Source organism: Papaver somniferum, chromosome 5 (assembly GCF_003573695.1).
Source record: "Papaver somniferum cultivar HN1 chromosome 5, ASM357369v1, whole genome shotgun sequence".
Lineage (NCBI taxonomy): Eukaryota > Viridiplantae > Streptophyta > Magnoliopsida > Ranunculales > Papaveraceae > Papaver > Papaver somniferum.
In genome coordinates, this window is record NC_039362.1 from 193,171,183 (window position 1) to 193,292,619 (window position 121,437).

The 121,437-nt window shown below is 36.6% G+C and overlaps 10 protein-coding genes and 2 long non-coding RNA genes across 12 annotated transcripts; 7 read left to right on the forward strand and 5 right to left on the reverse strand.

Annotated features, from left to right (window-relative positions):
• Nucleotides 1–18,187: 18,187 nt before the first annotated feature.
• On the forward strand, nucleotides 18,188–19,354 carry LOC113280441 (F-box/LRR-repeat protein 12-like). The gene has a single exon (XM_026529061.1). The coding sequence runs from the start codon at nucleotides 18,188–18,190 to the stop codon at nucleotides 19,352–19,354; it is 1,167 nt and encodes a 388-aa protein (XP_026384846.1).
• A 416-nt stretch (nucleotides 19,355–19,770) lies between these two features.
• LOC113278399 (UDP-glycosyltransferase 92A1-like) lies at nucleotides 19,771–21,489 on the forward strand. Its single transcript, XM_026527250.1, has one exon. The coding sequence runs from the start codon at nucleotides 19,884–19,886 to the stop codon at nucleotides 21,375–21,377; it is 1,494 nt and encodes a 497-aa protein (XP_026383035.1). The 5' UTR covers nucleotides 19,771–19,883; the 3' UTR covers nucleotides 21,378–21,489.
• Nucleotides 21,490–21,954: 465 nt separating this feature from the next.
• On the reverse strand, nucleotides 21,955–22,851 carry LOC113280442 (F-box/LRR-repeat protein 12-like). The gene has a single exon (XM_026529062.1). It carries the CDS (start codon nucleotides 22,849–22,851, stop codon nucleotides 21,955–21,957), a length of 897 nt encoding a protein of 298 aa, XP_026384847.1.
• Nucleotides 22,852–48,983: 26,132 nt separating this feature from the next.
• On the forward strand, nucleotides 48,984–50,147 carry LOC113280444 (uncharacterized mitochondrial protein AtMg00810-like). The gene has a single exon (XM_026529065.1). The coding sequence runs from the start codon at nucleotides 48,984–48,986 to the stop codon at nucleotides 50,145–50,147; it is 1,164 nt and encodes a 387-aa protein (XP_026384850.1).
• Nucleotides 50,148–61,054: 10,907 nt separating this feature from the next.
• LOC113284143 (F-box/LRR-repeat protein At3g58900-like) lies at nucleotides 61,055–63,498 on the reverse strand. Its single transcript, XM_026533560.1, has 3 exons — nucleotides 63,364–63,498; nucleotides 62,414–62,698; nucleotides 61,055–61,971 (listed from the first exon to the last, which is right to left on the reverse strand). Exons 1-3 carry the CDS (start codon nucleotides 63,381–63,383, stop codon nucleotides 61,857–61,859), a joined length of 420 nt encoding a protein of 139 aa, XP_026389345.1. The 5' UTR covers nucleotides 63,384–63,498; the 3' UTR covers nucleotides 61,055–61,856.
• A 4,312-nt stretch (nucleotides 63,499–67,810) lies between these two features.
• LOC113280445 lies at nucleotides 67,811–68,422 on the forward strand. The gene has a single exon (XM_026529066.1). The coding sequence runs from the start codon at nucleotides 67,811–67,813 to the stop codon at nucleotides 68,420–68,422; it is 612 nt and encodes a 203-aa protein (XP_026384851.1).
• Nucleotides 68,423–77,651: 9,229 nt separating this feature from the next.
• Nucleotides 77,652–78,830, forward strand: LOC113284149. Its single transcript, XR_003327946.1, has 3 exons — nucleotides 77,652–77,707; nucleotides 77,837–77,871; nucleotides 78,304–78,830. It is a non-coding gene; the product is annotated as an uncharacterized LOC113284149 (long non-coding RNA).
• Nucleotides 78,831–78,883: 53 nt separating this feature from the next.
• LOC113284148 lies at nucleotides 78,884–80,959 on the forward strand. The gene is made up of 4 exons (XR_003327945.1): nucleotides 78,884–78,926; nucleotides 79,022–79,191; nucleotides 80,021–80,110; nucleotides 80,844–80,959. It is a non-coding gene; the product is annotated as an uncharacterized LOC113284148 (long non-coding RNA).
• A 7,411-nt stretch (nucleotides 80,960–88,370) lies between these two features.
• LOC113280446 (F-box/LRR-repeat protein At3g58900-like) lies at nucleotides 88,371–89,944 on the reverse strand. Its single transcript, XM_026529067.1, has 4 exons — nucleotides 89,845–89,944; nucleotides 88,824–89,740; nucleotides 88,569–88,718; nucleotides 88,371–88,448 (listed from the first exon to the last, which is right to left on the reverse strand). The coding sequence occupies exons 1-4, from the start codon at nucleotides 89,942–89,944 to the stop codon at nucleotides 88,371–88,373; spliced, it is 1,245 nt and encodes a 414-aa protein (XP_026384852.1).
• A 133-nt stretch (nucleotides 89,945–90,077) lies between these two features.
• Nucleotides 90,078–93,455, reverse strand: LOC113284141 (F-box/LRR-repeat protein At4g14096-like). Its single transcript, XM_026533558.1, has 5 exons — nucleotides 93,238–93,455; nucleotides 91,951–92,867; nucleotides 91,702–91,842; nucleotides 91,200–91,580; nucleotides 90,078–90,450 (listed from the first exon to the last, which is right to left on the reverse strand). Exons 2-4 carry the CDS (start codon nucleotides 92,650–92,652, stop codon nucleotides 91,203–91,205), a joined length of 1,221 nt encoding a protein of 406 aa, XP_026389343.1. The 5' UTR covers nucleotides 92,653–92,867; nucleotides 93,238–93,455; the 3' UTR covers nucleotides 90,078–90,450; nucleotides 91,200–91,202.
• Nucleotides 93,456–100,441: 6,986 nt separating this feature from the next.
• Nucleotides 100,442–103,393, forward strand: LOC113284139 (polyubiquitin-like). Its single transcript, XM_026533555.1, has 2 exons — nucleotides 100,442–100,645; nucleotides 101,328–103,393. Exon 2 carries the CDS (start codon nucleotides 101,328–101,330, stop codon nucleotides 102,945–102,947), a length of 1,620 nt encoding a protein of 539 aa, XP_026389340.1. The 5' UTR covers nucleotides 100,442–100,645; the 3' UTR covers nucleotides 102,948–103,393.
• A 99-nt stretch (nucleotides 103,394–103,492) lies between these two features.
• Nucleotides 103,493–104,824, reverse strand: LOC113284145 (heavy metal-associated isoprenylated plant protein 4-like). Its single transcript, XM_026533561.1, has 3 exons — nucleotides 104,651–104,824; nucleotides 104,441–104,519; nucleotides 103,493–103,957 (listed from the first exon to the last, which is right to left on the reverse strand). The coding sequence occupies exons 1-3, from the start codon at nucleotides 104,654–104,656 to the stop codon at nucleotides 103,659–103,661; spliced, it is 384 nt and encodes a 127-aa protein (XP_026389346.1). The 5' UTR covers nucleotides 104,657–104,824; the 3' UTR covers nucleotides 103,493–103,658.
• Between the last annotated feature and the right edge of the window lie 16,613 nt (nucleotides 104,825–121,437).

The window sequence follows — 121,437 nt, forward strand, 5'->3', positions numbered from 1 at the left end:
GATATTTTATTTTATTCATTGATGACTTTACTCGTATGACTTGGGTGTAGAGTTGGCAATCCGAGCCAAAACCCGCGGGTTGGCCCGTCCCGTCCCGTGAAAACCCGCACCCGTCCCGGATCGTAACTAAACAAGACGAGCGCGGGTTGTATAATTAGTGGCTTGTGAAGAAACGGGTTGGCCCGTCCCGTCCCGTGAAACCCGCGGGTAACCCGTCTCAGTTCACTAAGCCGCGTGTCACACAAACACAATGACACAACACACAATTAGCTGTTACGTGTCACAATATCCAGTTCCCTCAACCCTCATATAAAATCGAAAAAATCCTAGGACTTCATCTTCTTCTTCCTCTTTTTTTCTTCTTCCTTGCTGAGTCTCCTGACGGACAGAACTTTGTAACATAGTTTCCTGCAACTACCTAAATCTTCACAAAAATACAAAACTAGGCCTTCACAAACTTTGTAAAAAATCTAACCTCCTGACGGACAGAACTTCACAGAACAACAAATTGAAAAATCTGATTACTGAACAATTACCGGAAAAAGTCGTCGTCCATCAAAGGCAGGTAGTACTTTTGATCTAAAGATTAAAGGCTAGCAGGTAATCAGATTTTCCTATTTGTTTTCTTCTTTATTTTCTTCTTCTAGGAATCTAGGGATTTACATAGGAATCCCAAGAAATCTTTAATATTCTTAGTACTGTTGTGATTGTGAAGAACTGAAGATCGGTAAACACTTCTTGAGTAGATATTTTCTTAGTTTCATGATCGGTAAAAAAAAGGGTATTTTTGCTTGGATTTTTTATGTTGTTTTATATAAAATTAAAATTAAAATTTTAGCACAATTTTAGTACAGTTTTTGATTCATTTAGTACAATTAAAATTCAGTTGATCTTTTTCGAAGTATCATTCATATTACCAGCATTTTTCTACATTTAAACCAGTGTTGTACTTTTATCCTTTTTGTATTGTAGATTGGAGTTCTAGTGAAATCTTTAAATTTTGCTTTAAGCAGTTTGGATAAGTGGATGTCCCCTAAGTCTGTAAGTACATTTTGTAAATTTAAATCAAATAAAATTTGACTTCTTTATCTTTTATGATAATTTTCATTCTTTTTGTAGTCTGTACACAATCATCATCTGATCGTGTGTTTGGGTTGCAGGGAAGAATACCATTGCTCTTTTTTCCAGCCCCGTGAGAAGTAGTACCTGAACCCCTTGGCCTTGTTCTCATTTTCTCCTCGTGGAACTTCCCGTTAAGTAAGTGAAACTGCATATGTTTTTTATGTATTTTCTTCCCTCTCGGTCCAAAATTAATGAACTACCAATAGCCGTCTGCATTATAATCACTTTGGCACATTTTATCATGTTTGGATGTTCATGGTAAAGCTCATAGCTGCAGCACATTGAGTCACACAATGAAAAGAGATTGGAGATGTTTTTTTGGACAGTTAACACTTTTTTTGATCAACCACACAATATATATTTTGTGCAGGAAGTGGTTATTAATATCTTTATTGTCGCACTTGGTGATACAAACTACAAACAATGGTATTGCTACAGTCTCGGAGGATTTTTTTCTTTGTTGAAAATATCATCATGAACTGATGAAGTACTGTAACTAAAGTATTAAACTACTAATGACTAGTATTTGTGTTCCTTTAATCCTTTAAATGCAAAAGTAGTTTAGTTTTGCAATTTTGAGTTTTTGAATCGAAATACCAAATGAATTAGATGAAATGATGAATGTTAAATTAAGTACTTAGGTTGGGAAGGAGCTTTAGATGGCCTGAATGTGGCCGGAAATAGCCCAGAAATCGATTTCTGGCGAGTTGACTCAACAAAAACCAGCTAACCCGTGAGCTCCCGTGAACCCGCAAGCTTTACCCGGTACGGGCGCGGGTTGGAGAAATGACCACCCGTGAAGAATTTCAACCCGCAAGCTTAGGCTTGTATTAACCCGTAACCCGCGGGTTGGTCACAAGCTAGCCCCGGCCCGCCCGTTTGCCATCTCTACTTGGGTGTACTTCATGAGCCAAAAGTCCGAAGTCTTTAGCGTCTTCAAGAAGTTCAAGAGCCTTGTTGAAAAGCAAAGTGGTCACCATATCAAAGTTTTGAGAAGTGATAGAGGCAAAGAATATAACAACAAAGAGTTTGATAAATTTTGTGAAGATGAAGGATTGGAAAGGAAACTAACCGTGGGTTATACTCCTCAACAAAATGGTGTTTCCGAGAGAAAGAACCAAACCGTGATGGAGATGGCGAAGTCCATGCTTCATGAGAAGGGTATGCCTAGAGAGTTTTGGGCCGAAGCCGTTAACACCTCCGTCTACTTGATGAATAGGTGTCCAACAAAAGCCGTATTGAACCAAACTCCGTTTGAAGCATGGAATGGGAGAAAGTCATCGGTAAGACATCTCAAAGTTTTTGGTAGTGTGTGTTATTCTCAAATTCCAATGGTGAAGAGAACAAATCTTGATGAATCAAGTGAGAAGTGTATATTTATTGGCTATAGCCTCCCATCAAAAGGTTATAGGTTGTTTAGCTTGAAAAACAACACAATGATCACAAGTCGTGATGTCTTGTTTGATGAAGGAGCTTCATGGAATTGGGAAGAAGGTAAAATTGAGAAGAGAACCGCTATTGTTGACGAAGAGAAAGAAAATTCAGCAAGAAGTGAAGTTGGAGAAGGTGAAAAACTACCTCAAACACCCCCAAATGCAAGGTTTAGAGCATCTCCAAGTATGTCTCCAAGTACTAGTGCATAAACATCACCACCATCGACACCAAAGAAGATGCATTGGTTGAGTGAAGTGTATGAAAGATGTAACTATTGTACGGTTGAACTGGAAAAATTTGAAGAAGCATCAAAAGAACCGATTTGGATAAAAGCTATGGAAGAAGAAGTTGTTTTCATTAATGAGAATGACACATGGGAGAAAGTAGCAAGACCAAGTGACAAAGAAGTTATTGGTGTGAAGTGGATCTACAAGGTGAAGTACAATGTGGATGGGTCACTTCAAAGGCGCAAAGCAAGGTTTGTGGCAAAGGGATACTCTCAACAACCCCGCATCGACTACAATGAGACTTTTGCAACGGTTGCTCGTCTTGACACCATTAAAGCCGTGATTGCTATGGCATCTCAAAAAGGTTGGTTACTTTATCAACTTACTGTCAAATCGGAATTTTTGAATGGAGAACTCCATGAAAAGGTCTATGTAGAACAACCACAAGGTTTTGTGGTGGAAGGAGAAGAAGATAAGGTGTACAAGTTGAAGAAAGCTTTGTATGGCCTAAAGCAAGCACCAAGAGCTTGGTATAGTGAGATAGATGGATACTTCAAAATGCAAAACTTCAACAAAAGCAAGAGTGAGCCTACACTATATGTGAAGACAAAAGGTACGCCTGTTCTCATCGTTGCCTTGTATGTTGATGATCTTATCTTTACGGGTAATGATGTTCATATGATTGAACAATTCAAAAGAGAAATGATGATGAAATATGAAATGAGTAACATGGGTCTACTCATGTACTTCTTTGGTATTGAAGTTCATCAAAGTGAAGATGGAGTGTTCATTTCTCAAAGCAAGTATGCCGAAAAGGTGTTGAAGAAATTTGGTATGCTTGGTTGTAACCCCACATCTACACCACTTGTAGTGAATGAGAAACTCAAGAAAGATGATGGAGGAAGAAAAGTTGATGAGACTTACTATAGAGGTCTTATTGGAAACTTGTTGTACCTTACACATACAAGACCCGACATCATGTTTGCTTCAAGTATGCTTTCTAGGTTCATGAGTTCACCTACTCATCTACATCTTGGCGCGGTAAAGAGGTTGTTAAGGTATATTCAAGGTACAATGAATTATGGAATCATGTATTCAAGAAATTTGGATGTCAAATTAGTTGGCTATTGTGATAGCGACTTGGGAGGGTGTATTGATGATATGAAGAGTACATCGGGGTTTACTTTTTCTTTTGATTCATGCATATTTACTTGGGCATCGAAGAAGAAAGAAAATGTAGCTCTATCCACGGCGGAAGCGGAGTACATTTCGGCATCAATAGCTACATCTCATGTTGTATGGCTAAGAAGAATCATGGAAGACATTCAAGAGAAACAAGAAGGGTGCACCGAAATTTTTTGTGACAACAAATCCGCAATTGCTATGTCCAAAAATTCGGTTGAGCATTGTAGAGCAAGGCACATCAAACTCAAGTATCACTTCATTAGAGAAGCCGCTGAAGATGGTGAGATAGAACTCAAGTGTTACAAGACGGAAGACCAATTGGTGGACATATTCACCAAGGCACTTCCCAAAGGCAAGTTTCAAAATTTTAGAGAATTAATTGGAATTGTAAAACATCACATTAAGGAGGAGATTGTTGAGTGTTAATGTAATGTTCAAATGTAATAGGAGTGTAAGAATATAAGTAGTAGAAGAATTGTATGGACAATAGATGTCCACATGTCATCTTATCTCTATGGTTTTATATTGACCATGTGTAGAGAGAGAAAGTATTATGAAGAAAGAAATCAAAAAAAAAAAAAAGTGACTAGAAACTATTAGCTTTCCACTCCTTCATGATCAAAATCCTTCTTAATCATCATCGTAAATTCAATCAAATATCTAAAAGATTCTTTCCATTTCTTTTCATTCAAGTGCAATTTCTAGATCAATTCCACTAGGTCTCTTATTTAGCACGTCCATTAATCGTTTTCTAAGGAAACAGAAAGTGATTGAAGTATAGTATTTGTATAGAAATGACTTGAGAGTGGGTCTTAATTATAGAAGCATTAGGGTTAGGATTAGGTTTGAATAGTGAGAGTAATTTAGTAGTTTCATCGTTTTTAGACACTTCGTATCCCTTCTTTTATGTGGAATAAACTTGGCAAACCTTAATTATTTTTTGTAGACCTCAGTCTAACCAGTATAAATTAATTAGTGCAGAAGCATAACTGGATTAAGTTGGGGATAATTTTTATATTTTTTGATCTTATTTGCTTGTCCATTAAACATCACTTATTCCCATTATCAAACAAATCTCCTTCATAATGATATATTCTAGATGTTAGACTAGTCCATATTTTTCTTTTAGTGGTAAATTATGAATAAACACGCGGAAGCATCTGAGGGTCTGAGCTACTGAGATACTACTGAGATAATAGGAGCAAAGCACCGACTCATGTCTGTACGTCCAACACAACGATCAAGATATCTACCACATCCACCCAGAAATATGGCACGTGGAAAGTAAATAAGGAGATTCAAGACCGATATACCAAGCATTTAATGTCACCGTCAAAGCACGTGTGAGATGATCAGAAGACTGGAGTAAGGTGGGCCCTGACAAAGGGAAATCTTGCAAAGACAATCCTTACTAGGGATGCACAGGTACCGTCCCGTCTCATGAAACCGTCCCGGAACCGCAAGAACTGTACCGTTACCTTCCCGGAACCGCGATCAGATGGGACAGGTACAAGTACTAAAATTGGTACCGTGCTTAGAGTAGGTACGAGTAACGGTTCTATGTTATTCCCGTCCCGTCCCGTATCGTAGTATCGAGGATCTATAGCCGTTGAAATTAGGGTTAAATCCTAGCCGTTGATAGCAGAAGTTATACCCCTTCTCCATTGTATTCCCCTCATATCTTGTTTCCTTTCTCAGGTTTTCATTTTCCTCTCAGAGAAGAGGCGAGAAGACGCCATCGACGCACCACCATATTCTAAGTTCTAATCATCATCACCAGTTCTAAGTTCTTATCATCATTACCAGTTCTAAGTTCTAACACCATCTTCTGAGCCATCGCACCACCATCTTCGTTTTTTATTTACTGCAAGATTAACCCTAGAAATGAAATCACCTCCTTCTCATTATCTTGGATCAAAATCATTTTCATTAAAGACAAAATATCATCCTGGTACATTTTCTTCAGGTATAATTAACAAACCTTAACATTTTCCATAATTTCATTTTTTTTTATTCATGTATCCTGGTTTACTTATCTATGATTTAATTGAAAGGGTTCAAATCGTATAATTTGAGGTATATATTTATGAAATTGAAAATGAGATATAGATAAATAGGGAATATCATGGTGTATTTTTCTACTTTGGGTTTGTAATTTTTAAGTTAATCTTGTCAACTGTGGTAAAAAAGTGTTGATCTGTGAGATTTTTTTCCTTTTGTTGAAATGGGGGTTTGTTGTTTGGCTATGTGTAGTATCTGAGTGTTGGTTATTTTAATGTTCTAAATCTGGTGTTTTTTAACTTGTTTTTTTCATTTCAGATGGATGCAAATGCAAATCAAAGTCAAGCTGCAACTGAAGTTGGTTCCTCTATTCACCCAACATCTGTAATTGTACCTTCTGCTGATGCTCAGCAAGCTGCTAAAGAGATCCCAATGAAGCTACATCTCCTGCTGTTGATGTAGCCAAGAAGCCGAAATCCAGTTCAAAAGCTTGGAAGGATTTTATAAAATTAGACGAGGAATGGGCAAAGTGTAAGCATTATCACAAGAAATTGAAATCCGGTAGTCAAAAGAATGGTATGTCTTGGTTATGGAAACACTTGAGGCATTGCACCCAGAATCCTAATAAGAAGAAGGTGGAAGGACAACAGTTATTGATGTTTGAACCTCAAAAGCCAGGTGAGGATAGTAAATTGATTGCATCTAATTTCAGTCAACAAGCGTGCAAAACGGCTCTTGTTGTGTTTATCATTATTGATGAGAAGCCATTCAGAATTGTTGAAGGTGAAGGGTTTAGAGCCTTTTGTCAAATGTTGGAGCCTAGATTAAAAATGCTGAGTCGTATGACCATTTATAGGGATTTGTTACAACTCTATCTCGATGAGAAAGTTATTCTGAAACGTTACTTTGCATCTACCAAAATGAGGGTGCCCTTGACAACTGACACATGGACTTCACCTAACAATTATAAGTACATCTGCGTAACTGTTCATTTTATTGATCAAAATTGGAAGTTACAAAAGAGGATCATCTTGTTTTGTCAAATTGAAGGTCACACAGGCAGTGATATTGGTCAAATGTTAGAAAGATGTTTATTGGATTGGGGTCTTGAGGATGTGTTTGGGGTTACTCTAGACAACGCTAGTGCTAATACGATGGCAATTGAATATTTGAAGCAAAGTGTGATTGGTTGGACTTCATATCCAGTTAGAGCCGAATATTTGCACGTAAGTTAGTTTTTCTGATTTGTTCATTTCTAAATTCTAATGTTTGCATGTAACTCTGTAACTTTTCAATGCATGTGTTTAATTCAATGTATGTGTATATTTCATTTCTGATTTGTTCACTTCACTCTTACCAGGTCAGATGTGCAGCTCATGTTCTTGCCATTGTGACAAGAGATGCAGTCATACTCTACAATAAGTCGATATGTAGGATCAGGTCAATTATCAAATATTTAACTAGATCTCCTGCTAGGTTGAATAGGTTTAAAACTTGTTGTGAATTAGAAAATATTGAATATAAGCAAGGTTTGATCTTGGATGTGAAAAGTAGATGGAATAGTACTTATTTAATGTTAGAAGCTGCTGAAAAGTATGAAAAGGTTTTCAAAAGGTTAGAAAAGAATGATAGGGACTTTAGACAGAAGTACATGTTTGAAGAATCAAGGAAAGATGTTTTACCTGATACTGATAATTATGACATGGATATTGATAATACTTTTGAGGATTACTCTAGTTCTGAATCTGAGGGGTAAGTTGAGGATGATTGTAATAAAAAGGGGAAGAAAAAGACTAACAACAACAACAAAAAGCCTCGTCAACATGCTCCATATGAAGAGGATTGGAAATATGCTAGAGGTCTTCTAAAGTGCTTAAAGATATTTTTTGATGCTACTGTTAGATTTTATGCCTCCACAACTGTTACAACTCCTGGTTTGTTTTGGGAAGTAGTACTCATCCATGAACAGTTAGTTGAGTTTAGAGATAATGCAACTAATGATCCATTTATTGCTCGTATGGCTGATACTATGTTTAGAAAGTACAATTTTTATTGGGGTGCTTATGAAAAGATGAATTTTGTCTTGTTTTTCGCTCAACTGTTGGACCCAAGAGAGAAGGAGAAGGGTTTAAAATTTTCTCTTCAGTGTTTATATGAGCAAGACCTTGTTAGGTTAATACAGTTATGAGACAGGTCAAGAAGGACTTTAAGATACTCTTTGAAGAATACAAGTCTTTTCATTCAATTAATGAGGTGGTGGAAAGTTCATCTAGTAGTGTTGTAGTTGAGAACTCAGTTATTGCTCCAAATGGTGGTCGACTTGCTACTCTTCAGTCAAGGAAGAAAAGGCACAAGAAGAACCAACCAGCTGCTGAGGAAACAATAACAGAGTTGGATATGTACTTAATGGAAGTGTTTGATGAGTCTGAATCGGATGGGAACAATACAGGCAAGTCTAGTTTTGACATTATGGCTTGGTGGCAGGCTAATAGTAGCAGGTATAAGATACTTTCATGTGTTGCAAAGGATATATTATCCATGCCAGTGTCTTCAGTTGCCTCTGAATCAGCTTTTAGCACTGGAAAGCGTGTGCTTAGTCCATGGAGAAGTTCTTTATCTCCAAGAACAGTTGAGACTTTGCTCTGTTTTCAAAGTTGGTTAAGCAAACCCATTGATCTTGATCATTTAGCTGATTATGTACCAGATGATAACTCCAAGGATGAGGAAGGTAATATAAACTTTTCTTTGTTTGATTACTATTTCGGTATTCATGTGTTTGTTCGATAATACCTTGCTGATAACTCTCCATGCCTTATGTTATTTGCTGACAATCAAAGACCCACATTCACACCTGATAAAGCTTAGAATGTCAATGCATTTTTTTTATTATTGTCCTTTAACAGAGATTGCTGGTTATCTGTGCATGTTGTTATATTTCAACTCATGCCTTTTATGCATAAACTGAAATATAAATTGTTGTTGCAGACATCTTGGGTGTGGTTCAATTGTCAGAGGTCTTGGGTGCTTGATGCTTGGAGATAGAGTTCGTTTTTTGTCGCACCAAACTTATGAAAGTGGTCAATTGCCAAAGCCGAACTGCCGAAATGCTGTTTTTTTGCTTTGCTTTCTGTTTTTTCTACTTGAACTCTTAAACATTTGATATTGTTGAATTTAGAAGTTTAAAGATTTTTCTTAAAGTATGTATGAATTCAGGTCTTAAGACGCTTAAGTCTTAACAGTTAAAGTTTTTAAACTTAGAACTTTCAAGATTTTTTGCTTTGCTTTGCTTTGCTTTCTTATTTTTTTTTTACATATGCAGTAATCAGAATGCAGATATGCTACAAGTAAAGAACCGGTCCCGACCCGTACCGAGTTAAACAGGTACAGGTCCCGTACCGTACTGTACATGTACAAGGTACAGGTACCGGCCATAGGGAGGTACAGATACTGAGCTAGGCAAAAACCCGTACCGTCCCGTCCCATGCGCAGCCCTAATCCTTACTTCAGTTCGGGACAAGAGAGAGATCGCACTTTTTCTATAAATATTGGGTTAAGCTATGAAAAAGGGTACGTTGTTGAAGTAAGAAAGAGTGTGAGAGAAAAAACTAGACTAGGAAGTGTTCCTGAGAGCCATAGCTTAGCCTTGGTTACTTTGTGATCATCACACACTCAATAACAACGAGTACTTTAGCCTCGCTGGAATAAGTAATCATACCGAACCACGAATATCTTTGTGTGTTATAACTTTATTTATTATTTGTTTGCTTTGGTTTGTTGTTTTATATCATTGAATTGTTAGGAAGATCACATTAAGGTGTTATTAGGTTGCAGGAACTTCCTCCCTAAAATGAACAATTTTTAAATCTACGAGAGTACAGGTGCGACCTTGGCCATGATACACGCCAACTATTGGAAGCAAAAAAAGATGATGAACAATCTTGAACAGAAAAATCCCACTCTCCAACAGGAGAATAACCATCTTAAGCAAAGAAACACCTAAAGAACGAGAGGACGGAGAGAAGACCCAAGCAGCAATGAATTTGGTTATAACACCTGACCCAAAGCCAACAATGTATCCCGAGCAACTCTTAGTCGGGAAAACACCCCTGAAAAGTTTCTCCTCGTAGGCCTGACTCCCGAACCGGATCGCCAACTAAGAGGACGGTATGAGTGAATGGATAGTTCCACTTCCGATGAGGAACATGTGCAAGAAGGCATATATCAGGACCAAAGTTTGAAAGGATGAAACATCTGGAGACCTTAGTAAAAAAAATGGCTAAAAAGGAAATGGACAACAAGCTATTTGAAGTGATTACAGAGGCTTAAAGTACCCTCTTCACCCAAGATCTAGTGAGCACGGTTTCCACCAAAGTGTACTCTCCCGTCTTTCACATCGTGATTGGACGGTACATGCGACCCTATAGAACACATAAAGATGTATGAAATGACACTACTGCAATGTAAGTGAGCGAGGTCGTGGTGTGCAAATCCTTCCCAACCATTCTCCACGGGTAAGCATGAACTGAGTTTTAATCACTCTCAAATATATCCAATAGAGCTTTTGTATTTCCTGGCTTTCAAGTACTACATGACATTTGTTGGAAATGAAGTCTAACCAAGACTATGATTAGAAGTTGTACACTATTACTTGGCAGACAAGTTTTTGAGTTTCTAGAAGTTGTTTTGTTTAGGAATGACTTGAGACTGAAGTTAAGAGTTTTTCTAGAAGTTGTCTTTGTTTTAGATGTTTGAGTTTGTTTAGGTATATGTTTTAGTTTCTTCATGTTTTAGAACTCTCGGTGTAAGTGGAGCCTTGCATTTTGTCATGAGATCTCAATTACTGGATGGGTTGCTATAGGTTGGAATTGCAACAATTTAGAGGTACTTCATGTGAACCGATGCCGTAATTTTTGTGACCGTGGGTTACAATCTTTGCGTGATGGGTGCAAAGGTCTTTCAAGATTACACATGAATCATTGTGCTCGGGTTACGAAGTTGGCAATTGAGTCGTTCAAGTGCAGGCGTCGTAATGTGGACATAAGTAGAGAGGAAGTCTGTATTTTCCCCAGATTTATCTTCTCCGAAGGAGATGGATGACTCTGTATATTTTGCTTCAGTTTGTCAGGCGTGAATCGATCGGAGACATGTATGGTCTGAATCAGGTACTTATCGAACTTTATTTAGTATTCATTTAGAGGTTTGAGTAAAAAATTAAATAAAGATAAATCAAAGCTGAGATAGAAATAGTTATGAGGCATGAAGCATTTTTGCTTGAGATTTAGTTGGAAAATATGCTTAAGCAGAAGTTCCATCATAGATTTTTATGTGAACTATATACAGATGTAATTTCATGGACTTTAAAACCCAACCTAGAAAGTTTGCTCTTGTATTTTTGTTGGTGAAGTTAGTCTTTACGGCTTCATGAACATATTAAGTTCTAACGCTTGGCTAACAAAACATTAGGCTGTTGTTGTAGATCAGCTTTTAATTAGGTGAACCAATTTCTGGTGTTTGATAACCACGGGCCTAAGTTCAGAACCCCTGCAATTTGCGTCAAAACTATTCACTCTGACACCATTACTGTTATTGCTTGGAGTAAATAATTACTGTAGGTGATAAGTCCGTAAGTTAAAAGAAAGCAGAAACGAAGCCAGCTAATAGCATGACAGTCCAGGAGATAAGAAACCTGTAATCTAGGCAACCCCCTAACTAATAAGTGTCATCAATATATAAGAAGATGCCTACTTTTCCTTTTCAGGAATCGCTTGAATTTTTCTCTGCAATAATTCCTCTTACTTGAGCGGTTGAGGTAGTGTGCCTTAAACCTAAATCTTTATTAGTTCTCTACTGCTTGTTATTCTTCACAATTACATTCTTTTTTATATTGATGATCAATTTGAGTTAGTGAAATTTGGGGTTTTACCTGTGTGGATTGCTTCCTTCTGCTAATCATTTTCCTTCTTTTCTGTTAATGATCTTGCTATGTTTCTTTGAGTTTTCAATCAAACTAGGGTTTTACTTATTCTACAGAATGAACAGTACTATAACAGTGAAGGTTTTAGTTGTACACGGACATATAGCTTTGTAGCAAAGGGTTGGTGTAGGACTTTTTCGAAACATCAACAGTTTTGAACTGCTAAACAAAGGGGCACTAAAGTTAGGGTTAGGTTAATGATTTTTTTTTTTTTGTTGAAAAGGGGGTTTAAAGATAACAAGGCCGAGGAGGCACGTGAGGTACAAGAAAGGAACTTTGCTAGGTTAGGTTAATGTTAAGGGCATACTTCTTTCACGGACATCCAGGCTTTTATTGAACTAAAAGGCAGCCATGTTACTTCTTCTCTTTTCGGCTTTCTCTTATATTTTCCTGTTTGGTTTAAAAAGCTGCAAGGTGTCAATGTAAAAGCTAACAGAGCTGTTGCCATGTTTGCTCGCGGAATGTCCACCATAAGCACCTTTGTCGATATGGAGAACCTATAAATGACAGTACTATTTGGTACAATTTATGTTGGGATTTGTGAGCATCCGTCGGTTTTAATAGGTCTATAATTGTGTATCTGGAACTCAGGTAGAGATGATCAACGGACTTACTATGTTTGTGACGATGAACTCTCACTGCCTAACATATCAAACTCCCCCTGTTTTGAGCATCTTAAATTCTCATGTTTTTTTCATTGAAGCAATGAACGCTGTTATTTTTCTTCTAGAACACTACAGAAAGAGGGTAGACGGCTGTTTGACCAGTTTGATGTTCTGATCACTACAAAATAGCTAGAACACTACAGAAAGAGGGTGTTGACGCAATGCGGAAATGTGATGGGTTTATGGAAATGAATTTAGGAAGAGAGGTTGGTTAATTGAAAGGTGAGGCTTGTATTAATATGAAAATGAAAATATTACAAGAGGCTTGTGTAGCAACTTTGGCATACACTAGTTGTTTACAAAGAGGCACTTTGGCTCTTACTCTAAACTCTAGCTCTCACTCTTACTACTTACTCACTCACTTGAGTTGTGGATGACCACAAAGGCCAACATTTGTTTCTATTTATACTACTTCATGACCAACTACTAAGAATACTCTAGACTTGGAAATCTCTAGAGCTAATTGACCTAGATCATTCTAGAGAAAGAATTCTCTAGATACACATGATGGAAAATGTCTTAGAAGACTCTAGAATGGGCTTGCACTCTTTTTATCTTAGAAGAGTCTAGATATCTCTAGACTGGCCTGTGCATTGAGATAAGCCCATGGGAGTTTATAGTTAGCTATCTAGATAATTCTAGATTTACCCATCACAATTATCAAATGTTTTTAACACCCCCTCTTAATTGTGATGTTGAGCTTATCTCTAAAATGATTGAATTTATCCACCGTGACTGCTTTTGTGAAAATGTCCGCATTTTGTTCTTGCGTCGGACAGAATTGGAGCTCGATTTCCTTGTTCTCTACTAACTCTCTGATGAAGTGATGTCGTAGCTCTATATGCTTCGTCCGTCCGTGGAACACTGGATTTTTTGTCATTGCAATTGTAGACATATTGTCACAGTAGATAGTTGTTGGTTCTTTTTGCTTTTGTTGTAGGTCGGTCATTATTCTTCTTAACCATACTGCTTCACATGCTGCACTTGTTGATGCTATGTACTCTGCTTCGGCTGACGATAGTGCCACCGTACTTTGCTTTTTAGAACTCCAAGAGATAACTTTTGTTCCCATACAGAAAACATAGCCTGATGTGCTCTTTCGGTCTTCAATAGAACCTGCCCAATCGCTATCTGTGAAGCCAATTAAATCATTATCTTTTTCTCTTGTATACTTGATGCCAAAATCCTTGTTCCCTTGATATCGAAGAATTCTCTTGCGGCATAGTGTAACTTGCTTGGCTCGCTCATAAACCGAGAAACAATACTGGTTGCATTGACGATGTCTGGCCTTGTATTTGTTAAGTAGATCAGTGAGCCGACTAGACTTCTGAATAAGGTTGGATCAACTTTTGTCGCTCCATCATTTTTTACCAATTTCTCATTGGTACCCATTGGAGTTGCAATTGGTTTGCAATCCATCATGTTGAACCTTTTCAGTAAGTCTTCGCATATTTTTCTTGGAAATGAATATTTCTTCTGGAGATTGTTTTACTTGAATCCCAAGAAAATATCGCATAAGTCCTAAGTCTGTCATCTCATATTCTTTCATCATCTCCTTCTTAAATTTTTCTGCCATGTCTTGTTTTGTGCTGGCGTAAATTAAATCATCAACATAGAGACAGACGATTAGGAAATCCGTACCTTTTTTCTGTAGAGGATGGCTCACTTGGACTTTTCTCAAATCCATTATCTCGGAAATACTTGTCGATTTTGCTGTTCCATGCACGCGGTGCTTGCTTAAGACCGTATAGTGCTTTGCGGAGACGATATACCATTTTTTCTTTTCCTTTTCGGATATATCCTTGAGGTTGTTCAACGTACACCTCTTCTTCAAGTTCTCCGTTTAGGAACGCCGACTTTACGTCTAATTGGTAGACTTTCATTTTGAGTTGAGCTGCCAAAGCTAACACCATCCGGATTGTTTCCATGCGAGCGACTGGGGCGAATGTCTCGTTGTAGTCAATTCCTGGTTGCTGGGAATATCCTTTTGCAACTAGCCTTGCTTTGTGCTTTTGAATTGACCCATCTTCATTATATTTTGTCTTGTAGACCCATTTCAGACCAATTATTTCTTTGTCAATTGGCTGATTAACGAGCTCCCATGTCTTATTTTTCTCGATTACTCGCATTTCTTCGTCCATGGCGTTTCTCCATTTTTCTTCTTTTGCCGCTTCCTCATATTTTTGAGGTTCTAGTGCTATAAAAGCACAATTAGATACATTATAAATATCTCTTAGGGAACGCACCTTTCTAGGTGGGGCACTTGATTCAGATGAACTTGGACTTTGTTGTGTTGGACTAGGAGATCTCGGGCTTGCTGGTGGAGTGTTTTCTTCTTGGTGTGACAGATCTGGCTCTTCTTCGATGAGTAGTGGAGACTCGTGGTTGTCTGGTTCATCATTCCAATCCCAAGCTTTGAATTCATCAAAGATAACATCTCTTGATATTACCAGTTCCTTTGTATCTGGCTTTAGAAGTATATATGCTTTAGACTCTTCGTCGTATCCGATGAATATTAGATTTTCTCCCTTTTCATCGATCTTTTCTCTGTGTTGAGATGGAATATGTGAATATGCAACGCAACCAAAAATTCTGAAAGAAGTTACCTCGGGATTTTTCTTATGCCACGCTTCATATGGAGTTTTGTTGAACGCTTTTGTTGGCGAACGATTAAGGATGTAGACCGCTGTGTTGACTGCTTCGCCCAGTATGTTGGGTAGCTTCCTTGCTTTAGCATACTGCGAGCCATTTCCACGATCGTACGATTTTTCCTTTCCGCGACGCCGTTTTGTTGTGGAGTGTATCGGACGGTGAGCTCCTTTTAATTCCATTTTCTTTGCAGTAGTTGATAAACTCTTTGAAGTAAATTCTCCACCACGGTCTGTACGGAAAACTTTATTGATGGCCACTTTGCTTCTCTGCCACGCCTTGAATTCTAGGAATTTAGTGAATGCCTCGGACTTTTGCTCGAGAATATACACCCACATCATCCTGGTATAATCATCCACGAATAGAGAAAATATCTTCTGTTGTTGAGTGAAGTTGTTCTTGTCGGACCGCAGATATCAGCGTGCACCAATTCGAGGGGCCTTCTTGCTCTCCACGATGTTTGTAAATGGAAGTCTATGGAAACTTCCCAAGAATACAACCTTCACATATTTATCTCCACCGTCGATATTGGGAAGACCAATTACCATGTTCTTTGATTTTAGAACCTTAAGGATCTGTAGTTGAGATGCCCGTATCTCATGCCATCTTGCTTCGTCTATATGGTTGGTACTCATTGCACAATTTTCAATTGATGGCATAGATAAGGAAAGACAAAATTTCCTGACATTTTTACTTTTGCCACCAATTGTTTATTAATTTTATCATAAATTGTGCATTCTCCGTCTTCGAAATGTAGTGAGTACCCTTTTCTTATAAGTTGTCCAACACTTAATAAATTTTGAGCTAGGCCAGGAACATAAAGAACATCAGATATGTATCGAGTTTTACCTGACCTTGTACGTACGGATATGACTCCTCTTCCTTCAACATTCTGGAACTTTCCATCTCCGAGCTTGACCTGGTGGAATCTCTTGCTCCTCCAATTTTACGAAATATTCTTTGTTTCCTGTCATATGGCTGCTGCATCCGCTGTCGACATACCATATACCTTGCGCTTCTTGTTGCGAGGTGAGGCAGGAATAAATACTTGATTTGAGAATCATTTTTCTCGGAATATTGGCTTCATTATTTTAAGCCAACAATCTTTTTCCATGTGATTTAATTATCACATTTGGTGCACTTGTACTTGCAATTTTCAGTTGCATGGCCAAACTTTTTGCAAACACTGCATCGGAGATTTGAGGAGTAATTTTTTCCGTACCTTTGTTGTTGTTTCTATAACCTCCTTTTCCTCTTCCACGTCCGGGTAGAAATTTTGGGTCCTTGATTTGACGTCGACCCTTTCTCGTGAGGTGATGTTGATGACGATCCCCCTCTGGAGCTTTCTTTTCTGGCTTCCGTATTTTTCTTTTCACTGAAATTTATTTTTGATTGAAACGCCTGCTCCAACGGTTGCTCCGCGAACCTATTTATCCTTTTCTCGTGCGCCTCGAGTGAACCCATTAATTCGTGTACCGAGAGAGTCAATAAATTTTTGGACTCTTCAATGGCAGCGACGATGTGATCGAATTTGAACGGTAAGCTCCTTAAAATCTTTTCTACAACTCTTTTATTTTCAATGGTATCTCCATAACTACTGATTTGATTTACTATGCCAGTAACTCTTGAGAAGAAGTTCTGGATAGTTTCATTTTCTTTCATAAGTAAATTATCAAAATCTCGCCATAAATTTTGTAGTTTAATGGAGATTACCTTTTCTGATCCTTGGAATGCTACTTTGAGAATATTCCAGGCCTCCTTTGAAGTTTTCGCCACCGAAATTCGAGGAAAAATAGCTTTGCTTACGCCCTGTTGTAGAAACAGTAGTGCTTTAGCATCTTTCTTCTTATTTTCTTTATACTCCTTTTTTTCTGCGTCCGTCCATGATGACAGAGTTTCTGCTGACTCTGGTACTTTATATAACCTTCTTCTACAAAATCCCATAGGTCTTGTGAAATGAATAATGTCTTCATTTGTAGACTCCAATAATCGTAACTCTCACCATCAAAAATTGGAATTAGACTTTGGGCATAATTGAAACCTTGAATACTTTGGTTAATTGCCATGGATCGATTTTTAGGATTACTGGGTTAGGTTTGCTCTGATACCAAATTTGTTGGCGCAATGCGGAAATGTGATGGGTTTATGGAAATGAATTTAGGAAGAGAGGTTGGTTAATTGAAAGGTGAGGCTTGTATTAATATGAAAATGAAAATATTACAAGAGGCTTGTGTAGCAACTTTGGCTTACACTAGTTGTTTACAAAGAGGAACTTTGGCTCTTACTCTAAACTCTAGCTCTCACTCTTACTACTTACTCACTCACTTGAGTTGTGGATGACCACAAAGGCCAACATTTGCTTCTATTTATACTACTTCATGACCAACTACTAAGAATATTCTAGACTTGGAAATCTCTAGAGATAATTGACCTAGATCATTCTAGAGAAAGAATTCTCTAGATACACATGATGGAAAATGTCTTAGAAGACTCTTGAATGGGCTTGCACTCTTTTTATCTTAGAAGAGTCTAGATATCTCTAGACTGGGCCTATGCATTGAGATAAGCCCATGGGAGTTTATAGTTAGCTATCTAGATAATTCTAGATTTACCCATCACAATTATCAAATGTTTTTAACAGAGGGTAGATTGCTCTTTCTGTGTTTCTTTCTTTTATTCCGTTTTTTATTTTTACTATGACAAGGTTTTTTATTCATTCTCCCTCCCACCCTTCCACCCTCCCTCATTTGTGTGTTTCTATGTTTTGGGATTCTGTTGGTCTGATTCCACCCGTCCTTTAACTTATTGAACTCTGGCTTTTCTTTGCAGTAAACGTTGGAACTTTGGTTACTCTTTGGTGTATCAACAATATTTTGATGATGGGATTATCTTCCGAAGATCATTACAAGCAAGGGCCGGTACAGATCGCAATGTCAGAAATAGTAGAAGAAGAAAGAAAAAGGTGTGCTCGCCATCCTTGTAAAACTCTTACAACCTCCTTAATTACAAACTTGCCAGATGATTGTCTGAATCTTATATTCCTGGGCCTAAAAACTAGCATTGATCGTAGTTCCTTTGGTTTAACATGTCGCCAATGGCTTCGAATTCAAAACTACAATCATGAATCATTATGGTTTCATTCTCCTTTGAGTTCAGATACACTATTAGAAATTGGCCCAGAAAACTTCTCTATAATTCTCTGTAAGTTATTGGCACGATTCCAATACCTCAAATTTCTTTCTCTATCAGGTTGCCCTGAGCTAACAGATGTTGTTACATCACAGTCACAGTATTTTGGATCACACATTCAGGTCCTATACCTAGACAGCTGCTCTAAGCTTTCAGATATAAAACTCTGTTTAATGTTATCTTGGTTCCCTCGTTTGACCACAATAAGTCTTAAAAATTCTCGAATTACTGATAAAGGATTAGAAATCCTGGCACAATCTTGTTCATCCTTGCAGAATGTTAACCTGTCTAAATGCCAATTGATTTCTGACTCGGGAGTCAAATTTGTCTCACAAAACTGTCGCCAACTCTGTTCACTGTGTATTTCAGACTGTAGAAATATAAAGGGTATTGGTTTGCATGGGTGTTCACAAACATTAAGTTATCTTGAAGCAGAAGGTTGTAATCTTGAATCAGAGGGAATCAAAGCAATTGTTAGTGGAGGTGGGATTGAACATATGAATCTGGCTGGAGTCCGGGAGCCTTTTTGTTATAAAGGAGAAGGATATGAACTGAGCAAGATTGGAGAAGGATTCGCCATTAATCTTCGAGTTCTTAATCTTCAAAATTGCGGTTCAGTGGTAAATAACAGGACAGTTACAGTGATTTCCAAAGGATGCCCTTCGTTACAGGTATGCAACCTAGGATTCTGTTATATGGTAGATCTTGAAGGATGGCAAGCTATTGGGTTGAATTGCCATAACCTAGAGGAACTTGATGTGACTGGGTTCTTGGGATTGAAAGACCTAGGGTTGCAAGCTCTGTGTGATGGGTGTAGCAAGCTTACGAAATTACATATTTGGGACCTGAACAACATCAGCTTTCCTGCTGAAAAGATGTTCGATTCCAAAAGACCCAATGTGATCTGAACCTGAGATTGGAATTTGAACTTACAAGAAAATGTAACCTCTTCTACTGCGAAAAATCTGTTTCCCATTTTTTTGTTTTACAATCTCAGTTCTCCATTTTAATACCCTCTGCTGCAATGTTGAGAGTCGAGACCTTGTGTAACTATTATTAACTTGCCTTGAGTTTGAGCATCTTTTCTTATTTGCACAGACAAGCTTTTTATCCTATGGTCGTTTCAGGAAAAGTGATATTTTTACCTTTTGCTATTTTTAACTCAAGGCAAAAATGAAAGTATCAATTTTCCAACTCTGTCTAATTTCTCTTAGGACATCCACTTGAATGGACAGACGATTGGGAAATTCACTTAGGACATCCACTTGAATGCTACCTAATTTCTCTTCACATTTATGTGGTTTGGTGCGGCAAGTAGAAGCAAGCAAATGAAACACGCAAAATGAGTTGAAAAAAGAGCCCAAAACTCCCTTATCTCTTTTCAACTCTGTCTCCTTCTCTTCTCCTCCTCCTCTTTAGCACAGATTTGCTACCACCATGTCCACTAGCAGCAACAAGCAAAATGTGATCTTATTTCCATTCATGGCACAAGGTCATCTGATCCCTTACTTAGCTTTAGCTCTAAAAATCCAATCAAAGTTTGGATACACTGTTACCATAATCAACACTCCTCTCAACATCAAAAAACTCCAAAAATCACTTCCCCCCAACACTTCAAATATCAACTTAGTTTCATTACCTTACTGTAGCTCTGATCATAATCTCCCACCAAACTCTGAAAACACTGATGTTCTTCCTTACACAATCATGGTCAATCTTCTTGATTCATTGCCTTCTCTGAGACCCCATTTCCACAAGTACATCTCAGATCTAGTGAAACTGAACACTCCTCCTCTCTGTATCATTGCAGATTGGTTCTTTGGATGGACAGTTGAAGTTGCTAAAGAATTTGAGATTTTTCATTCAGTTTTCAATACTGGTGGTGCTTATGGTATGGCTATCTACTACTCTATCTGGTTGAATCAACCTCAGCTTCAAAATGAGTCGGAAGAAGAATTCTTACTTCCTGATTTCCCACAAGATTTGAGAATCCACAGATCTCAATTAGCTAATAATGTTTTACAAGCAACTGGTACTGATTCTTGGTCTTTGTTCTACAAAAGAGAGCTTTCTCAGACATTGAGTTCTGATGGGTTCTTGTTCAATACAGTTGAAGAGTTTGATCAAGTTGGGTTGACTTATTTCAGGTCAAAGTTGGGTCAAGATTCAGTTTGGACAGTTGGTCCTGTTAGTGATTATTCAATGTCTCTCAAATCAAGAGCTAGTAATGGCACTAGTTCTGATTTGAGCATTCAGTGGCTTGATAATCAAGAAGAGAATTCAGTTTTGTATATTTCATTTGGGTCACAGAACACAATCTCTGGCACACAAATGATGGAATTAGCAATTGGATTAGAAAAGAGTGAGAAGAATTTCATTTGGGTTGTCAGGCCACCACTGGGGAATGATATAAATGGAGAGTTCCGGTCCGGATGGTTACCGGAGGGTTTCGAGGAACGGATGAAAGCTAAGAACAGAGGACTGATAATGAGGAAATGGGCACCTCAGTTGGAGATTTTATCACATAAAGCTACATCAGTGTTCTTAAGTCATTGTGGATGGAATTCAATTCTGGAAAGCATTAGTTTTGGTGTGCCAATTATTGGATGGCCGATTTCAGCTGATCAGTATAACAATTCAATGTTGTTGGAGGAAGAGATTGGTGTTTGTGTTGAATTGGCTAGAGGGAATAGAAATGAGATCAGACATGAAGATGTAGTGAGAGTAATTGATTTGGTTATGAGCAATGAAAGTAAGAAAGGGGCTGAAATGAGAAGTAAAGCTTGTGAAGTTAAGGAGATGATTGAAAGTGCAATTAGAGAAGAAGAAGGGTTTAAGGGTTCTTCTGTGAATGGCTTGGAGGAGATTTTTGCAATTGCATTGTTAAGGAAGAAGAAGATGAAGATGGATCAGACAATGGTACGTAACTGAGAATTAATTTGTGTAAATCATTCTGTTACAACTATGTGTCATGGTTATTAATGAATGCTGCAAACTGAATATATTTGAAGAGAATAAATGCAATGAACTTGGTTCAAGATAAGCACAGTGAAAAGCTAACAAAATTTATCTCTAAAAATATACTATTCAAGAAACTGAAACTTAAACGGGACTATGGGCATATGCTGCTCGAACAGGTGAGCTTAGATCCATAAAACACATATGGAACATGGTTTGGCTAACAACATGCAACTCTGTTAATTTTAAAATCCTCAACATTCCTAATAATTCAATGAAACTAAGAGAATTTTAAGAAGAATACCGAGATTCACATGCCTGCAGATGAAATTTAGTGCAAAATTGGACGAATTGGATTTAGGTAAGAATTTGATTTAGATATTACAAATTTAGAATAGGGAAGTCAAAAAAAAAAATTGTGCACACAAACACAAGAACCTACCGAGTGAATTTAACATATCATTGTAATTCAAAGCCAACCAGGAATCGATATTACATTGAAGTTTTTCGCGCCTGAAAAGATCAAGAGCATCGCTGCTAAAGGACAACCTTATGAAATCGTCATAACTGCTTCAGTATCAATACATCCTCCTCCAGCCATGCCGAACCCAGCTGATAGAATTAGATGATTCATCCCACCTCCATTTACAATTGCTTTTTTCCCCTCTGGTTTAAATTTGCACCCGATTGCTTCAAGTTTTGTTAAGGTTTTTGGACACCCAAGAAAGCCAATGCCAGTTATTTTGCTGCAGAAGCTAATACAAAGTGAAGCCAGTTCTCCACAGTTTTGTAAGAGAAAACTTATTCCTGAATCAGTAATCGAGTCACACCATGGGAGTTCAACCTTCTTTAACGATGAACAACATTCTGCTAGTGCCTCTAAACACTTATCAGTTATACAAGAACGTGATAAACTTATATATGTCAAACGAGGCAACCAAGAAAACAAAATAGACAACTCGATATCTGAATACTCGTAGCAGTAATCCAAGCAAAGATATTGAACTTTGGATCCAGAGAACGGTGGCTTTGACGTAACAAAGTCGGTTATCTTAGGACGACCGCTCAGACCCAGATTTTTGATGTTTTGGAAACGAGTCAGCAATTCACAAAGAACCATGGGAAAGATTTCGTGACTAATTCTTGGATATTCCACACAACTCCACAAATACCACAAGGATTCCTGATTGTTGTTTTGGATATGAAGCCATTGGCGACAAGTTAATCCGAAGGAATTTCGATCGTCTCTAGTTTTTGTCCGATCGCCTCTAGTTTCTAAGAACTTAAATATGAGATTTAGACAGTCATTGGGGAGGTTTGTGATACTGCATGAGGTTCTACGGATTTTGCGCGGTCGACGATAGCCATCATCACCATCTTGTACTGCTTTTGAAGTAGGGATCTTACCCGACCCTTGGTTATACTTTCCATTCGATAACAAACTCATTATTGCATGGTGTATTCAATTTGAAATACAACCAAAGGATGCCCAAACAAATGTAGACAGTTAATGAAATACGAAAGTATAAAAGCGTAATGAATACCTTTGGCTTCTTCTTCTCCCGCAATAGTACAAATTAACATTTAATCCCAAAGTTGTTGGGCTTCGGACACTCTAGTTCTTTCCCCTCAAGCCTAGTACTAGGAGATCCAAATTTGTAAAATCTGGTACGGGTTAGTCCTTTTAAGAACGATTCAGTCCAAAATGGTTTTTTCTGATGACAAAAATACCCATATCAGTAGGTACGAGAGTGGGAGTTCAGTTTTTCTTCATTTCCATTTTCGAAACATCTCCCAAAAGAAGAAAAATTCCTGAAACCTAATCTTCTCCGCTCGATAACGTCCGAATGAAATTTCAGTCTTCAAACAAAATTCTGAGAATCAAACAAGCACATTCGTAATTCGATTCTACTTAAAAACCTAAATCATCATCATCAGTGTATTTCTTTGAAGTTTAAATTGAGGGGAAAGGTTTATGAGATGAAAATTATTTCGAAGAGTTTATCAAACAAAGCGACATAACAGATAAGTTCAGTCTGTTCTTATTATTTAATTTGATGAAAATGTTAATTTATCGAATTCGAAATTGATTTCGGAAAAAAAATGCGTTTTCAGAAACCTAATTACTTTGATTTCAGTTTGAATTTCGTATCGGGTTTATCATTAGAGTTTAGATCTATAATCATCTCATTTTAATAGCTGTATTGGGATAAAAAGTTTGACAAATTTTGACAACAATTTCACGGGAAATGTTTATTTTCCACTTTTTCTGCTTTTAGATTTCATTAATCTTATTTTTTTTATTTCTTTAGGATTTTCATGTGCTTATATGATCATTTCATTAATTGTTGCTTGTCGGATTAGCATTTGTTGTGAAAACTTCAGTTCACTTGTTGTCGTAGGAATTGAGTTGTTTGAGAAGGAAACTATAGGAATCAAACAAAACAATAGATGACATAAGATGTATCTACGATGAGTCTTTACACTTGATTGTTCATTTTCTGTTTTTTCAACAATTAAACACTTAATATTAGGTTCGTAATGCGTTCATATATGTTTATAGTTTCTTATAATCGGATTCATTTCTGTGTATATATATCTCAAAGTTTTGACCTCCACTGTAAATTAAATTTAATCATAATTCGGATGGACTGAAGCAACAAACATAGTTTGCAATGATTTTCTTTACCAGAATAGAAGCGAAAGGGATAACCAAATCAAACAAAGAGAGTAAAAAGGCCTTCTAGTCATCCATTCAAAAGGGTATGCCTCATAAGTTCTATCATGGATGTGTTGGTATTTTATGAAACTTTACCCGACGTACTACTCTTAAATGAAATAAATGGACCCTTTGATCCGTTGAGTGCTTTAGAAGAGGCAAATGGAGTTGGGATAATAGGATAGAATACACAAGTTTCATCATCTCCTTGGTGGGACTTGCAAAAGAGCTGGGTGATTGTATCGTTTTGTTTTATGGCGTTTCTTCTCTGCAACACACACATGGTAAGTTATTTTTTATTTCCTCTCTTGTATATGGTTTTATTTGTTAACATTCTTTAAACCTCTATAAACATATTTTCCAAAATAGTGGTGCTTATCTCCACTGGAAGGTGAATATGAGCGTTTCCGCACTTCTATTGACCGCAGATTTCAAGCGGAATCTTGGTACTGTTGGTCTCATTTAGTCATCTCTTTTATGTGGATATTTACTCACTGAGATATTACTTGGATATTTAAATTGGTACTTGGACTGACAATATAAATAAAATTTAGTCTCAATTGCTTAGCTCGTATGAAATTCGTAACTTCCACTTCATGTTTTTTTCACATGGGAATGATATATATCCAATTGTGCATGGGAGTAATTTTTTTATGCAAGTATATGACCCCCAATATGCCTTTTTAATTTTTTATGTTGACGTATATGAACCCCATGTTCTGCATTTCTGTGTATATTTTTATGGAATGGATTTCATTAATTTATTAGCCAGAAAGCATGTGCGAGTTGCTGTTGCAAGATTTGGGTAATCTTAAAGCTATTGTAGTGTGGTTACCGGTTTTGATTTTTAAGAATCTGGTTAGGACAATAGAATGACTGGATATAGTGTGACAATTATGAGTGTCTATTTGCTATATATAGATTTAGAACTGATCAGTGAAATGGAATACTTGTCTATTTGTTAACCTTTTTTTTTTAAAGACTATAGGTGAAAGTTTTGAGTGGAAATTTTAGTATAGTCATAATAAGCCACCAACTTGAATGTACCATTTGTACACTCCATAGTCTTTAGTCTTTACCGGTTTGTGTACACACTACTACAGTGACCACATGATATGTGCCTGTACAAACTAGTACAGTTGTGAAAATAAAGACTCCATAAGCTTATGCTCCCATAAATAGGGTGATCATTAAACACTCTATATATTCATTATCTCTATAAGGTTGCAAGATCTGTAAAGCATCTACGATTCCACTACTCTGATGACCCCTGCACTATCAGGAATTCTTTCTCGAGACACAAAACGAAACATTCAAAAGGTATTGGTTAAGGTTCTTCATTTTTCCGCTTGTTTCTTTTATTCTGCATTTTTGATTTTTTGGTTTGTTTGTTGATAAACGGTACATAATTATATAAAAACAAGCCAGATTTCAACATCATTAGCATTATCACATTCCAATTTACCCAAATTAGAAGTCGTTGATGTGTGTCGTGTATGTGTATATAGTTGTACACATGATGAATATTAATGTGTATATAATTATACACATGTTTATTATCACTGTGTACATAGTTGTACACCTGTTTATTGTTAACATGTACATAGTTGTTATAATGTCATCGTCAGTACTCATTATTAACAACAAATGATGGTTACCATTACCAAGAGTTGTCATGCTAAAAAACTTATAGTCATAATTATACTGATTACTTTCAGGTGAATGGGAAAATTGGATCATGACTATTGATCATTATTGCTTCTTACAGTTTGCCTCTCATCATTACTGCTCATCGTGTCCAGATAGGGTTCATTGAAAGAAGGCTATACATCGATAATCTTGATCAAAGAATAACCGAGTATGTGCCACTCCCTCCCTCCCTCTCTTCCATTATACTAGTACTAATAGTCGCTGAATTTGTATTCATAACTATAGTTCGGTCTTGATCAAGATGTTTTCTCCATCAAAGGATCGAGTCGGAAGATTTTTTGTGGCACACTCGTGGTCCAAAGTGAGGAGAGCCATGAGGTTTCTCTTTCATTTAGTTCAGTATCAAAGAGGTATATCATCCATTGCTTTCAACTACTATGGATCATTATAGTGTGTGCATTCTTTCAAGGATGATTGGAATGCTTGAATATCAATGTAGCATAGAGCGAAATGGTTCTAAACAATCACTAAGTAATTATTGCAAAACTATAACCAGGGTGTACAATCTGGTGCACATGTGAAAAAATAACTCCATAAGTTTATTCTTGCATAAGTAATTTGGAAGTACAAATTGGTGCACACAGGGAAAAGATTGATTTCATAAGCTTATGTTGCATAGATATTTACTGGTGCACGTATTGAAAAAACGACTTTGTAAGGTTATGGTTTTGTTTCCATTTAGTGCACATCTTGTTTTTGAATTGTGATTGTAGACATAGTTGTACATATATGTTGATTCTTAATGCGTACATAATTATACACATGTTGGTTGTTAATACCCATGAATGTTGAACACATGTTAATTTTTAATGTGCACATAGTTGTACACCTGTATTGGTCCATAATAGGTATCAATCTGATTTGCAACATGTGACAGATTTGTTAGGAAGGGAAACTATGATTCTTATTTCTGGTATGAATTTTTTTTAGATAATTATCTCACAATTTTGCTTGTTTATCCTAGTAGTTTTCAGTGCTATGCATGTAGTTGTTTTATGTTGTTATTATGAGATATTTGTTCACCCGTGAATATTAGAGCCTTGTTTTTATGTTTATCTTTTACTTATCTCATATGTTAAAACCTTTTGATGTGGATGGGATCAAATGATTGTGTAGGCAATAGATCATTAGGAAATATATATGTCTCAAATTCTCAACATTTTTCTTTCTTCCAATTGCAGGGGGAATGAAGGTTAAAGATGATAAAGATGGGTCCTCGCTTCATGCTGTTATGCTTTCAACCCAAGATGTTGCAATACTATGAAAGGTATTTGGTCTAATTGTATACTTGTTCCTTTTTTGATGCCCACCTTAATATTGGTCTTAGATGATAATAGGATTTTGTGCATTAGGATATCTTAACTGAAAAATTAGGTTTTATACATGTTTTGCATGGGTGTACATATTGGTGCACCCTTGGAATTGCCAAGTAAAAGTATGTTTGTGTGTGGTTATGAATGATCATTTTTATGCATGTTTTGTAGTGGTGTACATATTGGTGGACATGTGTATTTTCCATGACAAAGTAGGTTTGTGGATGGTTACGAGTGATTATTTTGTGCATGTTTAGCAGGGATGTACATATTGGTGCATCTGTTGCATGAAAAAGTAGGTTTCCCATGGTGTACATATTGGTGCACCTGTGTCATTCCTGTGAAAAATAGGTTTGTGTTTGGTTGTGAATGATTGGCTTTATGCATGTTTTCAAAGTTATGGTTCCTTTTTTCCGTTGATATTATATTACTTGTGTTATGGAAGTTTTATTGAACCCTAGAATGTCTCACTTTGGTTTGCAGCATGTCACTGATTTGTCAGGGAAACTTTGGGGCTATAAGCATGTGGTAGTGTTTATGTTGCTATTATTGGTGCTTAAGGTACAAGATTCTAGTTGTGTATACAAATTGGTGCATCTTGTCTAGTCTCATGAATTCTAATGATTCATTAACATTAGTGATGGATACGTTAAATTGGAATCTAGTTCATTTAATAATCTCTTTTTCGGTAAAGTGCCATAAATCACTGTAGTGGGATCGTATGAGGCCTTATTAATTTTGTGCAGTTAGGTCCAAATGGATTGTGTCTATTTAAGTTAATAATCGCCCAAATTTTTATTTTGATCGTTTTCTTTCCTTTGTTTCTTATGTGGTTGTTGGTGGTTTCTTCAAGTTGTGGTTTCTTATGTTTTAATGTTTTTTCCTGGATGCAGGTTAACTATTAAATCATCCAATGCAAATCCGTCCATTATACAATAAGAACTTGGCGTGGTTGATATTTTTGTCTATATGTGCATATTGGAGTGGCAGTCTAGATATCATGAATGTTGAATTTTTTGTATTGTTATCCATGTGTACATAATTATACACTAGTGTGAATTAAAAAAATTAAAAAGTGAAAATTATTTTGTCATATGGGTACTCTTTTCGTAGATCTCGAAAAGAGATTTCCGAATATATAAAGTTTGTGAATTTTGGACGAGCGGTTTGAAAAGATAAATTGTTTTTTAATCATTTATATATTATTTAAAAATGCTGACATCATCATGAGTCATTTTGGACTAAGATGCAAATATTTGGACTAAATTGTAAATGAGGGTTATTATTGTACTTTCCATATATTTGGACTAATTTGTACCTAGTCGACTCTGACTAGACTAAACCGTTCATTTGGACTGATTTTTGGACTAAACTGTATTTTCCCCCTCGCAATAGGGTTGTGGATATAGATTGCAACCGAGGTAAGAGGAGTCCAAGGGGTTCAATTATATAGGGAAACGGTTTGCATTTTAGGGTTATTATATAATTAAATGTTATTTCATGGCCCAGTTTAGTTAAGGGTCTGTCTAACATGGAATGATTTGAGCCAATGAGAGAAGGCTCAACTCATACCATGGCATGTCCTTCGGCAATTCCAACAAATATACAAATTTTAGGAAAATCAATTTGTTTTTGAAGTAATAAGAGTATTATCATGCTTGAAAAAATAAATAAAATAAATAAATAAGAATATTAGGAAAATCGATTTGTTTTTGAAGTAATATATAAGAGTATCCATGCCGATTCCGAACTTTGACGATGTTCAATACATTACTGGTAGAACGTACACTGGGGGTTTGTTTCAAATCGTCTTAGTTGAGGAGAGAGACTGTGTAAGGATCAGTCCAAAACTTAGTTCAAAAAATTCTCAAAATTCTCAAAAAAAAAAAGATCTTCGTACTCATTGCTTTTATTGGAATATAGGTCGTGTATCCTACCCACCGAGGAGATCGAGGTGGTTTTGAATCAAGAGAAGATATAAGAGACCAGGTCGTTATAGCATTCATGTAATCTAGCTAGGAAATCCTCTATTCTAGATAGATAAGTTTTACCTAGTCAAGTTTGTTATCTGGGTTTAGGATTTACAGTTTTCATATCCTATTATCATATAAATAGGAATATTCATGTAATCATAAAACCATCTCTCTGAGTATTGAGATCATATAATATAATTCACCCCTACGGGGTTTCATAATGAACGTAGGTCAACTGACCGAATCACTTTAATTTTTGTGTTAACTTTCCCTCTGATCATACCATTCATACTTTACGAGCTTTTTCTTCAATTTCAGTGCAATGTTAAATGAAGAATAAAGGAATGTGTGGAAATGTGGGACTTAAGCTTGATATATCTCAGGATTATGATTATGTAAGTTAGAATTTCTTATTTCAGGTTCTAAAAAAATTTGGTTTCTCAGATAATTGGTGTGAGTGGTTACATATTTTATTTTAATTCAAAATATTAGTTATTGTGAATGAAGGTCCTTGTGGTTTTTTTTCTGTTGGGAGAGGTTTAAGGCAGGGTGATCCCTTATATCCACTTTTATTTGTGTTAATGGAAGAAGCTATAAGCAGAAGGCTCACTCAGTCAATTAATGAAGGCCAAATCAAAGCAATGGTAGTAAGTAAACGTATAACCCTATACACTAATTTTTTGCAGATGATGTATTCATTTTTTGTAATGGAGAAAAATAGAATCTTATGATTCTTTTCAGGTTATCAAAGAAGATTATCAAAGAAGCTCAGGTCAGATTATTAACAGAAATAAAAGCAAATTATTCATAAATGGTACTTCCGATTAGAGAAAAATTTTAATTAAAAATATTATGCAAATGAAGATAAGTGATTTCCTTGATAAATACCTTGAAGTGATTCTTACATCTGGTAAAGTGAAGGTTACTATTGTATGTCCAATGGTGGAAATGATGCAGAAAAAGTTAGCTACATGGAAAGGAAAACTTTTTTCCTTTCAAGAAAGACTAGTTTTGTTTAAATCTATGTGTTGCAGTATTCCAATGCATAACATGGCAGTATATAAATGTCCAGCTTCAATAATCAAAATCTGTGAAAGGATTATAAGAAATTTTATTTGGTCAGGAGACAGTAAAACAAGGAAGTACACTACATTTTCCTGGAAAAGTTTGTACCCCTTACAGTGAAGGGGGTTTGGGAATTCAAAGATTAGAGATTATAAACAAAGCCTTTCTCATGAAGATGATGAGGAAAATACATAACTCGGAAGATGACTTGGAAAAATTCTCCAATGCTAAATATCAGAACAAAAATGGGCAATGGAGTACAAATTGGCAGCTATCTTCTATATGGCCAGGCTTAAAATAGGCTTCGGTATCACTTAAAAAATATATAAGGTGGAATATAGGTGATGGACAATGTATTTCTGTGTGGTTTGACACTTGGGTTGGAGATGGACCTTTGATTGAAAAAATTGGATTTACACCGTATGTAAACAAGAATTTTCTGTTAAAAGTTTCAGATATTTTGGTTGATGGTATGTGGTCCTTACCTGCAGAAATTCAACAAATACTTCAATCTACCATCATGCGAACAGTTGTAGAAGGTAAAGATGAATTATATGGATTGGAGATTTACAAGGTTCATTCTCAGTTCCTGCAACTATTAATAGACTCAGATCAGGGAGAATAATCTGCATTGGCCCATGTATATCTAGATTTCTATTATTCACCCCCAGAGTGTCTAGTAATGTCTAGAAACTTATTCAGGGTGTCTATCTAGATGATTCAATAGTGGTAAGTAAGAGATATGAAATTGTCTCTAGATGCTGCATTTATGAGGAAGCACAGGATAGTATGAATCATCTGTTGTGGGAATGCAGTTTTAGTATAGTTATTTGGAGATGGATTTGCTCATTATTTCAATTTACTCTACCTAATATTTTTGAAGATGTATTGAAGTGTGCTAAAAATAAGATCTCTTTAGTTAAGAAAGTTTTGCTTACTACATCCTGTATTATCCTAAAGGAATTGTGGTTCCATAAAAATAAGAAGTTTTTTTTGAAGAAATCAAACCTAACTTACAATGTTTTAAGAGAAGAGTTATGAAATTAATACATGAAGTGGGTTTTGAGGATTACAGGAAATAAATGGAATCCAAATTATGATCTTGAGATCATTGCAGTCTTTAACTTGGGTCTCAGGACTTCCAGATTTCAAAAAATCAAAAACTGTTAATGGTTTCCTTCGGATCTTGGTTTTACAATGTTCTACTGTGATGGCTCTTTCTTATGAAATCTTGGAGCTGCAGGATTTGGAGTTGTGGTCAGAGATTATTATTTTCAGGTACTTGGTACTCTTGCTGGAGGTATAGGTATTATTTCAAATTATATGGATGAGATATATGCAGCTGTGTGTGTTATGGAGCTGGCAATAATGTGGGGAAAACTGAATATTACAATTGTCTCTGAATCAAAAATAATAGTCAATGAATTTGCTCAGGGATAAGTACCATGGTTCATAGAAGAAGGTGGAGAAATGCAATGTGTAAACTACCACAAATCAGATACTATCATTGTTACAGGGAATTAAATCTTTCAGCTGATAGTGTGGTAAAGAGAAGAGCATCTGTAACACCAGGTGAAAGGAAAATTTACACAGGAAGACCTCCATCTCTAATCAGAATTGAAATGCCCAATGTGGACTATTATAGGTTTTGTTAAAATTGTAGTAGCGGGCTTCAATTTGTGGGCTTAAGTTTAGATGATGTATTTTTGTTTTTAAAGTTTCCCGTTCCTAACTTTGATGTAATTTTGATATTGATTTCAATAAAAATTCATGTGATTTAGCGCAAAAAAAAAAATTACTGGTAAATTTTACGAATGCTTTCGTTCCACATATAGGTCTACTGAGGTCATGTGATATACTGCTGCATATACCTTACACAAAATCAAACGGCTCCAAATTGGCTTAGTGAGATTAATTTAGCTAGAGCAAAGGGATTGTCACAGTGGAAAGCTAACAAAATATTTCTCCAGAAATGATTTCACTGCCATCAGTATGGACAATTGGCATATGCTGCTCCAATAGGTGAGCTTAGATCCGTCAAACACATATGGAACATGGCTTGGCTAACAACTGTTAAATTTGGAACATAAAATCTTCAATGTATCTAACAATGCAATGAAATTAAGCAGATTTTAGGAAAAATACCGAGATTTACCTGCAGATCAAATTTAGCCCAAAATTTTTAGAATCGGGTTTAGGTATGTTTGGGAAGGCTGGTTTTCGCATTGAAACCAGTTAATTGTTTAAGTCACATGGTATTTTGAGAGGATTTGGCTAAGCAATGAGTTGTAGTTCATCAGGTATCCACTTGTTTTGGTGCTTGCGCGCGTATATGGAACTGTAAGAACAAATAGCATTACTGAAAAAAAAGTTTGCACCGTATTGATGACACAATAACAGGAATTGTAAAAAACTATTCTTCAGTTTTATCTTTCTCCGTACCAGACATAATAACATATCATTAAGATGACACATCACATCTGGTTATCAAATTTCCAACGCTAAAGAAGAAAGAACTTGACATCGAGGTTTTTGGCGCCTGAAAAGATCAAGAGCTGAGCTGCTACAACTAGTCTCAGTGTCTATCGATAATTTGGAGAGCTTGTTACACCTGTTACACAAAGCCTGCAACCCTAGATCACATAACTTTCTGCACCCCGCACGCTAAGGATTTCCAAATTCTTGCAGTTCCGACCGATTGCTTCCCATCCTTCCAGCCCTATGTTGTCGCACCTTGTTAGGATGAGTTTCTTTAATAAAGGACAACCTTTTGAAATATTCACAACTTCCTCAGTATCAATCCATCCTTCTCCAGCCTTGCCAAAACTATCTGCGAGAATTCGATCGTCAAGCCCACCTCCACTAGCTTTAAATTTTTTGCACCCGATTGCTTTAAGTTTGATTAAGAAACCTATTTTGAGGCATACTCAAAATGATTTGAGGCATATTCGGCTGATAACTTTGTATGCCTCAAAACAGGTTTCTTGATTAAGGTCTTTGGACACTCAAGAAAGCCAATACTAGTTATTTTGCTGCAGAAACTAATAGAAAGTGAACTCAGTTCACGACTTTTCTGTAAGAGAGAACTTAATCCTGAATCAGTAATTATGTCACAACCCCGGAGTTTAACTTTTTTCAAGGATGAACAACATTCTGCCAATGCCAGGGTCTCTAAACCCTTATCAGTAATATAGCAAGATCTGAATATTATACACGTCAGACAAGGGAACCAAGAAAATATTGAAGACAATTCGATATCTGAATACCCACAGTATTCTAAGCGAAGATATTGAACTTTGGATCCAAAGAATTGCGACATTGATGTAACAAAATCGGTAATCTTAAGACGACCACTGAGACCAAGATATTTAATGTTTTGGAATCGAGTCAGCGACTTACAAATAACAATGGTTTCATGACCAATGCTAACTCCTCAAATACCACAAGGATTCATGATTGTTGTTTTGTATATGAAGCCATTGGCGACAAGTTAATCCGAAGGAATTACGATCGCCTCCAGTCTTTTTACGATTCGCCTCTAGTTTCTAAGCACTTAAAATATATGATTTAGACAGTTATTGGGGAGGTTTGTGATACTGCACGAGGTTCTACGGATTTTGCGCAGTCGACCATAATCATCACCATCTTGTACTGCTTTTGAAGTAGGGATCTTACCCGACACTTGGTTATACTTGCCATTCGATAACAAACTCATTATTTATTTTTTTGATTGTACAAATAGAAACTTCATTGAAAAAAGGCAATTAAGAAGGGTGCCTTAACCCAATGATTACAACCAAACAAAAAGGGAAACCGAAAGGGGATTCGGCTACTCAAATAAAAAACACAAATTACGGAGGCCGGTATAATGAACCCCATAGAGAAATCACAATATTTGTCGTAAGCCCTTACATTCTTGTATTTGATTCGGCCCAAAAAAATGCTCGTAATTTGATATCTCTAATGAGACTTGAGAAAGTTTTCTTTTTGTTATCAAAGGTTCTTGCATTTCGTTCTTTCCATATACACCACCAAATTGCAACCGGGATGTTATTCCATATGCGGCTAAGTCTTTCGTCTCCCCAATTAAACTTCCAAGTCTTGATAGATACAATAATATTAGGGTCGTATGACCATCCAAAGTGGCACCCTTCAACGAAGTAATCCCATATTCTCCGGGTTCTCCAACAACCATAGAACAAATGCGAACTCGATTCGTCGTCTTCCTCACAAAAACGACAAACACTAGAGACATCCATACCTCTTCTTAAAAGTTTATCCGCCGTCATTACCCGATCATGAGAGAGAAACCAAAGAAAAGAATTGATCTTGTGACGGTACTCATTACTCCATATAACATTGATTGGATAATCCGCTCACCTTGATCGTCGTTGTCTTTAATTCCATCCTTAACCGTATATTGACCATGTTCACTACCAACCCAAATTCGGGTATCCGTAACCCCTTCTTGAATAGAGATGAAAGAGAGAAGATTTGATATAGATAACACTTCACTTGCAATGGTTTGAGAGTATCTTTGCCTAGACATAAAAGCCCACCTTACACCATATTCCCTAACTTCATACATACTAGCCACCACAAACTCCTTGGTCCTTGAAGCTTCATAAGCCAAATGAAACATATAGCACAATCTTCCTTCACAAAGCCAAGAATCTTCCCAAAATTTAGTTTCCTTACCCGCTCCAATCTTGAATCTAATGTTTTTATTGAAATCTTCAAGCTCTTTGTATATATTAAACCACAAGCTACCGCCTTTCGATCCTTTGGGTTGGAGAGTTTCCCAACCGGTAAATGTTTCACCAAATTTTTCAACTATGATCTTCCTCCAAAACGCTTCTTTCTCTATGCCAAAGCGCCACCACAATTTTTTTAGCAAAGCCGAGTTCACTTGCTTAGGTCTTCTTATACCAAGGACCACCTTTTTCTTTTGGTTTTGAAGACAATTTCCAATCAATAGTGTGAATTATTTTACTATTTTCATCATCCCATAAGAAATTTTTCACAATTCTATCAATTTTCTCAGTTATGGAGCAAGGCGCAAGAAAAATAAAGAGATAATAAATGGGTAGGCTAGCTAAAACGCTTTTGATAAGAGTTAACTTACCTCCTCTTTCTATTGTTTTTCCATTCCAAGAAATAACTCCTTTTCCAAAAATTTCAAGTGTTTTTTCCCATTTTTGAGTGCCTCCTACCTTATCTCCCAAAGGGAGGCCAAGATATATGCTAGGAAAACTCGCAAACTTGCATCCTAGCATGTTAGCATAATTTTCAACTTCCTCATCGACCACGACTCAAAATAAGCTACTTTTGGAGAAATTTATCTTCAAACCCTAAGTTAACTCAAACAAAGAAGAAGGTAACGAAGGGCATCAACTTGTTCTCTCTTAGCATCAAGAAAAATGATTGTATCATAGGCAAATTGTAAGTGATTTATTTTTGTTCACCCCTCCATGACGAAAAAACCCGAGATTTGATCTTGTTCTTGTGCTTTGTTCAATATACAACTGAAAACTTCACCAACAATAATAAAGAGAAAAGGAGAAGGGGGTCTCCTTGACGAAGTCCCTTTTCACTACCGAAGTAATCGAAAGACGATCCATTGACAAGAACCGAGAACTTTGAGAATGTTAAACAATTTCTAATCCAATCCCTTCAAACACCACCAAACCCCATTTTGAACAAAACATCATTTAAAAAATTCCAATTCACATTATTAAACGCCTTTTCGAAATCAAGCTTACAACCAACCCTGGTAATTTTTGACAAAGTCTAGAATCCACACATTCGTTTGCTATCAATACTCCATCAAGAATTTGTCTTCCTTTAATGAAACTAGATTGAGTTGTTGAGATTAGAGTAGGAAGGTATACCTTTAAACGCTCCGCCAAAACTTTTGAAATGATTTTGTACACACTCCCAATAAGACTAATAGGCCGAAAGTCTTTTACTTCTTCTGCACCCGCCTTCTTAGGGATGAGCGCAATGAAATTATTTTTCAAAGACGAGAGAATAATATTATGGTCATGAAATTCTTCAAAAACTTTCATGAAATCTTCCTTTAGAAAATCCCAAGAAACAAGAAAGAACTTCATAGGAAATCCATCCGGACCCGGGGATCGATCAATTCCCAAATCTTTAATTGCATTCTTAACTTCTTCTTCATTAAACGATCTCTCCAACCATATACTTGCATTCTCATCAATACGCTTTAAACACATATTTTTGATTCTTGGACGATTGTTTGAATTTTCTTTAAACTCCAACTCAAAATGATTTGCAATACCCAACTTGATTTCTTCTTTATTTCCGGTCCATCGACCATTGATACGAAGGTTATTGATGTTGTTTAAAGCTCTATGAACCCTCACTACTCTATGAAAATGTTTGGTGTTTCTATCTCCATCTCGAAAGTATCTAACTCTTGACTTTTGCCTCAACATTATGCTTTGACGACAATGAGCCACATCAAACTCCAGTTTAGCCGTCACAAGCATGTCTTCTTCACCTTCGGTGAGACCCCTTTCATCATCTAGTTCATCTAACTCCTTCATCTTGGTAAGTGCCAAGTCAATTGCCCTATCAATGTTCCCAAAGACGGCTCGATTCCACACCTTCAATTTCTCCTTCAAAGCATGTAACTTCTTTGAAAAACATTCACCCGCCATTCCTACAAAAGAAAACGATTTCCACCATTCTTTCATTAAAGAAATTAAGTTAGTTCCTTCAAGCCAAGCTAATTGAAATCAAAAAGGGCAAGCCCCCCAATCCGAGTCCTTTGAGCATAATTCAATAGGAAAATGATCCGAAAAAGGTCTTGCAAGTCGCTTGAAGTTGATATTTGGAAAATGATCTTCCCATTTCGACGAGAAAACAAAACGGTCAATTTTGCTCTTCTTGTTAGGTGGTCTACTTCAAGTATACTTCGCACCGGAAAGAGGCAATTCAATAACGCCCAATTCATTACATATGTCATTGAAGAATTTCATTGAATTCCAAGCTCTACGACAACCCCTTCTCTCCATCATGTATCTTATTTCATTGAAGTCTCCACCGAAACACAAAGGCATTCCATTCCATTCCAATAACCGTGCAAGGTGGCTAACTCCATACGAAATCTTCTTTTTTTCGTTCACAAAGCAAGGACCATAAACACCAATCAAGACCCAACGGAAGTTATCCTCCAAATTACGACAAGAAATGCTTATAGTAATAATACCTTCAAGAAAATCATCAACTTCAATCATATCCGAATTCCAAATCAACAAAATTCCTCCAGATCTTCCATAAGAATTTAATGCAATGCACATACACGGAGTAGCACCCCAACATTAACGCACAATCTTGTTATTACAAGCACTAAACTTATTCTTTTGAATCATAAAAATAGTAGTCTTCCACCATTTCACAAGGTTTTTTAACTTCAATCGTTTTTCCGGATCACCGAGACCATTAACATTCCAAGATACTAACTTAAACATTATTAATAAACAACAACCCAACACAAGCACACCAAATAACCAAGCGCAATCAATTTTCTTCATGTTCTCCCCTCCCAAACTCATCTTTAAAAGCCGGTGCATGAGCCATAATTGAACTCGTAATAAATAATATTTCTCTTTTCGTGAAAACTATTCTGGAGGGGTTTCCGGAGTCTTTGAGTTTGTTGATAAGAAACTCCACATTCGGACTATCAGCGGGTGCATTATCATTGCTCCTTGCACCACCACTAGTATGAGATGCAGCATCATCATTGTCTTCAGCTGACCTTGGTGAATTCATTTTATTGCTAGTCTCTCCTGATGGCAAGAATTGAGCCTCCTTGTTAACCTCATCCTCACCAACATTTCCACCATTATGGTCAGAACCATGGATGGAACTAGACTTTGGAACTTCTTAAGACATTTTTGATTTCAATTGTTTTCTTAAACTTCTCAAGGAAGAGGAATCCATTCCCACTGAGCTAGATAAATGAGCACCGGAGCCAGGGACAGGAGGAATAATACTAGAGTTAATTGGCTTACCTCCTGATTTTGAGATTGGCAGTGCTTGACAACACACAGAAGGCCCAATATCTTCTAATATTTGCTTCGAGTTAGACCCATTCGTACCGCGACAAACAGTATCCGTCTTCTGTCCATCAAAATTCAAATGGGAACCTTAGGCGCATGCGCCCAAAAAATAATATTCTCATTTTCAGGCCCATAATTAATTTTAGGTACCATGACACCCATAATTATTTCGGTGACACCCATAATTATATGAAATTATTAAAAATGTCTGCGTGACGGATTATGCATCTACATGACGGGTTATGCATCAGGGGTATAATTGACAACGCAACTTGGATATAACATATCTAAAAATCCGCGCCTTGGAATTTACAAATTCTATATCGTTGGAAATATTTTTAAGAGAGCTACGCAAAGAGTACAAACAAGAATATCAAATTTTTGTTTTTCACGAAAAAATCGGAGGTGATCATCATTTTAGGCAAAATTTTCGAAAACTTGATACATAACTATTATGCAGCCACCAAAAAAGATGTATAACACATTCTGCAGACGCATAACGAATTATGCAACCATTTTCTTCAGTGCATAACTAATTATGCATTTGGATAACAAAGTTATGCATCTATAACAAGTTATGTAACCATTGTTTTGGTTCATTTTAGTGCGTCCATAAAAAAAATGATGCATAATGCAATATGCATCCCATATTTACGGATGCATATCAGGTTATGCATCTATTTTCTCAATGCATAAAATATTGTGCAACAATTTTTTCTATGCATAATGTATTATGCCGTCATATTTTCGGATGCATAACAGGTTATGCATCCATTTTCACGACTGCATAACATGTTATGTAGATATTATTGTAGGTGCATGAGAAGTTATGCAACCTTATTTTTTGTTGGTTTTAATACTAAGAAAAAAGTAACTGCATAACGCGTTATGCAACCATTCTCTGGACTGCATAACTTGAAGGTTGCTTAAATTGTCATGCACCTACACTAATAGTTGCGTAACGTGTTATGCAATCTTTTTCGTGACTGCATGACAAGTTATGCAACAAATTTTGTAGATACATAACAAGTTATGCATCCATATTCGTAGCTGCATAAACCAACACCATCTTTACAACCTTGAGTTATCTATGGAAACATTAAAGTTGAGAACAAGTATAATATACCTTACACAAATATAAATCACATGCTGTTTCATAATCATACAATACAAAATTGTCACCATTAGTTCGGTAATTTGGTATCAAATAGTTAATATAGCTTACATTCAAAAGTAAAAAACAAAGCATCAGGGTCATTCACATAGAAATGAGATAAAGAAAAATATCCCTGATATACTCATGTAAACATGAAAATCAAATGAGTATGCAGTGTAACCATGGCCATCAAACTTATCCCGAGATACAACTTGAATAATTTGTGATCAGGAGCATCAAGTTATGCAAATAATTTTTTTTTTCCTTCTTTTCTATTCATTTCCTTTGAACGAACGCGAAGATGTTAAAAAAAAACGAAAAAGAGTTAACTCCAAATGCTTGATGTACATAGCACATAACTAGTTCATTTAGCACTTTATCAACATGGATAAACTACAACGATAACAAAGTTTTTTCTTTTCTTAAGATGACCTGTCTTTTAGCACCACAGATGAGATATATAGCATCAGCTTGAAACTGAAATCTAGTGGGTGAGTAATCACCGTTTCTTATCCATTCAAAATTGTCAATACATAATTGTCGCCTGATTAATTAACCACACGAAGAAAAAATCAAATCAAAACCTAATTTGTAAAAATAACACGCAGAAGTATGAAAATCTAATCGAAATTCATGAGTAAAGAGTGGGTAAGATTAATACTGACCTCGAGAACCATTGTTAAGTGTGACTGAAGCAATCGAATATCCCAGAATTGATGAAGAACTTTTGGTGGTGCAATTTCAGAAGAGAAACTAGGGAAAAGAATTACCAAAACAGAAGTATATTTCGGTTTCTTATTATCAATTTCAACAAAACGATAACTTAAAAGAGAAACAGATCAACGGTATGTTATTAGATTTATAAACCTAAAACCAACAACGATGAATTCGAAGGTTTCTTCTTCGGAAAATCACCAGTTTTCTCTTCTCGCCTCTCTTGGCTCATGAAATCTTACAATTTTTAAATTTTCGGTTGTGGAATAAGAATTTCACAAAATATGTGTGCGCGTATGAAATTTTCTCCTGTTTCATCTCGTTTCCCTGCGTCCAATAGACCACAACCTCAGCGTAGTGTTGGTCGTCCAGAACTCCTGTGTCAACTATGTATACGTAAGAACCATGAAGCCCCAGACTGTTGGAATCATTTTGATAGAAGTTTTCGTCCACCTCGGAGTCAACCACCGTCGTCTGCACCTCGCGCGTATGCTTCCCAAACTAGTTTTCTACCATGCCCTCGATGGACTCCTGATAGTGGTGCAACAGATCACATAACCAATGATCTCTATCATCTTCAATTTTCGACTGAGTACACTGGTCCTGATCAAATTCATATGGGTAATGGTTCTTCTATTCCAATTTCTAATGTTGGATCACTCCCAACCGTAATGCAGCTTCGTAATGTTCTTTTTGCACCGCAAATATCTCACAATCTCTTATATGTTTCCCGTCTCACCACTGATAATAATGTTTTATTTGAATTTCATCCAAATTTTTGTCTTGTGAAGGATCGATGTACCAGGAAGGTTCTTCTTCACGGCAGTAGGAAGGGTGGTCTCTATCAACTTGATGATTCGTCTAAATATCCTAAAGTTTTCATAGTAGAACGTGCTAGTTTACAAGACTGGCACTCTAGATTGGGACATCCAATGATGCGTACAGTTCGTAAAGTCGTCTCTCAGTTTTCTCTTCCGGTTTCAAGTCAGACTATTAGGTTTTGGTCATCTTGTCATGAACATAGGAGTCATAAGTTACCTTTCAATTCTAGTAAAACTACTTATTCCAACCCATTAGATTTAATTGTCTCAGATGTATGGGGACCTTCTCATATTTTATCTAATGAAGGATACAGATATATATCAATTTTATTGATGCGTTTAGTCGTTTTACTTGGATGTTTCCTATGTCTCAGAAATATGATGTATTTTCTATATTCTTTTTGTTTCAAAAGCATGTTGAAAATCTTTTTAATCGAAAGATCAAAAATTTTCAATCTGATACTGCTGCTGAGTATCGCAAACTTACTCTGCATCTTCAAAAACTTGGGAACAAAATGGTTTAGTAGAACGTCGTCATCGTCATATTCGTGAAACTGGTCTTACGATTCTTAATATGGCTTCTGTACCGTCCTCATATTGGTATGATTCTTTTTACACTGCTTGTTATTTAATGAATCGTGTTCCTTCGACTTCTATTAATAATTCCTCTCTATATGAAGTGCTTTTTGGTCTTCCACCAGACTACACCTCTCTTCGTGTATTTGGTTGTCTGTATTATCCTCACCTACGTCCGTATAGATCTCACACAATGGAGCCTCTTTCTTTTCCTTGTGTTTTTATTGGCTATAGTCCATATCACAAAGGTTACAAATGCCTTCATATTCCTACGGGTTGTATATACGTAAGTCGTCATGTTGTTTTTGATGAGACTACCTTTCCCCTTGCATACGTATTATCACCTTCACCGGCATCGACTACTTATCAGGTAACTCCTACTCCACCATTATCTGTTTCATTACCACCAGCCTTGTCTACCCGTTCTACTATTGCTCCATTGCTGCCAGTTTGTGCAGTTCCAGTTGGTTCAAATGATACTACACAGTCCGCACATGTCCATCCAATACCATCAGCATTGAATCCATTAATTCCTGGCTCTACACTTCCATCTTCATCTGCGAATAACCAGGCTCCACCTGTCCAGCAACTGCCGTCCCCTTTGGCAGTCTCCACTGGTCGTGCTACAGCTACCGCCGTTGATGTCCTGTCCGTACCTGCTCCAGCATCGAGTACCACTTCCCCACCTGACGCGTTAGGCTCCACAAAACAGACGTACTCAACTCCAGCATCAAGTATCACTCCTCCACCTGACGTGTTAGGCTCCACAGAACAGACGCCCTCAGCTCCAGCATCAAGTATCACTCCTCCACTTACCGTGTTAGGCTCCAGTGGAGATCATATTTCAACTGTGGCTCCCGCTCTTGGAACACATCCAATGGTGACTAGGGCGAAAGACGGAATTTTTAAACCCAAAGTTCTTGGTGCCTCCAAATATGCACTCGTATGTGATTCAGTTTGTGAACCAATTTGTATTTCACAGGCTCATAAAGATCCAAAATGGCGTCAATCATCAGATGACGAGATCAATGCATTAATTTTAAATGGTATCTGGTCACTAGTACCATATGATCCTTCTATTAACGTGATTGGATGAAAATGGGTATTTCGTATCAAACGAAAGGCTGATGTACGATTGAACGCTATAAAGCTCGCTTGGTTGCTAAAGGCTACAATCAACAAGAGGGAATAGATTATTTCGAAACGTTTAGTCCAGTTGTTAAACCATGCACTATCCGTATTATTCTTACATTAGCTTTATCTTCCAATTGGCCTATTCATCAACTTAATGTGCAGAATGCTTTTTTACACGGAAAACTTCAAGAAGAGGTGTACATGAAACAGCCTCCAGGTTATGTGGACTCTCGATTTCCTACACATGTTTGCAAATTACACCGTTCTCTCTACGGGCATAAACAGGCTCCTCGTGCGTGGTACCACAGACTTAGTACTTTCTTGCTGCAGATCGGGTTTATTACTTCAAAGTGTGACTCGTCTCTGTTTATATACAATGGTACTTATGGTACTATTTATTTGTTGGTCTACATGGATGAAATCATAGTTACTGGATCCAGCACCACAGGTATCACTTCCATTCTCACTTGTTTACAACAGGAATTTTCGATTAAAGATCTTGGTTCCTTGTCCTATTTTCTTGGCATTAAGGCGACTCATACTTCTTCGGGTTTATTTCTTTCTCAACAACGTTATGCTCATGATCTTCTTATTCGATCAAAAATGGATGGAGTCACACATATTCAAACTCCACTTAGTACTTATGGTGATATTTCTTCTGATCGTAGCACTTTATTATCTGATTCTACTGAATAACGTAGTATTGTTGGAGCTTTGCAATATTTAACATTCACTCGTCCGGATCTTGCATATGCAGTCAATAAAGTATGTCAGTCCATGCATGCTCCTACCGAGTTTCACTGGAGTTTAGTTAAGAGAATACTTCGTCATATCAAGCATACAACTATCTTTGGTATACTTCTTCGGCCATCGCCTTCTCTACAATTATCCTTCAGTGCATATACCGATTTTGATTGGGCTGGTTCTCTCGATGATCGTCGTTCTACTAGTGGCTATTGTGTTTATTTTGGTGGAAATATTATCTCTTGGAGTGCTCGTAAACAGAAAACAGTATCTCGTTCTAGTACTGAAGCTGAATATCGGGGACTTGCCATTGCAACTGCCGAGATTATGTGGATTCAGTCACTTATTTCGGAGCTTCGTATCTACTTGTTCTCCTCCTATTTTATGGTGTGACAATCTTGGTGCAACTTATCTCACTGTTAATCCTATATTTCATGCACGGACAAAGCATATTGAAATTGACTATCATTTTGTTTGTGATCAAGTTGCTTCCAAACTTCTTGATGTTCGTTTTATATCATCTAAAGATCAAATTGCGGATATATTCACAAAACCACTTCCTAAAGATCGGTTTTCTCTTTTAAGGTTCAAGCTCACGGTTCAGGATAATCCGTTACGCTTTCGGGAGGGTGTTAACACATCATCAAGTACGTGTACATTGTGATCCAACATTGTACACGGTAGTCCCTTGGCTACCAAGTTTGTTCTCCTGCACATTTAGAAATCAAAACCAATTAGGAAACACTTTACCTTGAAGTTCAAGGAACTCTTGTATATATATTAAATCTCTGTACAACTGAATTCGTGTGATTAAAATCAATAAGAAAGTCCTCTGTTAAACCTATTCTCTCGTGTCTTCTGTTAAAACCATTCTCTCTTTTCTTCTCTATTAACCTAATCCTAAACCTACAGCAAACTTGTTTTACATCTATAACATATCCGTGAGGTGACACATGATATCTGGTAATCAAATTTAATCTTCCTCATAAACTAATTTAATCACACCGGGTTTTTTGCGGATGAAAAGATCCAGAGCAGACCTGCTACACCTATTGTTGTCAGCGTCAAGAACAAATCTGGAAAGCTTGCTGCACCCGTTACACAAAGCTTGCAACCCTAGATCACATAACTTTTCGCACTCGTACACGGACAAGACTCCAAATTTTTACAATTCCAACTAATAGCTTCCCATCCTTCCAGCTCTACCTCTTCACAATCGTCTAGCACCAAACTCTTTAAAGAAGAACAACTTTTTGAAATCGTCACAACTGTATCAGTACTATTAATGGGACCGAGTGCTGAGAGACTCAAATATTCAAGCCGACCACCACCACTAATGATTGCTTTAATCCCCTCCGGTTTAAGTTTGCACCCGCCTGCTTCAAGATGGGTTAAGGTCTTTGGACACTCAGAAAAGCCAATACCCGTTATTTTGCTGCAGGAGTAAATACAAAGTGAAACCAGTTCCCGACAGTTTTGTAAGAGAAAATTTAATCCTGAATCAGTAATCGAGCGACAACCAAAGAGTGTAACATGTTTTAAGGATGAACAACTTTTTGCCAGGGATTCTAAACCTTTATCACTAATTGAGTGGCAATTAGTGAGGTCAACCGTCTCTAAGGATGAACAATATTTTGCCAGGGAGTCTAAGCCATTATCAGTAATTTGAGTATTTTTCAAACTTATATTTGTCAAACGAGGGAACCAAGAAAACACAATAGACAGCTCGATATTTGAATACTGAGGCCAATAATCTAAATCCAGATGTTGAACTGTGGAGCCGAAGTATTGTGACTTCGATTTAACAGAATCTGTTATCCCAGGGCAACCTCTTAAAGACAATTTATTTAGGTTTTGGAATCGAACCAGCAACTTTATTAACACATGCAAATATATAAGAAGATCAACACATATTAAGTACATGCAATGAAGTATATGGAAACAATATTATTACATGCAAAGAATAATATGTGATTGAATACATGCAATGTAGAATATGGAAACAAAGATTAGTACATGCAAAGAATAATATTGATGTAATTAGTTTTAATTTCTTTGATTTATCTATAGGAATAAATTTAATTCTCTTGATGTAATTATAGTATTAGGATCTTCACTCATTCAATGTATTTGTACAAGTATATATACAAAATAATGAAATTAATCTCAACACAGTTGTGTGAGATAGAAATCCCAAAACCCAATATTGCAACATGGTACTCTAGAGCTAGGTTAGTTTTTTTTTTACCTGCAACTGTATCATCATGACTGTTGAAGATGACATCCAAATACCTCAATCTTCCAGTAATCCTCCACCTAATAAATATTCAGGTCTTCCTCAATCAAGTCCCTATTATGTGCATCCGGCTGACAACCCTACCACTGTCATATTTACTCCTCTCCTCACAGATGATAACTATTGCATCTGGGAAAGAGGAATCCGAAAAGCCCTAAGTGCCAAAGCCAAGCTAGGTTACATTGATGGAACCATCATCAAACCCACGGATCCAAATGATCTCCTCCATTGGACTCGTGTAGATGATTTGGTTGGTAGCTGGGTTGAAAACTCAGTCGATCCAATTATCAAATCCAGTGGCATGTCTTTCCGATCTGCACGGGAACAATTATTAGAGATTAAGATCAGGTTCTCTCATAAGAATGCACCGAAACTGTTTTCCCTGAAACAATCGATTTCATCTCTAAAACAAGAAAACCAAAACGTTGCGATGTACTTTACTCAACTCAAGACGTTGTGGGATCAACTCGATACATTCAGACCTCTTCAACCTTGCATCTGTGGTGCAGGAAAAGATTTTGTAGATCATCATTCCCAAGATAGAGCCATGGAGTTCTTACAGGGGCTGCATGACCGTTTTTCTGCACTGCGCAGTCAGTGTTTGTTGATGGAACCATTGCCATCAGCATCCAAACTCTATAATCTCGTGAGGAAGGATGAGGAGCAGCAAGGTATAAACTCTTACTCAGGTTGAATCTGTTACACTTAATGTTTTTCGTAGTGCTCCCAACTCAGAAAGACCAAATCGGAGGTCTTTCTTTAATCCCGGCACTACATCCAACGCTGGCAATGGTACCAACAAGAGACTCAGACCTTTTTAAGACCACTGCAACAAACATGGTCATACTCGGATTACCTGTTGGAAGCTCAATGGCTACCCAAAAGATCCGCCGAGATCCAGAGATATTCGAACTCCGGTATATGGTGTTGCTGCTATTGTTCCCAATACACAGGCTGCTCCTGGTATAACTGCAGCTCAATATTCCAGACTTATGTCTTTACTTGAACCAAACAATGGAGAAACTGTTGTCACTCCATTTGCCAATTTTGCAGGTATTACTATGACTTGTTCTTCTAATGTTTGGATTATAGACAGTGGTGCAAGTCATCACATTTGCTCCTATCTCTCTTTTTTTCTTCTTCTTACACATTGGTTATGAACCCAATCACGGTTCAATTACCAGATGGTTCGAATATATCTGTCACTCATATTGGGACTGTGAATTTATCCCCTAATATTCAGCTACTCAATGTTTTTCACATTCCAAGTTTTAAATTTAACTTGATCTCTATAAGTCAGCTTACAAGCACAGCAAACTGCTGTATCAATTTCTCACACGAGTCTTGCATCTTTCAGGACCGTCTCACGAACAAGGAGATTAGATGGAGTAGGCGTATCGCTGGCCTCTACCATTTCAGTTTCCAACCATCAGTTGCATCTTTAGCTTCTAATAAACTAGTGGATATATGGCATTGTCGTCTCGGTCATTCACATATGGATTGTTTTAATTTTTTAGCTCGTAATTTTGCTTATGTTCGTTCTTCATTTAAACACTTATGTGATGTATTCCCACGGGCAAAACATTCTCGTCTAATAACAGTATTTATTTATCAAAGAATCAATTTCAATTGAGTCATGCTGACATATGGGGTCCTTTTTCTACTGCTTCTTTAACTGGTGCAAAATATTTTCTTACAATAGTAGATGATTACTCTAGGTGTACATGGGTATTTTTGATAAAAGTAAAGTCTGAAACCTTGAAGTTTCTCAAATATTTCTTTGCCTTCGTTATAAAACAATTTGGGCATCACATTACCAGCATCTCCTCTAGTATCAATTCATTAGTTATTCCTCAATTACAGACTTTCAGGTCTGATAATGGGTCTGAGTTTAAATAAAATGAACTTCAATCTTGGTTTCATCAAAATGGAATTCTCCATCAAACCAGTTGTATATATACGCCACAACAAAATGGTATTGTTGAACGCAAGCATCGCCACTTGCTCAATGTTGCAAGGTCTTTACGCTTTCAAGCTAATTTACCCATCCAATTTTGGGGAGACTGTATTTTAGCCGCAACATATTTGATTAACAAATTGCCAACACCGGTATTATCTCATAAATCTCCACATGAGTTACTTCTCAATTCGCCACCAGATTATTCACATCTTCGAGTGTTTGGTTGCCTTTGTTTTGGCAGAAATATACGTATTTGTAACAAATTCGATGAACGTGCTAAGCCTGGCATTTTCATCGGATATCCGCATGGACAGAAGGGTTACAAATTTTTTGATCTATCATCAAAATCTGTGTATGTATCACGCGATGTAGTGTTTCATGAACATACATTTTCTTTTAAAGATATGTCTTCATCAGCATCAGTTCCTGTTGAGCCTTCACAGCCTGATTATTCTTATTACGACTCCATATTTCAGTCCCAATCATCTGGTGATATTCCGAATCCTGAGCATTATATCCCATGCTCTCAGTCTCAGTCGCATTCTGAGCATTCAGATCCCGTCGTACCTTCTCATGATTCCGCTGCACAACCAACTATTGCTACATGTAATTCCATGAGTGGCTCGTCTTCTTTCCGTTCCGCAGAACCAATTTATATCGATACTACTATTGTTCCAGCAGTTCAGTCACCTGCCGTATTGCCAGGCCAATCAGCCACATCTCCACCTATTCAGGTGCCTATCTATCCAACGATTCCATCATCAGAAATACATTCACATCCATCTCGTTCTCGTAATCCACCATCCTATTTAAAGGATTACTGTTGTTTTTCTGCTAAGGATGCGTCTTCATCACTGTATCCAATGACAAATTATTTGTCCTTCGACAAATTCACTGCTTCACACAAAGATTTTTTAGCTTCAGTTATTCTCACTGATGAACCAAGATTCTCTCAGGAAATAAATGTCCCAAATGGCGCGCAGCCATGGCCAAAAAAATCATTGCTTTGGAAGCCAACGATGCTTGGATATTAGTAGATTTACCACCTGGTAAAACAGCCATTGGCTGCAAATGGGTTTTAAAATCAAGTTCAATGCTGATGGTACCGTTGAACGTTACAAGGCTCGACTGGTATCCAAAGGCTACACACAACAAGAGGGTATATACTACTATGATACCTTTGCACCAGCAGCTAAGTTGGTTACTGTTCGTGTCTTATTATCTATTGCAGCTATTAAGGGATGGTATTTTCATCAACTTGATGTCAACAACGCGTTTCTTCAAGGTGATTTGGATGAATAAATTTACATGAAGCTTCTACCAGGTATGGCACGTCCAGGTGAGTCCAAAGTTTTCAAACTCAAAAAGTCTCTCTATGGTTTAAAGCAAGCCTCTCGACAATGGTTTGCGAAGCTTTCTTCAGTTTTGTTATCTGAAGGATTTGCTAAATCCTTATGTGATAATTCTCTTTTCACATATCATCGTGGTACAACCCCTATATTTGTTCTTGTCTATGTTGATGATATTATCATCACTGGTACAGATAATAACTTCCTTAATTCTCTCAAATTGCGCCTCGCTTCTCATTTTTCAATCAAGGATCTTGGTAGTTTGAAGTATTTTTTGGGAATTGAAGTTTCTCGCTCATCCAATGGTATATTTCTATGTCAAAGAAAATATATTCTTGGTATCCTTAAGGATTCCGGCCTCACAGGGGCTCGTACATCAGCGTATCCAATGGATACAAAACTCAAGTTGCTTCCTACAGATGGTAAGGAATTGATTGATCCAAGATGCTTTCGTCGTTTAATAGGTCGTTTTTTATATCTTACGGTAACACGACCAAATATCACATACTCAGTTAATTATTTGAGTCAATTTTTGCAACATCACAGATCAGCTCATATGGATGTTGCTCATCGTATTCTAAGATATCTCAAGGGAACCATTGGACATGGCATATTCTTGTCCTCATCCAGTTCTCCCTCTATTCATGGTTACACTGACTCTGATTGGGCAGGCTGCCCAATTACTCGTCGTTCCACCATTGGATATTTTGTTACCTTAGGTAATAGTCCAATTTCTTGGAAATCAAAGAAACAGCCTACGGTGGCTCGTTCATCAGCTGAAGCTAAATATCGTGCTTTGGAAAATCTAACTGCTGAGCTTCAATGGTTAGTTTATCTCTTCAAATACATGCACATTTCTTGTCCTCTTCCTATCACTGTTTCTTGTGATAGTCAAGCAGCAATTCATATTGCTCAAAATCCGGTATTTCACGAACGTACTAAACACATCGAGATTGATTGCTATTTTGTTCGTGAAAAGTTGATAAGTGGATTGATTCTACCAAAACATCTTTCCTCGTCTGATCAACTGGCTGATTTTTTCACTAAGCCTCTGGGAGCTCCGCAATTTGGTCGTCTAGTTGGCAAGTCGGGCGTTCGTTCAGGCTCTACCGCTCCAACTTGAGGGGAGGTATTAACACATGCAAATATATAATATGGAAACAAAGATTAGTACATGCAAAGAATAATATTGATGTAATTAGTTTTAATTTCTTTGGTTTATCTATAGGAATAAATTTAATTCTCTTGATGTAATTATAGTATTAGGATCTTCACTCATTCAATGTATTTGTACAAGTATATATACAAAATAATGAAATTAATCTCAACACAGTTGTGGGAGATAGAAATCCCAAAACCCAATATTGCAACAAGCTTGCAAGTTGCAAAGAACTTCGGTAAAGCGTTCAGGACTAATTTTTGGATATCTACCTGGCTTAAAATTATTATCATACCATAAGGATTCATGATTGTTGTTTTGAATATGAAGCCATTGACGACAAGTTAATCCGAAGGAATTATGATCGTCTCTAGTTTTTGTATGACCGCCTCTAGTTTCTAAACACTTGAATATAAGATTTAGACAGACACCAGGGAGATTTGTGATATTGAATGAGGTTCTACCAATTTTGCACGGACGGTGATTGTCCACCCTATCCTTTATTTCTCTGGCAGTAGGGATCTTACCTGACCCTTGGTTGTACTTGCCACTGGATAACAAACTCATCTTTGAGCAACGCCAAAATACTTCTTGAAACCACCGAAGCCAAACAAAATCCTGATTATTACTAATGGTTCTTTCCTGTACGTATATATTCAAGTCAAAATACAACCTAAAGATGCCCAAAAACTGAGTTTAGTAAATAAATTTCATGTATTAAAGAATAAATAATACCTTTGGCTTCTTCTTCTGCCGCAATAGGGTTTGGGATACAGATTGCAAACGGAGGTAAGAGAATCCAGGGATTCCTATATATGGAAACGGTTGTCTGTTTTAGGGTTGTCTGCTCTTGTTAAGACTGCCGAATGTTATTTCATGACCCAGTTTAGTTAAGGGATCGTCTAACGTGGAATGACGTGAACCTATAGGCTCTTCGGATTTATGTGGTTCTAAACAGACAATATGGTAAACCACCCAAAAACGGAATTCCTAAAAACTTTTACAGTTTTTTTTGTGGGTCCCTTCGGGTATGTGTGAGAGCTTTGAAGAATTTTATAAGCTCTCACAGATATAGTCTGTGAAGAATTTTTATGAAATTTTATATGAATGAGTCAAGCAATCATGTAATGCTTTTCTTTTACGGAATCTATGTCCTTTTGGCAGTTGCTTGGACAGTATTTGTGCCAAAAGAAGTATAAGCATAGAGCCTCCCGCTCTACATTTACTACATTTATACAATAACTTATCCAATTTCTCCTTGAGCAGCTTACCGTAAAGGTGGATTTAAATAATATTATGTATGCGCCGACTAGGCAATAGGGTTTTCATAAGCGGTGAGGTTTAGAATGATATTCCAATGAAAGATTTTACAATCCTGTACTCAGATAACTTAGATAAACCCCTCATAGTTGGAAAACCATATACGTTCGACGTGAGACTTTAAGTGTTTTAGTTTGGTCATCAAGGGTGGTCAGCACGGAAGAAATTTTGATCATAAACTTCCATATGATTGAGTGTGCTGTGTGCAGTGTTTGTGGCTCATTAATCGTCTTTGAGAGTGGTGATGGAGGTTCAAATGTGCACTACTACAAAAACATGCATGGATCATTCTTAAAGAGTGTGATCTAAGTACTGGCTGTCTGTGATCTTTGCCAATATAATCTAAAGGGTGACCTATGGATAACAACTCTGCTGTAATGAAAAGGGTGATCCTATCCTATGCAAAGAACATAAAGTTTTGAAAAGTTGAGATCTAAAGACAGGGTTTTTAAAAGACAAGGTTTTAAAAGTTGTGATCTTTCCTGTAATTTTCCAACCCAAATTACCCTACAAACAGTAATCCAAAGTGTGATTCCATACCATTTCTGCACCTGTAACTCAAATTCAAAAACTGATATAAAAAGGAAACAATGTCTGAAATCAAATTCATTCCATGTCTGAATCAAATTCATTCAATGTCTGAATCCTTTCTAGACCACAAACCAACAGAAAAATTACACATTTCTGCATAGTCGTACTACATAACAATCTGTACTGAGTCTGCTGAGTCTATCAATTTAACAACCAACCATACTGATTTACAGCTCACTACATGAATAATAGTTCAGCTATAATGTACCTTTCGCCCTTTATCAATTTTTGGCCTTTCTTCCTTTTAGCACAATCTTTTTAGGCCACGCAACTTGAACTCCAGCTACATCAACAACTAGACCATAGTTTTGGTTCAGTGATGTCTTCGAAGGAGAGAAATCTACAGCAGTTGAAGTCGAGTAAGCTGCTGCACTTGATCCACACCAGACAGGAGTTCATGAGCTTGAATGTTGCAATTTTGAGGTCCCTGAAAGCATAAACAAGTCATAAATTCCAGATTTTGACTACTACCGACAGATAATAACTACTTTGTAATACTAACACTAAAACAAACTTTGCGCGCAAGCTTATCCATCTCTTTTTATTAGATCATTCAACTTTCGAAATTATAAAAGGCGTATTGCTACATGGAAAAGTTATCTATAAAACAAAAGCATAATTGCCAGGTGCCAACGTACACTGTCATAATTCAAGCACGAATGACTGTTGAAATATGACGTATATCACTGCCCATAAGATGATGTGATCCAAAAACATGAAACACAAAAAGTTTTAATCATGATTATGTTAAATTTACAATTTTTCTTTTCGTTAAAAAATAACCTTTGAAGAGTAAGAGAACAATGCAATGGAATTTCACATCGAGGATACATAATTGAGACTTTAGAGAAATATAGTACCTGCTACTTCTCATCAAATTTATCATGTCAGCAAAGATTATACCACTCAAATTCCTTTGTAATTTTTCAGTTTCCCAAACCTTTCATCGACCAAAGAAATTTGAAAGCTACCAGGACCCAGACAATCTGCAAGTAATTAGGGAAAATAATAAATTTACATTATAAAACAGAAGTTCAGTAACTTAAGCAAATTATGGTATTGAGGTTCTTAAATGATGAAATTAAAAGAACTGTGTACGCCTTGCAAAAGTGCAAACTGTCAGAGTACCACCATGAAAGGATAGAATCTCTCCGGATTCTAACCCCTGGAGAACTTTTTAAGAGTCCGAAAGTATAAAGACAGATGGACAGAAATAAAGTGGAGAGAGACTGACATTATCACTTGTGTTCAGATTTATCAGATTCATCTGGATTTGCTTCCATCTTATGACAAGTTGATGGGGTAACCGTATAGGGACTCCCAATACCACACCTACATATGTTCACCGTAAGGAAATAAGAACAAGTATATGTGAAAGAAAATTTGGTTAAACAGTTTACCAATTTGACTTGGCTTAATCCAGATACTTTTCTAACCCGAAGGGGAAAAGTTACAGTATATTCAAAAGAGATAGGATACAAGTCTTCACTTAGAGAGCATAGTTTGGTCCGCTTTAATTATACGGTAAATCTAATGCGCCAAGAAATCATCAAACTTATTGATCGACATTTGAGACAAGCTTAAGTTAAACAGAGTACATAACAAATGTACACCCGAATGAGGTATATCCCCATATAAGGTAATGCTTTATAAAAAGGGGAAGTTAAGAAAATGCCCATGAGGGAAAATGTAAATAAGAAAGTACCCACGTTTTTTTGAATATTAAGAAATTCCCCATAAGTTGACCTTTTTCGTCTCGTTTTTTCAAAAAAACGACTTGATTTTTGAAAAAACGACTAACAGACGTTATTGTATATGGGTCAATAATTCAAGATTACATGGCAATAATTCATGCTTGGGAAAAGACATTGAAGCTCTTTGTCAGTGACGAAACTCTTTGTCAGTGACTGTTGTATTGGCAGCGGCAAGACTATCGACTAAATCCCGAGCACGATCTGTATATATTGTCGCATAGTTCAAGATTAAAAACGGCTAATTGTCGTTTTTAATCAAGATTACGTGGCAATAATTCAAGATTACGTGGTAATAATTCATGCTTGGGAAAAAACATTGAAACCCTTCATGTGACTAGGATTTGGTTAAACCGTGTCAAATGCCCAATACACTACCTAGTTGAATCATAGGGTTCTAAACCCGTTCATGTAATGAATGGTTAATATCGCCCACCCTTTGGTGGGTGTCCAAGATTGCACACCTGCTCTATCTCTTCTCCGACGCCGGTATCTTCTCCGATCTAGAAGTAACCGGTGGGAATCCAATTAGGATTTGCATCTATTTAAAACCGTAAATCATTAATTCATACAAAATTACAACTACCCAATTTTAATGAATTAACAAAAGAAATTGAAAGCGCAGTTCTTCAATTAAATAAAAATGGAATTAATTAAGAAAAATGATTAAAAGTACAGTTCTTCAATTAAACTAAATGGAATCACAAGGTAAAATTATCAATACATGCAATATCTCTTGCTGCATATCCAACTGATTCCAATAACTAAATCATCAACCTCACTAGTTGTTCCTTCTACTGATATCTCCAGAAAACTTGTTCACCAGCACTTACACCACTATTTCATTATCACAGTAGGCCACCATTCAAAATCAAACTCCTCTTAATTCGAAAACAGATTGAAACAAACAATTGTTAAACTACCACGCAATCAATTGAACCACAAATGAAAAAGCAAAATTTCAGTACTCTCAATCAACTTAATTACAATTGAAAATTTCAGAAAAATTTCTACCCTAGCATCAAAATCATCACGACTATCCAAAATTTCTACCGATTAACCACGTTAATTGTATCAAGAAGAACCCCATTTAACACTGTTACCCGTTCCCCCATATTCATATCAACACCACCAGAAAACCTCATTCAAACCCTAACCAATTCAAATCCTAATTGCAAACCCAACACAAACCTCATCGATTCCCAATTGAAAAGACATTTCTATCTATCTACCTAATCGAATTAACCAATACAAATCCCTTGGTAATGGCGGTGATGTTGCTTTTAATGAGCTTAGAAGAGTACTACTCCATGAATCCAAGTGCCCAAGTCCAAGAGAAGTGGAACAAGTGCAACGAAACGGAGCAAAACACTCAAAAACAAGAGACAAGACAAATACCAATCTTAACTCATCCAAATTCAATAATTATCACCTTCATTTTTAAGAGAATTCAAAGAGGAAGAGAATGCAAAAATAACGAGGTCATTCCGAATTCGGACGAAGAAGATACAGCCAAAACAAGTTTACCGAATATCGACGTCAAGTATGCATACGGGTTTGCAAATGAATTTTCGTATCCTGGAGCGGTATGCAGACGAGGTTTGCGAACTTAAACCCCTGGATTTTGGTTTTAAATGATGTTATGCATACTTGGTAAGTGTACCATGAATTCCAAACATCCCGACTAATGTTTTCAAACCTAAACATTTAAGAACCTTAAACACAGATCAAGTTAGGTAGAAATGAACGATAATCAAGGTACATGGATCATTATAAGTACTCAAACAAGTAATAAAAACATAAAACTTGCTCAATTTTATAGACATACCTTTTTAGAAGAGTCCAATTGAATTCTACAGCCTTACCGAATATAATATGTGCGCCCCAGTTGTTGTGCTTCCCTCACCATATACATAGCAGGGCATTTTTAGTGAGGATGCACTTTCAACACAAACAAGTTGTGTTGAGGTGAACAATGTCTTGCTCACCATGGCACCAAGAAAGAGTTTCTTTCCAACAACTCTTAAATCTTGTAGTGTTGGGAAACACCCAAGTAACTGTTTTTATAAGTCTATCAAAGAACTTCAAAAGAACCCAAAAAGATTTGTGTTTTTGATTTCTTAGTTTCCAATTTATAAAAAACAGTTTCTGCAGATAGTTTTTAGTACTGCGAAGGGAAACTCTTTTGATAAAAAGAGACTTCCAAGATTCTTCATAAAAGAAGACAATACCACTATCTTGATAGGAAGTATCAGGAACTGACAACGAGTTAATTCATGCTTTGAGGTGATACACTCAGATGACTGAGATTTAAACTCCTCTTGTAATTCGTTTAGTTTATCACAACTAATTGGATTAGCAAAGGAGGAGCATTTCTCTCACTGATTAGTAAATTAATATCAACCTCAACATGAATATTATTCATCATAACTTGATTTAGCCTGTCAAGAGATTCTTGCTCTTTCTGGAGGTATAACTCAACATCAAGAGATAAGCTCTCAAGCTTCTTTTCAAGCCCTGAAAACACTTTAAGGGATTTTAAACCTAGTGGAGGTTTAAATAGAATTTCTTCTACATATTTTATTAAATCATTCATGGAAGAGAATTCTGAAATCCCTGGATCTGGTGGTGCATTTATTAAGATAGTTCTACTGTCCATAGATTCAGATCGCTACAAACACAGACTTGTAAGGTCTTAAATGTGTTTGCCTGCTGTATGGACTAACTCCGAAATTATTTCTAGAGAATCTGTATGGACTAACTCCGAAAAAGCGGGGGTCTAACAACACCATCCAATATTTCGCTTAGCAATCTGTATGGACTAACTCTGAAATTATTTCTAGAGAATCAACTAGACAGTCAGACTCAATCTAGGTCTAAGTATCTCAAGGAGTTAATATCTCTCTCTTGTTTTGATTTACTCGAGCTAATAGAAATCAACGAGTCTTTCATCAAACACAAGGAATAACTTGGACGGTACCAAAGACCAATATCCAAGGATCAATCAATTTAATCAACAACCAAAGGTCGGATATACAAATTGATGATCTAAACGCACAGCCTGTATTTTTTCAATTATAAAGATAAAACAATATAATGCGGAAATAGAAATAACACAGACACCAGAATTTTGTTAACGAGGAAACCGCAAATGCATGAAAACGCCGGGACCTAGTACAGACACTAGCCTACTCCAAGCTAACTTCGGACTGGACTGTAGTTGAACCCCAATCAGTCTCCCACCAATCCAAGGTATAGTTGTACTCCCTACGCTTCTGATACCAACAGGATACTGCGCACTTGATTCCCTTAGTTGATCTTACCCACAACTAAGAGTTGCTACGACCCAAAATTGCAGGCTTTGACAATAAACAAATATGTCTCACACAGACAAGTCTATCAAAGGATCAATCTGTCTCCCACAGATAAACCCTAAAGGTTTTGTTCCGTCTTTTGATAATAATCAAGATGAACAGGAACCAATTGATAATCCGGTCTTATATTCCCGAAGAACAGCCTAGAGTTATCAATCTTCTCACAAGAATCTTAATCGTATGGTAGCGAAACAAGATGTTGCGGAATCACAAACAATGAGACGAAGATGTTTGTGATTACTTTTTATATCTTGCCTATCGGAGATATCAATCTCAAGCCAATCAATCTGATTGTACTCGTACGATAGAAGATGCACGATCAAATCACACAACTAAGATAAAAGTAGTACCGGTCTGGCTTCACAATCCCAATGAAGTCTTTAAGTCGTTAACTTGGTTTTAGAAGAAGAAACCCAAAGGTTAAAGGAGAAACGACTCTAGCACCCAAACTAGTATCACACGTAAGGTGTGGGGATTAGTTTTGCACAATACTAGATGTCTCCTTTATATAGTCTTTCAAATCAAGGTTTGCAATTAAGTTACCTTGATAACAAAGCAATCAATATCCACCGTTAGATGAAAACCTGATTTACCATGTGACGACAGTCAATATCCACCGTTTGCCAACCAATTAGGTTTGTGACGACAGTTTAGATAAAAGTAGTATCGGTCTGGCTTCCCTCTAATTGTTATATTGCAATTTCCAAAACGGAAATTGTATTTTATCTTTTTTCAAATCTAAAATTGGTTGGCAAACGGCAAACTAGTACAGAAATAGGAAAGTACTGCCAGAAAAAAGAGATGAAAAAGATTTCATGGTGAATCTGGTGATTCCCTTGTTCCCTTAAATTTCAGTTTGGTGCCCCAGCTTACTTCAGTTTTTCCTATCTTAATAATGAAGCTTGACAGCCAAAACAGAATATAGGCTAGTGTCTTCACAAAGACAAAATATAACTGACAACATGTGTAGATACATTTAAAAGACTGAAAATGATATACAGATGGTTAAATACATTCTATCACCATTTTCACGTTTTATTCTGCACCGGTGAATTGTTTGTTTACTAGACCTTGTAAGCTTTCCGTACACCACAAAATTCTGCTTGGAAGTCCTCGAGACAGACTGATCAAACGTCTTGCACCCTTGTCAAAACACAAACAGCATAGAAGCCACCTCCCAATATTTGAAACTTTTCACAATTTTATCTCGCCAGATTTGGAAACGCAAAATACCATTGGCGACCTCTGCTGTCATAACCTGCCGCCCTAAGAATGGAAAAGAAACCTGATGCAGAATGAACAAATTGGTAGTGATGGGCCCTTCAGTAGCAGCACCTGTGCTAAACCTACAATACATTCCCACCTTGAGTTGTCGCCTAGAGAAAGTAGAAAGAAGGCTAGTACTCATAAGGCATGAAGAAGTATAAGGCATGAAGAAGTATAAATACATTAATCGTAGCTAAAAAGGTATTGTTGTGAACAGAGAATATCTAAATAACTCATACGTGTTATAACATGATAAAGACTTGAAATCCATCACAAACAAATGAAGAAACAATTTGGAGTTACGATACTAAGGATTCATATATCAAATCAGGCTAATCAGAAGTTTCACTTGAGGTGTATCCGTTATAGTTGTCTTTTGGCCAGTGAATTTCTTGTTTTAGTGGCATTTTAACGACAAAACCTACCTTGCTAAACTATACTCTTCGTACTTTGGTGTCTACTACAAGTCTGAAGTTTTAAAATATTATGTAATGTAAGAGGATGGAAATAACGTCTTCTTTTTCCTAAATGTCTAGGATGAAAGTGAAGGAGCTTCAAAGATATTGTTCCAGTTTGTATGTTTGACCCTAAGGCAAGATATTTTAAACAAAACTAAGCTGGGGTAACAGTTATGCGTCATATGACTGAAACACGCAGGTATCAGAAGAACTTTGGCAATTTCCACCAGTTTGCCAGATATATTTGATCACAAATATACGAGATCAAGAAAGAATTTCGAATTCCTACAACTGTAAAGAAGATAACTATAAAAAGCATGCACGAGCACGAACATGGATATATATATCTAGAACACAAACCATTCTAATCGATAATTAGCATTAGTGTAGGCCCAGGCCCGGAAACTTTCCGTGCATTACGATACGTGGTGTGTGGTACCCTAGCACGTTTACGATACCAGGACTTTTCATCGTCTCTATCGGTGAGCGTGAATCAATATGGAAGATCTCCCTTTTGATGTTCAATCAGAAATTCTATCACATATTCCTCGCAATCACGTGTTAAGCTGCAAACTTGTGTCGAAAACTTGGAGAACTCTCCTTTCCCATAGAAAACTTGCAGGTGGTCTCCGACTCCTAGTTTATATTGGGAAACGGTCCAAACGGATCAGGGGTAGTGATGTTGAATTTAGGTTTGGATACTATGATGACATTCTAATGGGTGATAAAGATCATGATCAGAAACGTTCAAAAGAAACACTTACAGAGGTTAAACTTGTTCGCGAGTGTATAGAATTTACATCAAACTTGATTTGTTCTTGCAATGGCTTGGTTTGTTTATCCGTACTTGATGATGATAGGAAAGCATCCAGTGATTACGTATTTAAGCCGGTAACCGGAGAATGCTTTAACCTGCCACCAATAGACAACAAAGAAGGTTACATAGACATAATCACAGCAAGTGGATTTGGTTACGATCATTATGGTAGGAATTACAAGGTCGTGAGAATTCAGTACCCTTTATTAAACCCCAAAGAACGTTACTCTAGAAGGAAAATAGGATGGGTATATATATATACTCTCGGTGGAGGTGACAACAGTGGATGGAGAAACCTCGGAAAAATTAATTACTTATTCTATTCTGAAGGTATTCTATGGAATGGATCCCCCTTCATTGGTTGGCGTTGGACAACAACCAACGGAAGATCGTCGCTTTTGATTTGGCAGATGAAACTTTCCGATATCTCCCTACAACACCGTGTAATGCCGAGCATACTAGGTTTACTCACCTCAAGCTGTTGGGAGGGTATTTAAGCATTGTTACTGATCATGATCTAAGCAGTATGGATCGAGGTGGTATTAAGCGCACAAACATATGGTTGTTTAAAAATACGCAGAAGGATAATATCGTCGTGGATAAGGGATATGAATCTTGGACTTGGAGTTGGAGTTCAGTATACAACCTGTTCCTTATTATCACTTGAGCCCATTGCCATTACAAAGAACAATCAGGTGTTCATTCTTATGGTACAGGATGTGGGGTGGGTGTAATAGGCCTCCAGTACTTTGTCGCTATGACCCCGAAACTGACACACTAAACGCATTAAACAAGATTTTGGATTGGGACGCTTATAAATTTATGGGTCTTTGTTATACTAGTGAATTCCAGGGAATTCCGCACGTTAACAGCCTTGTTTCGTTAAGTGCTCTTGGAGTCAAGTCAGAGACTACTGCTGAATTTGCAGCAGAAAGGATGTGAAGCAGTTGTAATTCCATACAAGTGGAGGGTGGAGGATCCGTACGTACAAGCTAGATTGATTAGAATGGCTGGAATTCTGTTCCTTTCTTGCAACTTTCTATTATTTTGGTTTATGTTTATTTGATTTGCTTTTGTAGTTCTACTTGGTTTCAGAGTTTTTAAATGATTTCTTTTTTCATGGTCCTATAAAAAGGTCTAGTATCGTAGAGAAAGACGTCTTTCTGATAATTTTTCATTAATATGGAAGATCTTCCTGAGGAATATTCAATCAGAAATTCTGTCATATACATGTTCCTCGCGAGTCTGTTCTAAACTGCGAACTTGTATCAAATTGCAACTAATGGTGAAATACTGCCAGAAAAAAGAGATGCCAAAGATGCCATGGTAAAGCACATGAATACAAAATTGCTCACTTCAAAAGATGGAAGCACATGTTGCATCACTTATGAAGTTTTTGATCAATGACTCAATCATCGACATTATAAAATGTAATACAGACTTTCTTCACTGAATCATTATAAAATTTATACAAAATATCTTGTTTTAAAGTTTGGTAGTCGAGAAATCAGTAGAGCCGAGAATTCAAGCAATCAAGTAATTGTGAAGAAAACTATGATTTCAACACCTGACCACGTAGATGCCTCCGATTTCTGCTAATGCACGAATGTAAGCCATTCAAATTGAAAATCAATGTTAGCCTAGGTCCAGTGAAATTGCTCTACAAACTAGTTTCTTTTGATGTAGATCAATTCAGTCTAACTCCAGCTAAACATGCAAACCGACCTATTATATGGCCTTTCGGATAAGACCCGACTTTCAGGTTTACATATATCAAAATAAAGCTGATTCTGATTTTTTAAATATTTCAGCTTATCAACAGTGAGAACAACTGAGTGAACTGACCTTCTTCACCTTCTAACCCTGCTCGGAGGAGAATTTGAACACACAACTGGCTGAAGCTCTAGGAAGACTCGAAATATCTGCCATGAGATTTTCGCTTTTCATGTTCGAGATGCGCTCACAAGAAATAGTCAAGGTTTCTAATTCTGTTGCATTATTCAAAATTAGTTTCAACCACTGCATCTCCCTTGCATCTCCAGTAAATTTGTTGAAGCTAACTAACTTGAGATGTAGGAAAGAACATCTAGCAGCCACTATATCAAGTGCCCAACCATCGTCTTCATTGTCATTGTTATCTTCATCCTCAGCAGCGTCATTGTAGTAGTTGTCTTCACTCCCATTATCACTTGCATCGTCATCGTCTTCAGACTAAATTTGAAATTAAAAAAGATACACCATAAGAATAACAAGTTAACAAATATAATCGAACACTTGTTCTGTAATTTATATATAATAAGGACAAAAACTCTTCATAATCAAGATTTATAATAATCAAGTCTTTCAGTGCAGGATTTGAAATACAAAAATTCTTCATACCAGACCAGGTGCAACATCCCATACACAAAAACTCTAGTACCGGGCAATTGGAAAAGAGTTGCTCGTTCCAACACTCATCTCTAAATTCCACTTCAAGAAGCATAAGTCTTTTTAATCTTGGAAAAGATATATATTTAGGAAAACAGATTTTAAGGCTTGAAAATAGCGTCAAATCAATTAATGACTCGCAATTATAAAGAGATGACTTATTAAAATGGAGATCCATTTTTTAATCTTAGATTTATTCAAGTGGAGTTCAGAGTGAAGATGGAACCTCTGTATGTTTGAACTATCATGAAGCTCCAAAGTTGTATCGACAAAACGCATGAATTTTTGGACCCGCGAGGACTTATGGCACCGAAATTGAAGGCTAGGGATAGACCTCCAAATATATTTCCATCGTTTAGATAATACACTAGTCCGAGCAGCAACGCGAGTATGAACAAAAGAGAGGATATGATGAAGAATTGAGGCTGGCAAGTTGCTAATCCTGTCCTCTAACTCACTCATATTGTTTTTTTTGTCCCACCAGTAGCTTTTGAGTTGCAAATAATCGATCCTGTACAAAAAGGAATCACCCAAAATTTAAATTAAAGGCTGAAGAGATGGTGGCATCAAAACAGTGTCTCTTTGGAACAATTGGAGACTGAGTTCTTCAACATTTTGACTTATTACAATGGAGAACCCATTTTTTAATCTGAGATTTATTCAAGTGGAGTTCAGAGTAAAGATGGAATTTCTGTATGTTTAAACTATCGTGAAGCTCCAACGTTTTATCGACAAAACGCATGAATTTTTGGACCCGCGAGGACCTCTGGCAGGCAAATTGAAGGATAAGGATAGATCTCCAAACGTATTTCCATCATTTCTATGCATTTGAAACGATGGGAAGGAGTAACCCAAAATGAAATTAAGGGATGAACATGATGAAAGTAGGGGGTTTCTATGCTTTTGAGTTAGTTATGAAGATACCCTCTATTCTATAATATAATCAAAAGATCTCCCAATTGAACTATTGCTCCTCTTCTAAACCCTAAACCCGAAAATCAGTAAAACATTTGGGAGTTAATCAGCAGACTCAAAAACTCAATTAGGGATGTTATTGGTTACCCTTATTATCAAGAATCATTTCTTCAAACCCTAGATTTTACTTGGAAAATTTATAGCTAGCAGGGTAATTAAAAGATAGAAATAAAGATTGAAGAAGGGTGCAGTAGAAATTACCTTGAATCAGCGAGATCCATACAATATCAGCTTGTGTTATAAGATGATCAATGGAGTCAAAATCTAACAGCCAACTCAGTAATAGAGAGAGGGGAGACGGAGAAGAAAATGAAAAGGAAGAAAGCAGGAGGAGTCTGAATTTTGAAGAGGGAGAACACGGGTTTTAGGCCGGTTCTTATGGGGTTGGCTAAACCACCATTTGCCATGCCAGCAGCTAGCCACGCCACTATGATAAAAAAAGTTAACCGATTGAGTCTTTACTGAAAGGTAGAGATTGTACCAACCGGTTTTATTAGCGGTCTCTATAAGACCGGTTGGTCTTTTAATTGTCGCTTATTAGATAATTTGTAACGGCTATTCCCCCCATTTCTCTCTATAAATTCAACCCATTTAATTCAATTTAATCATACCTCGTTTTCTCGTTAACTCTATCATCTTACTTTTTTGTACCTTTAATCCTGTGTTTAATTTTTAGTTCCAACTCAATGGATTCTTCTGATGAAGAAGTGCGTATTCATATGGATCGATTTGAAGAACAACAACGAATATTCGTTGAGGCGTTGAAACAAATTGATGACGAGTCAGATGAAGATAAAGAACTAACCAACAATTTGTTGCAGCTATATTCATCGAGTAAAATACCTAGAGATCCAAAGCCAAGAGAAGTGTTCACAAGAAGATATATGTGTCGGGGTAGGGATTGATAGGATCCGGAGATACCTATATGTAATAACCGCAATCGCACGGTGTCTAACTAGTAGACAAAGGCAAGTATGGGTCGAACCCACAGGGAGCGGTGGAAATACTGATAATCAATATATCTAATCAGGAGCAGAAAGAATATTTTTGGATTTTTATAATTGAAATGAAATAACAAAATTAAGTAAACTAATAAAATGAATCCAAAGGAAAAGTCGGTAACCATGGTTTCATGATATCCACTACTATTTTTGTTTAATTACTGAAATGAAACATAAATATGAATATGTGTCTATCTTTCGTTCTATTGACATCACCTATTATAAGGATAGTATCGCAAATGTCACTAGTATAATAAAAGCACAGCACATCAAAAGATTAAACCCAAGCATGCACTATCAAATTGTATTAGCGAGAAAATCATACGAAACTAACATATTGATTCACAAACTGTATCTGGCTCTTCTAAGTATAACCCATCAAAGGATTCAACCCAAGCATGGGCTATCAAATAACGAGACCAAAACTATTTGTAAAACTATCGAATTACACACAAAGGTTTATAAAACCAGTAACCCAACAACTCATACTTCAAAGTCGATAAACAATAATCAAAAATTAATCAATTCAAATCATATTGGTCTATTGTTTCAAAATTCGATTCAATCAAAAATGGCCTAATATCCATGTAGTTTCAACCATAAAAACCCTAGTTACAAAGAGTCTAGCAAGACATAGCTTTATTAAAAGCCATAAACATATTCAAGAGAAATTGATTCCTCAAATCAAAATGGAACTAGGAAAATATACTGCAAACCCTATTCCTCTCCTCGTCTCTGTCCGCGGCTCTCACAGCAAAGAAAACGCAGCCACAGCCGCCTCCAAAGAATCCCAGTCCCGCCTCCCCTTTCTTTTCTTCTCTGTTCGTTTATATCCTCTGCGGCGAAGAGTGTAAACTCTAAAATACGACCTAGCCCATTGCAAGGCCCAGTCTATCCAGTTCATCTTTAGCTCCATCTTGCAAATCCAGTCTATTACCCAAAAATGACCACAACACCACATTTCCTAAGAACCATAATATTGGGCATACCAAAATCTTCCAAGGCATACTGAATGAAGACAAAAAAGGTTGTGAAATAGCAAAATCAGATAACCCGTTAACCCAAAATTTTTTAATGGCAAATCTGCCCTTTACGTATTAGTGTTACTAATCTTGATTAGTGATTAAATATTTTGTTTAGTGATTAAAATAATTTTCAGAATTATAAGAGTTGTTTAGATGAAAAATTTGGGGAAAAAAATCAAAGTTTTGGTTTGGTTAAGAAGGAGAGAAAGAGAAGGAGAAAGTGAGAAAATTCTAATTCTTGATTCAATGGAGGATGAGGAATGTCATATATCATCTAAAAAACCTAGGAAAAAATACACATCAACTACAACAATGATTCCCAAATGGTTGATTTCCTAGATTACGAGAATGATTCAATGGAGGATGAAAAGGTTCGACTTACATTTATGAGCCGAACCGATCCCTTTATGAACAGTTCGGCTAGCTGAAACTGTTTAGGTATGCGCCGAACATTTGCTAGACACTAGTTCGGCTTGTATAAAATTTTCCTAGAAAGACGAACCTATTCCTGAGAGTTCTGGAATAAAAAATGTTAATGGTTCGGCTTATATAATGAAAATCGTATCAGCCGAACTGTTCATATACACTTTCAGGCTGAAAATTTGAAGAACCGTTCGGCTTAAAAAACAACAACATTATGCGCCGAACCTAGGTTCGGCTCCCAACACAACTAAATTATGCGCCGAACCTTGATCTGAAACCTGGATATTGACCACTAATGAACAGTTCGGCAAGATGAAAGTATTATTGTTATGAGCCGAACCAACTAGTTCGGCTTGTTTAAAAATATCATAATGAGCCGAACCTAGTCCTGTGTGATCTGGAAGAAAAATTATGTGAGGTTCGGCTCATAGATGTAAGCCGAACTGTTCATCAATGGGTTGGTTCGGCTCATAGATGTAAGCCGAACCTATTCCTGAGAGTTCAGGAATAAAAAATGTTAATGGTTCAGCTTATATAATGGAAATCGTAGATTTTATCTTCATCTTCAAGAGAATGAAAATACGAAGATAACGCAAAAAGAATGAGGTCATTCCGACATTGGACGAAGAAGTTATGATCAAAACAAGATCGAAAGAATTCGGTCTACAGCGGGAAGTTCGGCTGATAACTCATCAACACGAGTCAGCCGAACCTAAAGCCTATAAATCAATATTTTCGAAGTGTTTAAGGGTATATAGGTCATTCATACCCATTAGACACCCCTTATCAATACACCCTGATTAGGAAAATGACTTTGTATGCCTATAAAGTTTTTGGTATGCCCAATATTATGGTTTTTTCCTAACCATCTCAGTATCGGTACCAGTTCAGACCCCCCAAAACCATTTTCTGTCTGGCTAAGCTTCAGATCCTTCCCGGACTCCTTAAACTCGAGCATAGCACCAAGCTACCCACCGTCTAAAGCACTGATCCCAAATAAAATCTAAGTCAACATTTCTCCATCTCACAATTGCGGCTCAACCAAGTACCTGCATATTCACCACTGCCAGCGAACACACATCTGCACTTCAACTCCTTATCTGCCGATATTACTTCTTATTACAACCAAAACACGCATGCCATCTTCTTCTTCTCCTTCGCAGAACTTCAAATCAGGCCACAGCTAGCCTATCGCATGCAATTAAACTTCTAGTGGCAGCAGCAAACATTTCCGATGAATTCCCAGCTGATTAAACTTCACCACATCAATTCATAAGAGCCACCACCATCGAATGCACAGCTCACCAATGCAAATATCAGCAGCACCATCTCAATCTCGTCTGCTAATGCCTCTTTCATTACCGAGAATCAAAACAGCATCTCCAAGCATTTCCTCGCTGCCAAGAATCCCACAAACAACAACGGACACAACCCTTTTATCTAGTCCGGCCAAGCACCTTCCTTCAGACTCGATCGGCAGACATACAAACAAGAAACGACATCCATGAGCATTATCCGTCTTCCCTTATGCACAGCTAAAAATCATGGCAGCAACACATGCAGTCTCAAGTCATCCGTCTTCCCTTGGGCCAGTCACGTGCTTGGCAATCAAAGAAATTCCTTTCTTGAACGAATGAGTGATGCAACTAGGTGAAGTAGTCGACTTGGAAGCCCGCATTCTAAGCTGTCTCATTTTGGTGCTGATATATAAAATACCAGGCCACCCATTGGTGAATTTTTCCGCAAACTCCATTTAGTTGTCATTTAAGTGCTTATTCTTTCGGAAATCGGATTTGCGCGCACATTCTACAAAAGCACTAAAATAATGTTACTAGCCAAATATCGAGTCCTAAATATGGGTATAAAATGTAGCACCTACGTGCTTATCAGGGATGAATGGCACGAGAAGCTGATGAACGATTATTTCTTCCCGACTGTGTGTTCTCTGATGAAAATTTTCAAGGACGATTCCGCATGCCCCGACATTTGGTGCTAAAGATTATTGGTGAGATTTGTCAGGTAGAACCTCAATTTAATTATTAGTATGATGCACTCAATATTAGAGGTCATTGCCCTGAACAAAAGGTTCCTTCGGCCTTAAGGATTCCAGGATATGGCGGACCTCCAGATCCTAATGATGAGTACCTTCTCATTGGCAAAACAACAACATACAAGTATCTTTTGTTGTTTTACGTAACAATGATTAATCATTTTGGTCCAACCTATTTTAGAAAACCAACTGACGCGGATGTTAAAGAAATATTAAAGCAAAATCAGGAAAGGGAATTTCCCAGAATGCTGGATAGTCTTGACTGCATGCATTGGGTATGGACCGGATGTCCTACCTATTGGGTCGGCCAGTATAAGGGTCACTACGCAAAACCAACGGTTATCCTTGAGGCTGCTGCTTCTTATGATTGTTGGATATGGAACGCTTTTTTTGGTCTCCCGGGATCTCAGAACAATATAAATGTTTTACATAAATCGCCTTTGTTTGAAGATCTAAAGTATGGAATTTCACCTCGGGTAAATTTTACTATCAACGGGAATCACTACACTCATGGTTATTATCTTGCAGATGGAATTTATCCAAAATGGTCAACTTTAGTTCAATGTTACTGTCATCCACCTTCCGGTGAAATGGGTCCTTCATATTCATATTTCAATAGTATACAAATGGATTTGAGAAAGGATATGGAACGGGATTTTGTAATTCTGAAGCGGAAGTTCGCCATCGTTTGTGGGCCTTATCGTGGTTTAAGTGCTCGTGAAATGCATAATACTATGCTGACTTGCATATATGCATACTGAAAACTAAAGTAAGACCCATTTTCCCATATTTTTCCACTAAAAAAACCACAGACAGAAAACTTCAGGCGCGTCCCCATTTTTGGGGAAAAAATTACTCCCAAACCCATATTTTCTAAAAATTCTGCTTTTTAATTTTCCCTGTATCCCCTAAGTGTAAATCTTGTTTCTCTCTTTTAATCAATGAATAAATTATAATCTTTCTGGTTCATGGAGTTTATTTATCAGGTAAAATTATATTTTTATGTCAAACCATGAGTACAAGGGTTGGAGGATAGATCTCATAAGGTCTGGACAAGGTGTAATTTGAATCAATATGGGTTGTAATTGATGAAATCAAATAATGGTTTGAGCTCGTGGTTAAGAAATCAAAGAAGAAATTGAAGATGGGGATAGTTTATACTACTGCTGATATTCGAGATTGAAGACAGTGATAAACCTACTGTTGTTGAATCGAAGATGAGGTTGTAGCCATGAAGATGAATCAGAAAGGGCATCTGCTGCTGTGATGGGATGAAGAAGAAAATTGAGTTAGGGTTTCGTCAGAATAGAGAAATGGGTTTTTGTTGGTGGTGGGCTTTAGATGAAGATAGATGTGATGCTTCAGAGATTGAGCTTATGCAGATTGAGAGATTGTTAAAAATGGGTTTGATGGTGCTGTTGGTTGAAACTATGAATAAGATAAGAGAGAAGAGAAGCAACAATCGTTTCTTTGGTCGAAGTTCTGAGATTCAGGTGGAAAGTGAGAACGGAGTTGAATGGATGAAACTGCAGTTGCGGGTGTTGGTGGTTTAGTGAACCAGGGCTGGTCTTGTTGCAGTGTAGGAATAAAATAGAAATTGAGCTCATTATTGAGCTGATATAGGTTACATTGGTGGAGTTTGTGCTGCAGTGAATCAAGAGCATCCAATTAGAAGATGAGATGTTGTTAGTGTTGCGGAATGAAGCTTCTGATGCTTGTAATGCTCGAGTTACAAGGGATCCCGGTGGTTGCTGTCAAATTTGTTAGAGTGAATTCAAGAAGTACAAGAAGGATAGGTATTTTCCGGACATGGAATTGAAGACGGGCGAGAATCAGAAATTGGGTATCAATCCAATTTGGATTTGGTTGAGAACTGATGTGTTGCCATTGATATGATGATGAAAGATAACAATGGTTAAATAACTTGTTATAGATGCATAACTTTGTTATCCAAATGCATAATTTGTTATCTTTCATTGATGGTGATGCAGTGTGGAACTGGTGTTGGTTGGATGTATTGTGTGCAGTATTACGAAAATAGAGGTGTGAATAGTGATACATAAAAGGTTATGCATCTACAAAATTTGTTGCATAACTTGTTATGCATTCTCGAAATTGGTTGCATAACACGTTCTGTAGCTTTTTTTTTTTTGCATAACTTGTTATGCAGTCCAGAAAACGGTTGCATAACACGTTATGCAGCTGCTTTTTTCTTAATATTGAAACCAACAAAAAATAAGGCTGCATAACTTCTCATGCACCTACAATAATATCTACATAACATGTTATGCAGTCGTGAAAATGGATGCATAACCTGTTATGCATCCGAAAATATGACTGCATAATGCATTATGCATCACGAAAATTGTTGCAAAATCTTTTATGCATCGAGAAAATAGATGCATAACTTGATATGCATCCGTAAATGTGGGACGCATACTGCATTATGCATCAATTTTTTTTATGGACGCACTAAAATCAACCAAAACAATGGTTACATAACTTGTTATAGATGCATAACTTTGTTATCCAAATGCATAATTTGTTATGCGGTGGAGAAAATGGTTGCATAATTCTCTATGCGTCTGCAGAATGTGTTATGCATCTTTTTTGGTGGCTGCATAATAGTTATGTATCAAGTTTTCGAAATTTTTGCCTAAAATGATGATCACCTCCGATTTTTTCGTGAAAAACAAAAATTTGATATTCTTGTTTGTACTCGTTGCGTAGCTCTCTGAAAAAGATTTCCAATGCTATAAAATTTGTAAAATTCCAAGGCGCGGATTTTTAGATATGTTATATCCAAGTTGTGTTGCCAATTATACCCCTGATGCATAATCCGTCGTGTAGATGTTTTTTTAATAATTTCATATAATTATGGGTGTGACGAGAATAATTATCGGTATCACGGTACCTAAAATTAATTGTAGGCCCGACAATGAGAATATTATTTTTTTTGGGCCTGCGCCTAATTTTCCCCATATGCATAACATGGTAATCCAGGAAACTTGTCGTAATAAGAATTGGACTAACCATCAAGATGAAGAATTAAGGCCTGAGATTATACCAGCAAGAATATTACCTGCAAGGAACTATGCGCAAATGACTAGTCATATTGAGAACAAAACTTTGTATAACAAGTTAAGGTAAGATCTCAGAGCGAATATGTGGGTTGAGTTTGGAAGACTCAATCGTTAATTGAGTAGTGTTGTTTCATTTGTTATTTCATAGTTCTGTTTTGAAGTTGTTTAATTGTTTAAGTTTCATTTGTTGTTCCATAGTTTTTTTTTGAAGCTGTTTAAGTTTAATTTTTTTAACGGTCATTAAAAGTAGCGGTCTAGACTCAATCGCTAGCGGTCTAATCTCAATCGCCAACATTCCTTATAAATATACCTTCATTTCATTCATTTCAAAATCACACCTTCATTTAAAATCTTCCACTTAATCGACTTCAAAATCACTTCTCTACAAAAACTTCTCTACTTTCTGGGTAATTTATGGATCACCCTAGATTCACTGAAGATGAAGATTTATCTCTTTGTTGAAACTATGTAATATACTACCCGAAGAGAGGTGAAGAACGTCAGATGAAAGGTGTACCTAGTATGAGTTATTTGGGTAAAATTCATGATGCCTTCTACACAGAAATAGGTGATCCTCATAACCGGGATGGTGCTGCTTTGTTTTGCCGATTCATGACTATCAAAAAAATATCTTGTGAATTTTATAACTATGAAAAGTATTATCACTCTATATAGTCTTAGAGGTGACACCAATGCTGAATTGGGAATACGAACTCGAGACAAGTGGCGAAGATGGAAAGGAAAGAATTTTGAATATGAAGCGATTACCAAGTTTTTAAAGAGTTTCTAATAACTCGTATGGGATGTTAGGCTTAAGCGGAAGTTACAGTCATAAGTTTAGTTTTCATGGATGTTGTCAAGTTTAAGTTTTAATGTAATGAAAAAGAATAATTTGTAATGAAAAAACTAGAACAATTTCATTCACCATAACCAAACTACTAAATCTTCATTACAATTAAAGTTGACACATTAATTAATTAAGTGTCACTACTTCATCGTGGTCTTCATCATCCTCATCTTTCGCTTGAACTCCAAATTGTTTTTCCATGTTTCTCTTGTTTCTTTTTTCTTCCAACTCATCTGCTTACCTGTCCATCTCCATCTCCCATACCATATATTGCATGTGATTCATTGTTGTGGCATTTGCATTTAGAATCTTATTCTTGTCATAGTCTGAAACAAATTTCTCTTGAGTTAGTCGATGTTTTTTCAGGAACTGTCGGTTTACAGCTCTTTGTTTTTCTACGGTCTTTTGATGCTCTATTAAAGTATCCATAGCACTTCCTTCACTTGCTTCTCCTTCTTGGGCAGCTTTTCTAGATGCTCTTGCAGCGTTTCTTCCTAATAATTTTCTCTTGATTGCAGCATTGATATTCAAGTTGGAATTGTTGTTTGTTGTGGTTTCTGGTGAAAAAATGGATTATCTGAAGGGGGATGAGATGATTCAGATGGTTGTCAAGCTAGCGTTCAAGAATTGTACGGTGAACTTGCAGGTATATTCTGCATGTTTGCTAAAACTTCTAGATTATATTTAGGCAACACTTTCAAATTATGATAACAACTTTCATAAGAAAAACTTTCCCATGTTTATGGTGCTAATCATTTCGACACTTTCGTTCGATATCAACATCGACAAGACCACTCGCTCGAGCACGGGCAGCTTGCATTAGAGCAGCGACATACAAGGCAACTTGGGCGTTGATTATAAAGAAGCGACCGGAAAATCCATTTGCATAACGATCGTTGATGTTCATAGTTTCTTCACGAAACTTAGGAAATATGTTATCCCACAACTTGGAAGATTGTTGTTGGGAACCATCGACACTATCTTGTGTAAATAATACATAGTTTCTGCGAATGCTTTCATTTTCGGCTACGGTAAATTTTGCATCTCTAATCTTCTTATTTTTATTAGATTGAGTATTAGATTGAGACATATTAAAGAAATTATACAATACGAGTGAATGATAGAGTTGGATGATGAATTTTTTTTTAGATTAACAAATGTAAAGAGTAGCGAAGAGAAGGTGTGAGTTAAAATGGTAGAGGAATGTGGTATTTAGAAGGGGAAGATTTATGGTCGTTGGATCAGATTCTAGGTAGCGGTGTAGTCTAGACCGGCCGGTCTAACAAGAGCCGCTAGCGGTGTACAGAACATCGTACGGTGTAGGCTTGACCAAGCGGTCGAGACTCGACCGCTCGGTGGAAACTTGACCTGGCCTGGCTAAGTGGAAAATTTGCCACTTAGCTAGGCCAGTTTTCCAGCTCCATAGTAGGTGCAAAAATGGAAAACTCTCACGTTTGCCACACCCATAAAAAATGGCCTTACACAACAAACAATACAGTGCATCTATAGTCTAAACTCTAAAGTTACACGCGATGGTTTATACAGTTAAGGCAATTCCTATGGCAAAGGACAAATTTATTTTTTTGTTGAGCCAGGTGCCAAACTGGTTTTTCCACTATGGAAAAGCACACAGCGGTTGATCACCAAGCGCCCGATTTTCAAACATACGCTGGCGTGGGAAGAAAAAACGTTGGAGTTTGAAACCAAAACGATGGCGTTGACGATGGAAACGTTGGCGTTGATGAAACCAACGCTAGCGTTAGACACAAAATCTCCAACGCCTATATTTCCTACGGTAGTGTTTTCCAAACTATAAATTCCTTCAGCTGAATTCATTTTCAGTCACACCACTACCATTTCCTTCTTCTAAAACTCTTCTAAACCAAAAAATTCTAATACAATATGAGCAACTTACTAAGAAAAGCGGTGAATAGTCTAAAGAAGAAAAGAGATCGAAGAAATAAAACGGCACCATGGCCTTCCAAGTTGTATATTTTTCTCAAAATCGGGAAGCAGAGTATGCTTCGCCGAGTGTCGTCGTTGCTCCATCATTAGTCCAAGGTCATGTGTCGGGGCATCAAGGTCATGTGTCGGGGCATCAAGGTTGGTCTGAGAATGAGAAGGGGATTTTCAGACTTAAGGATTGTTTATGAAGTTTTACCCCCTCCAGTCCGAGAAAGGATTGACAGATATCCCTGGCGTGCGCTTTAAATTGTGAAGCCTAGAAGATACAACAACAGAATTCCGAAAAAAAATGGTAGAAAGGTGGTGGGCGACGACACACACATTCCATTTTTTGGATTCTGAAATTGGTAAGCTTGTTTAACTTAACCTAAATCATATTTTTTAAATAATTATTAAATAATCAAAAGAATTAAACATAGTTGATATTATACTTGTAATAGAAATTACGCCCCTTGATTTGTATTTCATTTGTGGGATCCCAAGTGGAATAGGAGAGTCGTCACCATTCAACGCTGACGAATGGATATCAAATAGTAAATGGGAGACACTTTTTCCCTCGTTTATAAAGAATTGAAAGTTGATGAGATTAAATTTTTAGACTTGAAGTATTTCCTTACCAAACCCAGAAACCCAGAACATGTAGATGACTATCCTGAACTCGAAAGGATGTTTATCTTATGAGTATTGGGTCAGATATTCTTTCCAAAATCAAATTTTGTTGCTCGTGTTGGTTGGTTTCAAGCGTTAGAAGATCTTGATAAAGCACCAGATTATGACAGGGGATCTGCAATTTTAGCAGAATTGTACTGGGGGATGGATGTAGAGTGTCCATGGGTGGAGATAACTTCACTGGTTTCTGGGACATCATAGAGGTAAATATAAAAATTAATATATTTAGTAGAAGAATAATTTTTATGAGCAAATGTAGATTAAGTCAAAATACTAGAATTATGAAGTAATTTGTAGTATTGGTGGTATACCTACTTCCATGTTAGTAAACCAATCCTTGAAGACGATACCCTTATATTTCCAATGTTGGATATGTACATCTCGACCAACTTAGCGAAGAACACTGGCAGAGACATCTCGAGTTCTAGTTTTGTTCAGAGGTTTCATCAAATGACTCGGAGCCACAACAACGTCGTTGTTTACCCTTACATTTATTTTTCTCATTATGGTGTTGATGTTGGACAACGTATTCTTGATTATTCACTGCGTAGAGTTATTTTTTACACTCCAGAATTGGATAGAGTAGTTTGGTACCTGGGAGAAAGACTGCAGTACCAAATACAAGGTATATATGCAATTGCAATTAACCCGCCACAACAGATGCAAACCTCTGGATCATATTTTGATAGGCTGAGAAGAAGCAATTGGGAGAGGTATGAACTAAATATACAGAGGGATAATATTGTTGAAGCGCAGTATGTCAGATGGTACGAGTCGATTGCGAAGCCTGTAATTGGGACACACAACATGCACATATATGGGTTTGATTTCCCAGGGTTATCACGCCTGTCCCATGATGCAAGTATCGTTCCTAGCCAGCCACCTCCAAAAGAGCCATGCTTAATGACTTACCACACCACGGGTGCAAGTTCTTCATCATCTTCGTCAAATATGCCTGAAATTCGTTGGGATATGCCAAATATTACTTCAAAAGGTGATCCAACCACGATCCCCATTGTTTCCCGATCTATGGAATGTGATTATCCTTACTACAATGTACTGCCACTGAGGAAGAGTTGCAGAACTAACTAAACGAGTACCATCGGATGACTCGGCAAATGGGGGCTATACACTTGAATGTGTGTCGGAAATGGCACGAGGACACAATGTTTTGATTGATTCCAACTGTAAATGATGATGGGCGGCGGTCACAATCTTCTGATTCCACCAGGAGCAACAGATCATGGCACTATAGTGATGAAACTGTGGTGGGAAAAACACAAGTACGGCAGAGTTCTTCTTCACCACACATACGGCACAATACTTCACCACAAACTATGCATGTATCTCAACCTCAAGTATTTTGTCTAGATCCTAGGCGCATTTCTTCATCATTCTCGCCCTACAACCCGAATAATTGCTATAGACCACCACCACTATCACCACTGCAACAAACATCTTATATGCTTGGAGGATCGAGTGCTTACCAATCGCCTAATGTTGGTCAACCAATTTTATCTCCTTATGGAAATTTATTTTCTATGTTGGCAACTGGGGATATCACAGGTCTATCCCCGGGTCTTGGAGAATTCTTGACTCCAGAAGAAAACAGTGGGAGAGCTAGCGATGAGCGACGTTAGAGAGATTATTTGTAATTTTTAATTCTGCTACATTTGTAACTTTAGTTTTAAAAGTACGATGGTCTGAATTAAATGAAATTACATATGTTTAAAATTAAGTGTTTTACATTGGATTCACTGAATTACGGCGGACTACATTAGCTTCAAAGAAGGGGTTGAAACTGTTCAACACCTTAAGGATTTCGAAACATTTTTCGAAAGTAAAAGCCACATTTTTCCATCTTCGCCATTCAGCCGAAGATCTTGTTACCATCTCAGCATCAGTTTCACCTCTCAGTCTATATCGATTGGCTTGTATGGATAAAGCTACAAACTCACTTACTTCTTTCTTAATTGTACGAAAGAGATTTCTATGTCGCATATAGCACGACGACTCGGATTACGGGTGTCACTACAGAACCCATCATGAATAACCACCCAGAAATTCACCCATGGATAGTTTGCTGAAGCAAGCTGAGTAAATAAAAAAAACATAGTTTCTGCAAATAGATTCTTCTTCTTCTTTATTATGCGGAGCGCACCGAACCAACAAGGGCCGAGACATGTTCAAGAATTGAAAATTTTGTTAAAGTTGAAGAATTTTTTTAAGCTCAGAGAAGAGTAAAGAAGACTAGATGTGTGAATGTGAATTTGGAGTTGAAATGGAGAGTATTTATAGAACTCAAAAATTATAGTCGTTAGATCACAAGAGTTCTAAGCCGTCCAGATTCAACCGTTAGTGGTTCTATGAAAAACTCGGCGCTTTCAGGAGAGACGTCGGCGTGTGGGGTAACAACGGGCGTTGTTAATACAAGCGCCAGCGTTAAAACGCTTAAGCTCTGGAGTTTTTGGCTCAAGCACCAGCGTTGGAGACAAGCTCGCCCTATCTATCATCACGCGCGCGCTACATGTTCCATCTCACTCAACAAACCAACAAATTTGTTGGTTTGTACATCCGTTTTTCATGTTTGTTGAGTCCATACACTAGTGGAAAATGGGTGTTTAACTACCCACATCCGAGACACTCATTAATGGTAGTTGGACCGCCGACCATAAATAACCGTCTCTGATATAATAAGAAAATGGACCATATCCGAGAGCTTAATAAGCTGTCTCAGAATAACAAAATTTATTTACCCTTGTATCCCTCTTCGAACTCCAATTCAGAGACCCGCAGGTGTACATTGCAGTTACTGTTTTAGATGTCTGATGAACGGCTGTAGATGTTTAAGATTTGAGCCATTGATTGAGATGAGATGGATGGCTGGATCGGAAAGAAGAGACCTCGTTATTATCGAGGATAAAGATATCTTCTCCTTCTATCTACGCCTCATCTTTCTCCTCTTCACACTCACTCCTCACTCCTCAGCTTGTCTTTCCCTCTCCCTCCAACCACCACCGACTACCTTCAAAGAAATCATCTATCTACCACATCCATGAACAACACCAACACCGATCTTCAGTACAAAAACAACATCGATCTTGTAGTTAGACCGTTGGCCATTAGTGAAGTTAGGGTTTGGTTTTTCAAACAACATCAGGTACAATTAGGTTTCAATTCAAGTTCTCGTTATTTCTTTTCTTATAACTTTATTTGTTGATTTGGTTGATTCTCTACACTGGGTTTTAATCATTTTTCGATTATTGGTTGATTTCAGGTTGATTTCTCAATTTGGTGCGATTATTAGGGATTGATTTTGCAAACTTCACAGGTACAAAATTTGAGTTTTAATTTATTTATTTTTTGTTGATTTGGTTGATTCTCTTCGTTGGGTTTTAAGCTTTTTTCGATTATTGGTTGATTTCAGGTTGATTTCTCAATTTGGTGCGGTTATTAGGGTTTGATTTTACAAATTTCATCAGGTGCAAAATTTGAGTTTTATTTTTTTTTCTTTTCTTTCAACTTGATTTTCTTTTTAGTTGGCTGTCTTCATTGGGTTTTAACCATTATTTGTATTTGTTTGATTTCGGGTATTTATTGTTTGATTTCAGTCAGACAACTTAAGTTATAGGAACATCTTCATCAGGTAAAAGTTTTATCTGATTTTGGTATTTGGGTGATGTTAGTTGTTTTCATGATACTGAAGTTGGGGTTTGTTTGTTTAGATTTAGTCTACTGATCATGTATTAGGGTCTAGGTAATGAAGTAATATGTTTAATTTTAACTGATTTTGTCTCAATTCATGTGAAAGGATTACTGGTTTGGTGATGTTAATGTACAAGCACGTTCTGTTTTCTTCGAAGTAATTTTGTTTTGGTTGATGTCAAATGTAACGGGATTTCTGTTTTAACAACATGATAGTTATAAAATGAATACTTCAGTGGTTGTACGTATATTAGTATTTGATTACATATGATGTTATTCTTAGTTCCAATATGACTTAGAATGATGATTTTTAATCCAAGTTGACTAGGTTTTTGTGTTACTTTGTTAATCTTTCAAAGTAATTTTCTTGTAGACAAGTATGATATGAGGAGAGGTCGGTTTGCAAAGAACGGACTGATTCAGTACCAGATTGTATGCCAACAAGTTAATGTTGGTTCTCTGGAAGAGGTGATCAAACCATTTTTGCATCTTTCAACTGAGAAAGTTGAGAATGCAAAGACCCAGGCAGAGGCTTTAGAAGAAGCTCTAGACATTGATGACTTGGAAGCGGATAAGAGGCCTGAAGACTTGATGCTGAGCTATATTGGTGGAGAGAAGGGAAAGGATATATCTGACCGCGAGCTTGTTACTCTGTGGTTAGAGGCCTACAGAATGGTTCTCGAAATTCTCCGTAACAACACTAAACTAGAAGCATTCTACGCGGTAAGCCATCTGATATTTTAATTAGGTTTACCTCCTTTCAACCGCTTTTTATCTCTTAGGCATTTTTGATTTTTCAGTCTTGATGAGTTTGAGTGTAATATTTCTCTCTATTGTAATGATGACTGCACACCGAGTCTTCCAGTTTTGTAAGAAGCACAAGAGAACAACTGAATTCTGTAGGCTTTGCGACATAATCAGAAACCATCTTGCAAATGTTAACAAATACAAGGACCAGAAAGACATACCTGACTAATTGAGATTGAACTTTGGCAGGTATGTGGAGAATAATTAGTTCCATAGTCCAAGTATTTGCGTGGAAAAAACTACCTCGGTTCTCTATCTGAATTTTGTTATCTGATCTTGTGCAGGAAGCTTTTCGTTTTGTGTAAGACATTCATGGTTTGATGTGTATGGTAAAGAAAACTCCCAAGCCATAAGTGATGGTCATTTATTATGGCAAGCTGACGGAGATGTTCCGGGTTTCGAACTATCAACTTTATAATGCATATGCATGGTCCAAACTGTTCTCACGACAAAGGTAAATAATTACGAAACACATGTTCCACCTTGTTCTAGTATTCATAGTGTTAATGGTGGGTTTTTTTTGGCCACCTTGTTCCAAACTGTGATTGGTCACTTTGGTTCTGTTGGGGTCTGTTGATATTACTGAGCTTTGTCAGATATTTATGGTTTGCAAGTGACTTTGCAGGGTATAGATTTTATAAACCTTGTTGATGTATATATGGTGTGAATCATGGGATTCCATCTAATAAACTCCAAAATGTGGAAAGAACCTGAGTGGATTAGTAGTATGTTGGGGGACCACCTGTATAGAGTTTGGTTCTGCAGCTGTTGGGGGTGTCCTCGTGTTAGCTTTGGTATCTTTGATCCTTAATTCATCTTTGATCTGACTTTGTAATATATTTTTACAGGGTACTGCAGGAGTTGCCATAGCTAGTGTTTTGGGAGTCTAACGTATGCTTATAACAGAGCACAAGTATACTTTCAACAAAGAATGTTTGTCTGTTGGTTTAATATCTGTAATCAAATGCTCTTTCTTGCCTAAGTGCATTCGGTTTTGGTTTTAGGGATGGGTCACGATTCTTGAGTTTTGGTTCGTAAAAGTAGGAAGCAGGCACAACAATTACATATTATACAAAGTACTGATACATCCTTGATGTGTGGTTTTCTTGTCATTACTTTTGTGTTGTTAGAACCGTCTTTTGACAAGAACATGCATCTTGGTATTGTTGCTCAAATTGGGTTATAGTAGTCAGGGGTTGATGCTAAAATTGGGTTTTTAATTGATCATGTTAAGCCTTCGTTTGGAATTGTTGGCGATGTAACCTGTGTGCTTTTGTGGTCAGTGGACAAAAACAATGGAGGCTATGGATATGTTTCAGCTGCTCAAGATCCTAACATGTATCCTAACCAAGGCTATGTCGGTCCTGGATATGGTAACATGTATTCTGCCAACTATTGGGTCTATATTTATACTGCCACATGATATCTTATAAATGCATTTTTTTATATATAAATTGGAATTAATTAGTTTATGGGATTCATGTATAATCAACGACTAGAAGACTAGAATTTGAGAATGATATCGTGCCAGATTGAACGTGGTATGGCTAGCTAGTCCAAACTGGTAGCTAGGATTATCTTTTAAATTTCTATATGGTAGATTGATTAGTCCTATTTTGGCAAACTACTGCAATGATATTCAAGTGGTATAGGGTAGGAGTATCGTAGCTTGTGGATTGGTTCCTTGTTTGTCTTTAAAATGGGGAATACTGCGAATGTCTCCATAGAATATGATGGCTGTTACGGCTTGGGATGGATGGTTTTTATTTCAAATACAAAATAAATTTCATTGGGTACTGATGATAAGCTAGGAATTCTTCATGTTAAATGGGTTGTCTCCCAAATTTATTTAAAATGTCAGAGTGTCTCTTTCGATTGTGTATACTCTATTTAACTTGTAAATCTCGTTGTCTAGATTTAGACCATCCTCATCTTAACGTACATTTTTAATATCAGGGGTTTGTTATATGTGACTTAGGTTGCAATTTATAAAGATTGGCAATGCGAAAACTCGTGTTGTCTGGCTGTTCCTAAAATTATACTTGGTTATCTATGAGCTTTGGTTTATTTCATACTCAAACTGATGCATAATGGTCGATTTTGCAGCACTTGGGAACTGTAATCAAGTCTCGCATCCCAGGCCTCCAGTCGATAATTAATAAAAGTATTGCTGAACTAGAGGCGGAATTGAGTCGTTTTGGCAAGCCTGTTGCTTTTGATGGTGGAGTAAGTCTACCTTAAATCTCAGTCTTCAATTCAGAGCCTATTGTCTTTAGTCTTCAATATGCACTTATGAGAAAACATGCACTCAGTTATGGAGATTTGTCGTCTTTTACTTGTGGTTTTTTGCAGGTTAAACTGTACCTGATTATGGAGATTTGTCATCTTTATGATGGAATTTACAAAGAACATCTTGACGGCATGTATGTAGCTGGTAGATTAGAATGTAGCTGGTGTTACTTTCTGGTAGATTGGAATGTAGCTGCCCCTGCCCACACATGTGAGTTGACAACAAAACTTGAACCTCCTTTTGTGATTTGATTTTGAGTTTTATCTGTTGCCTTAGAATGATCTATTTGTTCCCCTGTGATGTCGTTACTTACAAAAAATAAAAACACATGAGTTTCCAAAGGATTCAACCCATTTCTTTGTATCTGCCTTCGATTTCCCTGTCAGCTACAGATATTAATTTTGACTAATGAGCCAACTGTTGTTTACATGATCCTTATACCTTGAACATTACATTTATGGTATTGGTGGTTGGTGTATGTTGCAGGAACGACGTTCTTTGTCGTATGTGAACCAGGGACACAACACATGGATGCTCTACTTGATATCATTTATGAAGTATTGGCTAATTTCATCGTCATCGGAGGAGCTTATCGTTTTGTTGTTTAACATGTTGTTTTTAGCTTATTGTCTATTAGTTTAGCATCTTGTTGTTAGAACATATTAGCTACCTAGCTTGGACATGTTTTGTATTGAGCCAAAATTTCATCTTTTTTGTGTAATTTTAAACCAAATGGATAAAGTGAATGAATGTGGAATTCTGAAGTTTGAGTTTGAGTTCCATTTTACTTGACTTTGACTTGACCTTTTTTGAGTTTCATTTGACTTAACTTTGAGTTCCAGTCAGATTATTTCAGATTTAGCCATTCAGGCATTTCAGCAAGTCTGAATTTATATATTTTTTATATTATAATTTAAATCTGAGACTCACGGCTAAGGGTCTGTACCTCGTAACCCTTAAAATCCGTCGTTATTTGAGACACACGGCTAAGGGTCGTACAAAACAGCGGCGCTTTATCAGAGACCCCAACAGAGACGGTTGGAAATGGTCGTATAACTCGTATATATGACTTGTCCTGACGGTCGCGGAACATCTGTTTTCCACTAGTGATAGTGGGAGCAAAATGAACAAACTCCAAGTTTGTTCATTCCAGGAACTGCTCTTAGTAGGTGCGGTTAAAAATAATAACCAGCAAACTTCAGTTTTTAATACTCTCCGTTTCTAAAAAAAAAAGAAAAACTTGCTTATTTAGCTTATTTAATTTAGCCTACTTCAAAGTAATAATTTCAAATCAATTTAGCCTCATTTTAGGTAAAACTGTAAAATTTAACATTAAAGATGTACAGACCCTTAAAAAAAGCTGTGAAAGAAAAAAACCGCCCTAAAACTCTCACAAATACCTAGCCCCCTGCTATTCTCTGCGGAGCCCACGGAACCCACAAAAAAAAATTATGAGACAAATCTGGAATGCGGTTTTGGTGTGGTTTGTGAGAGCGGTCTGCGCACAACCTCCATTTTAAGTAAAAATTTCAAGAAATCAATTTAGCCCCATTTTAGGTAAAAATGTAAAATTTAAAGCATCACTTTTTCGGAAAAGGAGGTTGTACTCTTGTCTGATCAAAATCTATGAAAATGGTGAATCTGGTGATTCCCTTGTTCCGTTAAATTTCAGTTTGGTGCACAAGCTTACTTCAGTTTCCCTTATCGAATTACTGTTGCATACTTGCTGCCACCATTTTCACTCTTTATTCTGCATTAGTGAACTGTTTGTTTACCAGACCTTGTAAGCTTTCGCTACACCACAAAATTCTGCTTGGAAGTCCTCGAGACAGACTGATCAAACGTGCACCCTTGTCAAAACATAAACAGCATCGAAGCAACCCCCCACTATTTGAAAATTTTCGAAATTTGATTCCCCAAATCTGGAAACCCAAAATTACGATTGGCTACCTCTGCTGTGATAACCTGCCGCCCTATGAAGGGAAAAGAAACCTGATGCAGAATGAACAAATTGGTAGTGATGGGCCCTTCAGTAGCAGCACCTGCACTAAACCTACAATACATTCCCACCTCAAGTTATCGCCTAGTATCAATCACCCAAATGGCGGGAGAGGTTGAAGGTTGGAACCCGTCGTATGGCTACTTTGCATAGTCAAATAAGTTTATGCAAGTAGAACTGCCAATTCTTACTGACGAACCAAATTCCAAAAAATGGAGATGAAAGAAAAGCTGTGGGTTTAATGTCAATTCTAAAGTAAAAATGAGGCCTATCTTTAAAACAAAAAGAAAAGCTAATCCAATTTCCTTAATTCAGGTTTTCAGGCAGAGTTTACCCTACTGCCTTCACAAACCACAAGGTATCTCAGAGATTTTCTAACAGCAGCATGGTCATCAGATTCAAAAGGTAAAATACACTTCGGATCAAGACTATTTAGTTATCTGCGCAGGAATTTAAAGGACTGAAAATGAAGTATATAATGTTGAAAGTTTCCTGCTTGGAAGTCCTCGAGACAGACTGATCAAACGTCTTGCACCCTTGTCAAAACACAAACAGCGTCGAAGCCACCTCCCAATATTTGAAACTTTTCACAATTTTATCTCCCCAGATTTGGAAACGCAAAATACCACTGGCCACCTCTCCAATTACTTTGTGATAACCTGCCGCCCTGAGAATTGAAAAGAAACCTGATGCACAATCAACAAATTAGCTATTGGCCAAAAACTTTGTATGTTTAATTTAAATATCAGGTAGTGATGGGCCCTTCAGTAGCAGCACCTATGCTAAACCTACACTACATTCCCACCTCGAGTTGTTGCCTAAAGAAAGTAGAAAGAAGACCAGTACTCAAAAGGCATAAAGAAGTAAAAATGCAGCTAAAATGTACCCCTCTGAACAGAGCATTTTGAAGAGAAGAAATGCCAATGAGTGCCACTCTTTACACTTTTGGTTACCAGGTTTTGCACAATGGACTTAATGGTCTTTTAAAATTACACATGAATCATATTGCATAGTGTTCGGGTTACCCTATTACTCAGATAGCACCAACTTTCTACAAGTGCAGAAGTGGTAGCAGTTATATGTCTTCCTTGAAAGTAAAGGAGCTTCAAAGAATTTGCTCCTGTTCGTATGTTTGAAAATAAAAAGGCAAGAAATTTAAGCAAAACAAAGCCAGGAAAACATAAGAAGATCAAACAAAAGGAAGCATTGTAAACCATCTAAATTGAAAATTTAACAATAGGGTAAGCTGTGAAATTTTTTCAACATACTAGTTTCGGTGTAGATCAATGAATGCTCTAACTCCAGCAAAAACATGCAAAATAACACACTATTTGGCCTATTCAATTAAGGGCTAACTTGCATAATAATCAAAATAAAGCTGATTGTAAATCAACATGTATTCTCTAGCAGTAAACGTACATCGTTATGTGAGAATAGACTAAAAGAACAAAAACATCGAAATCAGAATGTAGACATTAAAAAGAAAAGCAACACAAACTTAATGTTCTATGTTTTTGCCAAAAAGAAATAAACTTGACTACTTGTGCTTTTTCCCTGTGAAACCTAGGATTTATATAGGAGAAAACCCTGGAATCTGAGCGGGTAAAAATAATTTTGGCGGGCGTTTTGGCTCCTTAGTTTCAATTTTTAATTTTTGATTTCTCAATTCTAATTTTTCGTTTATAATTCTTTTATGTTTTTAAATATTATCCACCTAGATATTTAAAGGATTAAGATCCTATACCGTTGGAGATTGTTATCTAGGAATAAGGTCTTATGTCTATCATATGGTTAAAACCTCTAAAATAAAGGTCTAAATAACACCTCCAGGTAGGATTTTTTTCACCCTCTGTTGGAGATGTTCTTATAGGGGAAGATAATTTTATTTGAGGGACTTACTCATGATAATAATGTCCACCAAATTGGTTAAGGGGTGTCCTAGTGTCATTGTATAGATTACCCTTCCACCTTTAAAAAAGACTAAATTACCCTCAAATCATCCCTTGAAAATTCTAAATCACCCTAAAGTGAATTTAAAACTAAGCAATAGAAAAAACCAAAAATTAAAATCAGTATTCCTTCATCTTTTCTCTTCTCCTTCAGTCTTAACCGTTCTTCTTCAATCTTCATTAATTTTCTTTTTCAAACCCTTAAACCACTAGATAAATTAACCAGCCGTAAATCCTAAAAAATTATTTGAAATACCAGTTACGGTTCATTTTGTAACCGTAAAAATGTTTACGGTTAGTATCAATTTTAACAATACCAACCGTAAAAATTCCTGAGTGAAAAAAGTTTTGAGTTTGATTACGGTTGGCTTTGACTTAAGAGTTATCAACCGTATATAGTTACGATTGAACACTAGCCGCCAAAAAACGAACCGTATTTTTATTTACAGGTCGTCTCTTAAGATAACAATCCAACCGTAACTAAGGTGTACGTTTGGAACAAAGGTAACTAAATTACAGTTCATTTTGTGAAGACTAATACTAATCGTAACTGGTTTTACGATTGGATTTTACCAAAATTTAATCAGTTATTTTTGGTAGTTCTCAATTATGAACCGTAATTCTCACTTACGGTTTGTTACGTCAAAAATTCCAACCATAAGTCTTTTCTGAAAATCTAAAATTTTTGATATTTTTATTTACTTTAGATAATTTGGAGCAACAAAAAGCTAATTGGAGCTAAGTTAGAGGTACAATGTCATATAAGGATTCACCTATCTCAAATGTGTCACTGGAATTACTCATTTTAGTTGAGTGAATCAAAATCTACGGTTTCATAAAAATCACAAAAGTTTTTCTTTTTTCTCCTCTCCACTCTCTCTACCCTATTATTCTGGTTTAGATGAAAACTAATTAATCATCATTAGCTAATTTCAATTAGATTATCAACACTAACTAAATGAAGGCAGTTTAGCCATTATGAAAAATATCTAGATATGGGATTTTTGAAATTAATATCTAATGATCTTTTTTGTCTTATTATAGCAGTCCCTCCAATGGAATCATCAGCCCCTATAATAGGATTCTTTTGAAAGCCTGAGCGCAGTTCCTATGGCATTTGCCAAATAAAAAAATTGTTGAGTCTGATAAATGTGCAAACACGTTTTTGCACAATTTAAATGGGGACGAAGCTAGGATTTTTGCGCAAGAGGGGGAAGTTAGATAAATTTTCTTAATGTGAACCATTACAACTAAAAATGTACACTAAAATTATTAAACTTTGTAATTATCAAACGTCACAAATAACGATTTTGCAGAGAAATCGTCACTCATCTTGTAACTATGAAGTCTAGTTTTGACAATTTTTTTCACTAGAAACACATTATCTCTGTTATACATTCTTTTTCCCAACTTCAATAATATAAGAATAATATTAGATTTTTTTTTCTAAAGCATGTAATTTATTAAAGAAAGTTAGGTTATAATTTGGCGTGGGGTAAGTGGTACCCACTGAGTCATGCAATATAATTTGACTAATGAATACTGAGATTGCCTGGTCCCAAATTTTAGTTGAAAAATTTCTCATTTGACTTCGTCTGCCGCATGATTGGCCAAGCCATCCGCTGCTTTATTTTCTTTTCTGTAGTTGTGTTGTATAACAGCATGCGATATCTGTCGTAGTCTATTCTTTATTTCCTCAATCATCCCTGAGATGTGCCAAGGAGAGGAGTAGGGGATGTGATGAAGGGAAAAAGGTTCTCTAAATCTGTTTCGAAAAGAACTTTTGGCCATTGTCTTTCTGTTGTTGTTCTTTATGCTAAAAGCAGAGCCCAAGTTTCTGCAGTCAAGGCAGTCGTAATTCCTAAAGGTTGAGCTAAAGCCATTACAGTTCGTGCGTCTGAATCCCCGCAAATGAAACCTGCACCTACGAAACCCGGGTGACCTCTGGCCACCCCATCTGTGTTAATCTTAATCCATTGCATGTTCGGGGTAGTCCATCCTACCGATATTTTGGAAATCCTTTTGGTGGTTCTTGATTGGTTATATGTTGGTGTATCTCCTGGTAGCACTGGGGGTAAAGATTCTTGTGCCATAGAATATTATTGATGTTTTCTTTGAGCCCAAGCTAGGATTTCTCCTGAAGTTGTTTGCTTTTGACGGTATATTAGTTCATTTCTAGACAACCATAAGGTCCGGAATAGAAAACAGAAAGTGGAGATGACAGATATTGGTGTTGAATATTGTAGTAGTTGAGAGATGGTTGTCTGAGGTGTTAAGACAAATGTGGGGGTATTATTGGTGTTTGGTGTGGTTGAGTGCTGAGTGATCACTATAGGATCAAACAAGTTCTATGTTTGGGTGTGCACAAACCTTGATCGGATGGGATCCAATTAGAATCGGATTTATTCGATTGATTATTTGTGTAAGATCGGCATCACCTTGTTTGATCCTATATTGAGTGATTGCAAATCCAAATTCTGCTGCTTCGATAGTTGTTGGATAGATTGATCTAACTAGGTAAATGAGTTTATTTGTTAAACGGAAGATCCTTTGCATATGACTTGAGATATCTTCATCTGAAAGAATCAAGAGAGTTGTTACCAAACAGATTTGTTGTTCCTTTACTGTTTGGAATACGATCCAAAGGAATTGTTCCAGTGCGTGCACTTATTGAATGTCAGAAGCGCAGGGATACTGAAGAAACTTAGTGAACTGTAGGTTTAGTTGCTTGGTATCAACTATAAGAAGTTGGTGTAGATTTTGTATAGGGCGGCTTAATTCTAAGAGTATTCAATTCTGGACTAGGTCTCAGGGTTTTTCTGCATTTGTGGTTTCCTCGTTAACAAAATCTTGTTGTGACTTTTACTTTTCTATTTCCGCAATTATAATTGTTTTATTATAATTAAAAGTAAAATACACAAACGTTAATTCCGTTACGATTGTCTTTTGGCCAGTGAACTTCTTGTTTTAGTGTCATTTTAAGAGCAAAACCTACTTTGCTAAACTATACTCTCCAGACTTTTGATGTCTACAAGTCTGAAGTTTTGCAAGAAGATCAAAATATTATGTAATGTAAGGGGATAGAAACTAATGTCTTCTCTTTCCTAAATGTCTTGGATGAAAGTAAAGGAATTTCAAAGAATTTGTTCCAGTCTGTATGTTTGACCCTAAGGAAAGATACTTAAGAAAAACAAAACTAAGGTAGCAGTTATGTGTTATATGACTGAAACACACAGGTAACAGAAGAGCTTTGGCAATTCTGCACCAGTTCGCCAGATATATTTCAAGAACCAGAATTTCGAAGTCTTAGAACTGTGTAGAGGATGAAACCATAAGAAGCATGCACAAACAAGAGTATACTTATGATTTATATAGCGAAGTCTTAGAACCAGAATTTAATGGTTGTCTTTGCCGCCATCATCCCCTACATCCTCATCCTTGTCTTCTTCTTCGTCGGGGTCAGGGGGATAAAACTGAATTTGAGATTGAAAAAGATAGACACCATAAGTCTAACGGGTTAATAATTGTAATCTCGAAACTTGTTTTGTAATTTATCTAACGAGGGAAAAATGTTTTGTGCACTTGTGACTTGCCACTTCAAAGTCGAGTGACACCAGATTAGGTGCTTTTTCGAGCAAAACAATTACTGCTTTATCAGCGGTTACCTCCTGAGTCAGAATCAAGTTGTGCAAATTATGATATGAAGGTAAATTGTTCAATAAATCGTCTGCAACAGAGAGAACCTATTCATGACAAAGGCAATGTGTATCAGCTTCAATGCGTTCGGTTTGCCATAGAACATCACAAACATATACTTCCAAAACATAGCAGCAAGCAAGAACTATTACCTGTAGGGTTCTGTCAGAAATTTTTAGATACATCACATGTGCAAGTGCTTGAAGAAACTTACATGCAACTGCACCATAAGCTATATCTTGCTCCCACATTGCACCATATTCTTCAAAGGAAAAGTCAACTGTTGCTTTAACTAGTGTTGGAAAACTAGATAGGACATAATCCTTTGCAACCCTACCCATGTAGGTGAGAGTCTCCAGATTTGGTGCATCAATTTTGAGAGCACAATTTGGAAAGCCATATCCTCCTTTTTCTGGATTCATAATATCTACGTCTTTCAGTGCAGGATTTGAAATACAAAAATTCTTCATATCTGACCTCGTGCAGAATGCCACACCCAAAAACCGTAGTACGGGGCAGTTAGAAAAGAGTTGCTCATTCCAGCACTCATCTCTAAACTTCACTCCAGTAAGAATAAATCTTTCTAATCTCGGAAAAGATATATATTTAGGAAAACAGGAAACAGTGCTTGAAAGTAGCCTCAAAGAAGTTAGTGATTCACAAGTATAAAAAGATGATGGCATCGGAACTCCGTCGCTCTGGTTCAATCTGAGCGAGAAATCTTCAACATTGTGACTTAACACAGTGGAGATCCATTTTTGAATCCGTGGTTCATCCAAGTATGCATCAGAGGAGAGAGAGAACTCCTTTATGTTTGACTCATCGTGAAACTCCAACGTTTTATCAACAAAATCTATGAACGTATCGGCCTTCCATGAATTGTAGTTTTGAAACTTAAGGATAGGGATAGACCTCCAAATGTACATCCATCGTTTAAATAATACACAAGTCCGAGCAGCATTACGAGTACCAACAAAGGAGAGGATATGATGAAGAATTGAACCCGGCAAGTTGCTAATCCTATCTTCTACAACCTCACTCATATTGTTTTGCGTAGCTTTTGATAAATCTGTCCAAAATGAACAAAAAGTGAAATGAAATTAGAGGGAAATTATGAATTTTAGCAGGTTATGGAAAAACCCTTTTATCTATATTACATGAACAAAATCCTACCAGCAGTAATTGAGAGAGAGAAACAGGAAAAACGAGCTTTGAATGAACAGTGGAGAGGAGGAGAAGAAATGAGCAGACAGACAATGGTATACAGATACATCTTTAGTCTTTACCAACTGGGCTTAGCCCAGTTGACCAGGAGGTCAAGAGATTTAGTTTTACGCCTGTTGGAAAGGGGACTTGATTGAAACTTACAAGCAAAATGGAGATGAAAAAAATAAAGCGAAAAACCATTAAAAGCGAAATAAAAAGTGAACATAATCCACTTTTCTTTGAACTGAAGTTTCCAGATATTACAGAGATTAAAAGACACAAAATGAAATAGATACTGTTGAAAGTTTTCAGTCACCATGTTTTCTCTTTATTCTGCATTGGTGAATTGTTAGTTTACTGAATCTTGTAAGCTTCTGTACACCACATAATTCCACATGGAGAAGTCCTCGAGACGGACTGGTCAAAACACAAACAGAGAGGAAGCTACTTCCTGATATTGAATTTTATCACAAATTTAATTTCCCTGAATTTGGAAATGCAGATACTATTGGCCACCTCTTCAATTACTCTGTGATAACCTTCGCCGCCAGTATGTGACAGTGGAAATGAAACCTGATGCAGAGTTTGACAAACTGGGTATGGTCAGAAGTTCCGGATGTTTTACTAGATATACCTTCCTGCTGAATTTATGAAACACCTTATACACGATAGCATGATAAAGTAACAGTATTCACCACAAACACAACCACAAACTAGGAAAGTATCCAATCACGGAAAACTTAGAGAGACTAATAAAATTTACAATCCTACGGATTCACTGATTCAGTATTTTCCCTTGTATATTTGTACAGTTTCTTTAAAGTTATCTTTTGACCAGTAAAATTCTTGTTTTAGTAAATTTTTCATTCTAAGGCTAAACACTAAAAGAATTCATCGTATTTTGATGTGTATTACAAAACTGAAGTTTTTTAGATGGTCAGAGCCAAAAGAAGCATGGATAAAATTGAATACAGATAGATTAAAAACTGAAAATTAGCATTAGCCTAGGCAGTAAAATGGTGACGAACTAGTTCAGATGTACAGTAATTCATAGTCTAGCTCCAGCTAATCATGCACATGAATCCACTGCTCTGCCAATTTGGCTTTCAAGTAATGAAAAATAAATCATCAGTCATTGGAGGGCTTGCATAAGGAAGGAGACCCAGTCAGGCTATAGTGTTTGGCTCCTGGGTTAGGCCTTCAATATGGTTAACCGTTTGTCTCTTGAAACAGATAAGGGAGCACTATTACAGTAAAACATCAAAATTTAATTGATTCTTGAAATTATATATTTCAGCTAGAGAAATGTAAAGAGGACAGACCTTCTAACCCGGGTGAGAATAGAGTTTGAACACACAACTTGCTGAGGCTCTTGGAAGACTCGATAACTCTGCCATTATTACTTGTTCGCTTTCCATATCAAGACTGCGATCACCGTAAATCATCATTGTCTCCAGAGTTCTTGCATTCCTCAAAATTAGTTTCACCCACCTAATCTCCCTTGGGTCGCCAGAAAAGTTTTTAAAGCTAACTGACTTGAGCTGTAGAAAAATACATCTAGTGGCCACCGTATCAATCTCCCAAGCATTGTTTCCCTTGTCATTGTTGTCTTCGCCCTCAGCAGTGCCAAAGTTATTGTCTTCAATATCGTGGTTGTCTTCACCTTCATCATTATCCTCGTCGTCAACCTCATCATCAGTAAACTGGAATACTTCGAAAAAGGATAGACAGGCGTCAAAAGAAAGATAACTGCATGGGTATAAATAGCTAGAAAATGTATCTCAAGAAAAATAACATCCAGATTCAAAAAGTTTTTGCACTTGCCCCTTTAAACTCCAGATTAGGTGCTGTTTTGAGGAAAGCAATGAGTGCATTATCAGTGGTTGTTTTCTGAGTCAGGTTCAACTTGAACAAATAATGATATGTTGGCAAATTTCTCACGAAGCCGTTTGCAATGGAGAGAATCTGTTCGTAACAAACCAATCATGAAAAACATATCAGCCTCAAAGGGTCAAATTTTTCAGAGTACGGCATAAATAGGAATTTCCAAAAGATAGCAGTAATCAGGCATACCTGTAGAGTTCGATCAGAAATTGATAGATAGTTTACACGTGAAAGCGTTCGGACAAACTTACGTACAGCTGCAACTTGACCAATCTTTTGCTCTCTTGTTGCACCATAATCGTCTTCGAAGTCAATTTTGGCTTCAACCAGATTCCGAAATCTAGACAAAAGATATTCTTTTGCAACCCTTCCTTTGTAGGTGAGATATTCCAAATTTGGTGCATGAATTTTGAGAGCACAGTCTCTAAAACCATCTTCATTTTCTTGCCGATTAAGAATTTTCAAGATTTTCAGTGTGGGATTTGAAATACAGAAACTGCTCACATCAATCCAATTGCAGAATCCAATTACAAGATCTTCAAGAACAGCGCAAGTGGAAAAGAATTGCTCATTCCAGCAGTTGCTGGTAAATTTGACTCCATAAAGGTGAAGGCGCTTGAGTCTTGGAAAAGAGATATCTTTAGGGAAGTAGATGTTAGGGGTTATTTCTAGTGTCAACGACAGGACTGATGCACTACTGCAAAGAGACAATGGAACAGAGAATGGTTTTCCTTGTTCTAAAAATAGACTGAGCTCTTGAATCTCAAGCCTTATCAAATTAGAGATCCATGAATTAACCCGAGACTCATTCAAGTGTGTATTCCAGAGTAGAGAGAATTTCTGAACGTTTGATATATTATGACGATGCAATGTTCCATCAAGAAAATCCATGAATTTATTGGTTTCCAAAGAAGAGGGAAACCAGTGTTTGAAATCAAGAGTAGGGATAGAGGTCTAGATGTAATTCCATAGTTTTGATTTCAAGGAAGGAAATAATATGGTGAAGAAGTGAGTCAGGTAAGTCACTGATCAAATCTTTAGCCTCAGTCATGCTGTTTGGTCCCTTCAATAGCTTATGATTATTAAAATCCATGCTTTCGACTTTTCTGTTAAAAGAGGAAGATAAATGAATGGGAATTAGGGATCAGCAAAGTGAACATGTCTCCAAAAACCCATTTTACTACCATCAGTAGTCGATTTTAGTCATGTTTGATGATTACAATCACCCAATAGCAGATCCCAATACAAAAATATCATGTGCTGAACATAATTTGGCTAACAATAGGCAATACAATAACAGATATCAATTTCTATCAGACTATGAAGCACGAATTCTAATAAATGTAGATAATTTCTTTTCAGCATTTTGTCAAACACTTAAAAGGTACAGTTAATTCCAATTCCCAAACAAACTAACAGATAACGAAAGATTAAACATAAAACTTGGAAAAAATTACAAAAGATACCGAGATTTACCTGAATATCTGCCTGCAGATGAAATTTTGTGCCAAATTGGAAGAATCGGGGTCCAATTCAGAATAAAAGAAAGGCTGATAGCATGGAAACCGAATACTGCAATCATCAAAATTAGGGGAAAAGTTAGAAATTATTTCAGCTTTAAATAGGGTATTTTTATTTTTTATTTTGAAGCGTTATTGTTGCCAAAAGAAGGTTCAACCGAGTCAGCTCATCAGGCTCTGAGTTGGAACTATGGCACATCGACCCTTTTTAGTTTGTTTATACTGGCGGGCTTTGAAACCCGAGTGTTTTCCTTTTTGAAACCTGTTTTGAGGCATGCTAATTTTTTTTTTAGGCATTCAAGGCAATGATATCATGTGGTAAAATCAATAACCCTTTATCCATTATATTTTTATATCACGGCAATAATGTCCTTATCATTAGTGTTAACGATAGTAGTTTTTATGTAAACACGAATTATATTAATCAAGAAATATAGTACAACAATTTAAAATCTCATTTTTGTCAAAAACATTGGAAATAATACTAGATTTTAAAACCCTGTGTTTAACGTGAGAGAACTTGTGCCGAAGATGCTTTACTCGAGCTTATTTTGCTATTTGGTCCGCCGCAGAGTTATATTTCCTGTGTTATATACGTTACCTGGGCTTGCGGAAGTTTCTTCAGTATTGAGTTCACTTCTTATATGGTGTTATCCGCACTCCAAGGAGAATCTTTACAAGACTTGTTGATCGTCTCCGCCAAAGTTTTGCAGTCCGTTGCTATTGAGACACTGGATAATATATTTTTACTTAACCATGAAGATGCCTTTAGTAAAGCTTTTTAATATGGGCGAAAAGCTGAGGAGGCACACTCCGAACCAGCTTCAATAAACATAAATGATTCGTTGTCCACAGAATAAAGTAAAAAAGTATATCGCATGGTCGAATCCTCTATTTTGAAAACCGCATCAATAAATATTATCCAATCCGAAGATAGGTCAGACCATTTCTTTTTGGGTTTATTTCTTTTTTGAATCTTCATTATGTTTTGGATCCTTGCATGAGTATTCTGGTTTAGAATTTTTTTGGATTTGCTCCATAAGGTGAATCGGGTACGGGTTTATTTTCTCAAAAACTACCGAACATCTGTGCTTCCAAATGAACCAGGATATATATAGTAGCTATATTATCCGATAGTTGAGTGAAATATTGGTCCGTGATCCACACTTTTATCCAATTTTCTATGGAATCCGAAGTAATTCCAACATTCACCGCTTTTAGAGAAAGACCAAACCAAATTGCTCTTGCAAAGGGGCAAGCGCGAAAAAGATGTTGTTCTGATTCTTGTTATTAGGATTTACACATTGGACACTCTGTGTTTATGTCTGAATTATGCCCCCCGAGTCTTGAGTTAGTTGGAAGTGCTTTTTGAGCTAATTTCCAGACGAATAATATTATTCTTGGTATTACTTGGATTTTTCATATTTTTTGCCAGGGAAAGAAGGTTAATGAATTAGTCTCTTGATCTTGGTTTATGAGAAAGTTATAAACATTTTTTGCTGAGAAGGTTCCTGAAGGATGATGTTGCCATCTGGCTTTGTCTTGTTCTTGTCTTTTTGGAGTAATAGCTAGGATTTTTGCTTTTATTTCTAGGTAAAAATAAATATCAAGTTTTTCTTGATCCCATGTATCCTCGGTAGTGATCAACTCATTTACCCTCCGTGGAACCGGCTCTTGAATATTAATAGGCTTCTGAATAATATATGTGCTAGGAACCCATTTGTCTTCCCAAATTTTTGTGAAGCTCCATTTTTTACTGGACAGATAAAATTGCCTTCAAGATCCAAATCTTTTTTTTATACTAGTCCAAATCTAAGATAATTTGGAAGATCTAGAGAATTCCAGAGGATGAGAGTTTGGAAAATATTTTGCTTTGAGAAGTTGAACCCAAAGTTGATCTTGCTCTGAGATGAGACGGATAGCTATTTTAGTAAGGAGAGCTATGTTAAAATGGTGCGGATTCTTGATTCCAAGACCTCGTTGAGATATAGGCTTGCAGATGCTGGCCCAAGCCCTAATATATCCTCCTCTGCTTTTGGGCTTGTCTTTTTTCCACCAGAAATCTCTTTGGATTTTGTCCATCTGATCTAGCGTTTCTTTAGGAAGAGCTAGCACTTGCATTTGGTAAGTTGGATACCTTGAAGAATGGATTTTATTAGAACTGTTCTGCCATCTTGAGAGAGAGCAGTTTAGATTTCCAGCCTTGATAATAATTAGAATATAATATTAATAATTAGTAGTTAATGTTGATGATTAGTAGTTAATGTTGATGATTATTAGTTAATGATTATATAGCCTTAGTTATTTCAGTTTGTTGCATGGAGGAGACAAAAGAGTAAAGCATAAAGGAGACAAAAGAGATGGAGAATCATACATACTTCTAATTCATTGTGTTGCTCATTAAATACATGTAAGAAAGCAAGATAGAGTAGCTATTACCATTACATGTGTAGTTAGTGGAAGAGAAAAGACAACGGGTGTCAAACATGAAGGAGAGTATGCCTTTTCAGTAGAGTCGTGCTCAGGACGAAAGTTTGAAACATTGGGGCTCTAGTTTCTGTTAATCTGTTTGTTTTTTGTTCTACTTATTTTTATATCCTAGAAAAATATGGTTTATTCACTATGCATCCTTCATCACCATCTATAAATGAATACCTCTCCATAAACTGCAAGATTGAAATGTTAAAAGATCAGACTGCAGAAAAAAGGAAGTAAATTATACAGGTATGCTCTAATCCTATAAATTCTTTCTGAAATGACGAGGGTACCCAAATACACCACAATCGTTTGGTTTCAACCCGTAAATATGATACCTTGAGTGATAAAAAGTTAAGACAATACAACTTTAAGATATTCACCGCATAATATTTACGGTCCAAAACCGCTACTAAAGGATCAATATCAAGTGATTAGAATTAACGTGCAAGTTTTATTTACTTTATTATAATAAAACAATTATAATGCGTGAATTAAATTAAATAACACATCAATATTTTGTTAACGAATAAACCGTAAATGCAGAAAAACCCCGAGACCTAGTTCAGTTTTGAATACTCTCAGAGTTCTGTCTTGGTATTCACATGCGTTGGCCAAACGGTTGTAGGCGCACGAATATTTAGGAAATTAAGTAACTAGTGGTAGATTACTTGGTCTCAAATATACGAAGTTGTCTTTGTTATTTGTATAACGTCCTAACTATGAGAGTATTCAAAACTGAACTAGGTCTCGAGGTTTTTCTGCATTTGCGGTTTCCTCGTTAACAAAATCTTGTTATGTCATTTACTTTAATTGCACATTATAATTACTTAGTTATAATAAAATAAATACACTTGTGCGTTAATCTAAAACACTTGATAAGGATCTTATATATAGCATATCGGTTTCATGCCGCAACTATTATCAAGTATATACCTTATTTGATATCGTTGGTGACTATCGAACGACATTGTGATTACTGAATGATGGAGTCTCTATCGCTCGGTAAAAGCTACACCGCGCCTGACTTATTAGCTACTTATTCGGTTATATATATATGTCACTTTGGTATATCCATAGTGGTGCAAAAGTGAGAAATCTCAAAATTCTCTATGTCCATAGGAACTGGCCTTAGGCTTACTCCTATGCACATGTTAAACAACTTATTTTGTCACTTAGCATCCACTATGGGTATGGAAAAGTGTAAAATGTATGTGGTAAAGTGTCAAATATACCACTTAGGCATACATGACAGAGTTTTCAGCGAGCGATAAAATGTCCATCGTTATATGGTCTTAACATCGCTCGTTGGTCTATCCAACACCAGCAGTAGTCACGTTATAGCTTGTTGACTAGATCATCGCTCAACAGTTTCTCATCCAATGACTAAAATTCCCCTTCCCTATAAATACCCAAGTTCAAATTCATTTCAACTCACATCAGAATTTATAAATATCCCGAAAGTTTCTTTGTTTCTCAATATTCTTCTGATCTAATTCAAGATAACTAACTACACAGTCTCTACACTTCTTAATTTATTGTAATATGGATTCACAATCTCAAAGTCAACGCGACGGTAAAGGTAAAAAGATCAAAGTTCGGGGTAAAAAATTCAATATCACAGAAGATGAATGTATTTGTCGTCATTATGTTTATTTTAACTAAGATTGTATCGATGGTGCACAACAGCATGGTAACACCGTGTGGGATAAAAAATTTCTGAGATATCAAACGCAAACCATGAACATCAATGATCGTGATGCAACTGGGTTGGAACTACTCTTCATTGTAATCAATAGCGAAGTGGCTTCTCATGTTACCGCGGTAATGAAAGCCACGAGAGGCCAGAGTGTTCTTGTGGATGGTGAAGTTGAAAGACAGGTTGTGCAGAATGGCAGCGTAAAAATGGCAAAAAAAAATTCATTCGAAAGTTGTTATCATATTTTGAAGGTGATGAATAAATATAATCCGGACGTGTTAACAGCTAATCAACAAGTACCCGAAAGGTCACCATACAATTCTTCTCTCTCAACACCAAATTCTCCACTATTTTCAACATGTCCATCAAATGCTTCACCAGATACCCCAAGAAACCCGAATGTCAACTTGGTTATCAGTAATGATGATGCTAATAAGAAACTTCTAAGAAGAAACAGAGCAAAAATTTCTAGAAAATTAGCTCAAGAAGAGGGAAGCTCAGATACTTTTATCATGACAGAGTTTATGGAAAATTTGTTAATGACTATGACAATTTTTAAAACAAGTAGACGAAAAAAATTGTCAATGACTATGACAAGCATAACATTCTTCAAGCTGACACTTCAATTATGAACTCCCAACAAAAACATGTGTGGCGATCGAATTTGACAGGCTACAATTGCAATCATATATTGAACAACAAGCTCGATTTAATAACAACCAAACTGATGTATATGATGAGTTCGATGAAATAATACCTTTAGATAATTGATGTATTAATTTTAGTTTTTATTTGAAATATGGAATTTTACTTTGTAATGTTCTTACATTTTGAAATATAAAGTTGCTTAATTCGAAATGTTGTTGCATTCTATTTAATAATAAGTTAATTCATTAACCTAGTATTGAACAAACAAACTACAAACAAATAAATAGTTAAATGTTTAAACTGATACATAAAATAAAACTTAATTATTACGCCCACCGACTCTTTCATATCCTCCCAAAGATTCACTGATAGATTTTCTCTTCACCTGTCATACAGATTGTGGTTCTGAATGCAATTAGTCGTTTGTCCATAGTTTCTTGCAAGCACACCTCTTTGTGGTTGAATCTCGGGCCTCAAATCTTCATCTTCATAGTTAGTCTGCTCCTCATCATGACGATTTTACTGAATTACCACGTTATGTATACTTAGGAAAGTGAGCATAGTGTTGTGCATTTCACAAGGACTTTAACTTCGATATGGCCCACAAAAAATAGTGAACTCCCTCTTCAAAATTCCTAAATCCCCATCCACATCCTTCCTCAAAGCCATTTGGCGTTCGATAAAATGCAAGAATAAATTACCCAATGCGCCGGCAGGGGGATGACAATAACATTAAACCAAGGTTGACCATTTTGGATAGATACTATTTACAAGATAATACCCATGAGTATATTAATTTCCACTGATTGTGAAACAGACTTCGAGATAAATTCCATAATTTAGATCTTCAAGTAGAGGCGACTTGTGCAAAAAATTAATATCATTGTGTGAACCCGGAAGACCAAAAAAAGCGTGCCATATCCAACAATCATAAGAAGCAGCAACTTCAAGGATAACGATTGTTTCGGGTAATGACCCTTATATTGATCAGCCCAATAAACAGGGCATCCCTGCCATGCCCAATACATGCAATCAAGACTACCAAGCATTCCTTGGAATCCCCTATCCCGACTCTCGCTTAATATTTGTCTAACATCTTCCTCGGGTGGTTTTCTTAAATACGTTAGACCAAAATGATTAATTATTCACAAAACAATGAAATTAGATAAATGAATCGAAGTTGTTTTTCCCGTTTGAAGATACTCATCATTCGCATCCGCTGGTTTGTCATAACCTAGAATCCTTATAAACGAAGTAACTTTTTGTTTAGGACTATGACCTCTAATATTTAGTGCATCAAAATGATGATTAAATTGAGGTTTTACTCGACAAATCTCATCAATAATCTTTTTCACCAGGTGCCGAGGCATGCAGAATCGCTTGAACAGAGTACACAAATTTGGGAAAAAAATAACCGTGCATCAGCTTCTGGTGGTATTCCCTCCCTCGATACGTATATCTTCTTGAGAATACTTCTTTTGACTCTGAAACTCTAGGTATTTGGACCGAATGTACGAGCACCAGAGTGTCGATTAGTTTTTTATCTTCATCTTCCTCATTATCAAGTTATTCCAACCTTGGTTGATGCATTTCTTGCTGTAATCTACACCGATTCATAATAAAATTGCTCTATTCATTGAATCTCGCCATTAATGATTATAAAATTTAAAAATGAGAATACGGATAAAGAAATTGGTAAAATATATGTAAAGTAGGTGTATGTAATTTGAAGAAGTATATGGGCACATATATAGGAACCAGCAGGGGGAAATAATCGTTACGAAATAATTGTTGAATGATATTGAAACGACCAAACGATGGTAAATATGACGCCAATAATATTTAATACTTCCATCGTTATGGACAATAACTGTTGATAATAACTCTATCACTCAGCTATTTTTCCATAGTGGCACAACTCATTTACCATTACCACATGGTAAGTCTTTTTTTGATACAAACAAAACATTTCATTTATTAAGTTATCTTACATAACTTCTACTGACATATTGTTCATCCTTAACTTCTTTGATAAACATATCTGGGATGCTATAAGCAAAATCAAAACAGGATCTCTCATTTCTAGATCTATTAGCAATTACATGTGCCAAATTATTTGCAGTTCTTTTAACATGATTAACGGAAAAGAAAGGACAAGAAAAAAGCATATGCCTTATTTCATCTACACTGTTCATACCACATGTTAAGTCCAACAACATTTTTTAACCTTGCATGTAAGAAGGCCTTTCTGGTTATAGAAAAAAAAAAAGAAAGAAACTAAACTCTGAAAATAAAAGTCAAGTGTATATACCTCTTGATACACCCCATGTCCAAGTCGCAAACAAATACCATATCTTAACCGGTTCCTTAATACTCGCGGCCAAGTCTTTCCTTAATCAAGTTTGGCGGTGCAGTTACAAACCTTTATAAACACAGACCTCAGCAGCCCACTTTCAATATTCAAGATTCGTACGATCTCCGTCTCCGTGCCTCTTCGAGTAAAGTTTTTCTTGAGAAAATCTCTAGATTCTGTTATCACAAGGTAAAATTCAAGGTTTCATCTCAATTCTGTGTTTATTGAATCTCCTGATCTAAATCTAGGGTTTTATTAAAATTATGTGATTTTATCTTAATAATCTTGTATTCAAGTGTATGGATCTGTAATTAGATTAGGTTTCATACGGATATTGATTAGATTAGGTTTCATTATGGATTCTGATTCAGTGAATTTGATCATGTTGTTTGTTGATTCAATTTTGATTTGTTACAACTCAGATGTCAATTTTCATACGAAGGGTTTCATCTCAATTTTGTTTTCCTTTTTGGATTTGTTATTTTTGTTGTTGTTTAATGGTGGGACTAAATTGGTGTAGATATTCATTGTCGGTTCTGATATTCATGGTGTTGTTGGTAAAGTCTATTTAGGTGTTCATGAATTTTGATTCTCAGATGAATTAGGTCTGTGTTTGACTGAATCGTTATATATCTTGGTTTTATAAGAGAACATGTTATTGGTTTGTTATTTATCTTGATTCTTATAAGAGCTCAGGTTTGGATTTTGCTTCTGTTAAGTTTCTTCGCAGTTGTTAGTTTAGGTGTTTAGGTGTTGGATTTTCGTAGCATCATATATGTTATCTTTTTCAGATCATAATTTACGGTTTTGGTGATTATCCAATTGAATTTTTGTATGAGGGGTTTCTGATTAGTTGTTAATTTAACTGCAGATGACAATGCAAATATTCGTTAAAACCTTGACTGGAAAGACCATCACTCTCGAGGTTGAGAGTTCTGATACTGTTGATAATGTTAAAGCCAAGATTCAAGACAAGGAGGGGATACCTCCAGATCAGCAGAGACTGATCTTCGCTGGTAAGCAGCTTGAAGATGGAAGAACCCTTGCTGACTACAACATCCAGAAGGAATCTACACTGCATCTCGTTCTACGTCTCCGTGGTGGTATGCAGATCTTCGTGAAAACTTTAACTGGCAAGACAATCACTCTCGAGGTTGAGAGCTCTGACACCATCGACAATGTGAAGGCAAAAATTCAAGACAAGGAGGGAATTGCTCCAGACCAACAGCGTTTGATTTTTGCTGGAAAACAACTTGAAGATGGCAGGACATTGGCTGATTACAACATTCAGAAAGAATCCACCTTGCACTTGGTTCTTCGACTAAGAGGTGGAATGCAGATTTTTGTCAAAACATTAACAGGGAAAACTATTACACTTGAGGTTGAGAGCTCTGACACCATCGACAATGTGAAGGCCAAGATCCAAGACAAGGAGGGAATTCCTCCAGATCAGCAGAGATTAATTTTTGCTGGGAAACAGCTTGAGGATGGTCGAACACTAGCTGATTACAATATCCAAAAGGAATCCACCCTGCACCTGGTTCTTCGTCTGAGGGGAGGGATGCAAATCTTTGTCAAGACTCTTACAGGCAAAACTATCACCCTTGAGGTTGAGAGCTCTGACACCATCGACAATGTGAAGGCCAAGATCCAAGACAAGGAGGGAATTCCTCCAGACCAGCAGAGATTAATTTTTGCTGGGAAACAGCTTGAAGATGGTCGAACACTCGCTGATTACAATATTCAGAAGGAGTCAACACTTCACTTGGTTCTTCGTCTACGCGGTGGTATGCAGATTTTCGTGAAGACACTTACTGGAAAGACAATTACATTGGAGGTAGAGAGTTCTGATACAATCGATAACGTGAAAGCTAAGATCCAAGACAAGGAGGGGATTCCTCCAGACCAGCAAAGGTTAATCTTTGCAGGCAAGCAGTTGGAAGACGGGAGAACCTTAGCTGATTACAATATCCAAAAGGAGTCCACCCTGCACTTGGTTCTCCGTCTACGTGGTGGTATGCAGATCTTTGTCAAGACTCTTACTGGGAAGACAATTACATTGGAGGTTGAGAGTTCCGACACCATTGATAATGTCAAGGCAAAGATCCAAGACAAGGAGGGGATTCCTCCTGATCAACAGAGATTGATTTTTGCTGGGAAGCAACTGGAAGATGGGCGAACCCTTGCTGATTACAATATCCAGAAGGAATCCACCCTGCACTTGGTTCTTCGACTGAGGGGAGGAATGCAGATCTTTGTCAAGACTCTTACTGGCAAAACTATCACACTTGAGGTCGAGAGTTCTGACACCATCGATAATGTGAAGGCAAAGATTCAAGACAAGGAGGGGATTCCTCCAGATCAACAGAGATTGATTTTTGCTGGGAAGCAACTGGAAGATGGGCGAACCCTTGCTGATTACAATATCCAGAAGGAATCCACCCTACACTTGGTTCTCCGTCTGAGGGGAGGAATGCAGATCTTTGTCTAGACTCTTACTGGCAAAACTATCACCCTAGAGGTCGAGAGTTCTGACACCATTGATAATGTGAAGGCTAAAATCCAAGACAAGGAGGGGATTCCTCCAGACCAGCAAAGGTTGATCTTTGCAGGGAAGCAGTTAGAAGATGGAAGGACTCTTGCAGATTACAACATTCAGAAGGAGTCCACTCTTCATCTTGTCCTTCGTCTCCGCGGTGGCGATAATTGAAATGTCCCTTTGTGTCTGTCTGATGGCTTGCCAAACCATGATACTCTTTCTTTTAGATTGTTCTGTTTTTAAACATGGTGGTGACTAGTAGTATCGATTTTTTATGATTCTGTTTAGGCTCTATTATGTTCTGCCTTACGGTACCTCGGGCCATCTTGGTATTTTGGTATTCTGCTAGTGATGTCTATTTTAGATCTTTTATATTAAATTTGAAGTTGTGTTAGAAGTTAAACATCTACTTGAATGAGTTAAAACTGTACTACAGTTCAAGAGTGGAATCAACTTCTATGTTGGTTCCAATGAACCTGGTAGGAACTACCGCCGGCTGATAATTTGGGCAAAACCACCCAGATGCTAAACATTTCTACTGTAAAAAGTGATACAAACTACTAGTGACTAATTTTGATGCTAAACATTAAGCATCTTCTTAGTCTAAATTGGGTACCAAAACATACAAAATCACACAAGAAAGCCAACTGCAAACTGAACTCATCACATTTGACAACAGTTTCCATTGTTTGCTGGATAATCATCCTCGTAAACAATAACTTTGTCAAAATATGGATAGGGATATACGGTGCAAAGTTTTTTTTCTTCTTCTTTCTTTTTCTTTTCTTCTTCTTCTTTCTTTTTCTTTTCTTCTTCAGGTTTCACCTCTTCAATTTTGATGATTTTTGCATGCCCAACTTTCTTCCTCAAAGTACTTGTCAAGCCAGCAGAATCAACATTGTGCCCAATCACTACCACTTGATCCTTTTCTGGGCCTTCTAATCCCACAAAATCAACTATACCTGCATTTACATTGTTTAATTCAACCAAAATTAGAATTTCCATATAAAATGTTAGCCCATGACTCATGACAAGGACGCTATTACGACATTTGCCGCTCAAAATAAATCATGTAATAACCTCTTAAATCTTCTACTGGCGCAACTAGTGAATTAGTCGTCGTGAATAGTGTTAATATTAAATTTGTCGATCACAAGGTGGTTGGTAGGTGACAGATGTAGATATTATCATTGAAGACTAATCAACGATGATGTAATTAAGGTCTAGGCGAAGTGTAAAAATCGGTATGTTTGGTGGAGATAAACAGATGCAAGGACGTAAGAGAACAGATAGACGGCCACCGGCCGGCACAAGTTGCTGCGAGGTTTCTTTTGCTGTCAAGGAGCGTTAATTACTTATTGCGAGGCCTAGCCATATTATGCTCGTGTAGCTGCTAGAAGTCTATAGAATACTGAAAGATTGTGGCATATGAATTGTCTACATACCGTCTGCCACTGCAGCGAGTTTAAGAGCTTTGGACCTACACTTGGAGCAGTGCATCTGTACCTCGATAACAATTTTTTGCTGCAGAATCATCACATATAAAATAAAAAATTAGTATCAGAATCAAGATTAATCTTTGCATATATAACTCAATCATTTACTTAGTTACATATGAACAAAACAAATTGTTAAGAGCAAATAAACAGACTTACCTTCATGTTGTTTACGCTGTTTTCAACAAAAGAGAAGGTTGTGTATGTCTCTGGATGATGATTTCGATGTCTATGGGAAGATTATACTGTCTTCTCTTGGTTTATATAGACAAAATCTAATTAGAGATATCCGTAGATTTTAGGAAGATGCTGTAGGGGTCGACGACGACTTGGTCATTCAACACGTACTAGCAACTTCACCGCGGTTATGTTACTATTATATAGTAATCAACTATATGTAGATTATAACATTAAAATGATGGTTTGGTCCTACGCCTATTACTTAAAACTTGACCCCAGCTTGTTGTTTAATAACAAGCCAAAAACTTTAATTAAAATTTCATTCAGAGGTCTCTCTCTTGACGTCGTTGCGAAATGTCTCTCTGGACGTCAGTTGCAAGGAAGGTTACGTTACTTGACTGTTGCCATTTCGCCAACAATGCAATGGGACATCAACATGTAGTATATTATGGAGACTTTTTCAAAAATTAAATAGAAGTTATCAGGCCTCTGACGTGTATGCCATGTATAGGGGCTAGACTGACATATACAAGTGTGCATAGTGCATACGTCAATACCCCAAGCATGAGGACATTAATGAATTGGTGTGTATAACGTATTACGGAGTGGGATCTTTTAAAGGCCACCAAAGAGAAATTACACTAATGCATTGGTACGTAATATTAGTAAATGAGATTTTCTAAGTCTTTCCTTATAACCCGTATAATCCCTTGGCAATAATATTTATTTAGAGATGCCTCTCGTCTGTATACTAGATTTGTAAACGGAAAATGAGTCATTTGTCCAAATATTTTTAAATCACGGTTCAAATGAATGAGTAAAAAATAGTTCGGGTGAAATGGACAAAAAAAAATAGTAAGATGAAACTGGATTCATCCTAACTTAAATTTTAAACATAGTAAGGATGAAACTGGATACATCCTGTGTAAATTAAAAATAATAAAAAATATTTGAAAATGGGAACGATGAAACTGGTTACATCCTGACCATTTTTAAAATTTTGACCATTTAAATAATATCTAAATCTAAATATCCTTTTCATCCAAGAATTGTTGATTTTAGTTTTTTTAATCAATTTTGTGATTCGTAAAATGCAAAATTGATCATGGTCATGTGCAAATGCAAGACAATTTATTAACTTAAGTCTATGTCAAGTCAAAGTCTTCGCATCGCGTAGCGCGTCTCTCCTTTCCAATTCATATCATTGTTTCGTTGTTTTAACCATCTTTGAAAAGATATGCACAATCCAATCAAAGTCGCACTGTTTTGTTGTTTGATCAACAAACTTTGAAATATGCAACACAATTTTGTTGATACGTTGTCTTTTCTTCTGTCCTTGAAAGACAGTGAACTTCGACATCACCGTTATATCGTTTTAACAGCCTTATTTCTATGCCTCTATATTCCCATATATATATTAACGGTCTAATTATAACCAACCAGAAAATAGAATCCATACTTATTAGCAGCTCGGAAATCTTAAAGATTCCTGGTAGTTCTCATTGTTTTCTCTTCTTATTTTCTTAAATCTCACATCAAAGGTATACGTCAATTTGTCATTCAACACCTACTACTACAACTTCACCACGGTCATGTTATAAAATAATCAACTTAACTTCAATAGGGATTAGATAGATGGTTTAATTTGTAAGTTGGACCAACATCTATCATAACCAGACAAAAGCTCATTTTAACTCTATTTAGATGTCTCCCTTGACATCTTCGTCGCTGAGACGAAGATTAATTACTTGCATGGCCACCACAGTTAGGTATATACGTATAACGTATGGACCGAGTTAATGTTTTTTTAAGCTTCATTTAAATTTGATAGCTCCACTGCTCATATCATTCCCACTCTAGGTTGGACAAGTGGGGCATCTGCCCTGGCACTGTAATCATACTTGTCGATAATTCACACAATTGAACAGTTTAAGTTCATTACAGTAAAATTTTCTTTTTATTATTTCTTACCTTCAATTCCGACTCCAAAATTTCCTAACGTCATTAGGGACGACCCTCAAAGAATTAGAGGTGACTAAATAAGATAAAATAAATTAAAAATACTTATATGTTCCTAAATAATCGGTAATTTAATATAGGTTGTAAAGAACAATCGGTAGATAAAGAACATAACGAAACTTACGATTCTAATCGGTAGATAATAAACGTCGGGAAATTACCGATTGTGGAAACAGAGAAATTCGAAATTCCATTGGTTTTGAAAATTTTGAATTTGGGGTTACTACCACAATCGGTAGATAAAGAACATCACGAGACTACCGATTGTGCAAATATAGAAATTCGAAATTCTATTGGTTTTGGAAATTTTGAATTTGGGGTTACTACCACAATCGGTAGATAAAGAACATCAGGAGACTACCGATTTTACAACCGGTAGATAATAAACATCACGAGACTACCGATTGTGTAAATAGAGAAATTCGAAATTCCATTTGTTTTTGAAAAAAATTGAATTTGGGGCTACTACCACAATCGGTAGATAAAGAACATCACGAGACTACCGATTGTACAATCAGTAGATAAAGAACATCACGAGACTACCGATTGTGAAAATAGAGAAAATCAAAATTCCATAGGTTTTTGAAAAATTCGAATTTTTGGCTACTACCACAATCGGTACAAAAATTAACATCACGAGACTACCGATTGTGCAAATGGAGAAATTCAAAATTCCATTGGTTTTTGAAAATTTTGAATTTGGGGCTACTACCACAATCTGTAGAGAATTAATATCACGAGATTACCATTTTAACTACCGATTATAATTTCCGTAACACAAATCAACATACATCGATATAAACTACCGATTGTAATATTGTCTACCGATTATGGAGGGCATTTTAGCCATTTCAAAAAATTTGAGATAAGAGGTGGTTTTATTTTACTTTGGGGTGTCTTATTAGTCGCCCCTAATTCTTTCAGGATCGCCCGCAAAGCAAAATTTCCCTGATGGAGTAGTATTGGATGGAAAAACTTTATAATTATATATACTGTAACGCGCATTGATTCTTTTTCCTTTGATAAGATTTCATATGGATTGCACTGTTGATTTCTTTGTAAGGAAGCAAAAATTCAAACACGTCTTGATTATAAGATCCAAGTGATTAGTCTTCGTAGCTTCTGCAATTGTCAACATCAGCTGTTAACCTTATATGTTTGGAGATACACGAAATTTTCCATATAGTTCAGCCATTACATTATAAGACTTTGATTTTACTTAAAAAAGGAGATTTACGAAATCTTGATTTCGTAGTTCGTTTCCCACTTTTCTTCCAGTAATTTTCAAGGATGGAGACGTTTAGTTGTTGAATTACTATTAGGGAATTTTTGTTATCTTTTAAGTCAACTTCAAAGTCAAAGTCTTTCTGGACAAATTGACATTATTGTCCTTGATGCCTTGTGGTGTTCAAATGACTAAACGTCACCACAGGTCTCTTTTCCCTGAGTTACACGAAATGTATAATATAGCTAGCTTATCCTATGGTGACTAGGATTCGATTTACTTTAAGTTAGGAATCATAAATAGAACTAGTGTCAAGAGGGATAAAATTTGCATTTTGTTAACGAGTAGTAATCTTATCTAACTGTACCTAAAAACACAAATCGACTAAACGAACATGTTGTGTGCCTGGTACATTAGCCATAAAAAACTCAGCTAGCTGGACTTGTTATAGTCTACTGCTAACTAAATTAAACTTGCCATTTTCAACAACAATTCTAATAGCGGATCTGTAAATAAATGAGATTGGAGATGAAATCTTTCTCAATTAGTGGGAGGCGGTCATCCTCCTACCTGAACGGGGATTTTATCAGCGTACCAGAGAGGTTCAGAAAACTAAATTTTGTGGGTGTTGGAATATTGAAGTCTAAAACTCATGGTAAACCTACGCTATATGTGTATGTGTATAGTGTATCTGCTTTTTTCTTTTGTCTAGGTTAGACACCTAGACAATCCCTTAACTAAACTGGGTCAGGAAATAACAATCAGTAGCATAAAGCATTTCGTTTTATTCATGAAATAAAATCCCGAAAAAACCATTTCGTTTTAGGTCATTTTATTAGAATCTTCTCGATCTTCCTCTTTCTTATCAAAGGACCCTTTCGACTGCTTCCCTATTACCTGAGACGCCAAGGTATGATAACTTTACTTTAGATGTTTACTTTTGTTAGAGTTTTAGAATATACCTAGATGCAAGATCGGTTATAAGTTTCTCTCGAGTCGTCTGTTTGTGTATTATCCAGATTCCGATGATGAGGTTTAAACCTATATGTAACAGGTAATATGTTCCTGTATCGTATTGCATTCTGACTTGGGTGTGCAGGACGCATTAAAAAGATAGGAATAATCGATAAGAATTTGGATAATGAGTTTGTTCAAAGGGTTGGTAAAATAATGTAATGATGAGCGCCAAGTCCGACAAAGCAGTAGAGGCACTAAGAAACCATGGAACAGCTGGTGATGATAATCGGCTGTCTAAAATCCGTAGAACCTCCTCATCCTGCATTACAAACCTTCCTGATGACTGTCTAAATCTTATAGTTATGCGTCTAACAACTAAAGATGATCGTGACTCCTTTGGTTTGACTTGTCGTCAATGGCTTCATATTCAGAACAATAATCATGAATCCTTATGGTATCGCTGTTATCACATTTACCCAGGCTACGTATTCCCAAAATTCAGTCCCGAATGCTTTCCCAAAATTCTTTGTAGGTTGTTCACTCGATTCCAAAACCTCGAAGCTTTGTCTCTACAGTATCTCCCGGAGATAACAGATTTTGAAATGTTACGGTCACAATTCTCCGGTTCAAAAATTCAACTGTTGTGCTTAGATCGTTGCCCCAAGTATTCAGATACCGAATTGTCTTTTGATGTTTTCTTGGTTCCCCCGCTTGACAACTGTATGTCTTATGGAATGTAGTATTAGTGATAGAGGTTTACAAGCCCTGGCGAAATGTTGTTCATCCTTGAAGGTAGTTGACCTCTCACTGTGTTCCTCAATTACTGATTCAGGAATAAGTTTTCTCATACAAAATTGTCCCAAATTGCGTTCACTTTATGTACCCTCTTGCAGCAATATAACAGGTATTGGGTTTCTTGGGTGTCCGAAGACCTTAACCTATATTAATGCAGGCGGGTGCGAACTTACACCAGAGGGGATTAAAGCAATTGTTAGTGGTGGCGGGGTTGAATCTCTAGATTTCTCAATATTCTCCAGGGTTGGAGAAGGATGTATTAATTCTGAAGCAGTTAAGATGATTTCAAAAGGATCTCCTTTATTTAGGGAATTGAGGATAATAAATCGTGTGGAAGTAGAGCTAGAAGGATGGGAAGCTATTGGTCTGAATTGCCCAAACTTGGAATGCCTTATCGCATTTGGGTGCAGAAAGTTATGTAATCTAGGTTTGAAGCTTTGTGTAATGGATGCAATAAGCTTTCCAGGCTATACATAGACAAGGACAATAATTGTAGTAGTTTTGCTGTTGAACTTTTCAAGAGAAGAAAACCCGATGCTATGATATGCTTTGGTTGATATGTTTAATGAAGCATTGTCTAACAGCATGTACGGGACCTAGTAGTTTGTGGTGCAGCACATAGCAATAAATACACTTTCTCTTTAATCAATGGTCCGACTAAATTTTCATTTTTTTTTTGTTTTAAAATTGTCTGCAACATCTTTGAGTAGGCTAATGCTGAGAACTTCGGGTGAATATTTTCTGAGGCGATCAGCTTGATACTCAAAAAGATATAACTGTGTAGCTTGTTTTTAGTATTATGTCGAATGATTCTTGTCTGCAAATTTGTGGTTTTTGCTTAATGGTTTCTAGTAATGCGAGTTATATATATATGCCTAGGTTATATGGATTGAACATGCCTAAATATATGTAAAACACAATATATATGTCTGTATATATGCCTATACCTGGTACAATTTAAGCCAGCAACAACCACGATTGAGTCAATTCTTCTGATGATACCTAGCTAACTGATCTTGCGCTATTGCTGCTTAAATTTGTCATCTCCGGTAAGAACTGGAAAATAATGCTATTGAGGAATATGGGTTTTAATTTTGCGGGTACTGGGAGTCTTGACCTCAGGGTAAGCGGTAATGGAATGCCTTGCATCAGAAGTTAAAACAGATTCCAACAAAGATCCGTAATTGAAACTGGACATGAGATAAAAGCCCGAAAGAATTGTTTCCTTTTAAGAATGTGAAAACTACAGGGAGACCCATTTTTCCAGATTTTCCACTGTCATATCCACGTACAGAAAAGTTCAGGCGCGCACCCATTTTCCCGTCAAAAATTCGTAGCAGACCCATAATTTATGAAATTCTGCTTCTCAGTTTTTAAAAGGCCAAACTACCCTTTTCTTCGAGCGACGAACAGAGAGAAGCGAGAAGAAAACAATGGTGAATTCCGATTCTTCGTTTTTAACATTTGGATTTTTCTCTTTGTCAAATCTTTTCCCAAATCCTTTTCTGAATAATCTTCTCAATAAAACTAGGGTTTCTGTTTCATATTTGGAATTTCTTCTCTTTGGTAATCCAACTTTCCTCATTTCCATAAAAACAGAATTATAAGATTAATGGTGTTTTGTTTGATAATCTTCGTCCCCCTCATATTCGGTATCTTACATCAAAAGGTAAGATTTCACCATTCTCTGTTCTTGTAGTGTTTTGATAAATGTCCAGAGAGTTTAATTATCATCAGTAGCATTTTTCTAGTATAAAACATGATTTCTCCATTCACGAGTGTATCCTACTGATCTAGTTCATTGTGTTGTCTTTGATTGCACATGCATAAGATGTTATGCATATTTTTTTTATACTGCATAACTTGTTATGCGCATTTTCTTTGTACTGCATAACTAGTTATGCATATTTTTTTTGCATCTGCAGTGATTTATGATAAGCATAACCTTTGATGCACATTGTTTTGTACTGCACAATGTCTTATGCATCTGCATAACTGGTTATGCACATTTATTTTACTTGTGCTACATAACAAGTTATGCACATTTTCTTTGTACTGCATAACTAGTTATGCACATTTTCTTTGCATCTGCAGTGATTTATGATAAGCATAACCTTTGATGCATCTGCATAACTAGTTATGCACATTGTTCTGTACTGCATAATGTCTTATGCATCTGCATAACTGGTTATGCACTTTTTTTTGTGCCACATAACAAGTTATGCATCTGCATAACTGGTTATGCACATTTTCTTTGTACTGCATAACTAGTTATGCACTTTTTTTTTATACTGCATAACTTGTTATCCACATTTATTTTTGTACTGCATAACTGGTTATGCACATTTATTTTTCGTTAACTGAAAGTGAAAGTATCAAAGTAAAATAAAATGTTGATTTTGTTTGTGTTTCGTTCATTTTTTTTCGAAATGTTGTTTCTAGAATTTGTAAACTGTAAGTAGTTTCTAGGTTGGTTTTTTAGAGTATGAAATTGATTTTTCATCCATTTTTGTTGAAATTGATTTTTTTTCTGTTTCTTCTACTTGATTTTTTCTTCTTCGTCTGTTTCATCCATTTTTGTTGAAATGTATTCTAGGGTTTAGTCAAAAATGATTTACTTCTTTGAATCATCGATTTTAAATGATTTATTTCTTTAAATGATGGAGAAAAAATCTTTGCAGATCCGTTACAGAGATTAATGGAGGAATAGAGAAAGAAATCGGCGGAGAAGAAAAAAAATTATGCTCAAAAACGATGAAGGGTAATAGAGTCTTTCAGTACGTTTTAAATATTTTTAAATAATTATGGGTGCGACTGTATCAAAAATTAATTGTGGGCCTGGCGGTAAGATTTTTATTTTTTTTGGGCCTGCGCCTAAGTTCCCCTTTAAGAATCCTCTCAAGCCTCAGCTTCCTCTTTCTGAAACATGCACCCTCAGCTCCTTATAATATTTATAGGCCGAGTGAGTTGTTCTGAGTACTTTTGTTCTAGCACCGTCACAACGAAAAATTGGGAAAAGTTCTCCTTCCGACGCCAAAGGTATAACTATTTTACTTTAGATATTTACATTTGTTGATCAAATATAAAATAAAAAGTTTTGTAGATAATTGTCTATTACTGTTTGAGTTTTATGATATACCTCGATTATAAGTTTCTCTTGAGTCGTCTGCCTGTGGGTTATATTTATGGAGCTTGTGCTCATAAAAACGTCCAACCCAAGGATACCAGAGTCTGATGAGCTTAGCTCTATTTAGGTTGTCAGATTATTTGTTGTTTTCTCTTTTGCAATTTTGTATCTTACTGCATTCTGACTTGGGTATGCAGGACGTAAAGGATTTCTCTGTTCGTTTTTGGTATAAGAAAGTTTGTCATCCAATGACATGTGCAACAAAAGGTTGGGTAAGAATTAGAATACCTCTATTTCAAAACCTCCAGAAGAGAAGGAAACCGGTAATGAAGACAGTCGGTGCGAAATCCATACAATGCCATATAATATCACAAACCTCCCTGGTGACTGTCTAAATCTTATATTTAAGTGCTTAGGAACTAGAGAAGATCGAAATTCCTTTGGTTTAACTTGTCATCGATTGCTTCATATTCAGAACAACAATCGTGAATCATTACGTCTCTATCATAATAAGTACAGTCCTGATGGAAACATTTTAGAAGTTCTTTATAGGTTGTTGCAGCGATTCCCACACCTCAAAAAACTCTCTCCAATGTTTCAAAAAAGAATAACGTGGCTCCCAGAGATAACAAATTCTGTTATTTTACAGTCACAACTCTCTGGATCAAAAATCAAACACCTGAGCTTAGATTTATGGTACGAGAATACAGATATCGAAGTGCCTTTGATGTTTTTCTCTTGGCTCCCTAGTTTGACAAGTATTAGACTCTCCCATTTTGATATTGCTGATAAATGTTTAGAGGCCCTAACAAAACGTTGTTCGCTCTTAGAGACGGTTGAACTCACATGTGGTCGCTTGATTACTGATTCGGGTATAAGTTTTCTTTTGCAAAATTGTCGCCACCTCTATAGACTTCATCTTTATTATTGCAACAACATAACAGGTATCGGCTTTCTATGGTGTCCACAAACCTTAACTCATTTTGAAGCAGACAAGTGCAAACTTACACCAGAGGGAATTAGTGCAATTGTTAGCGGTGGCGGGCTTGAATATCTAAGACTCTGTGACATGCCCAAGTTTAAAACTGAAACAATTATGACAATTTCAAAAGGTTGCCCTTTATTGAAGGAGCCGAGCATATCAGATTGTGAGGAAGTAGAGCTGGAAGGATGGCAAGCTATCGGTCAGAATTGTAAAAATTTGGAACGCGTTGACGTGTATGAGTGCAGAAAGTTACGCGATATGGGTCCGAAAGCTTTGTGCAACGGGAGTAACAAGCTTACCAGATATGAGGTAGATTATAGCGATAATTGTACCTTCAAGCTGTGACTGTAGGGAGGTTACCATCGTGACACCTCTTATAAGGGAGCACATTGTGACTCTTTGATATCGTATCATAGAATTGTGAACATCCCGATTAAACATTCAAAAAAGTTTTCTTCAGTCTTTTTTTTTTTAGATTTCTTGTTTATATGTATCCATATATGTTTGATCTTCTAGAAAAAAAAGAAATCTTGCAATGTTTAAGGACGTTCTCTCGAGATATTTCAACCATTTTTTTAAATAATTCTCCTTAGTTTAGGTTTAATTTACATATCTTACAGGGAGAAATCAAAAACAATGTGAGTGGAGTCTGTACGCAGTAACTTCTAGGTTTTTTTTACATTTTTTTTTCGCAAAAACGCGAATCAGCTGCAGCGTTGATTTTTAGTGTTGTTTAATTACCGGTTCCAATAAGTAAGCGTACAGGCAAAAAAAAAAAAAAATTTAATTTTATGTGGTTGGACACATAGACAGTCCCTTAACTGAACATTATGTGGATTGCAAAAACTTGGAACTCCTTAGCCTTTGTGGGCGCAGAATCTCCAGATGGTAGCCTACGTCTTGCGGAGATACTTTAGATCATAGAACGAATGTTTCAGATGGCAGTGTGGCAATTTTTCCAGTCATTATAGCTATGCGAAACTCGGTGTTCTTTTTGGCCAATGGAAGCGAGCAAAGTGAGCTAAATTTTTTCTGTAAAAGGGATTGTAATAGTGTAAAACAGGCTGAGTTTTTTAGGGTTCTTCCATCCATAGTGAAATCACCCAGTGACTGTAGGTTTTAACACCGAACCATGTATCACATGTGTCTTTATATTTTTGCTTGCTTACTCACAAATCTTAACCACATAACTTAATGCTTGTGCTTGTATCTTTGGAGAAAATCACCGAGTCGGTATCTCTACCTCTCAACAGCAAACTTGTGAGTTAAGATGTTTAAGCTTTTCCATTAAAAAACTTCTAGAAAATAATATTAGGGGGTTTTAATTTTGTGGCAACTGAGTATTGAAGTTTTGATGGTTTCCGTTTCCTTTAAGGTTTTTAATTAGAATCCTCTCAAGTCTCAATTTTCACCTTCGGCTCCTTCCTATTATTAATGGGGACAAAAAAAAAAAACATATTGAGTGCGTTTTTCTGAGTTATATTATATTCTGAGTTTTTTGTTTTTTTGATTCAAAGGTATAATAGTTTTACTTTAGATATATTTACTTTTGTGGATCGAATAAAAAATTCTGTAGATAATCGTCTAATACTGATTGAGCTCTACAATCCACCTCGATTATAAGTTTCTATCGAGGCGTCTGCCTGTGGGTTATGTATATGCAGCTTGTGCTCATAAAAACGTGTAACCCAGAGACTAGAGTCCATTAATTTGATGATAATTGCAATAAGTCAAAGTATACCATGCTTAGCTCTGTTTAGATTGTCACATTACTCTCTTTTGCAATAAGCTTATTACATTCTCACTTGGGTGTGCAGGACCTACACATTAAGAAGATAGTATCTTCTCTGTTCGTTTGTGGTATAAGAATTCGGATGTTGAGTTCGTCATCCAATAACATGAGTAACAAAGACTTAGGTAAGAACGAGATCTCTATTTCAGAACCACGACAAGGAAAGAAGGAAACTGGTGATGACCGGCCGTCTAAAATCCGTAAAACCTCCTCATTATCCTATATCAGAAACCTCCCTGCTGAAAGTCTGCATCTTATATTTAAATGCCTAAAAACTAGAGAAGATCGTAATTCCTTTGGATTAGCTTGTCGTCAATGGCATCACATTCAGAACAACAGTGTTGAATCATTATTGCTTCAGTACAGTAATTACGGTTCTGAAGGAAACTTTCTAGAGGTTCTTTGTAAGTTGTTGTGTCGCTTCCCGCATCTAAAAAATTTATGTTTAATGTTTGGAGAGAAGAAAATGCGTCTCCCAGAGACAACAAATTCTGATATTTTATGGTCCCTACTCTCTGGATCAAAAATTCAAAACCTGCGCTTAGATTTCTCCTATAAGTGTCTAAAATGTTTTTCTCTTGGTTCCCTCATTTGACAAGTGTTAGTCTCCTCCGTTTTGGTATTACTGGTAAATGTTTAGAGGGCCTAGCAAATAAAAGTTTAGAGGCTCTAGCAAAATGTTGTGACTCGATTACTGATTCGGGTATAAGTTTTCTCTTGCAAAACTGCCGCAAACTCAGTACACTTATCCTTGATTCCTGCAACAACATAACAGGTATCGGCTTTCTAGGATGTCCACAGACCTTGACCCAAGTTGAAGCAGACAAGTGCAAACTTACACCAGAGGGAATTGGTGCAATTGTTAGTGATGGTACTGGTGGGCTTGAGTATATAATGTCGCAGAAAATGAGTTATTTAATAAATGGATTTTTAGTCTTGGTGTGGTTTGATCTCATGACCTAAGGGTCTAAGGATACTCACTCATTTTTGAGTGAATGAAATGGAACCTTTAGTCCCAAATTGTGGAAAACTAAAGAGGTGCTCCACTATATAATCATGTGTCCATGTATATGCCGATGCGCGTATACCATGCACCAAGTTCCTCTTTTACTCGTATTTATTTTTGGCGAATTTTTCTTTAGGAAATTAATTCCAAAAATATTTTCTTAAGAGTTTTATTTGTGGGAAATTCCTTTTTACGAGTTTTACTTGTTTTTAAAGAAAACCAAAACCTAACTTGATTTGCAAGTATCTCATCCTATAAATATGACTCGAAATTCTGTTTTCAAAACACACAAGCAACGACTATCTCTAGGTCTACTTTTCTTCTACTTCTTGTTTTTTTGTGTGGCGTTTTACTTCCATCTCTGTTGCTGAGTTCAAGAGTGGGTAACTTGCGTTGTGCTAACTCAAATTATATCGGGCAGTCTTATCCGAGACACATCTTCGCACATTGGGGTTTAGCATTACTTCAGAGTGTACCCGCGAACTAATGTATTAAGGACAGCTTGTTGAACCTGTGATTCTTCCCTCTTCAATTTGTTCGTGGTAGAGTTTTTTGATACGGTTCTTTATATTTATTTTTGGTACATCTGACGTTTCTTCTATTGTTGCAAGATTCCAACATATAAGACTGCGGAAATGCGGCCAAGGTTAATACCGAAACAATTATGACGATTTCAAAAGGTTGCCCTTTATTGAAGGAACTGAGCCTATCAAATTGTGAGGAGGTAGAGCTACAAGGATGGCAAGCTATTGATCAAAATTGCAAAAATTTGGAACTCCTTCTGGTTTTTGAATGCAAAAAGTATTACAAACACACACCACTTAGAACGTAGAAAGTTACGTGATATGGGGTTTGAAGCTTTGCGCAACAGGTGTAACAAGATTTCCAAATTCTTTGCAGATGGTGATGATAATTGGCAACAAGGGCGCTTAGGCGGTCTGACCACGCCGGCGGGACATCTAATGTCTGCAATACTCACGGTCTAAACGGTGCGATTAGCTCCCGCCCAAAACCACCCAACCCGAATAAAGGGAACAAATGATCATTTTCACCCGGTGGCGATAATTGCACATTCCAACTGTGACGAGGTCATTGTCGTGACAACTCTTATATAAGGATGCACAGTGTGACCCTTGGATATTTTATCCATTAGTTGTTCTTTAATTATTTTTCGTTAGTTTTTTATTTCTTATTTCCATATATGTTGCTTCAAAAAAAAAATCCATATATGTTTAATTATACTACACAAAATCTTGCAATGTTTATGAAAATCTGATATGATTGGAGTCATCGGACCTTCTGTTAATCTTAATATAAGAGAGTAGCTAGCTTAGCTAGGATACCTGCACTAATAATACTTCTCGAGGATTTAACAACTTTCTTTCTAGAGATTATAACCGTATACCAATGAAATCGAATACATAAATTCTCAATTGAATTTCGGGACTACAAGTTACTTTGCAACAAGCAGTATGGATTGAGGAACTTGCAGATTCACTCGCCAAAAATCCAGGTGTGCATGGAATAAGCAATATGGATTGCGAATAACAACTTGAATTCAGCTCTCGCTTTCAAGAGATTAAGTTATCTGTTGTATTGTCTCTTTAGCAATTATGCGTCTTATAATTTTAGTATTTTAATTTTTATCTAATTTCATCATTGCATTGCGACTTGGGTGAGCAGGAAACATCAAAAAGATAAATAGGATTTTGATTTCTATTGGCTTTAGTAGAGTGGATAATAAGTTTGTCATCCAATGACAAGCCCAAGTCATGATATTCAACGCCCCTGTATTGATGATGATGTCCACACCTCACAGTGTTATTATCTGAAGCAAAGATTTTCCAGAGACAATCCCTTTAACTTAAACAGGGTCATGAAATAACATTCACTAATAAGAACCTTTTTTCCCTAACCTGGAGAAGCCGCAGGTTAAAAAGACAGGATTTTTATGTCTGTCAATACTAATGTTTTGAGTTGTACGATGTACCTACGCTTCCTTATTATAATAAGTTTCTCTTCATTTTAGTCTCACTATTGCATACCGATTTGGGTTTGCAGGTTAAAAAGACAGGATTTTCTGTTGGCTTTTGTAGAGTGGATGATGAGTTTGTCATCCGATGACAAGTACTGCAACAAAGGGTTGGGTAAGATCTTAATTTCAAATGCATTACAGACACGGCGAATGAATGAAACTGGTGATGAGCGCCCGTGTAAAATCGTAGAACTTTAACTTCTATCACAAATCTCCCTAGTGACTGTCTAAGTTTTATATTTAAGTGCCTAACGACTAAAGATGATCGTAATTCGTTTGGATTAACTTGTCGTCAATGGTTTCATATACAGAACAATAATCATGAATCCTTATGGTCACAAGAGTATCCTAGAATTAGTCCTGAAATCTTTCCCATAGTTCTTTGTAAGTTGCTTACTCGATTCCAACACCTCAAATATTTGTCTCTAAGCGGTCGCCCTAAGATAACAGATTTTGTCACATTCAAGTCACAACTCTTTGAATCCAAAGTTCACTCTCTTTGCTTAGATGATAGATTTCAGTATTGGGATATCGAATTATCTATATTGTTGTCTTGGTTCCCTCATTTGACACATATAAAGCTGCAATTCTCTCGCATTACTGATAAAGGTTCGGAGGCCGTAGCAAAATGTTGTTCATCTTTAAAGGTGGTTAACCTCTCATGGTGTCGCTCTATTACTGATTCAGGAATAAGTCTTCTCTTGCAAAACTGCAGCAAACTAGGTTCACTTTATATTAACTCCTGCGGCAAGATAACAGGTATCGGCTTTTTTGGGTGTGCACATACCTTAACCCATCTTGAACTAGGCAGGTGCAAACTTAAACCAGAGGGGATTAACGCGATTGTTAGCGGTGGTGGGCTTAAATATCTAAGACTCACATCCTATGAGTTATCCAAGGTTGGAGAAGAATCTTTTAATACTGAAACAGTCATGACTATTTCAAGAGGTTGTCCTTATCTAAAGGAGCTCATCCTAGCCAACTGTGAGGAGGTAGAGCTAGAAGCATGGGAATCTATTGGTCGGAATTGCAACTACTTGGAATTCCTTTACGTATATGGGCGTAGAAAATTATGTGATCTAGGGTTGGAAGCTCTGTTAAACAGGTGTAATAAGCTTTTAAGGTTATTTGTTGATGGTGAGAATAGTTGTAGCAGCTCTGCTCTTAAACTTGTCAAGCGCAAAAAACCCAATGTGACATTCCGTAGTTAATTTTATACAATCTTGCAATACATGCAAAGCTTAGAAGACTTTTAATCGATTGTTGTTTTCATTTTTTCGTGTTTCAATTTTAAAACCCTCTGCTGGCAACTTGGTGTGATTATTTTCGTAGATCAGTTTGATATTCGAATGAGTTTTCATTGTTTAATTAAATTTGTTTATTTACACAAGATTATTGGTCTGAAATTCAAATTAGCGGTTTCCAGATAACTTATTATGCTTTAGCTTTACTAATTGATTCTAATTCCATTTAGCCAGTTTGGAGCAGTCTGATTCGATGCATATCTCATGCTCTCAAATCCTTATAGTGTTGCATTCTGTGGTTAGGAAAATCTTTTAAGGTACGAGCTAGGAATACATCTATGGTTAGGCATTTTTATTTATTTATTTATTCTGCCAAGAAGTAGGAATACATCTGTATTCTGTGGTTAGGCAATGAATAAAAACGAATTGTTGCCATAAATCATAATAAATTGTGGCTATTTTTATTTATTTATTTATTCTGCCAAGAAGTAGGAATACATCTGTATTCTGTGGTTAGGCAATGAATAAAAACGAATTGTTGCCATAAATCATAATAAATTGTGGCTCGTATTTAAGCCTGCAGAGAAACATCCGAATGTTTTGTTGGGTGCAATAATCAAAAACAAGGAAAAATCAAATAAGCAAAAGTTATTGATACTTAGCTCCTTTATAATGGAAGTGATCGATTTGATGAATTGAACGAGCTCCCCATATCTCCGCAACAACAATAAGGAAAACTTTGGAAAAACAGAGTGAGTCACGTGTTCAACACGTTGCCCTTAAGACATTAGCGCCTGGCTACACTCAAGAGTGATGCTATAGCCCTCACAGGACGGATATCTCCAGAATAAAACACCCTACCACACCTACTACTAGCATATGTAGTAGATGCTCAACTTGAGGTTGGCAACTCCGAAAAAACCATAAAGGAAAATTTTGAACACTTGAGAAAACAATATAAAATGTTTTTTCCCTTAAGGGTTCCTCTAAACATAGAGCAACTCCTTTCCCATAGATTTTACAAAAGTAGTGAATTTGTTTATATAACTGACAAATACAACTTAAGAAGAAAAACTCCCCGATGTGGGACTAAATTAAAACTACTAAAAATTGGAAACTCCACAATGTGGGACTAATAAGTTTCATTCACAAAAGACTAAGAAAACAATAAATTATAATTTTTATTAAAACTTTAAAAAATTAATTTTTATTAATCGTTTTCCAACAATCCCCCACATGAATGAAAACTCAATAAAACATGAAAACACAGATAGATCTTGGTAAATCAACATCCCAATCTAACGATCCAAACAGACTGATCGTGCAAGTGTTGAAATCATACTAGTCATTTCTACGTCCTCTCCCTCACACAAAAGTGTGTTGACCCCAGGGTCGTACTATGGATTGCACAAATCATAATAGCATTGAGAGCTTTCATCTTTAGTTCTCACATGGTGAGACTATAGGTATCTTTCACCAAAGTGAAAAAGCATGAACTAGTGAACCCTTAGTGACCTTTAGGTCCTAAGTTCCAGTAATACCAAAACTATCAAAATGAAAATCACATAAAAAGCGCAGGAA

Bases quoted from the DNA above. Each gene is read 5' to 3' on its own strand.
- LOC113280441 (XM_026529061.1), top strand. From the start codon at position 18,188: ATGTCAGAAATAGTAGAAGAAGAAAGAAAAAGGTGTGCTCGCCATCCT.
- LOC113278399 (XM_026527250.1), top strand. From the start codon at position 19,884: ATGTCCACTAGCAGCAACAAGCAAAATGTGATCTTATTTCCATTCATG.
- LOC113280442 (XM_026529062.1), bottom strand. From the start codon at position 22,851: ATGAGTTTGTTATCGAATGGAAAGTATAACCAAGGGTCGGGTAAGATC.
- LOC113280444 (XM_026529065.1), top strand. From the start codon at position 48,984: ATGAAGCTTCTACCAGGTATGGCACGTCCAGGTGAGTCCAAAGTTTTC.
- LOC113284143 (XM_026533560.1), bottom strand. From the start codon at position 63,383: ATGGATCTCGCTGATTCAAG. The intron at 62,699-63,363 runs GTAATTTCTACT...CTTTTTGTACAG, and splicing joins ATGGATCTCGCTGATTCAAG to GATCGATTATTTGCAACTCA. The intron at 61,972-62,413 runs GTTCCATCTTCA...TTTCAAATTTAG, and splicing joins GATAGTTCAAACATACAGAG to TCTGAAGACGATGACGATGC.
- LOC113280445 (XM_026529066.1), top strand. From the start codon at position 67,811: ATGATTAATCATTTTGGTCCAACCTATTTTAGAAAACCAACTGACGCG.
- LOC113280446 (XM_026529067.1), bottom strand. From the start codon at position 89,944: ATGTATCTGTATACCATTGTCTGTCTGCTCATTTCTTCTCCTCCTCTC. The intron at 88,719-88,823 runs GTAATAGTTCTT...TGTCATGAATAG, and splicing joins TTTCTGACAGAACCCTACAG to GTTCTCTCTGTTGCAGACGA. The intron at 88,449-88,568 runs GCAAGTCACAAG...TCTCAAATTCAG, and splicing joins TGTCACTCGACTTTGAAGTG to TTTTATCCCCCTGACCCCGA.
- LOC113284141 (XM_026533558.1), bottom strand. From the start codon at position 92,652: ATGGATTTTCTTGATGGAACATTGCATCGTCATAATATATCAAACGTT. The intron at 91,843-91,950 runs GTATGCCTGATT...TGTTACGAACAG, and splicing joins TTTCTGATCGAACTCTACAG to ATTCTCTCCATTGCAAACGG. The intron at 91,581-91,701 runs GCAAGTGCAAAA...GAAGTATTCCAG, and splicing joins CTAATCTGGAGTTTAAAGGG to TTTACTGATGATGAGGTTGA.
- LOC113284139 (XM_026533555.1), top strand. From the start codon at position 101,328: ATGACAATGCAAATATTCGTTAAAACCTTGACTGGAAAGACCATCACT.
- LOC113284145 (XM_026533561.1), bottom strand. The intron at 103,958-104,440 runs GTATGTAGACAA...ATGTAAATGCAG, and splicing joins ACTCGCTGCAGTGGCAGACG to GTATAGTTGATTTTGTGGGA.